Source organism: Pelecanus crispus, chromosome 1 (genome assembly GCF_030463565.1).
Source record: "Pelecanus crispus isolate bPelCri1 chromosome 1, bPelCri1.pri, whole genome shotgun sequence".
Lineage (NCBI taxonomy): Eukaryota > Metazoa > Chordata > Aves > Pelecaniformes > Pelecanidae > Pelecanus > Pelecanus crispus.
The window spans coordinates 25,714,081-25,858,259 of NC_134643.1; the positions used below are offsets into that span (position 1 = coordinate 25,714,081).

General features: G+C 39.4%; 4 protein-coding genes across 8 annotated transcripts; 3 read left to right on the forward strand and 1 right to left on the reverse strand.

Annotated features, from left to right (window-relative positions):
- Nucleotides 1-470: 470 nt before the first annotated feature.
- Nucleotides 471-9,040, reverse strand: ASB15 (ankyrin repeat and SOCS box containing 15). Its single transcript, XM_009486323.1, has 9 exons — nt 8,928-9,040; nt 7,785-7,837; nt 7,556-7,687; nt 6,977-7,135; nt 4,664-4,909; nt 3,813-3,984; nt 2,862-3,432; nt 2,133-2,286; nt 471-643 (listed from the first exon to the last, which is right to left on the reverse strand). Exons 1-9 carry the CDS (start codon nt 9,038-9,040, stop codon nt 471-473), a joined length of 1,773 nt encoding a protein of 590 aa, XP_009484598.1.
- A 9,324-nt stretch (nt 9,041-18,364) lies between these two features.
- NDUFA5 (NADH:ubiquinone oxidoreductase subunit A5) lies at nt 18,365-22,704 on the forward strand. 5 transcript variants are annotated; one of them, XM_075719676.1, is made up of 5 exons: nt 18,365-18,392; nt 18,847-18,891; nt 20,499-20,615; nt 21,335-21,400; nt 21,990-22,704. In XM_075719676.1, the coding sequence occupies exons 1-5, from the start codon at nt 18,372-18,374 to the stop codon at nt 22,089-22,091; spliced, it is 351 nt and encodes a 116-aa protein (XP_075575791.1). In that variant the 5' UTR covers nt 18,365-18,371; the 3' UTR covers nt 22,092-22,704. The 5 variants fall into 5 exon arrangements, with proteins under 5 accessions (XP_075575791.1, XP_075575798.1, XP_075575806.1 ...); XM_075719683.1 differs by having other exon boundaries at nt 20,541-20,615; XM_075719691.1 differs by lacking the exon at nt 21,990-22,704 and adding an exon at nt 21,660-21,765.
- Nucleotides 22,705-28,094: 5,390 nt separating this feature from the next.
- Nucleotides 28,095-52,160, forward strand: IQUB (IQ motif and ubiquitin domain containing). Its single transcript, XM_075719666.1, has 11 exons — nt 28,095-28,571; nt 29,774-29,935; nt 30,040-30,215; nt 30,460-30,615; nt 32,775-32,985; nt 36,526-36,701; nt 41,915-42,085; nt 43,497-43,673; nt 45,286-45,534; nt 49,549-49,734; nt 51,957-52,160. Exons 1-11 carry the CDS (start codon nt 28,115-28,117, stop codon nt 52,122-52,124), a joined length of 2,289 nt encoding a protein of 762 aa, XP_075575781.1. The 5' UTR covers nt 28,095-28,114; the 3' UTR covers nt 52,125-52,160.
- Nucleotides 52,161-61,177: 9,017 nt separating this feature from the next.
- On the forward strand, nt 61,178-116,149 carry LOC104037904 (V-type proton ATPase subunit S1). Its single transcript, XM_075723155.1, has 10 exons — nt 61,178-61,287; nt 68,598-68,724; nt 68,828-68,896; nt 76,933-77,126; nt 78,194-78,237; nt 82,858-82,943; nt 103,675-103,916; nt 104,515-104,568; nt 111,001-111,238; nt 115,928-116,149. The coding sequence occupies exons 1-10, from the start codon at nt 61,178-61,180 to the stop codon at nt 116,135-116,137; spliced, it is 1,374 nt and encodes a 457-aa protein (XP_075579270.1). The 3' UTR covers nt 116,138-116,149.
- Nucleotides 116,150-144,179: the final 28,030 nt, after the last annotated feature.

The following is a 144,179-nucleotide window of genomic DNA, read 5'->3' on the forward strand; positions in this document are numbered from 1 at the left end:
CAAAGTACAAAATGTGCTACATTTCAGGCCAATTACATGACAGAGACGTGCATTTAGTGGTTTAATTTTCTTTGCCAAGCTACATTAGACATTTATTTTCTTTTACAGATAAACTAATGCCACAAACTGAGAGCAGCAATTGTATTGATCATCTTCATTGGGAAGTCCATCACAAAAATTCTTCTTTTATCCTTTATTCATCTGAATTCCCATTTCGAGTGTACTGTTCTACACAATTATTATAGCGTCCTTATTCTGATTTTAGCCTATACTTGGACAGTAGAATGTTATGTTAAAACATGAGCTTTAACATACTACTTTTGAAAAAAAAATTGTTCCCATAAAAGAGCTTTCTACAACAAATATCAGAATGTTGTGAATGAATATGAAACACCAAGCAGCTCTTTAGCTAGTAGAAAACAGTGAGGAAATAAGTCAAATCACAGACTGTATGCAGTTATTTTTAAAAACTATTCTAAATGTATCCCTTTTCCATACAGATCATATTCTTTATATAGGATATAGTTCTTGAGAACTGGTGGAAGTGGAAACTTCTTCATGGATGACAGTCTCTGGAGTCTCCTTAACCCCAAGAGTTTACGTATTTTCAGACGACACAGATGTTTCAATGGGCGAGGATTATCTAAAATAATAGTGAGAGAGAAACAGTGGAAAAATCAATGCCATTAACAATGATTGTAAGCCAGTTCTCAATCTCAAAATATGCTCTAATAAAATTAATATCAAAATCTATTACCTTGGAGCATTATTATTTTGCCACTTCTGAATAAAATACCATTCTTTTCACTTCAGAATTGTGATGATACACAATGCTGATATTAATCAAACTTCTTCTGTCAGATATCTGCTTAACATTATTGTCTCACTTTTGGAAATATGCACACTGTACTCCATCTCCAAAGACCCATCTGAACACCTAAACCAGGGCTTTCTTTAGCATAATCAATGGTAACTGATGAACGATCTCTCCTTTCCCCAGATGCACCTTTTAAAATTTGCATGTTGAGGCCAGCCATGGCACCTTCCATTTCTGCTGTATCAATACGGCACCAGGACCAGACCTTACCATGCTTGGGTGTGTTCAGCCTTCTAAACAAATACTTCTCATCAGAATTTACATCAGTCAGAGAGCTCAGTTAATTTAGCCTTCCTGAACATAACAAAAACTTTCACCACATTTGAAATACCAGTAGTTAAGACTACCAAATTATTTGTACGTTCCTGTGACAGTAAAAAAAAGGAGTTCCTTTGAATGCTTTCAGTAAAATACTGAAGCAAAATTAAATATAGGGTACCAGTTTTAAACCTAAATATTTTTGGGTTTTAACAGCTGGTGTTAAATAAAATTCTATTTAAAATTAAAAGAAAATAAAAAGTCAAAATTAATTCATGCAAAGAGAACATTCAATACATTCCCCAACAGATTTTTTTAAGTTAAGGTGGGTGAAACCTCTTTCTGGTGCCACCAGTGGTGGAAGGTCCAGGCTAATGTGTAGAACTTCAAAAGTAAAGCATACATAAGAAATATTATTCAATTACAGTATTAGTAATGGCAACTCTAGATGTCTATCATGTAAATCAGAGAGAGGAAATGATGGTACACAGATTGCGATGGCACACTCGTCACCCGCCGCCTCAAACATAATGGGATTTAAAACATGCTCTTACGTTAATCCTTGAACGATTAATAGACTTGAGAGATCAAGAGAGCAAACAGAAGGATGGAAGTGTGAGCAGTATTCCTCAATATAAAATGTTATGCCCCATAGCTGTGCAATGACTGGTGTCACATGGGTTAATAAGGAGTTTGAGAAGTACTTCAGTGGTCTTGCTTAACTAAAAGGGCTTCCCACACAACAGTGACATTCCTTATGAGATTAATTCTCACCAGGTGCAAGTTTGCCATATTCCAGTCCAATTAACTAATTCATGACCAGTGGCAATAGGTAAAGATCTGTCTCAACCTGCGGACTGCATGACAGGCACAACCTGGTTCTTAGCTAGTACACATTTGGACTGCTAAAACACTTTGGATGAATGTCACCTGACATAAGCAATTAACGTCTCCTATAATAAATCATAACATCAGTAACTGGTAGTTAGATATTTACCCAATATCTGACGTATCTCTGTCCATTCTTTCTGTGTTTCTAAGACAAACTTAATCTTTGTGCATAAAGGAACATAATCCACGTAATCTATAAAAACACGAACCACTTTTCCTGCTAAATGTTTCAACCAAGGAACAGCAATAAAATCACAGAACTGAAAGGGAAAACACATCAAGTCATAATTTCAAAATCTGTGCAGAGGAATGCCAAAATAACACATTTTAAAGCAATTACACAAGATAATTTAAACAAATTATTAGCAATGACCTTTAACAGTCATAAACTGATGCCTAGGTAGGTTACTTTAAAAGCCATTTTCCTCCATGCTTAACTTTTGTGATCACTTAATTCATCTGGGCAGGCCTGAAGGCCAATAATTATTGTAACATTGCTGTAATTTGCAGCACTGTTTTGTTCAACAGTGATATCTCTTTGGAAACACATCTACTCCATTGGTTAGGATAGGAACAGAAATTCCAGAACCTGCCTCACGATTTCTTAAAACTTCCTTCCTAGATCTCTAATATATGAGCCCCAAACTAAAACCACTCTGTATATAATCTCTATCTCACAGCAGAAAATGAAAAATGGCTGTTTTATTTTTAGGGTGTTTTAAAAAAGGATTTTGCCAGTATGTTAAATCTTAATTCTGCACAATAATCTGGAATGTTTAAAGCTGGCTAATGAAAAGATCAAAAGGAAGAGAAGGAAGGAAGGTTATGTATTTACTGGATTATCCTTTATTACAGAAGAAGTCCACCCAGGGAGAATCTCTTCCTCTGGAGTTGACCACACAAAAGAATTTCCAAAGATATCTTGATGCATACAGTCAAAACACATCTCCACATTATATCCATGATTGAGCAACAGCCTCAGCATCACTTCATCATTCAGAGCATACTGAATGGCGCTGGGGAAATGTGTATCATTAACCAACATAAAGTAGCAATTCACATTCGCTCCGTAAGATAGGAGCAGCCTTACAATTTCATGGTTGCCAGCTCTCACTGCCACAAGGAGACAGTTTAAAGGATCCTTGTTTGGATTTGCACCTGCTTTGAGCAATATTTCGGTGCAAAGAATGTCATTGTTAGAAACAGCAAAATAAAGTGCAGTTTTCCTTTCGTCATCGTAACTATTTGAAATGTGTTCAGCCAAGAGAGTATTGACATCAAAACCATTTTCAATGAGGAGCTCTAGACACTGCGAATTCTGGCCATCTGCTGCTGAATGAACAGGGCTTAACCCACTTTTCTGGACTGCAGTTTGGGATGTGACCGGAATGAGATACTTCAGGGCCCTAAAAAACAGTGAATAGAGGTAGTTAGGCATCGCTTCCCTGCATGAAGAAAACAACCCTCATCCAGCTATGTGCTAAATTACCAGCTAAACACTTTACACAAGAAGATCCAAACACAGAAGCACCAGTTTTGAGCACTGTCAAATAGGACCTTGTGTTTAAGTTGTTTCAGTGGTTTTCACTTAGAACTAAGGAGTATGTTTTGCATTTTGCTTTGTTTATGCTAAAAAATCCTTAAAAGTTAATTCAAACTAATGTAACATAGGCACTTCTGAAATATAAATGATCTATGCATTTGCAAGTTTACTACGCTCTTCTTCAATGTGACCTTGTGCCACACTGTATCTTAAAGAAAACGTAAAATCCAAGCTCATACTCACAGGTAATGCCCCTCATAAGCCGCTTTGTGTATGGGAAGCACTCCTGCCTTATTAGGCACGTTGCCACTTCCTCCATATTCCAAAAGAAGGGCTATGCAGTCTGGATTACCTCCTCCGGCTGCTTCAAACAGTATCGATGCACCATCATCTGCTAAGGCCTGGACATCTCCACCTTGAAGGAGGAGACAGAGTTTACAATTATATCCAAAGTGACTTGCAGATCATCATAAAAACAAGCCCAGAGCACCTTCCTCTTCATTTTCAGATGTATTTAAGTCAAAACTTTACTAAAACAAGAAATAGCTCTTCTGGCAAATTTAAAACTCAAAGGCAAAACAAGAGTTGTACAGATACAAGTTCAAAAGCTCACCTGAGTGGGACCTGCTTTGACTGTAAGTGTTGGAACTGAGGATTTTCAAAATTCTGGTGTATATCAAAATTCTGGCATATTTAAAAAATACTTCATTTCAGTAATTAGTACCAATATAATTCGAAGGGAAGGAGGGAGGGAGGGAGGGAGGAAGGAAGCAAGGAAGGAAGGAAGGAAGGAGAGGGGAGTAAAGAGAAATAAAGAAGGGCAAGAAGAGCATGTATAGCAGTAAGTCCCTCCTTGATTGAAATGGATTGGTATCAACTCTGCCACTCCCCTCACATGCATTATGGAAATGTGTAAGCATCACTCCAGTCTAGCAGGAACACTCATAGATGCTTCCTTTCCTTCCAAACAACCAAATCTCCTCATTCATCACTACTCTTTCTTTCCTTTTCCATGATCACCCTAAAACACCTCAGCAACCAGGCAAGACGTATGCCAGTGCAGAGGTGTATTTCCCTTTTACCTGACTACATACCTTTATGAATAAGATGCTCCAGCACATCACAGTGACCATATTCAGCAGCAACACCTAATGGTGTTACCCCATATCCATCCTTAAGGTTCACATTTCCGCCATTCTTCAGAAGAAGAGCAACAATGTCTTTGCGTCCCTGTTTTGCAGCTTCATGCATTGCTGACCAACGTTTTACACATGGCTGGTGGATACTACAGTTGTGTTTAATCAGAGTGGATACCATTTCAAAAGAGCCCCTTCTTACAGCTTGAAGATATTTAAAAAAGGAAGAAAATAATACAATTACATTTTCAGGTATGTTGCCTTGAAAGTTAAAGGCATCTACTAAGTTTAGAAAAGCTTTTCCTTGTGTACCGGAAATTAAAAAGATTTCCAGTCCTAGAATCTAGGAATCCAATTTACTGGTAAATAAATGGTAATGTCAGCTGCTAGGAAAATCAAGGTAAACCAACACAAGCTGGAAAACATGTCAGTTTGGAGCATGGAGGGTAAAGCAGCACCACTTTGATTCTAAGAAAGCAGAAGCAGGTGTATCACAAGGAAAAGCAACAAAAAAATAACATAATATTCAAATATGGTCCTTACTTCTAAAGTTTGTGCAAACATTACAGTGTCCCCAGAAAATTCCACTTGTGACTTTGTCACCTGGTAACTCTAATCCTCATGTGTACTCAATGGCTGTTGTCAGCCAAAGTACAGTTGACGTCTGTCATACTTAAAGGCCACGTTCTGCCCTTTTGAGGTTCCAAGTTTGAAATTTTCATGGATAACTACATCTGCAAATTATTTACATATAAAATAGTGATCCTGAGTAAGAGTCTAATTTTACTTCTGAACAACCCTTTGGAATAGCAGATCTCTCCACTGACTGGTGGAGCAGCTGAGGAAGATCAGCATCATAGGGTTAACAAATTTAACTTTTATGAATGTCCCATTATATAAGTAAGAAGGCTTTTAAGAGGTAATAGTCTTCATAATTATCCACAATTGCTTTGAAGTAGAGTATTACCAAATGTACCTGGAAGCAGAAATCACCCCACTAGATAGATACTTCTTCAGCATTTACCTTTGTACTGAGGAGCTCTTTAATCCAGAGCTTTAAAATTAAAAGAAGTTACTAAATCATAAGCATCACCTAGTAAGTGGTAAGCACCTGATCCTCTATTTCACTGAGACTAAGATTGAAATGTATGATGCACAACAGTATCTACACCCACATTTTCAGTGCTAAGTGACACAAAAATATAAAAAGCATTAAATAAACAATACTTAGCTGATAAACCTCATTTTCAGGAGTTTGTATAGAAAAATATTTAGGAAAATAAATTGGCATTATAAGGGGAAAAGACCCTTTTCATAAGGTCTAGTTAGCTCTTTGTAGGATTCATTAAAAGCAAATGCTGAAAATAGCTTAAAAGTTTCATAGACTTACAAGTATTGAAAAGAGCTGAAAGAATGCAAAGTAAGACACTGCAGAGGAACCCTCTAGAAATGCCTCAGGGCCTTAACATGCTAATAAGGTAATAGCATCTAATGAAAGTTAACAGAAATTCAGAGAACTGAATATTTTAATACTGATAATTGTATTATATATTGTATTTTCTTATATTGTACTAATTTCACAGATTGATTCTCTTCAGAAGAATGGAGATGTTTCAACATTCAACAGAAAGTAGAAGCTAATATAGCTAAATTACTCATGTATAGTAAAGCTCAATTAAGTCTACCAATAGCACAAAATCTTCCAGAGGAATCATCTTTCTTTAGATTGGGGTATTACTTAGAAATGCAGTTGAAGCTTATTTTCAGCGCAAGAGGGGAGGGAAATGAGATGGGAGATTTTGAAATTGAAAATACCTGCCTACTTCTGAAGAAACCATCCAATAAAACTAAAAATCTCCAATAACCTCCAGACCTCCAGAAAAAGTACATTCAAACTAAACCTTATTCTTGTACCATACTTGCACCTTAAGATGGTCAAATAGGACCAGGTTGGGGTAAAGGTCTTACAGTATCTGAGGACACCAAGAAGGTGCCTTGAACAAAAAAATAGGTCCCATTTTCTTAGGAACAGCTCAGCAATCACCTAAAGCATAAGGAGCATCTTTAAGGGCAGCTCAGTGATCACTGGAAGCATAATGAGTGCTGAACTGAAGGTTGGGTACATTTCACTAAGTGCTGGGCATTTAGTTTCATCTAAAAAGATGACCAGCATCTAAACCCACAAGCCAACAGGAGTACTCGGGTGAGTACTTAGTGAAGGGGAAGTGCTGCCATTCACTTTGCTTAAACCCAGGGAGAGGAGGCAATTACCAATAAGAAGTGGAGTTTCTCCTTTGTCGTTTGTGGTATTGGGCCAAACACCCTTTTCCAGTAATGTTCGTACATTTTCCACAAAGCCAGCTTTTGCTGCCAAAGTTAACGGTGTTTCTCCATCGCATGTTTTGTATTCCCACATTGTTTTATAAGATGCTAGAAGTAAGAAAGTGAGAAAAGATAAAACAAAAACAGCACAAGGCTGTTAATACATATACATATACCAGAAATCCTTAAATGCTAAGTCTTTATGAATGTTACTTGTAATTATGTTTAACTTAACCTAACTAGTACTGCCAAACACACCGAATACCGAACAGTAATTTTTGCTCTGTCTGTAGGTTTCTGAACAAAATGTTAAAAACAGTCCAAGTTCTTTGCTGGTGTAAATTGATGCAACTTTCCCAAAGAGAAAATTTGCCTGAATATTTATACAACGTAAGCAAGATGCTCCATGGAGGATTTGATCATACTTTTTTAGTAAACAGTTCTAGCCTGTTGTTGTGGAGAGCTGTTTATTGTTCTATGATTCTTTGCTGCTCCCCTTATCTTGTGGGATATTTTTACCTTACTCACCATCTAAAATGATTTCAAGTATTTGCTGGATTGGCTGAGCTGCAGCCTCATGCAGTGGAAACCATCCTCTTCCATCAGCTTCATCCAAAGCATATTTGTGTTTCACAAGTTCTTGGAGCCCAAATACTTGACCTTAAAAAAATCCAACAGATAAACAAGATGCAGTTGGAAAAATAATATAAGGGAAGCCCAATTTTGCTAAGGGACTGTTTTATTTTAGGGTTTTTACCTTGCTTTATGGATGTTACAATTTTCCTATTTTCCTCACTAGGTGGTACAAAACTATCCAAAAAAGAGCAGAAAATAGAAAATATAAACAAAAAGTACATTAATTATTTATTCAATATTTTCCATTAGGTTCTCATCTGCACCAACTTTCCTTGGAATACATCAGCTACAATCTTGATGACCCTTGTGACCTCCTAAGTTGCACCTGTACTGTGGGCCTTCAGAGTATCCAAAGTTCTCCAGTTAGGTGCATTTTCTGCCACAGGCTGACCTGATAAATCTAATTTAGTAAAGAATTCTGATGTGGACTAAAAAGCTGTATTTGCCCCACACTACAGAAATGAGCCCTTCAGATTCAGAAACCTTAGACAGTGAATGAGAATGCGATGGTGTCAGAATATCAATATTCACTAATGACGGACAGTTTGATGGTATCAATGGTACCATTTTCACTGAAAAAGAGTTGTAATGTTTTTAACAATACCATTTAAACCTCCATGAGATGGAAGTTAAAAGCTGGTGCCTGCTAGTTCTTTGAGATATTTTGGTGATAAAAGCATATTAAAAAATAGATCAGATTTAATAAAAAGAAAAACCCAGCCAAATAACAAGAGTACCCAGTGGTTATGCTGACAGCCTTCAGTGAAAAGGGAGATTCCAGTCCTACAACAAGAGCCCCATGAGGACCCAAACCTTCATGAGATCCCACAGGAAATGAGGAAAGGTTAACAGTCACCCAAGCCTTACAGTTCTACGTCTTCCCATTTTAGACAGGGCAATCTACAAAATGTATTTATGGGATTATTGCCAAAGAACTTCTATTAAGACAAAGTTTAGCTTTGTTTCACACATACACTTTTCATAAGGTAAATGGCCTGAAAAGCTAAGGGGAGTATTAGTTTAGCCAAGTGAAACTCATCTCCCTAAGCTCTCATCACCCCACGTAGCTCAGCTGAGCTCTACATTTCCTAATCACGGGAACCACTCTTAACCGTAACATTAATGTCACGTATGAACCCTTGCTGGAACACCCCTGCAGGCTTTTTGTTGTCGCTGTTCTGGTTTGGACTTTTCTTGTACACGTATGTATCTGAATACACAGGGAAAGACTGGCACACAGTTACAATTACAGAATTGACAGTACCTGTCATTATAGCTGGAAGATATTGGTGGTTTGGCTCCATTTGATTCTTGAACGCTAAGCTGTATGGCATAGTCAGTGAGCAGATCTTCAACCAAATCTTCTCTTTCGTCCATTTTTTATGGTCAGCTACAATGATGAGCTATTTTGAAATACACACAAAAATATACTGCAAAGGATCATATCCTGCTTAAGGTATTTTTTTATAACAAAATCAGGTGTTTCCATTAATTTCTTTTAATTTAATAATGCTTTGGTTAGTTTACTGCTACTTAAAAATGATAACATTCCTGTTTAAAAATGGTGATAGAAAACAAACCTGGAAACATTTAGTACTAGACAGGCCATTTAGGAAAAGGTCTTTTTTATTGTTCACATACTACGTTTGTCATCTACAAACACTGGACAATTTGTGAACCATAAAAAAGAGACTTTTCCTCTTTAGAAAGCTGTGGTCGTCAAGTCAGTGAATATATGATTTCCCTACAAGCATGAATAATGAACAGTAAACAAAGTTATTGCCTCATGAATGATTCCTAATCAAACACAGGCATTCACAAGGAATTCAAGAACGTAAACGCAAATACATATACATTTAAAAATTACAGACACAAAAAAGAAAAACACTCAAAATTGTCTGAGAATTATTTGCAGAGAGGAGGGTCTGCAGTTCAGAATGAAACACGTGACCAGTTCTAAGGGTCATCACACATCGTACTTATTCACGATTTAAACAAATGTCAAATTATTTCAGAGAAGCTATGAACTAACTTAACTCTTTTGCATGGGGAAAGAGCATTTTTCCCCACTTCCTTCAGCCAATATGGCACTTGGAGCAGGTATAGGATGGATCCACCGACTAGTGCCATTTGGACACAGGATTTCAGCGTGAGAAATCCCATGGCATGTCACTACAGTTTAGGTGGTGACATGTCATTCAGTTCTGAATTTAAAAAAACTTTACTAGAAATTAGTGGGATAAAGAAGAGATTTGAGAGAGACAATACCAAATGCAAAACTTATTTTACGTTAATATAATAATGTGTAAGATTTTGGACTTCATGGATAGGTAGTTGTACAACAAAACATTACAATGGTCCTGTGTCATTAATTATCACTTTTAGTCATCATTAATGTACTAAAAAAAAAAAAAAAAAAAAACCAAACAAAAACCACCTGAACCACTTGCAAATCTTGTTTTATTTTTACATTGCCAAGGCATGGTCTAGCAAAGCAGACTAAAGACTGAGTCTGTGCTACTTCTGCAGTCATGAAGTTTAATGGACATTCACAGGAGCTTGATGCACAAGCCCGGGTGATGGTCAAGGTGTGCCAGTTACTGTTTTCAAGATGTGAGAGTAGTTGGAAAGCTCAGTGGATCAGTAATGGAGTATGTCAAACCTTTTAACTGTAGTCACCAGCTTAAATTCAGCCTGCTCGTATCACCAACTTTAGCTGTGGATTATGTTCACTATGCTTTTTGCTAGCAATACCACATCAACCAAACACCTTGCTGGTAAATTATAATTGGAAGGTCAGGAAAGTTGCTTTTTACACCCTCTTCCTGCAGGTTCTTTAAGTGTAAAATGTGGTATTTATCTATCATAAAAGTTATATAAGGAATAAAAGGTTAATATATGGATAACTGTACCTACCTACCTTTTCACAGGTGAGGTTCGGGTTTTGCCAGAATTTCTCTGTTTGATTCAATCTTAGTAGTCTAACATGTTTGGCCTTTAATCAGACTGTGGACACCAGATGTTGAATTTTTTTTTTAAACAATTAAACTACTATTCCCACAGTTTATGTAGTAATTTACTGTATCTACTGCATAGAACACTTATGACTGTCAAAGTGTTGCACAAATATTAAACAATTATACTAATCATCTGTTGTACGTTTCTCCCAGAACAATCATTGTGGGGTGTCTTAGTCATTTTGCAAATAGAGAAGGAACATTGTAGAAATTATTTGGAGGCCATTTTCTGAAAATGATCTTCAAAGGAAAGTGCTAATCAGATTTCTTTTTAGACTAATTTGTACATTGTTCCAGTAAATAATAAGTCAATCAAAGTACCATAGCCAATATTATAATCTTATCCACAAATACTTTACTACTTAGTATGTTATGATAAAGCTTGCAAACCAAAATTAAATTAGTAAGGGCTTAGAGTCAGATTGTCTCAGAAGCTAAAGGTCTCTTGGATTCAGATTCCTGCATAATGCAGATTCTCACCTCTTTCAACACGTACTGGAACCATGGCCCAGGTTTTTATCTGCAAGGACAGACGATCTGAAGTGGAAAAAAATCCCCACTTCAGTCCCATTTTCTTTGAAGGAAAAAATATACAACTTTGGTCTTGACTGCCACCTCTGACTGCAAAAAACACTTCCACAAACAAAAAAAATTTCATGGGCACATTTTCTTTTTTGGCGTAGAAGAATAGACCTTTATGCTGTTCATAACAGACTGATTTTCTCACGGGTTCTCTGTTCCTTCCTTTTGTGTCTCTAATCAAGGCTTCAGCATAACAGTCCAAAATCAGATTTCACACACAAGACAGACTGATGGAAACATTAAATTATTACTCTACCCTTAACTGGTTTAGTGGTGGACTTGGTAGTGTCAGGTTAATGGTTGGACTGGATGATCTTAAAGGTCTTTTCCAACCTAAATGATTCTATGATTCTATGATTCTATGAACTGGTCAGCACAATGCAGACACACGTACCAAAGTCTTTCAGATACTGCCTAATGTTAAATCTGCTGCACGTCATATTAATGCTCAGAAATTCTGGAAGTTATGTTTTGGCATACTGTTTAGGTAGAACTTCTCATGCAAAGAAGGATGTCTGAAATGACCAAGAGCATTGACTGACTGACATCCCGTTGGACAGGATGGACAATACGAACTTCTCCGTAATTCCAAAAAACAATGATAATGATGTTCTGAAATCCTTACAATCAAAACAAGCTTATGAAAGCCTATCAAGTTTGTTGCAGCAAAAACAAATTAATAAAAAGTGCTTTTTTTTTTTTTAAATACAGTTGCTTTATGCAGAAAGGAAGGTGCCCCACATCAAACTTCCAAGGTGTAATACAAACCATAGAAACTTTAAAAAGCTAAACAAAATAAAGCAGCTGACCATATTTTTTTCCTAAATGCTGCCACAAGTTTCTTATTAACCCAAATGTAAATTTTTCCTCATCAGCAATAAGGCCATGAAACAGCCTCTCTTCCTCATCTCTTGTTGGCACTTGGTTGACAGGCAGAAGAATTCTGAGTCAAGGTGCATTTATCTTCCTATTTTCATAAACACTCTTCTAACTTTGATGGCACCTTAAAGCTCCCATCATTTAACCCACAAATATACGCTCTTCTGAAGACTGACAAACCTTTTGGACAGCAGAGATAAAACCTCTCTTGGACTAGCAGTTTTAGAAGTGTATCTCAATAAACATATCTACAATCTGTTCTTGCCATCAGCTAAAGGAAAGTACATTTTGGAATAAATGTAAGACTTCACTGGCAGACGGAAGGTGCTCCTAATGAGACTAAACAGTTCATTTACGTAAGACAATTTATTAAGGAAAAATGTGTAACATTCATAATCTCGTTTATCCCACAGCAGCTTAAACACAAACAGAAGCTACCCTCCCTTTCTTCCCATTTTTCCTTTTGTTTCAGAAACCCTCCATTTGAAGACTTCATGCCATTGCTGAAGTTTTTGAAGCATCTTTTTTATGAATCATGCTCAGCCTATCAGACCTGCATGGATGGACCTTCATGTCCTACAGAAGTTGCTGTCCTTAGAAGAATTGAGACAGAAAAGTATTATATTACAGCCCATCATATTATACTTACCCTAGAGCCTGAACCAAAAAGACTCCTGAAGACTTATACAGGCCTTAGATTAGACCCTCACATTGCAAACTTTCTGAAAGAAGGCTGCTTTTATGTATTACAGTATCTTTATGACGATGTTCACATACGGTTTAGTCCTGTGAAGTGACCAATACCCTCCAACATCACTGGTTCCAAGAAGAGTTAAGAGCACAGAGCATCTTGCAGGATAGTCATTTAGTAAGAAAATCCTTTTATTTTCATAAAAATGGTACCGCCTTTCTAGCTCCCCTTTCTCTCCAAAAGATTAGAGGAAGAAATCAGTTTACAAGTCAACACAGAAACTTGTTTTCTTTTCTCTGGTCATATAACTTCCATACCCATTTGGTCACCTATCTCCTGCTTTGCCGTATTCCCCAGACTGATTATGCCACAGGCAACATAAAGCTCTGCTTGAACACAGACTGAACCAGAAAAGTCTCAGATAAGCAGTGTTTCAGAATTGTTGTGCGTACTGTTTTCAAATTATCTTATCCCACAAAAATTAATAATATATTAGAAAGTTAGTAAGGTAGCAAGTGACTGTGACATGGTAGAGTAAGTATAAGGCAAACAGCTCAGCACAGCACAAGTGCTGGACACATTGCCAGGGGTCTATACATGCTTCGAGAGCCTGATTTGCTATATCACTGCTGGTAATACACTGCACTGAGGTGACAAGGTCCGACTGAAGCGTGGATGATCCACCAGGATCACAGTGGAATATAACAGCATGGCTGGTACACTCAGCAGCAGCAGAGACATCCCTGCTACATTACGTGATGTGGCAATGAAAAGGCTAAAAAGCTCAGCAGCAAAACCTTCTTCCATTCACCTATGGAAGTTCTGCAATTACCAGACCCAGGCACTAGATCACTAGAAACAATTGCAAACGCTTACTCTAAACGAGCTTTACTTTTTGTATTACCAAGAATATTTTCCTTAAACAACATTTTGAGTAGTCTGATATTTTTCTCTTTTTTTTTTTCTGTTTATGCCTGAAAAACTAGGTATTACTTCTTGCTGTTTTCCTTAGAAAAAAGTTTTGCTCTCTTAAGTTACTGTTTTTTCATTGAAAAATATCTGAATTACTTGCTAATCGTGGAAGTTGTGTCTTTCCTTGGAAAGAAGTGTATCAAGCAGTCATTGCTTTTCAACACACAGGTATAAAATTAAAGTTATGAGTGTTAATATTATTCTAATTTCTTATCCTTAAAATAAACTAGACAATCCTAGCTTTGCTCTCTATAAATAGAAGGCCCTTAGGCATGCAAAGAGGTTACTCCTAGCAATAAAATAATTAAAAGCAGTCTAAATTTGGACTCAGTCTATTAAATATTACAGTTTTATACTATTTCTCTGTTAGTCTAATTGGCGAGCATACCATATATTCTCACCTTTTCAACCCATTATCTTGCCACGGTTACTCTGGGGCCTGCATTTTGAACAGCCAGGAATGGTGCCCTGCAAGCTGTGTCCTGTGATACTTCTAAAATTAAATACGCAGTTGCTAGATAAATTAAGGTCTGACCTTGTACAACTGTAACATAAGCAGACTCGACCCACAGGAAAGTATTACACATGACTTCTCTAAAATCCTGTCAAATATAACACGAGGTCTGGATGGTATAATAAGATTATCTGTGCCCTCATTGGTTCAACAACTCTCATTGAAAGAAAATAAATTATTTGCCAACTTAGTCTCAAGGGCTACATTAACAAAATCTGGTAATATATTTACATAAATTAAAACAAATCTGAGAAGGTTTAGCCTTTAACTAGTTGTAGATCCCGCCATATTACATCACCAAACACTAATAATGTCTTTCTCTGAGGCTGATACAATGCAAAGCTTTACAGATTCAATGACAGCCAATTATAGTACTTATTTGACTAGATTTAATAACTTAATTAATTGGACAAAGAAGTAGGAGGCACGGCACCACAGACAGCAGTGATGCAAAAGCAGAATAACCCAAGAGTCGCATCAAGAATAGCAGTACCCAGTAAGGTAAATCACAAGAATGGGATGAGGAAGAAGCTGGATTTTTTTTTTCTCTAGCTAGACATACATATCACTGATGCAACACCTGTCTTCCTTTGGTTTTAACCAACTAGTTACTACCTTTACCAAAATGAAGAGACAAAAAGGGAACATAACAAACCGAAACAACAAACTTCCAACTTATCTTTAATTGTTCCAATGACATGAAATTGTACACTGTGAACTCCTCCGTGCCCCATGATTCACTTGCATTTATAGAACCATAAAACTGTAAGCTTAACTAAGGCACTACATGCATCTCATCTTTGGACACAAGATCAAGAAAACCATTTAATGATGATAAATAATATTCATTGCAACTTCTTTTGCCAGTGCGACCTAAGTAAGCGTGCCGAGCCTCCAAAAAAAAGCACAACAGAAGCAGACAAACAGGGCTGAGACGCTGCCCTACTGTTGGCTAAGAGCTGATTAGAACAGTAATATATTCTTATATAATAAAAATATCTAAAATCTGTATTTATAATATGTATAAAGAACACAAATGTTTTAATTGCTTACCTTGAGTTCTTTCATTTTCTTTACATAACCAGGATATTATCAGAACTAGTACATACCCATATTACAAGCACGATATTCTTTTGCTTTTCAGATCTTTTTAGTACCATTTTGCATTGCTATGTAAACAGTGTCTGACTCTGTCTTACATAGCTACTACTAATAAATCCATCAGTCAATTATGTTCCACCCATGTAAAGCCAGAATAAATAAGACTCTTGCCCAGACACCAAATCGTACGGCAATTTGCAAGACTTCACAGTGAGATAAATTCATTGGTGAGACAAAAAAGGGAAGAGAAGTCACAGCTATACCAAGGCCTTCTTAGGGTGCCTACACACTGTATATTAACACACAGGATAATACTCCAAACAGAGTCCCCAGTGTTAAACAGATAATAAACTGTGAAACGTTGTCTGGGTGGTTTGGGGTTTTTTTTTTGTGGGTTTTCAAAAATAGGTAATTATTGTATGTACTCTGATAATACTTCTTAGGTCTTAGAGTTGTTATATTTTAAAATAAATTATGTATTGAAACAGAGTTTGGCAATTTGGGAAACTTCCTACTGTATTACTTCTGGATTGATTTAATGAACTGTCTCATCAGCGTGGCTTACTGTTTTTTACTCTTTGTATTAGGATGTGGTAAGGACACCTACATTCTTGGGTTGTCTGAACAGATGGTTAGAACTAGTGTTTGAATGATGTGAACTGAGCTAATTTGGCTAAAGAAGATCGCCAGGCACAGAACAATTTGTGCTGTGGTCTGTTAGTGTAATCAGGAGATAGATCATCTGGTTGGACCATAAAAGAGATGGGAAAAATACAGGGATGATCCAATAAAAAAAGGCTGAAATTTTTAAAGGTCTCTCTGATGCAATCACAAAGAACACCCGGGAGTGGAGAAGCACAAAGCCTGAATTCTGATATAAACTGTATTAACCACTTTGCTTTAGTTACGGAACGGAGGTAGTGCGTTTAGTAGTCTTATTAAAAAAACTGGCTTTCAGTGAGAACTCTACGATATTCTGAAACTTGGTTTGTTGGGTTTGCTTACCAGTTATGCAAAAGAGGAGCTCAAGAGCAGGCCAAAGGAATTATAAAGAAAAATTTGGCCAGAATAAATACAATATAAAGTTATAACACAATTATTATCAAATCTTACTCACTGTGCAAAACTCACCCTTTAAATTAGCAGTGAGGTCATAAAGATAAGACTTAATATAAGGCCAACTGGATCTTCAAACGAACATCATGTTTACCTCCACCTGTAATTTAAACTGTCTTTATTACTCTTTTCTCCCATTCTATCTCAAGTCCCTTAATTGAGTTTTCTACTTTCTGTCAGTATTTTACTGCTTTTTTGCTTTATCAACTGATCACATTAACTCATAACAGACTATTTGCCACATTCTATTACAGTGATCCTTATTTTTGATTCTGCAGTTAATTAGCTACTTTTAACACAATTTCCTGGTCAAACCAATTTCACAGCTAAAATTCATAGAAGGTATATGCATGGTTCTGCTTATTAGACAAATTCCAGAATACTTATGACTATTCCCTGAGGCAGAAAGTTATCAACCTCAGGAAGACCTGACTGATAAATACATGCACATAAAACCCTGTAACATAATAATTTTGCTAAAAAATATATATATTCTAATTGTTTATAGGTTTCTGTATTATTTCTAAATATTCCCAGGCATAAAAATGCTGTTATACACTGCATCACTTATCAATCAGAAGGTATTTATTTTTTACATGTATGTAAACTAGAATTCAGGTACTAGCTTCTGCAAACCCTACATATGTAACTGTTTCATGAAAGAATGACGGAAGCTGACACATACTCAAATCACATCTTCTACACCAAAAATCTCACCTTGAGTAGACATAAATAGCTTTATTTCCAAGTACACATCACACAAAACTGCTGTCAGCAGCTACCAATCATACTTCTGAAGCTTCAAGGCTTGACACACTTGTTTGACTCACAAAAGGGAGCTTTGAAATCAACTCTGAAGGCTGGATTAAGCTTGGACTCTGCAAAACAGTTTGGAAAATAAAACAGATCAAAAACTATGAACCTGTAATAGTTCTGAGAACTCATTACCGGCAGTTAGTTATCACCTGGCAAAAATCAGTTGATTTCATGTATTGTCACCAGCCACACAGAACACATCAACCAAATGTGTATTGCGTCTTTACTAGAAACATGCTGAAATTATAAATGCAACACACAGCGCTTACGACTTCTGCGTGATGCATTTCTAGTAACAAATCTGTCATGAGTAGTATTCCTTATGTAGAAACTGCCAAGTTCTGCAAATTGATCAAAAGCAGCCTTTAGCAGTCTCATGTGGACAACTTCACTAATAGAAAACGTTTATATTTAAAAGGGGATATTCAAATCTACGTGTAAGTGCAGCAAAGCACGAGCTGTGGTGTACTGCTATAGCACACCCAGCTCATCTAAAAGCACTGGCCTCCAAACTTGGGCTGCCTTCTGCTCGGACACCACTGAGTAAGCACCGCGCACGGGCCGCCCTGCGAGGGTTTCAGGGACACGGCTCCCAGCGAGCAGGCCCAGCAGCCTCTCCCCACGCAGGGAGAAGCACAGCGGCCGAGACCAGGCCACCCTCCGCCACGGCTGGGCTGCCCGGCGCCACACGGGCGGCTCCACAGGCAAGGCCCAGCCGCCTGCCCGCCGCACCACACAGACAGGCAGACAGGCAGACAGGCGGCTCTCCTCAGAGGGGTAACCCCCGCCGGGCCGGGCCGGGCCGGGCCGGGCCCAGTGCACGGCCGCCGCCCGCTGCGCGCATGCGCTGGGGGCGCGGCGCGCCTCTGCGCACGCGCCTCTGCCGCCCCCCCCCGGTGCGGCCGCCGCGCATGCGCGCTCCGGCGCCCTTCGCCGCGTCCTCGAAGCGGCGGCCGCAGGCGGCCGGTGCCGCGCATGCGCCCGGCTGCCCGGGGGCGGGGCGTGTGGCTCAGCGCGGCCATGGCGGGGGCGCTGAGGAAGGTGAGGTCCTTGAGGCGGGCAGCCCGCCGCGGCCTCGCCCTGCGCGGGGGCTCCCTCCCCGCCGTGCGGGCTTCTGGGGAGGGGGGGCCTGAGGGGGGGAGCGCGGCGCCCCGCGGGGAGAGGGCTGAGGGGAGCCGAGTGCTCGCGGGGCTGCTGCTGTAGGGGAGCGGGCGGGCCCGCCGTGCGGGGAGGGAGGAGGCGGGTAGGCCGGGGTTCCTCCCTCCGGGAAGGCGCTCCAGCGGCTGCTCGGTAACGCGAGCCGCTCCCGCTTTCCCTCCCCGTGCGCGCTGGTCAAAACGCTGCAGATCGGTGGGGTGACGTGTGTGTGGTGGGAGGCAGGGGCTGATGCCACAGTGTGGCCCTTGCCAGATGTATGTTGAGCCAAAACAAAATAATCAGATAGCGTGGAAGCACATGCCTTGGTATATTAAATGTGTTTATGCTCTTTATGCAGACCACTGGGCTTGTAGGCTTGGCTGTAGCTGAAAACCCTCATGAGGTATGTCACGCGTCTTGTTCTGTATTTAATGGAAGTTGCCAGCGAGATCAAAGGTTTTTGCTATGTATTTGCATATGTAGGTATGCTGTGTACCTTAAAGCGGTGCCAACTTAATGAAAGTGTAAAAATGTTCCAAAGTGATAAGGGAAGAAGGTTAATTCTTAAAAGGTTTAATTCATATCATTGGGAGTTATTTTGCACATGTACTTTTCTGTTGCATGTGCTGATTTCAAAAACCTTCTTTGTGTAAGTACTTTTAGGAACCCATATTTGATTTTTCTCATCTCCATTGCAAAAACAAAGAACTCTTTAAATTCAGTTCTTCATAAATGTAATTTCTGCTTCGCAGGCATACAGATGTCTGCTGCCTTGCTGCGTTGTGTTTCCAGCAAGTACTGAAATAACTTACAGCTATACTAAGGGGTTACACTAGTCTTACATGATAGAGGCTAACCATGTGGTGCAAAGCCACATCAAGGCCCTGTGACGGCAAGCACTGTTGAGACTGGAATACTAAAGTGGTTCTTGGGAACCACGTTAGGTGGTTCTTGTAGCGATTTGGTACTTTCTTTTCACCTCCTCAAGCTCAGTAATGAAAGTATGTTTGCCACATCTTGCTTGCTTATTCAGGAGGCATGAGCTTTGAAAGGACTTCAGTAATGCCACAGTTTGTCAGCTTTGAAATTTCCCACTATGCAATGATTCTATTTGAAAAATGCTTTTACCACCAATAGTTAGGAATACTGTCATAAAGAACCATTGAAAAAAATCATTACTGTTCTGTACAAATGGTTCTAGCTGAGTCTACAGCCTTGTCAGGTGCCTTCTGGGTGAACTTACTACATTTTAGGTTTTTTTCAGTGACTTAAAGCCAAAAGTCAAGAAATCAACAATGCTTTAGTTGGAAGTATAGATTCTGTGCCAGTCCCCTTTCGTTTCCTGGTTTTTCTTTGTATTTCTTTGACTGCAGTGTTCTGCTTCTGTTTCTTACTGTTCCTGTTGGACATCCATTCCTCTTCAGTTAGATACAGTTGCCCAGCCAACATATGGCCCAAAAGTTGCAATTTCTTCACCCCAATGTGTCTTTTATCACTGTGTTTAAATCCAGCAATAAAAGTTTCAGGTTTTAGTTTAATTTAAATCTGTCTGTCACTCAGAACTTTGCACCAGCATGAGAAGTGCCAAAAGAAAATATAATCTCGTTATGCTTTGGTAGCTTATGTGCTTCTTTGTATCTTTCCGAGGTAATTTGTCAGAAACTGATGGGTTAGATGTGAATTTGCCTCACTTTTAAAAAGTATGGTTAGTATTAGAAACACAGCTTTTATTGTTTCCATTTTGCATCAAATGTACTTCAGATTGCAATTTTTTTTTTCTTTTTTATCTTTGAGGAATCTGACAGTGGTAATTTACCAGTCCTGATAAATCCCAGTCTGACCCAAGACAGAGTTCTGTGGTTCAGACTTACTTTGTTAATCCTACATTTCTGAATTGAATACCATAACCCTCTATGTTTTGTGTATAGATAGTTAGCTAGTAGGTTAAGTAGGACAAGAAGTTAAATAATTCTAGTTGTATATTTTAACCATGTCTTGTGATCACGTCAGCGCCTGCGAATACTGTACACAAAAATCCTTGGTGTCCTGCAGACCATTCCCAAAGATGCAGCATATAGGAAATACACTGAGCAGATTGTAAATCAGCGATTTAATTTGGTGCAAACGGTAAGTGCAGTGCTGTTTCATAAATGTTACACACAAAAAGATTTTTAGGATGAGAAGAATGATTTTCAAAATGACTGTTTTTCAGGAGTATATGTAACTTTCAGGTGTCAGTTCAGAAATAACTGAAGTCTTGAGGTTTATTTTTGTTACTGACTGCAATATTTTGATGGTCTATTAAAGAGTTGTTAATTTCTTATGTTTTCTGTGAAAATTAGAAGAAAACGTAGTTTTCTGAAGATTCATAGAACAGCAGTAATTTCTACACACTTGCACAAAAAATGCACTTGCTGTTATCAATGTAGGATCTTAGCACAATCCTTGCTTTTGATGTTTTAAAACACTTTTTGGTACATTAAACTATGCAATACTGGTATTATGTATTTAAGGTGATAATTGGAAGGTTCCATGTCATTTTATAAAAAGATAAGATAAAAATCTTCTTTCAAGATCGATACTAAAGCCCTTAGCTGCTAATTAATGGATGTCATTAAATAGTATTCATTTTTTGTATTTATCATTGAGAGTTTGATGATGATATCCAATAAGAAAAGTGTGTGAGATTTCTTTGATAATGTCAAATAAGAGAAGCGAGCTACTTTGATGGTAGTTTTGAGGAAGACTAGAGTATGATCTGGTTAAATTACTGGTTTTATGCTTTATCTGGGCTTTCTACTTCTCAGTAAAACTAAACATTTGTTCATATGTATTTAAATACACAGGAGACTGATGTGCAAAAACTAGAGGACAAACTGAATAGTGGTCACATAGAAGAAGTCATTGTACAGGTAAGGCGGGCAAATTTAAGGTTAGGTTCAAAAGGGAGCAGCAGTTTTCAGCATTCCTTTGACTGAGCTCCTGTTCAGTTTTCAAACTGGCAGTTTTCCATATCTTCCTTTGCTGCAAAACAAACAGTCAAACAGGGGGAAAAAATCTGAAAATGAATTGTCATATAGCAATTGGGATGACTATAAAACCTAACACAATTAGATGTTTGCTGTATTATGCTTACATATATACCATGTGTACTTCCATTGCTTCTTGCAGAGTCTAAATCAGTGGAAAGGGTGGAAGATGATTGAATAATATTGGGGGATAATCCAGATAGACTGGAAAATATCATGAAGTCATCATTGGGAATGACTAGGTGAACAGACTGTCTGTTTGGGTATTTGGAGGTGATTCAGTATGGTTTTTTCAAACAAAAATCAAAATTCCCAAAACAGAGTTCCTTTTGATATTTATAGATGAAATTTGTGGTAGTCCCTGACCATGATAGGTAGTAACATCACCGAGGTAATGAACTAAAATAGAGGTAATTTAATACTTTGGCAATTGTGTAGAATTTAAGAATTTGTGTGTGGTGTTTATTAACAGGCTGAAAATGAGCTTTCCCTGGCAAGAAAAATGATACAGTGGAAACCATGGGAGCCGCTAGTTGAAGAACCTCCTTCTGACCAGTGGAGATGGCCAATATAATTTTCAAAATGGTGTAACCTCTTGAAAGTGTAAAAAAAAAAAAAAAAAAAATTAATTATTAATCTATTGTTACTGACAGTTGTCTTTAATTTAAAGATAATAACTTCATAACCATGTTTTGTCCTAATGTCCACTAATCTAATGTCCAGTAATCTAAAGACTGTTTCCAATTTCTTGCACAAAGGGTTTTAAGAAAATTCTTCAGCTGTTGTACCACCTTTGGTTTATTTCCTTTTGTAATTTATTATTAACAGGGTATTTGTGCCTCGTTCTCAGTTATTTTTATAATCTGTATGTTAACAAATACAGATATTACAGGCCTTTTGAAATCAAAATCAAAGTTGTAGAAAAGTATGATCCTGCCTTTCTCTCCCACCTTTGGTTGTGTATTTTTGCCAGCCGCTGCCAATGCCTTTATGAGCGTGCAGATACTGAGACCAGGGGTCTGATGTAACAAAAACTAGGCTTACCAAAAATAACAGTTTTTTAGATTTCAGGTGAATCACTGTCTTGAACTGGCTGACTTTGCCCACATAAACACTAATTCTGACTCGGGGGAAGTGCTGGCAAGACCCAAGAGTGGAGAGGTGAGGGAGAGAAGGAAGACTACCCCGTAAGGAACAGGTGTCTTGGTTAGCAGGTAGGTTACCACGCTTAGCATAATACACAGGGCACAAACTTTAGTATTGGAGTCTTATAAAGGCTTTGTGTATAAACATGTATACTTCATAGATTTACTTGTATATTACTGATTCAGACCTTGAATATTACTTAGCAATATGAAAAAAAATAGTGGATCTTTCTTGACGCATCTGGGTAGGTTCTTTCAAACATCTAAATGGAAACAGTGGATGCCTCTTCTGAAAAGTTTTGTTTACAGATTTAAGCTTATGACCCCCAACTAAAATACCCAAACTAGATCTGAGGATACTGTGCAAGTTTGCCTTTACTCACATTTTTTCAGTACTGTTAATAAAGTTCTTGCAAGTTTAAAGATAACAATACAGCTGTATGGCAAAAATCTGCGGTTTGTTAAGCGTTTAGGATAGAGTGCTGCTGCACTACATTACATAACATACTTTGTCATAGCTGTTTTTTCATAGTTATTAGACCTATAAGTTGTGACATCATTATTATTAATGATTAATTACATCTTTATATAATATTTCATACAATCAAGGTATTAGGGGAGTAGGATAGTGGAAGAGAGAAACAGTAAGTATACGTAGGGTATTGACTCTAGCAACTGTTTTCACTGCATTCACTGCAACTATTATTACTATACTTACAGAAGTTTTTAGATTTTTGAAAATTTAAAAAGTGAAAAGTATTTTGCTTCATTGGTTGAAGGCTTTTTCAGTCTTGAAAAAGGTAGAAGTTGGTGTCTTCTGAGATAAAACCACTAGATGGCATTCCAGAAGAGGACTTTGCTAAAGTTAACAAACACAATTTTCACATGAGAAATATTAAAGGATTATAAACTTGAACGGGGGTGAACAATGTCAGATGAGAAATGAAGATGAATGGTTTTAGGTAGTAAGTATTGAGCTGATGTGAGAGGAAGAAAAATAAAAAGTAAACAAAACCCCCCAAAGTCTAATATGAATGATATTGGCATGCAATACTTGGGGGGTGGGGGGGGAGGGAACACACGACACGAAGTTGCCAGACTATGGTGGCAACTATTGGAATTCTTTCTACTCTTTCATAACTGAGACATTAGTTGAACTCTCTTTTTGCTCACTTATTTTCTCCACTTCTAAAGCCATATTTGTCGTGGGGCTTACAATAGCTCTCCTAAAAGCTCACGAGTTCTGTTGCAGGGGAGAGGAAGTCTCTTTTTGGTCCATTGCTGCTGAAATTTGATATCTGTTCTTTTAAAACTGAGTTTGTCTGATCAAAGGTGTACTTGCATCTTCTTCCTTTCACAAATGCACAAATACATCCTCAGTACAGACACTAATATAAGTTGAGGGGATTTTTTTTTTTTTTAAGAGCTGTAGCTCCTAATGTATATTCTCAGTGATTTTTCTGGTCTATAAGTGTTTCTTTCATGTGTCTCAAAATAGGATCATTTTCTCAATCTTTCTATCCAAAATACTGGATTAGCCTTCACAAATGCTTTAATTCAGGAATCAATTAACTTGAGTCTTAAAAAGGTTCTACTGAAGCCAACTCTAGGAATTGTTAATAAGGAATTTTCAGCTTTCTCAGCTTTTTATCAAATTCTCAGAATGTGTTACAACTTCATTATTTTATCATTGGTTAAATTTGGTTTCATTATCTTAACATAAATTAATCATCTGCTACATAAGATTACTAAATTAGTATTATGTTATAGCATCAACTTTAAATAGCAGTTACTGAGAACAAAGGGAGGAAAGAAATGGATTGCAGTTTTGAGATGTAACGGTGGATGCCTTTTGTACAGTGTTGTGTAGCTCACGTCATCCTTGTTCCTGGCTAATTTAAAAATACATCTTAGCTAAGAAGAGAAACAGTAATTTTTACCTTGCTATTAACTGTGTAACTATATATATCTAATATTTAAATCCACACTGTAGCAACAAAATGTATTTTACAGGCAAGAGAAAATCTATATTAGGAGTTCTGTGCTGCAAATAATTTATTTTAAGATGAATATGCTAGCAAGGCATAATTTGGAGACTGACTGTAATGATTTTGCTTGATTCCCCCCCCCCCCCCCCCCCCCCTTAACTGTGTTGGAAATACATGATGATGCAAAAGATTTTATCATTATCTGCTACAATATGGTAAGGTACCTCACCGCAAGTCTTAGAGTTAACAAACTTTAGATCTTTAAAACACTTTGAGATTGTCTGCTTGAAGTCATTATGCGAGTGAAAATGACCCTATCTGCAAGGATGGCAACTAATAGAGACACAGCCTGCTAAACCAGAAAAACAGCTTTCAACAAATTGCCAGGTAGCAGCAGCACTGAGGTTTTTGTTATTCCCAACCTGCTATCTGTGCTGCTTAACCTGTTTTGAGTGGCTGTGTTCTGAACAGGACACCGTTTTCATCTTTGACATAATTTCTGATTGTATTAAAAGGGGGGGTGAGTGAAAGCTGCTTTTTTTTTTATTATTATTTACAACATACATGCTATTTCATTAGGAAAAAAAAATCATCTTGCAAACTGAAAATGAGTTTGAACGTTTAACCAAGTTGACTACATAATGACACAAAATAACATAGCTTTCTGTAGAGTTACTGCTGGTCCTATTCTACCCTGAGTTCAAGCTCAATCCAGGTTTTAGAAAAAAGAGCATTAACAGTAGTAATGGGAAATTTCTGTCCTTTTGGTGGGAAGCAGGTCCATGTTCAAATGCCTAACAATGTCCGTGAAAGATGGTAACTGATCGTGGCATACTGATACTGAATATGGATATACTGCTGAAAGATAACTTTTTTTCAGGATTCTCCCACAGTTGTGACACAGAAATGGATATTTCACCTCGGCTGTGGATGTCATTTACCTGGACTTTAGCAAAGCTTTTGACACCGTCTCCCATAATATTCTTCTTGGGAAGCTGGCAGCTCATGGCTTGGACGGGCGTAGTCTTCACTGGGTAAAAAACTGGTTGGGTGGCGGAGCCCAGAGAGTTGTGGTAAATAGAGTTAAGTCCAGTTGGCAGCTGGTCACGAGCGGTGTTCCCCAGGGCTCTGTTTTGGGGCCAGTCTTGTTTAATATCTTTATCAATGATCTGGATGAGGGGATCGAGTGCACCCTCAGTAAGTTTGCAGATGACACCAAGCTGGGCAGGAGTGTCGATCTGCTGGAGGGTAGGATGTCCCTGCAGAGGGACCTGGACAGGCTGGACTGATGGGCCGAGGCCCACTGTATGAGGTTCAACAAGGCCAAGTGCCTGGTTCTGCACTTGGGTCACAACAACCCCATGCAACGCTACAGGCTTGGGGAAGAGTGGCTGGAAAGCTGCCTGGCCGAAAAGGATCTGGGGGTGTTGGTAGATAGCCGGCTGAACATGAGCCAGCAGTGTGCCCAGGTGGCCAAGAAGGCCAACAGCATCCTGGCTTGTATCAGGAATGGTGTGGCCAGCAGGAGCAGGGAGGTGATTGTGCCCCTGTACTCGGCGCTGGTGAGGCCGCACCTGGAATACTGTGTCCAGTTTTGGGGCCCTCACTACAAGAAGGACATTGAGGTGCTGGAGCGTGTCCAGAGAAGGGCAATGAAGCTGGTGAAGGGTCTGGAGCACAGGCCTTATGAGGAGCGGCTGAGGGAACTGGGGTTGTTTAGCCTGGAGAAGAGGAGGCTGAGGGGAGACCTTATGGCTCTCTACAACTCCCTGAAAGGAGGTTGTAGTGAGGTGGGTGTTGGTCTCTTCTAACACGTAGTTAGCGATAGGATGAGAGGAAATAGCCTTAAGTTGTGTCAGGGGAGGTTTAGATTGGATACTGGGAAAAAATTCTTCATGGAAATGGTTGTCAAACAGGCTGCCCAGAGAGGTGGTGGAGTCCCCATCCCTGGAGGTGTTCAAAAAATGGGTAGATGTGGCACTTGGGGACATGGTTTAGTCTAGTCTACCCTTGATTGGTTTAGTGTGGACTTGGTAGTGTAGGTTAATGGTTGGACTGGATGATCTTAAAGGTCTTTTCCAACCTAAACGATTCTATGATTCTAAAGCGGTTGTGTGAAGCGAGTCTCGTCTCAGTTTTCCTGTAGTGGGCTGAAACATGAGTTGTCTCGGGAATCACACATCAAACACCAGGAAATCCAGTTTCATATGGTTTTAATTCTGGTACAAGTGTCTTAATCTGCCCTCCACAGCCTCAGTCCTCGCACCTGGTTACCGACATCCAAACGTGCCGACTTCTCATAATATCCCGGAAAGGGTTTGGGGTGTTGGCAGCATTCCTGCTGCTATCTGCAGGAGACACTGAAGGGAAAACATGGTGTTTTACTACGTTAATGCTGCTATAAGCTGCTAAGAGTTCATCTTCGCCTTGCTACGGATCGATGGCCGGGCAGCCCGGTGTGCCAGCGCTGCACGGCGCCGAGGCACCGGTACCGGCCGAGGCAGCGGCGGAGGCAGCGAGCACGGGCAGCCGCGGGCGCTGCCTTCCGAGGCGCGGTGGCGCTCCCGGTAGCGGCGGCGGGGCCAGGCGGGGCCAGGCGGGGCCAGGCGGGGCCAGGCGGCCCGCTCAGCCGCTGCCCTTCACCGCTGCCCGTTCCCCCCCCTCGCGGGCCTTGCTCGTCCGGAGGCGCGCAGGGCCCGCTGCCCCCGCAGTGCGCATGCTCCTGGCCCTGCGGCCCCGGCCTCCGCGCGGCACCGCCCGCTCCCGGTTGCCATAGCTACCGCGACGCCGCCGCCACGGAGAGCCGCCCGGGCCGCTGCGGGGGCCGGGGGGGGAAAGCAACGGGTGCGGGGCCGGGCCGGGCAACCCCACCCCTGTGCCCAACCGCGGGCGCAGCCCTCCGGCCCCCGGCGCTCCCCGTGGCGAGGGCCGCTGTCCCCCGGGGGAGCGGCCCGGCCTGGCGGTGCCGGCTCGGCCTGGCGGTGCCGGCCCGGCCTGCTGGCGGTAGCGGCCGCGTGCCTGGCTCCTGCGGGAGCTTCTTCCCGGTTGCGGCTGGGTTTTTTTTAGTGAGTATGGGATTTGGATTTTTCCAGCCCGTGTCATTTCGGTGGCAGCACGGAAAACCTTGAAGGTGTGCTGTCTCCGGGCGATACTGCTCTGTATATATGTCTGTCTCATTATATATGCATGTAGATACGTATAAAGAAAGAATTACGCTGACTACCTGCTGGCAATGCTATGGAGTATTACGTTTGTTAAACACCGGTGAGAAGATGTGTTTTGGTGGAAGCAAAGCCCTCATGCTATTCTAAACAGGCTATTTGGGAATAGGTGCAGAAAAAGCTTTTCAGGGTGTTAAGTCACCCCTATGTTTGATAGTAGCAATGTGCTAATATGCAATTTTAAATAGATACTGTGATTATTCTTGCAGAAAGGTTAAAAACGTGCAACTGATACTTTAGGAAATGGAAGATACATCGGGTAGTTGCTTTGAAGTCGTTACAACGGAGAGGTCAGGTGCAGAGCAGCCACCTGCATCCTTGGAAAGAAGAGCAGTCGGAGAGGGCAAGAATGGGGACCTGGCAGAGAAGCCTCTGCTTCCAGAAGCTACAAGCACTGTACAGTTAGAGGGCTGTGAGCAGCAGTCTTCTCTGGAGCAGTCAGCTCTGAAGGAACAGGAGCAGTCAAGTTCAGCACAGTGGGAATTACCCAGCAAAGGACTAGGCGAGCAAGAAGTGATCACAAATAACGAGCAAGACGTATTTGAGCCAGGTGCCCCATTCAGCGCATCATCTGAGAGCACATCACCTGTTACCAATGAGAATTTCTCTACTTTACTTGAATTAAGAAATTCAGAAAGGGAAGAACAAACATCTCAAAACTTAGTGCTATCAGAAAATACTGCAAGTGGGACAGTAGCAGGTAAAGAAGTTATTAAAAAGTTGGGCATCAGGGCTTTAAAGAGTTGTTTTTTTTTTTTCTTCAACTTCATTATGGCTTCTTGCACCCCCCACATCCTCATTCTGTTCATGTTTGCTGGGTTTTGGTCTTGAAATGACTTTTTAAATTCTCATGTAAGTGCTTGAAAAAGTGAGGAATGTATTCTTTATCTCAAGTTGCAGTAGTAATTTATAGACTAATATGGCATTTTATAGAGTGATCTTCATTTCCAGAAATGTGTGTATGTATATGTCTTGTACACGCATTTGAAAAACAGCAGTGCATAATTCATATGAATACGTGGGCTACTAACAGTGTAGACTAGGCCATAGCAATCGCTTTACTATTTTACATCTCTTAGATTCCCCTGTAACTTACCTGCCACCCTTCTGTTATCCGTACCTTTCACCTGCAGTCCCCAAGACACTCCATCATTTCCTGCACTTGTTCCTCTCCATTCTGGGTGTCCCGTGTTACTTCCTCTTCCCAATTCAGTGCCCCATTTTCTTAGGTCTTCAGAGCAGAAGGCAGCGCATCCCATTCAGCAGGTGAGCACAGTGAGTGACCCTTCGGAGTATGGAGCTGCTGACTGCCTTCCTCTTGGCTGGGCTGCATTCAGATGCTCTCATTCTGAGCAGCTGGCGATCGCTTCCTAGGAAGGGCACTGTGCCAAAGCCAGATAGACTTTTATCAAAAAGTCTTCTTTTATCAAAAAGAAGTAATTTCTGGAACCTCAAGTTAAGTAGGTTCAGAATGTAGTCTTTGAATAAACACTATGTCAAGTATTGTGTGAAAGACAACAATGATTCAGCCATCGTATGCTTAGATCAGGTCTAATGGAGCAGGTTTAGGTAAGATTTTTCAATAAAAGTTCACTGTATAAATGGGTAACTTTGGTTTAAAATTATGCATTTGCAAATAAAACATTTACTTGTTATAACTTTTTAAAAATTGTAGTTTGAATGACTTTTTATGTGGTGACAGTGTTACATTGGATATCTCTTTAAAAAGTGTATGACAATACTGTTTCAGCTTTCAAGTAGACTGTCCTTCCAGCCCAAAAATCTATGATTATTCTGTGTTGCAGTGTTTCAATAAAATCATGTCAGGGTAAACTTGAGTTATTTTATTTACTTGTTTGTTTTGAGAAGCATATTAGGAATTAATTTTGGTTTTATTTTTAGGAAGCATGATTGAGGATGGTAAAGCTCTTAAGAGGACTAGGGCTAACTATGATGAGACTGTCGAGTCTGAGAAGTTATGTCTTGGTCAGGAACATTTTCCTGAGAAAGCAGTTCAACAGGATTACCACATGCCTGATGTCATAACTGTCAGAGTACAAACAGGTAAATGCTGTTTTAAATGTGTATCGATGTACACAATCGTGCTCTAATCTCAACCTGTTACTAAAAGAAACAATATTTCTATCTTGGAACTTCCATTTTAACAGATACTGATTCATTCCAAGATGTAGTTGTAAAAATTGAAAGACCTACCTGTCATAAACCATTTCTGGGTGGATTTAAGAACAGGATAACAGGAGTGGAATTTCATAACGCAGGATCACAAACGGTACCCAAAAAACGACCTGACAAAGGAATTCAATTATTTTGTAGGGAAACACAGGTAATGGCTCTGTAGTGTCTTTTTAGAATGTTGTTTTTGCCAAACAGACTAGAATGTTGATGTAATTATTTCCAATAGGAATGAGGAAATAGATCAGAAATAAGTGTGCAATTGAATGTATTTAGTGGATGAATATCATTAGTCTTGTGATTTTTGTTATAAATAGCTAATTTTGCCACTTATTGTAATGAGGAAAAAATCTCTGTGTATTTTGTTATAATCTGACATGCACTTTTTTCCCCAGACCGTTTTTGAAAAAAATAAGCCACAACAAACAAAAAATACAACATCAACACAGATGACAAAAATTGGTTTGTATGTGTCAAACATGACTGACAAACTAGTAACTCCTGGAAAGTATCTTACAGCGGATGAATACCATAAACGTAGACTTGAAGCAGTAAGTTCTCATCTGTTTGTATCTGTAAAGGAAAGTATTACGAAGGTTATCTGAATATTTAATGTGTTCAAAGAGTGAATTTAACAGTGAACTGCAAAATGTCTCCTTAATCTTCACATTTTGTAATCATTCAGATATGGGGGAAGCATATGTCTGCTCATTTACAATATTAGTGTTTTTAATGACCTTTGAGACCTTGTGGGTTTTTTAAATATTAAGAATTGTGATTTTACTGGCTTCTGTCTTACAGTGACAGTTAAGCTTCCACACAGAGCATTAGGGATTAAAACCAGCTTGTCCATATGGCATTCTCATGATCTCTTTAGAAGGACCTAAGCTACAGACTAGATATAAGGAAGACATCTTTTACAATGAGGGTGGTGAAAAACTGGTACAGGCTGCCCAGAGAGATGGTAGAGGCCCCATCCCTGGTAACATTCAAGGTCAGGTTGGACGAGGCTCTGAGCAACCTGATGTAGTTGAAGATGTCCCTGCTCATTGCAGGAGGGTTGGACTAGATGACCTTTTAAGGTTCCTTCCAACCCACACCATTCCGTGATTCCATGATTCTACATACTCAATATATGGCCTCAAATGAATAGTGTATTGGGTTAGGATTTAGGAGACCTGCATTCAGCTTATGGGTTTTGTGGTTTTCGAGTTTGTTTGTTTGTTTTAACAGGCCTGACAGGTTACCTTTGGCATGCTGTTCTGTTTTGGATTGTGTTCAAGCTCCTGCTTTGGCATTAAGGTAGAACCTGGCTGTTCAAACACATGCAGTCCATCTGTGGAGTTTTTTGGTGTGCTGAGTCACGTCATGCAGACGATTCTGATGACAGATTCTGTATAGTCATTGTGTGGAGGATGCCATTTAGGCATTCCAGATTGCTTTTTGAAAACCACCTATTCAGTGACTACGCACCTAACTGAAGAACACCCAACATCATGTTAGGTTACGGCTTTGTAAATGGCCTAGTCATTAATTTGATCGCTTAAAATAGTCTGAATCTAACTCAATGGAGAAACAGTTGGTTCCCCATGTGTCCAAGTAGGATAATTATATTGACGTGGCTGGCAAGATGCTTTGAAATCTTCTGGGTAGAAGTTTTCTGTAAGAATTGCTTATTTGGTCAGCATCAGCTGATGGCAGTAAGCGTCTTGTAGAAGTGGAACCCAAATAGGTAGCCATTTCCTCAGGGGTGCCAGTATGTTCTCCTCTGATCATTACTGCCACTTACTGAAATCTGTAATGTATCTGTAGGTAATCTATAATGCACAGTAGAGAGATATCAACTTGGTGTTGGTTGAAGTTGATGGATTTGCACAGTGCGGCGTAGTTCCATATTGAAATACTAGGTGAAGACATATTCAAGAGAAATGTTAGCTTAAGATATCTCTAGAGACAGTGTAACTATATTAGTGGGGTTTTGTGCTTGACAGCGTTCAACGCTGAACAATACGTATTAGCTCATGGTATTGACCTGGCTAAACTGCTTGAGGTGCAAGTGCTAACTCAGCTGGTGGAAGCTCAGGCTTGTGCGTTGTGCTCCCTTAGCTAGTATAGACATTTTGCTAGTCTTTAACGGCCAAAGCTTTGGAATGTGGATTTTTTAATTTTCTTTTTTCAGTTCTGTCGTAACAGCATTGGTAATTTCACTTTCATTATTTGTTTACAAATGAAGTGCAGTTGATTTTGTGTGTATGTGTGTTGATTTTTGCCTTTGCAAATTCAAAAGAAATTTTGCAAATATGTGTCTAAATTCCCAATCTAGACACTATATAAATGGATAGTAAAATGAGGACCTCTGCCCACAAAGCTGAAGAGAAAAGAATAATACATGGCAAAAGGTGTTTTTTAAGGAGAGATTTGAAAAAGAAAAATAGATCTTGTAATTGCAGTTTATACTTTAACTTGATTATTTGATCCTAGTTTCTCCACTGTGCTCACTGATTAAACTCCTGCAGTTACCTACATAAATAAGCATACTAGTGTTTAGACTCGTAGTACATGACTGTTTTTGTAACATTTAGGTTTGTTTGACTACATGACAAATCTTAGAAAATGTAGTTAAGTGGCTAGAAAAAAATAACAGTTAAGAAAAAAGTATTATGCTGTATTGTTTTAAACTCACAATTCTTTGGTATTGTATCACATATAGGTAATAGTATTACAGACATATTTCCGTCGTTGGCATGCTATAAATGTAGTACAAAATCTGAGGGAAGAAAAGAGGTTAAGGCTGGCATGGGAGGCACAAGAAGAGTTACGGAGAAAAAAAGAGAAAGAAGAAAAACTGAGAAGGGAGCATGAACGAAGACTGAACCCTAAAACAAAAGAAGACTTTGAGCTACTGTACCAAGCTTTAGAATGTAAGGTTTTTTTTTTAAAGGGCTACTCTTAAATCAGCAAAAGACTACAGTTTGTTTAAAACAAACTCTTCTGGTTTTGACATGTTTTTATAGATACTTACTTGATTTTTTTGACTTACACTGGAATTTCTTTCATTTTTAAAGAATTATTTGACTTCCATATATTTCTAGAAGCAGAAAAGGCCTTGACACTGTGTAAGCACTGTTTAGCAATACATAAAACATCCCTGTGTTATCAACACTGTTTTCATCACAAATCCAAAACATAGCCCCATGTTTGGGGCTGGAAAAATAAGGTGAATGCTGCAGATATTTGACATAACTTACAGGAGAATAATGTTGCAAATGTAACAAAAATCCTAGAGTATGTCCTTTTGGAAAAAAAAAAACCAAAACCAATAGAAAGCAGTGGACTTGTAGCAGCATGTAATGAAACTGCAAGAGTTCTTTTTAAAATGTCACCTTTTAAGCAAGATGCTTGCATTGTGACTTGTAACAACACATATGTTAATACAGCTATAGTGTTTGCTTATGACATAACTCTTCGTCAGTTTGGACATTACTGTACCTATAGCAGAACTGGCCTAATGGATTACCTGCTTCATTGCAAAGCCACCTGACCTACCTTAAACCATCCCAGGTTTTTCTTCCATGGTAAACTGAGCATAAAACTGGTGGCGTGTGTTATTCACAGAGTTTAGGATCATGATTCAAGAATTCCCAAGTTATACGGTAATCTTTTAATACCATCATACTTCGTGTGGCATTGAACAGATCCTTTTGTCTGAGTGTATAAATGACTTATAAGTATTACTGTTTGTGACGAATGTAAAAATTATTACTGGTCTTAAAATTCAGAATTTTGGGAATAGTGTCTTCATGAGATTTGTGGTTTGTTAGGGGTTGTTTTCCCCACCCCCTTTTTTTCTTCATAGATAGATAGCTCTTCACAAGAATCAAGCCTTTTAAAGGTATGTCTGACTAGGTAATCAACTCATATAATAATTTTTTTCCTCTCCACTTATGGCAAGTGCTACTATTTGGTATCTAATTTCCTGCACTATTTTCTTTAAAAAAATGCTTCCTAGCTAGTGTGCTATCAAATGTATGATCCACTTTTTTTTTTTTAAAGTATGATGAGTCTTATTTGCAATAGTAACAACAAAGCTGAGTTAAAGTTGTGAATGAATGCTGCTATTCCAAATATTTTTAGATTTAAAATTTAAGGTTATATAAGTGCCTCTTTTGCTTAATTTAATGTCATTGGATTCACAAATAATAAAACTTTCAGCTTTGCATGTTCAGGAATTTAATATCTAGACAACCTGAAAAAGCACGTGCCACTTCAAAACTGGAACAGAACAAACTCCACTATTTGAAATGTCTTTTTAACGTTTTGTTAAAAATAATGGTCTGGTATCAATCTTTTGGGTTTGTTTTTGTTTACCAATGTTGACTAGTTGCTTCTCTACATGGAGACTTGCAGTCATGCTCTTTATTTTAATAGAGCTTAGTAGTTCTAGGAAGTTTTTTTTCTACCTGCATCTGAAACTACTTTTACATTCTTATAGTGTCAACAGTCTACACAAGCTAAATCATTGTGACAGTAATAGAATGAGACTATTGTCCTCTAGAGATCTGTGAAGGTTATTGCTGCTGATCACAACAGGGGGATACTATTACAGGGTCAGCCAGTGCAAGCAATTCCTGTTGGTACAAAAACTTGCCTGTTGACTGTATGGTGCAAATGAGACGTATATATATATTCAGTGTGACTGCATATAGAGACATTGATTTTTTTATTTGAAAAGCATGAACTACTTCCTTTTATAAAAGCTGGAATAAAATTTATAATGGCTAAAATATCTGTAGAACAGATAATCTAAGAGGAATGTTTTTAACTTGATTGCATGTATATGGTGAATCAGAAGGTGAGTATTGATGATACCTGACAGCTTCTTCATTTCTGTAAGTACAAAATTGCTTACTGTATTTATTAGCTCTACCTTTGAAGTTGCTGCCCCCTTCAGGCATATAAAGCTTCATGTAAATTAATTCTATACAGTGCTTTTGTTTGCTGAAATGGCTTTATTTAAAAATATCTCTTGGGGTACTCAGAACTTGTCAGACAGCTGTCATATTAATACTAATGCTTGGAGAGCCTTAAGGAAATGAATTGAAATATTTTTAAATGGAAAACATAAAGTATTGTAGATAAGGAAGCCACAAGCAGAAAATAAACCTTCTTCCTTTCCTTCCTCCTGCCTCTAATCTTACCTGATACAGGATTTTATAGTTTTTTTCAGTAAGTGTGCATTGCTTATTGGATTGTTTTCTTTACACTGGGTTTTGCTTTTGCATAACTGTTCTGGAACAATAACAACACTTTGAGATATTATTCAGGAATGTTGAATTGTTGGATCTTATAAAATTCCCTACAGAACTCCAGGTGTATTTAAAATGGAACAGACTCTTCAGAAAAGCCAAGAATTGCTACAGTGTATGCAAAGGAAAACACTATTCAGTAAACACAATTTGATTTTACTAACGGATTTCTGTAAGGGCATATAGTCTGTGTATCAGCACTTAGTCAAAAAATGGGTACTACAAAATTAGCCATGATAGACACATATGTATACATCTGAATGTTTCTGTCACTAAGTAGTCTAACTTACAATTATAATTGTAAGTGCAGCAGGTACCTGTGGTTTGGTGATTTGACCCTAAGAGTCAGAAGGCCAGGTTCTTATACAGCGTGTACTGATTCACGTATTCATTATTATCTTCTGGTCTGCACACCACTTCCACTTGAAGGGTTCTGTTGTAGAAGAGTAAAGGGGGAGTAAAGCAGTGACTGTCTAATTATTAATGTGCATCCATCTGCCTTAGATGGCGAAAGATGATACTGCTCAAATATTCAGTGTAAGAACTGGAATTGCTAAATGTGACTGTCAGTCAACTTTTATCTCAGTTTTGGAGGACTTCAAGCTTCTTTAGATTTTACTCATTTATGCAGGGAGAAGCAGTAATATTCTCAGCACTGACTACTAGTGGTACCACAGTAAGATGCTGTCCTTAATCTGTTGAGAAGATCTCCATGGTATCTTTTCTTGTGACTTTGATGAGCAATTGTTTAAGAAGCTCCTATTGCTCATACCTTTTGGAGCTCTTTGAGTCTCAAACAGTTATTTTAGATGCAAAATCGTGAAGAAATAATTTAATCACACGTTTCCACAGGAGCTAAATTCTTTTTCTCATATAAAGCTCCTTTTTCTCCTCACCCATTTTTGAGTCTGGAGTAGGAATTGACAGTTTGGAATTGATGTACACACACATACTCTCACAGAACACCTGTATAATTTTCATTCATTTCTGGGCCGTTTTGTGTGTATTGAAAATATGCGTAACAATCAATTCCCTAACGTAGAAACTGGCTTTTAATGGGTATTGAGAATGAAATATGTTTTTTCTTAAATATGAAAGTAGAAGTTTCACTGGAAAACATCTTGTTAAAAATACCCAAAATATTTGTATCCGTAGTATGGAGGCAGGAGGAGACCGAACGGATTAACAAAACTTTTACTGGAGCTGAAAGAAAGGCAGCATTTTGTGGACTTCTGGAACAAGAGGCACAGCTGATTGCTTCCATTGGGAGACACAAACTAAATGCAGATGAGGAGAATCAACAAAAAGCAATACTGCACTTTCTGGATAAGGTCAGTGATGAAATTTTAGGCTGAACATAAAGAATACCAAAGTACAGGAACAGAAAAGACATCTGCAAACTACCTGCCAAAAGTAACTTTTGGAGCTTTAACAGTTAATCATGGGAATGCTAATGTTATAAGTATCCAAATTATCTAGTTGTTCTTGTCAATACAATTCAGTAAATTTCTTTTTCCAAGCTCAGAATTTCTTAGCTCTATGACTGATTGAAGGACTAACGGTGCATCATTAAGACTGTTAACTACCTGTGTCTATGGTAAATCTCAGGTGTGTATATAAAATATGAAAAAATAGCACTGAGTGGATTAATTTTGTATTAAGTAACTATTCTGCATAAAGAACATGATTCTGATGGCGCTGTTAAGAGCATTAAAGGCTCAAATTCTAACAATTCAGAATGGTTAATTTGAGGTTATAAAGCTTCAGGATATTGCATACCATTCTGTATTTTGTATTGTGTGCATTACAGTGATGTAGGAATTCATGCATGAAACTCTGCTCTTTCCTAATCTGTTTTTGAAACTTTAAAAATTTGGCTACTAGTTTCTCTTTAAAAAAATACTCAGTTTCACTAATCAAAACTAATGACTAAGTGACTGTCCCTCTGGTATGTTCTGTTCATTGTTCTCTATACTGAAAAGTTTGCTATTGCATTTAAATTTAAATGCAAAAGTTTAAGCAAGTATTTGTAAAATTAAACTGTAACCCTGCAGAATGCATTAATTCATTCTTTTATTTTTTTATTCTTCCCTCAGAAATGTTATCCTTCAGGCACTAGATTTATTTCCCCATTGAGCACAGGCCTCTAGTCATCCTATGTCTGTCTTTAAAGAAAGCATTTATTCTGTTTTCATGTATAGGATAGAAACCCAGAAGAGCTTTGACTGAATCTTTTATCATATTGAACTCAGTTATTAATTCACTAGTTTCAGTTGCATGAGAACTTTATCTTGAGATTTTATTCTTGTAAAATCTTTGGGATGAAATTTAATGCAAGCGTTGTTCAGGCTTTCATCTATAAAACAAAGATGAGGATTCATTCATACAAAAAGATGATTTAGAAAGGCATTAGATTCAATAGCACCTTAATGTAAAATACAAAAAAAAAGTCTGTTTCAGGTAGACGTCCCAACAAACCATCCCCTCAGAAAAAAGAAATTGTTTATTTTCTGGCTGTTTTCATAGTATATGACATAATTATGATAAGAAATACTGCAACAGAAATAGGTTTTTTACTGTCTAATTTTTTTTTTTTAATTTTGGCTATTTAGTGCTCAAAAGTAAAAATGGCAGTTTTGTCCAGAAGAGACTTTTTTTCATTCTTTTTATTACTGATGTATGGGAACTGGACTGTAAAAAATGATTTGATAAAATCTATTACCTTTCTTTATTATGAACAAATTATTTATCTGAAATGTTGGTGGAACTGTTACCAAGTTTATTGCTGTGATGTGATTGTATTCTCTGTTACTGCTTTCAAGAGTGCAAAAAACCAGAAAACTAAATATTTAGAAATGATATCAAAACCTGGAATAATTTCTTTGTTGAATATTTGCTTCTACTATTTACAAACTGTTCTGTTATCTTCTCAGAAAAAGAAGCCTGGTACAGTGAGTCTCTATTTTTCCTTTAAGAACTGCTTTCCAATGTCCTACCCTATATAGATTACTTCCACTATATATTCTCACAAGTTGAACAGTTTTCTTACATCTAGGAATTGGAAGCAAAATGTTCTTCACTACCAGAATTCTTAGTGACAATTGATGCTTGGAGATTCAGGAGACACAAGAGACAAGAGATGCTATCTCTTTCCAAACAGTGTACATGTTTCTGAAGCACTTACTACTAATTTATTTATTCATATTTTAAATTTATAAATTGTGTTTTTCATTAAAGAGACTGATTTCTTTTTAATTTGAAAATCTCATGAGCTTCTGAACTACTGCAACTTTTTCTTTCCATGTTTTTTTATCATGTCAGCTATAAGGTTTTGAGTGTTCTAAACTGTTGCCATAGATAGCAGCCTAACTCAGAGGTAAAGAAAGTAACAATTTCTGCATTTCTTAAAAAATAAAATAAATAAAAAATAATTTTGGAAATCTCAAAATTAAATGGATGGTTTGTTATGACTGTAACAGTGCAATTTAAACACTTTAAAGTGTAGCATGAAATTTATTGTTGGAGTGCTAGATTATAGATAATTCAGTTATTTCTTGAACTTTGAGCTGATAATGTTCATCTGGACACTTGCCAGTTAAAGCTGAAGTAACACCTTTCACATCTGAAGACTGGAAGCATTTCACTTTGCTGCAATAGCCAATGTGATATGAAACTTGCTTCTCCATGGAAACCTTCATTCCCTTCTTTGCTACTTCAGGCATGTCCCTTCTCATGCATGTGTGCTTTTACAATGGTTGCTACTGGTTGTGCGCGCACTACGTTCTAGGGGGTTCTTTTCTTAGCTGAGCTCATTCTTCAGCATTTGTGTTTGGAAGTACTTGATTAAGCTTTTATACAGCAATCATATTTTCTTAAAGGAATTTGTGTAATTATTAGCTGTCACTCAGTTCATACCTTTCATGCTTTGTGCTATTTCTGCACCCACCCTATGGATTTTTTTTTTTTTACTTTTCTAACCTTTTTCTCTCTGTGTCTGTGGTGGTGTGCTTCTCTCCTCAGGTGCTTTTTTTCCACTTTCGTGCATTGGCAGCAGAGTGCAGTTATAGTAGTCTTGCTTTCTGAAGTAATACAGATAACAGAATTATTGTAAATTTTGCAGCACTGCCAGCAGACTAAAAGGCAAAAAAAGCTGGCAAAAAATCTCAAAGTTTTAGTTTCTCGCATCAATCTTGAATACATGAAAATAGTCCTGAAATCAGAGAGCTTGTGATTCTTTCTAAAATACTGGAAATCTTCATATTGATGAGACCTCTGGGTTGGTTTGTTGGAGGTTTTTTTCAGTAAAAAGCTGCATAATTTCTGTCTTTTAAAATGATCTTATTTTATGTAATACCCAGTTATGATGAGGTAGAAAGAAAAATTACAGAAGTTATAGATATGATATCATGCTTTGAATAATTTAGATATTATCATAATATAGTTGGTCTGTGTTAAGGGTCATTTGCAGAGAGGAATACCAAAACTGCTAGCTCATATATGGGTTGTTGCAAATTTATCAGAAGAACCTAGTTTTAATAACCACTTCCTAGGGTAAACTCTGCCCATTGACTCTCCCTAGCATAAGCAAATGACCTTTCTGTCTTATGATAAGTGATTTCATTGAAGAGGATCAAATCATAGAATGCTTTGGGTTGGAAGGGACCTTGAGAGATCATCGAGCCCAACCCCCCCTGCAGTGAGCAGGGATTGAACCTGTGAACTTGCATTATTAGCACCATGCTCTAACCAACTGAGCTAACCCAAATGTAGGTACTGAATTAACTACTCTCTGGAAAATGGTGATTTTTGCCAATCTACCTTACAAAGGAGTTACAGCGTGATATAGCTTCTAAGTTGGTTGGGTTATTTTTGTTGTTTGCTTGGGTTTTGTTTGGGTTGGTTTTTTTTTTTTTTTTTTTTAGTATTTCTAGTACTGTACAAAGATAGCGAAACAAAGTCATGAAGTTACAGTAGAATGCTCCCTTTTTATGACAGAGAGAAAATTGCCTCTCTCTAGTTTTGCAGAAGTTCAAAGATTTCACTAAGGAATTAAGAGTTTTATTTTCTACTAATGTCTGGTTTTGCTATTGCATTTCTTAATCAATGGCTCTGAATTGTGACCTTTGACTAACAATACCTCCTTTAATTAGAGTTCCACTACCACTGATAATGTAATTAAATGTCGGTTATTCAGTGTTAAATCCTTTTTCAGTTATTTTGTCTTGCTTACCTAACTTTATAATTTACTTATTTAAAAGTGAGGAAAGCTCTATTTTGATTGTGGTGGTGACTAATCATATCTGTTCTAACTATCTAATGTTCTTGGTATTTTTATGATTCATCACCATAGGAAGCCTGTATATTTGGTCAAAATAATGATTACATCAATGCTGGGGTCATATCCAGAAAACTGCTAGGCATGTGAATGCTGCATGAAGTGTTGCTGTAGTTAACTCGCACGAAGACTGCGAAGTGAATTTCACAACTGTTTTTGAACACTCAAGTTCCAAATACAGTGAAAGAGAATAATTAATACACAGAATGAAGTTCCAAATAGTTGTGCCCATTAAGGAAAGGGAGTGGAGTTAGGTAATGATGGAGAGAGGGTTTTGAATACTATCTTTCTAATGGGTTTAGATACTTACCTCACTATATAACAGTGTGGTTTGCCACCAAAACCAGTCCTCTTGAAAGGAGACTGGACTTAAGTGTTCAAAAAACGGGTAGATGTGGCACTTCGGGACATGGTTTAGTCTAGTCTACCCTTGATTGGCTTAGAGTAGACTTGGTAGTGTAGGTTAATGGTTGGACTGGATGATCTTAAAGGTCTTTTCCAACCTAAACGATTCTATGATTCTATGACTTTTCAAACTAAGTGGGGCAGCTGACACCATGTAACTTTTCACTGTCTATAGAAGTTAAAGATGTGCAAAGAGGCAGTTGACGTAGTAGGCATATGGCATGTGGTTAAGTTAGCAAGCAACTTCACCAACTAGGTGAAGTGTCCGGTAAGGTGTAGACTCATACTCTGCTTTAGTCAGGTTTAACAAAATCTGTGCCTTCTATCCGTCTGTATAGCTAGCATAAATAGAACAGTTCCCTGGAGATATTTTGTACTGCAGTAGACTCTGGGGCCTTAAATTTGCAATCTTTACACAGCCAACAGTCCCATTGATTTTTACGGATGGTTTAGAGGGATTTATGTCTGCAAGATGAAATGCAGAGCAAACGTGTTCTAACACTACTGTCAGTAAATTATTTTAAAGAAGTAGAGCATATTCCTGCAGGAGAATATTATTTACTTTTAATATACTGTAAATAAAAATTTTCATGACCTGCAACGTTAAACAAAGTGTGCAATTGAATACTTGCTGTGGTGGAAAAGGTACTGTATAAATATCGGCAATAGAATTAGCCTTTTGTATTAGTCAAGCATTAATGTTAAGTCCCTATTTGCTGTGGTGAAACTTGATGTAATGTAATGCACTTGTTCAGCTGGTGATCAGTTTATAATAGCTCAGAGTTATACAAATTGTTTCTCAAGTGTGCACAACCTAAGAGATGGAAAGCATATGATGGAAAAATCACTGAAATGGATACACAGTACACACTCCGTGCCAGAGAACTATTTGAAATCTACCGCAGCATTAGCATGAATGACATCCCAAAAGATGAGAGAATAGATGTGCTGTTAACACTCAGACGTACAGTGAAGGTATGTTTTATTTTTCTATTTATGTTTGGCTTGAAGCTGTAGTTCCCAAAGATACAGTGACTTAATTATGTTGACACATAAGCAATGCTTCTTCTGGTAAACAGGTGCCAGGATGATCAGCTGGCAGCAAGAGAAAGCCTAGTGTACTGCCTGGCATGAGAGTATAATTTACATTCCAGATATACTCTATGTTCATATTTCACTTTGTGATGTGCACATTTTTCTTCAAGTTGTGTTACAATTTTAACCCTGTGGCTTTAGACTTTTTTGTACATTAATACATAATACAATTTTAGTACAAAGTTTAGCTTAATATTTACAACAACTTGATGAAAACCATGGCAGAGATGTAAGTGACTATTACTATTTTTTTTTTCTCAGTTCTTTGAAATGTCTGTTTAGAGCCTGATCCCCTCTGTTGGTTTGGGTTACTAAAACTGGCAAATACTGATTTTTTTTTTTTTATTATTTATTTTTTTTATTTACCCCCGCTCCCCACCCCCACTGCTGCTGCCACTGTTCCCAGAGAATTAGAAGCTGGCTGCATTTCTCTTAGTCTTTCATATTTGTTTATTTACTTATTTATTCATGTGCAAAAAGAATAATATGAGTTTCAATGTACTTTCGGGATCGTACTGTTGACATCAAACTAGAATAGAATGCTGCTTCCTGGTCTTATAAAAGCAAATGAATGTCTTGCTGTTTGCTTTGGTAGTACCAGAATTTGTTTTAAAGCTAATATAGCATTGGGAGTATTGCTGGTTTATAAACTCCTGCCCATCTTAATACAAGTCAATATCGCTGTAGTGAACAAATTCTAGAATTTTTGTAAAATAGCACTCTATTTTAGGTAAGAAAACATTAGACTCATTCACCTCTTAAACTCTCTCTGGAGAATCTCCTGCTAGGCATTTGAAATACTGAAATGACTAATTTCCAAGCATGACTTTTGTGTGGTGGGTTTTTTTGTTTGGGTGTTTTGGGGTTTTTTTTAACCATCTACTGTGTATATACATTACACCTCCTATCTCATAGCCAAAGGAAGCTTCTTAGGGAGATATTTCTTAGGGCTTTTGGAGACTGAAAATTTTGCATGTGTTCTGTGCCTCTACTTAGCATTTTTTAATGCCTCCAGGTTTACAGTTCCTCACAGCTTTGGTAAATATACAGGCCTCTTAAAGCAGGATATGTAAGCATTCTCACTTTTTTAGTTCTTTACATTAGTTTTCTCTGTTTTCCTAAGACACTAAGGGGTTCTTATATGAACGTGTTCTTACGTGAACCTGCAGAGGTATGAAAGATTGGCAAAGAATCTATAGTTTGCTTTTATACCTGCGTAAGAATTATTTTGTTTGTTTGCTTCCTTATTGTTGTGGAGTTTGTTTTCCTTTTTCTGTGTGTTTACTTTCAGGAACATGAATGTAAATTAACACAGGAAATAGTGGAATTAATTGACAGGGAGGTTGATCTTATGTCGAGAGAGGTGAAAGAGTGCAACTTAGAAGGACTGAGGAAAAGAATTTGTACCTTATTTCTTCAGTATATTAAAACTCCAAAGTTCAACCCTGAAGTCGCTCAGATGCTTAAGGTATTGTTCCTATTTTGCAGTCTGACATAGTGGCTATCGAACTAAGGATGGTGGAGAAGGGGAATGGAAAACAATTAAAGCTTTTTTTTATTTTAGATTTTGCTGGAGGATTTCCTCAAGAAGTAAAAAGTAGCAAGTACACAGGCTTCACACAAATAAGCTTATATAGTCATATATGAAACATGGGGCAGACATGGGTATAAGAAGCTGACAAATGGCTGGCAGCACTGAGAGCACCCAGGAACACTATGCATGAAATAAAAAAATCTGAGAATTGTAAATGGTAGATCTTATGGGATGGTAACAGTAAATCGTAATAGCAAATGGGGAATCAATAGAGAGAGCAATTACCTTTTCTCCACTGGGCAAGAGGCAGCATCCCATGTGTCCAGAAAGAAAGATCATTGCCATTGTCAAAGTGATGTCTAATGAGCTTGTGCCTAAGCAAGAGCTGTTACAGGCTTCTGTTGTACAAGCAGTTGCTACCTCATGAGAAGCAGATATAGCTATGAAGTGGAGATAGTGGTGGACACCTCTCAAGTTGTGTGATTGCTTTTCTTTTCTGATTACAGATTACAATTAAAAATGTCATTCACCATCATATGTTGCTGCTTTAGGCAGCAACATGTATTCTTCATCTATCAGAAGAGGATTCCTCTTACAGTGGTTGATGGTATCTCAGGGGTAGAGAATCTGTCAGTAAATGTTAGTGGGATTTAGAACCAACCAGCAGTTATATTACACTAGGTTTATGAACAGGGTTACCTAGATGGGTCGTAGCAGAGACTGGAGATGGGAGATCTTTGGCTTCTGTAGCTTTTGGTTAACTCTACCTTGAGTTGAAGGCCGAATTGCACCTATAGTTGTATTTGAATCTTGTAACCTTCTGTAGACCATAAAAAATATCGCAGTTCATCAACAGACAGTCAAGGCAACCAAATCCTCAGGTAATTTCAAAAAAAGGCAGATGACCACAATAGGTAGCTGAACTATCAGACTACTCAAACTATCCAATTACAGCCTTGGGCTGTCTGCACAGACTACATTAAATTCTCTCCAGAACCCATGAAGCTGTATGAGGGTGAGGAGGTCGTTAGCAAGTTTAGTTTATTATTTTCTCCTATATTGTTTTTGGACATGTGGCCCTGATGATTTTATATTATGCCAAAATATTAATACGCCCATAATCTCAAGGTTTTATCTTTGACATAAAAGGCAGATTCTATAAGAAAAATTAAATGCAAAAGAATTAGTTTCTCTTTTCTCTGTGTTGTCAACTTTCCAGAGTGGCTGATAATCTGCATACATAAAAGTGCTAGCAAGACCACTGGAGCATAATGTCTAGGATCTTCATATAGCTTAAAAATTAATTGACTGATTTGTATAAGTAATTTTAACAACTAGAGTAAGAAAACAGAATGGCTTTTGGTCTTCTATTTTTTTTAAAAAAAAAAAAAACCTATTGGGGATTTTAAAATAAATATTACTGGCTTTTACATATTAAAATACTTGCATGAATATATGTAAAATGTATTCCAATAGAATTAGGGTGACACACAAGTAATACACACATACTTTGTGGTAAATTAACTTTTTTTTTTAAATCTTTTAGGTTCCACCAGATCCCTTAAAGCTTTATAAAAATGTTAACTTCTGTCATAGTTGCAAAAATTACTTGCCATCTTCTGAGTTTCCTGTTCCTGCTAATTCCCGCACCATTGGCAGATGCCACTTATGTTGCAAGCTTGATAATGAGGCTCGGCGACGAGAAGCATTTTTGAAGTACAAACTTATACTCGAAAATCTCAGAAAGTCTGAAGCTGATTATCAGGATGATGCTAAAATTGTTTTCTTAGTTCAGGTACTGTCTGAAAGAGCATTGCTAGTAATGGAAACCAGTGGCTTTGACTATAATTTTTTCTTTATTTTGTGTATGTGGTTGACAGGTGGCGAAATAGGCTAAAAGCTACAAAAACTTCTTGTGATATGGGATATTCCATACCATAAAGAAGAAGCACTTAAGCTTTTGAAGTATAGCTGTACTTTCAAAAGTGGTTACAAGCTATGCATTAAAAGAAAGTAGAAGTCCAGCTGACAGGTCAAAGAATCAGATGCTCCAAATTCTTCTTCTGGTTCTGCTATGGCCACCCTGTTGCTTAAAGATACTGGCTTCATCTGTAAAGCAACAATAATGTTTTTGTGACTATAATGTTCAAGACATAATGCTAGTAAAACATTTTAAGCCCCATATTTGGACTGGTTTAGTAATACAATTAAATTGGTTTGTGTTCTCAGAAGGAAAAAAATAAAGAAGCTCACGTTTTGACGTTCCTGTTCTATGTTAGCAGAATATCTGTATAGTTGAAAGTTTTACTGTTTTGCATATATTAGGAGAGAGATTCACTAAATATTTTAATTTTCTAATTTTTTACCATCATCTGTAATCATCTGTAATCTTTTGCAATATTACTATGTAGCTAATGTTTCTTAATAATCATTACCAGAACAACTCAGTTCAAAGAACTTCTTGCCTCTGTCTTCAGCAAATTCCCTCTTTGAGCTGTTATTACTTATTTTGCCAACAAAAGAATTTGACATCCAGTATCCACTAGGAAAGTTTTAAATCTGAGGTAACTGCAAAGTGTTATTTATTGAAAATACTGAACAGCTGAGATTTATTTGCCCTTTCTGAGATTTAGCAATAAAAATCTCTACAACATCAACATCCATAGAACAGTTTTTGAACTGTATTTTCAGTATGTCTGAAACAACAACCAAGCAAATAAAAGCCAGTCATCAATATCCCGCTGCTACCAAAACAAGCCATGCTGTGGTTTAGCACTTTGCTAATGGCAGCTGCCAAAAGAAAGAGTGGGATTCTTTAATTATCATGCCTGTGTTAAGAAACATTATCAATGAACCTGGATTTTGTAGATGTTGTTCATCCATACTGGTTTTCACTTAAGCTGCAAAGTTTTTGACTGTGTCTAACTTAGTTTATCTTAATATGTAAACATCCTTTAAAATCTTCTGGACCTCTCTCACATGACATCACTTGTGATGGCTGGTGGCCATTTGATGCACTGAAACATGACTGCTTCTTAACTGCTGACACCGAAAACCCTCACTTGCAGTTCCATTTGTGGTTGTACCACTGAAATCTCTAGATACTGTGTAATGTTCATCCAAATTAACTTCAAGTTCTTCTCTTTAGAGTTGTAAATATCTAAACAGAGGTTTGTATCTTAAATCACTAATTTCCTTGTTTTTTTTCCTAACATTTCCTTAAATTATTAAATTTCGTGCTACTTGCATTTTTCCCTTCCCTTCCCAACAACCATCTGTCCTCTACTCCACTTATATCCAGAAAACAGCTCTAAGGCATCTAGAAATGACTTGGGCACAACTAGAAGTCCTTTGCGGCAGCTATGACAGCTTCATTCATTGCCTAGTGCAGTACCATTACTGGCTCTGACTGTATTGTCTGTGGGTAGATGCAAGACTTTTGTGAGAAGAGAAAAGATTTTTGGTTTTTTAGATCTCTTCCATACTGATTCTAACTGTATTTGGAGCTCTCCCAGGTGCACAAGAACCTGGGAGGGGGCACAGCCAGGACAGCTGACCCAAAGGGCTATTCCATACCATATGACGTTATGCTCAGTATAGAAACTGGGGGGCTGGTTGATGGAGAACCACTGCTTGGGAACTGGCTGGGTATCAGTCAGTGGGTGGTGAGCAATTGCATTGTGCATCACTTGTTTTGTATATTATTATTATTATTATTTATTATTTTGCCTTCCTTTCCTGTCCTATTAAACTGTCTTTGTCAACCCACAGATTTTACTTTTTTTTTTCCCATTCTCTCCTCCATCCCACTGGGGAGGGGGGCAGTGAGTGAATGGCTGTGTGGTGTTTAGCTGCCTGCTGGGTCAAATCACAAAAATGAGCAACATTCTAATGGGAATGTCATATTCATCTGAAGTTACAAATACATTAAACTCCTTTAGCGGTTTGCTGCCTACCCTCTTTTCCCAGTCTCAGCTGCTGAACCTTGCTCCAAACCTGTCAGATGACAGTGCTGAAGGCTATTTATGTTTCTTGTGAGCACAGAACAAATTATTCGGGGGGTGGGAGGGAAGCATCATTTGAAATGAATTGACTGTAAGATTTCACAGCAAAATGCACACCTACCTTTAGAAAGTGCAGAAGAATTCTCTTAAATCACACCCTTCCCCATAACCTGAGAAGTTTTAACATAGAACAATCTTTTGCCTATTTTTCAGGCAGAAAAATAATTGTAATCCAGAAAAAAGGAAGAGTCAAATTATGGATCTGTTTTTCATGGACCCTTATATGCCTCAATATAGATTTTTGCAAGATCTGGTAACTTTTTTGATGTATAGCTTAGCATGCAAATAGTAGTACTTGCTAGTATGTCTCCTTGCAAATTTCTGGCTTCTAAGAAGATACAGAAGTTAGTTGAAATTTTGTGAAAAGGAGGAAGTACTGAAAACAGAAGCCAATTAGTGAAACCTAATAAAGGAGGCCCTGTAGGACCAGATTTAAGACCAGATGTAGGAGCAGTCCTACGTTCCCGGAATCAGTAGGCACAGATTTATTACCAGTGGAGTTTCTAAGCCCAGCTTTTATCTTCCATTTTCCCTGGCAAGAATTTACATGGGCTTCTGGATTTTGGAAGCAAGATGGATGAGAATACATGAGGCTACATTTCACTAAAGCACTGTGTTTGTATAGTTTCATTTATTCTTTGTCAGGAATTTAATAAGTAACATGTAAGCACTATTATTTAATTAAGTCAATCAAGATTTCTTTTTAGAGGAATACGGCTTCTTAAAATGTCTAGCTTGGAGGAAAACCTATTTAAAAGTCTGTTGTTTACAGACTGCTGTAGGTAAAAATCTTCTAATAATTTTCTATGACTAATACAGAGAAGAATTAATGGAGGGTGACAGAAAAACTTGCCAAAGTTCAGTGGTAACAGCTGTCCCAATTTTTTTTTTTTTTTTTTTGTCATTCAAGAGGCTGCTTTTTATCAAGGTTTAGTAGTGATTTCAGATGGCTAGTAATAAATTAAACAAAGAAAGCTTGACACAAATTAACCTTAGACATAAGGTAAAAGTACATTTAAAGGCCTTTCTGTACTACAGAACCTTTATAAACAGACCTTCTATTATCTTTTGTTAATATTGTAGCATAGCTACCTGATCTTATAATCTCATCTGGCAAAATGAACAACAGTATCATGAGCACAATAAACTCTTCATATGTCAACAGCAGAGTGAGGGGAAGAAAGCAAAGCAGGCAGTGATTTGGGGTCTGTCACAGGTGGGAGTTTTTCTTGTCCTAATTTCCCACATTTTCCAGGGCAATTTATTCTGATGATATGCAAACTTTAAGTAATTTAGTAGTGTAATAACTAATTTATTGAATAACATTAATTCTGAACCAAAGAATGAAATGGTGAAGTCATCTCAGTAATGACAGAGATGGATTGTTGTTATTAACCAAAAAGATCTGAACAGGCTTAAGCATGCTACATGAGAAAAAACATGAGATTTAAGAAGCTTTATAAGAGCAGATAAGCAATCAGGTTGTCAATGGAAGATATGAATTGCCATTGGCAGGGACAATCAAAGTAAGAATGTAGCATTTTAGAGATGATACAAGAAAAATGCAATAAATAATTACACCATGCTAAAGGAAGATGTGTATGTCTAGGCATTCTTTAACCAGGTGATTATATGACATATGCATAGAATTACTCAAAGCTTTATTTGGATTCTTTTATGGTTACAATGCTTTTGTTGTAGAATGAAACATCCTTCTTCCTTCTTAACCGTGTTTTCCATTTCAGCATCAAGACCTGCAGTACATGATTGAGAACATATGGGGCTGTCAGTCAGCTCTCAGTGCCTGCCGTGACCTCTATGATTTGGTTATGGTCAGATGGGATAAGCAGCGTGAGTGGTCTCCGTGGAACACTATTCTCCTCACTAAAGATGAGGCAGGTGCACATCTTGGGCTGTGTAACCTTCAGGAGGTAAAATTTGATGGATTTAGTTTTTTACAATATTTATGTTATGTTTTAATTGAATCCTATGACTAATGATATTTGGCCAAATTTAGCCCCTACACTCATCCATGTTTAAATTGGCCCATTGTGACTATTTAAATGATTGCATCTGTACTATTAAATAAAACAGGCGCCAGTCCAGAGGGCAGCTGACATAGTACAGCTCACATCCATGTACTTGAACTCTGTCTTGCCCCAGTTGTCTCTCCTGAAATGCAAGAAGCTAAGTGGCCTGTGCTCTTCCCTCAGCTGAGATCAGACAAGACCTGGCCTGGATGAAAAACATCCTAAGGACTAACCATAAATACTGTGACAATTGCGTGCCTGTGGTCTTGCACATGCTCTGGCCTCATTAGTTTCCGGCCTTATAAATTTCTCACTAAATAACAGAATGGCTCTTTGTCTAGAACTTAACCATTTGTCATAATAAAATTTGTCTCAATTTACTTTCTTACATAGATGTCATTTAAGTACCCCTGACAATGTAATCTTATAGTTTGTAGTTAAGCAATAAAAACGTAATTGCTCTTCTGAGTTGAAAAAACTTAAAAATTTGTTAAAGAAGTCATTGGGACTGTGTATTTTTATACCACTCCCCCCAGATTCCATATCTAAACATGGTAGTCTGCTAAATACCTCACTCCACTGGACATTATATTGTAGAGTATTTAGTTTTCTAAGGCACAACAGAATCCTGTGAGTTCTGTTTGTCCTGCAATTAGTAATGGATTATTAAGCCTTTCACCTCTAGGTTATTGGTTTATGTAAGTAGTGATCTGAGGTCATTGTTGTATTAGTGTCCTTTTGTTCAGGGTGCTCTTAATTCAATTTCTAGCACAACATGTGTGCATCACAAATCCAACTTCATCTGTTACTCGTTGCCCTATTTGTTGGAAGTCTTGAGAGTATCTGGTACCTAAACTGACAGAGCAAATTAATTGCTCTCTTAATGAAATGTTTGTTTTGGGCATGAAATATATTAGTCAGGGAATTCTAAGGGTAAAAGGAATTCTGCCATCCATGATATTTTTTGTGTGTGTGCCCAACTTGTGTCTTCAAGCACTTACATGTTTATGTGAGCATTAGCTTTAAAAGGTAAAATCAGTTTCAAGCTGGAAATTCCTTTATTGACTCCTCTGTCTCACTTCCAGTCAACAAGGCTGCTCAGGCAGTCTGAATCTAGCGATGCCTCTCTGCATCCATAAATTTATGTTATATATATGTTATTATTACCATTATGGCAGGCAAAGATTCTGATTATGCACTTGTCTGGTTTAACTTCCTAAGTCTGGATGTCATAGTCAAAGAGATGGCATTAACTTGATTAGGTCCAGAGCTTCAGGGGAGGTGGGAGTTAGGCCAGAAGAGCAACAGGTAAGGTAGGCAAGCCTACGTAAAAATCATAAGGTATTTTCACTTAGCTCTGCTTTCACCTGCTACAAAAAGAGAAGCAGGACAGCTCTAGTGAGGAGTCATCTTTCTTCACTGGTAATGGCCGAAGCTCTATTTCAAAAAAAATGAGTGTGAAATAAGGAAAATGAGGCAAAGTTAGAATGTCATAAGCTGAATCATTGTTTTTCATTCACTGAAACAAAAAAAGGCCTCTCAAGCACTTTCTTTAATAGAAATTATGCATAATGATGACTATAGCGAGAGCAAGGGTTTTTTTCAACTAAATATTCTGGTTATTTATTACATCATCTGAACTACTACTAATTACTAGAAGTTTAGGAAAATGTCACCACTGAACTCAAAGGCTGATTGAAATGCTGCAAAATGCTGCCATGATTATTTGTAAGTAATCACTCTGATTCTTATGAAGGAAATTTCCCGTAGGCATCACCTTGCAAATGTTGATATTTAAGCATTGCCTTTTTTAATTTTCAAAGGCAAGTACAAATGTTCTTACCTGGAAAAAAAATAAATAAGTATTATCTTGAACAGATTAAAAAATGTCAGAAGTTTTTCTGGTTTTAAAATATTTCACGTGGTTAGTAATTTTCACTATTGGGCCATAAGGTAGCAGTATAGAACTACAAAATACTTCATTATGTATCATACATGAATAAATTATCTGGCTTAGTTTATTGAAGGGTCGCTATTTATACTGTGTAAAATATGAAGCAACATGTAGATTGCTAGATATTGTAATTGTATTTAATGGGATTTGGATTTTTTTTTCCTTTCAGGCTTATGAAGCGGCATTTATTCACAGAATAAAACATAAGCATATCCGGGCAAAAACCTACTTTGCTCAGATTCCGGCGATGGCATCATTTTTGCATAGGAGTGACAATCAGGCTAATGCAAATGAATTTTTAATAGCTACGCCTATTCCTCCTGGTAAAAAAATATAAGTCTTAGGCAAAGTTAACTGAAGTTAAAGAAGTAAGCTGAATTACTGATTAATACAATTTCCTTGGTTTTAAAGAAATGTATTTTTTCATCAATACCTTAACTGTATTACACATATCAAAATAAACTTCTGAGGATAAAATAGTTCGATCCTGACCAGTCAATATAACTGCATTTCATGTTTCATAACCTCATTATTTAAACATAAAAATGTTGTTGATGAGCTTTGTAAATTCTAAATTTTTAGAGCAATGACTGTCTTTCTGTGGTGGGTTGACCTTGGGTGGCTGCCAGGTGCTCACCAAGCTGCTCTATCACTCCCCCTCCTCAGCTGGACAGGGGAGAGAAAATATAATGAAAGGCTCGTGGGTTGAGATAAGGACAGGGAGAGATCACTCACCAGTTACTGTCATGGGCAAAACAGACTTGACTTGGGGAAAATCAGTTTAATTTATTACCAATCAAATCAGAGTAGGGTAATGAGAAACAAAACCAAATCTTAAAACACTTTCCCCCACCCCTCCCTTTCTCCTAGGCTCAACTTCACTCCCAAATTCTCTACCTCCTCCCTCCAGCAGTGCAGGTGGATGGGGAGTGGGGGTTGCGGTCAGTTCATCACATGTTGTTTCTGCCGCTCCTTCCTCCTCACACTCTTCCCCTGCTCAGCATGGGGTCCCTCCCATGGGAGACAGTGCCCCACAAACTTCTTCAGCATGGGTCCTTTCCACAGGCTGCAGTTCTTCGTGATCTGCTCCAGCATGGATCCCTTTGATGGGACGCAGTCCTGCAGGAGCAGACTGCTCCAGTGTGGGTCCCCCACCAGGTCACAAGTCCTGCCAGCAAACCTGCTCCAGCGTGGGCTTCCCATGGGGTCACAGCCTCCTTCAGGCACATCCACCTGCTCTGGGGTGGGGTCCTCCCTGGGCTGCAGGTGGATATCTGCTCCACCGCTAACCCCCATGGGCTGCAGGGGCACAGCTGCCTCACCATGGTCTGCACCATGGTCTGCACCACGGGCTGCAGGGGAATCTCTGCTGCGGTGCCTGGAGCACCTCCTGCCCCTCCTTCTTCACTGACCTTGGTGTCTGCAGAGTCCTTCCTCTCACATATTCTCGCTCCTTTCTCCAGCTGCTGTTGCCCAGCCGTTTTTTTTCTTTCCCTTTGTCGCTGATGGGCTCGGCCTTGGCCAGCGGTGGGTCCATCTTGGAGCCGGCTGGCATTGGCTCTGTCGGACATGGGGGAAGCTTCTAGCAGCTTCTCACAGAAACCACCCCTGTAGCCTCCCCTGCTACCAAAACTTGCCACGCAAACCCAACACACTTTCTGTGTATGCTTGTGTTGCTTGGAACAGTCTGTCTATATTGTAATGTTCCTCTTGGGGGAATTTAGCTAATTTTTTGTCACCTTTTAATTAGAAAAATAATACGATAAACACTGTATTAAATTTATTTCTCTCATCTTAAGCATATGAGGCAGAAAACCCCTCAAACCCTAAATTCCAACAGAACAACAGAATTGATGTGCCTTTCCGAATATAGCTCCTTTGCCTTGCAAACATTTTTGCAAAAGCATAACTTTACTTTTTATAGCCCGTCATGATGGTCATAGTGGAACTGCCAGCATGTAATTATTGTTTCCAAGATCTTGAAATTATTGTAAATCAGACTTATAATTTGAAATACACAATGCAGACTGTTTGGAACATGTTTATTTTTTCAGGGGCTTGTGTTATTTAAAGTAGAAGTCAATTGTCTCTGTAAACTTATTTAGTTATGTTTGTGTTTGATTATAGTTACAGAGAAAAATACGATATGGTGAACATTCAATAAAGTCCTACAGAAAGTTGCAAAGTTCTGCTTCCAAACTCTGTTCTAGACATGCTTTTGACCCAGGACAAAGCCTTTTGCTCTGACAAATAAAACTGTCTAGGAAAAAGCAATAGCATTTACAAACAGAAATAAGCATATATTTAGCAGCAAACAGCTGGAAACAGGATTGACTCCCTCAACAGAACATGAACTGTAGAACTAGTACCCAAATGACCAGTGCATTCTAACATCAGTGGAAGTCTTTCTATTGATTTTACCATGAAATCCAGATTCTGGATTCTAGAATTGCAGAACTGAGGCACACAAGCATTCCGGTTGACTTATGTGCTTTCCAGGATTTGAGTCTTAAGGTAGGAATGGCTGCTAAGTTTTGGCTTCTTCCAGAGTGATAAAAGGATTTTTGAAGAAAATTACAAGTTGAAGGGCAAGAAGGAAAACACAAGTTATGCAGATAGTAACCTACCTCTTCATAAATTTGTTGCCTTTCTTTTTAAACGGCTTTTAAATAACTTACATTACAACCCCAGAAGGATGATTCAAACAAACAGTAAGGAAACAGTTCAAACAAATGTGAAAAGCCACTAGTCCATTGATTTAAGTGCCATGTAGTGTTAGAGATTTTTGGAATGTACAGAATCATAGAATAATTCAGGTTTGAAGGGACCTCAGGAGTCCACCTCTTACTCAAAGCACAGTCACCAGTAAGGTCAGACTGAATTGCTCAAGGCCTTATCCATTCAGGTCTTGATAAACCTTCAAGGATGGAGAATGCGTAACCTGTAGTGGCAACATGCTCTAGTGCTTGACTGTCCTCATCTTAGAGAAGTTTTTCCTTTCCATAGAGTATGTTGTCTCTCATCCTCTTACCATTCACACCTGTAAAGAGCCTGGCTCCATCTTCTTAATAATCTCTTTTTAAGTCTTGGAAACCTGCTATCAGGTTTTCCCCAAGCCTTCTTTTCTCCAGGCTGAACAAGCCCAGTTCCCTCAGCCTCTCATTGCGTATCAAGTGTTTCTGCCCCCTGAGCTTCTTGGTGAACCTCTGTTGAACTTGCTGCAGTTTATCAAAGCCCTTCTTGATTTGAGGGGCCCCAAACTGATGCAGTATTACATACAGATTTATGCTTGAAGAGTTCTAGACTCTATATTCAGTTTGATATTCTCAAGCAAACAAATGTTTTGTCCTGCTAGACAATTGCTCTCACACAACATTTTTTTGGTTTATGCAGAAATCCACAAGGTAGTTGTCCTGGTTTCGGCTGGGATGGAGTTAATTTTTTTCCTAGTAGCAGGCACAGTGCTGTGTTTTGGATGTAGTATGAGAATAATGTTGATAATACACCGATGTTTTAGTTGTTGCTAAGTACTGCTTATGCTAGTCAAGGACTTTTCAGCTTCCCATGCTCTCCCAGGTGCACAAGAAACTGGGAGAGGGCACAGCCAGAATGGTTGATCCAAACTGACCAAGGGCTATTCCATACCACATGACATCATGCTCAGTATATAAACTGGGGGGGGATGGCCGGGGGGCAGCGATCGCTGCTCGGGAACTGTCTGGGTATCGGTCGGTGGGTGGTGAGCAATTGCATGGGGGCATCACTTGCTTCGTATATTGTTATTACTGTAATTATTATATTGTTATTATTACTACTACTACCACTACTATTTTACTTTATTTCAATTATTAAACTGGTCTTATCTCAACCCGGGAGTGTTTCTCACTCTTCCGATTCTCTCCCCCATCCCATCGGGGTAGGGGGAGTGAGTGAGCGGCTGTGTGGTGCTTAGCTGCTGGCTGGGGCTAAACCACAACAGTGGTGCCTGACAAAGGCAGTGCCAGTTAATCACACCATGAAAGCTCTTGTGTAAATAGTTAAAAATTTGTGTTGCAATTATTGTGAATCAGATACTTGACTAATATCTGGGACATGGGTGTCCACTAAGAAAGTGACTCCCTGTATGAAGTGAAAACTAAAGTCTTCCTTCAAGTCAGTGTCCAAAAATGGCTGTTGAAAGCATAGAAATTGAATGTTTTGGAGGACATGATGTATTGAAAGAGAGTTGTTGAAAAATGGAAAAAGTATTTTCAATATTTTGGATATCTAATTGAATCCTTTTGTTAGGGCAAAGCCAAGTAAAGCCAACATAAATCAAAAATAGGGTAATTTTTTTTTTTTTAAATCTAGTATAATCAAAATCAGTATAAAATCCTTCATGTTAGTTTTCTTTAATTGCTACTTTGGTCATCATAAATGTTTTGTTGATATTGTTACTGAATTTAAAAACAATTATTTTTTTTACCGCTTTTTGTCCACAGCAGTTGTAATTGTATTGCATTTTGAAAAGCAATTAATTTAAAACTTTTCTCTAATAGTTACTGTGTTGCTTCACCTGTTTATGTAGCTTACAAATTATATGAAAAAGGTACTGGACAAGTATAAAGAATGAAAGAATTCTCTGTATCAGGCAGTGGCGAATACTGGAAAAGCTGACTGAGAAGATGAGAGTCAGATTAAAGATATATTTCTAGGAGAAGTCATTGCATTTTATCAGGAAAAGAAAACTGTTCAGATAAAGGGTCACATCTGCTAGTTTCTATTAGAACTGAGTAAATTCTTTAAAAGCACATCTGATCATCTTTGCTTGAATTTCAGAGTTACTCACAAGATGCTTTTGGAACCTATTGGTAAAAAAAGCCTCTGTTTTGGAGCCTAGATCTTTCCTGGATAATGAGAACAAATGATTGCAAAGTGTCAGGGCCTCTTCGAAGGAGAATCGACTGTAAGATGAAATTCTAACCTTCTTTCTTCACTTCTGAGAAGTGGCTAAAGTGATGGGCTTATAAAGTCTCTTAAATCATAGCTTAGAGGTTGAGACTGTGAGGAGTCCACACTCCTGAAACACTGGTGAGAAATGCTGGGTTTGCCTCAGTTCTTTCCCAGATGTAGATGCTCACTACCAGGAAAAGGGGATCGATCCGTGTGGCTTGCATTCCTCCTTCTGCACTAGCAGAGACACAAGACCAATTAACACCCGCAGCTTCCCTCACAGGACTCTTTTGTGAGCAAGACTCTTCAAGCGTGAAGCAAAATTTGCCTTCTACCCACCTCCAACACCACTGGTAATCCATTTCCAGAGGGAAAACTTCCGGCTTTCTTCCTGCATGCACAAGCAGGTAGTATGTTAATTTGGCAAAGAAGAACATGCATTTTGCCTTCCCACTCCCAAGAGGAAAGTCCATACTTTTTCCAGGATGTAAATTTCCCTATTTATGTCTCAAAGGAAGAAGAACTCAGAGTAATTGCTCCCTCCACCTCCTTGTCCCAAAAAGATGTCCCAATGAACAAAGCATTAATTCCCTTCTTAGAACACAAAATGACTGGAAAAAGTGATAAACGAAAAATAATAAATAAAATATGTGAGGGTAGCAAAGTAGTTGCTGACCAATATTTGGCATGTGGAAAATACTTTTTTAATAGGAAATGGAGGTGAAAAAAAATTCCAAATATTGGATTCTTTTAATTATTATTTATCTTTTTAAAGAGCTAAATTTGAATATGTCTATTATCGGAGCTGGGGGAAGAGTTTCTTTAATACGCTGCTGTAGTACCGTGTTAGCTCCCAAACCTATTGCTCAAGGATCACATTTGCATGAAAATGGATGGCACTTATTTTTGTCACCCGTCTATAGATAGTTCTTTTGGCTTATCTTGCACTGTAAGCCTGACATGGTCCTAAATTTACCTTCATCCCACACAAATCTGGCATTCACACTTATTTTTATTCAGAATTTTTTACATCAGGAATGTAGAATTCTGAAGTCGAGGGGATTTTTATTTTTTTTTAGGGATTAATAAACAAAAGAAATTAAGCCTCCATCATCTTGGTCTTTTCTTCTCATTATTTTTCGAGTCCCATATTTCAGCTTTGACAGGATAGGAACTACATGGGATATGTGCTATGCGTACAATTGTAAAAGAAAGCACATATAAATCCAGAGAAATGGGTAGAATGTAAATACATGTTATGTCAATATTATAGCTTCTCTTAATAAAATTATTTTAGTTAAGAGGAGATATATAGTAATGGAGGTATTTTTTTCTTCATTGCAGTTTCATAATGATTTCGCAGTACCCTGAGTTTCAGTTTTTTGAATTTGTGTTGGATTTTAATAAATCTTCATGTGCAAACAGTTCTAAACCTGACTCAAGATCACCTATGGGTTTTCAAGGAAAAAGCCCTATGGAAAATGCATCAGTAAACTGTGTGTGCTTTTCTGTATACTGACAGACATCAATCAAAAGTGGGTTTAGGTTCCTGCTTACAGATAAAAGAACCACTGCGATTTCTTTGAAGTAGGTATATTTTTTTTCCTTATCGTTTGGCAAGAAATCTTTATTTTTAGGAGTGAAGAAAAAAAAAAGAAAAAGGAGCAAATATATGCAGATGCATTTGTAAGCCAAATTTACTGAGGGAGGCAAATTAAAATCCCAGTCAATGGGTTCTTCTCATTCCTTTTTTTCAAAGCTTTCTTCACTTCAGTTGTTCCCAAACTGTGATCTGTGGAGAAATATTAAATTGTTTAGAGTTAAGTTTGTTCGTAAGTAATATGGTAATCTGAGAGAAAACAACCTGATTTTGTTTCAAAAAGTTTTAAGATTGTTTATATAAGGCAGAATAAAGAGAGTATACCCATCAGCTGTGCTCCACCTCACTTGTGTGTGATTTGGTTAGCGTGTGCAAATGCCCTCCAGAAGATCCAGCTCAAACCAAGGGATAATCAGTTTTTGAGATATTACCAGCTGGAAAGACAATATACCTTTCTTTCATAATTCTCTCCCTTGTATTAGCTGCTGCTTCATTTGTTTTCATCAACCTACTTTAAGCCAACCATTTCAGAAACAAGAAGCCAGGAATCATCCTGGGTGTCAGCCTTTGAGTATGGACTTGTAAAAGAAGTTTCATATGCCAGCAGTGAAATTTTTGAAATAGTGTAAATGCTTTATCCCTATGAAAATGCCCTGTGATAATAGACTTGAGCACTAGTCACCCATTTAAAAAGTATGGAATTGTCAAATATTTAGTGATGAATCATTTGCTCTTGTGATGAGGTTCCTATCAAGTTATAACATGTATTTGTACAACACTATGTATTTGTTGGTCTTGACTTCCATACATTCAGATCAGATTGTTGAGGGCTTATTCTGATGTGGAAGTCCTGGCAGTGTTGGTCTTGTTTATCAACTGTATTAGTAATGGAGAAGACCCACTAGAACCTACTCTTCATTGGTTCATATTAGAAAAATAGTAAGATATGCTGCTTTCTTGCTCTGTTTCGCAAAGCAAGGATCTCTGCATTGTGCAAGCTGAAAAATGAAAGGAGTCACAATCTGAGAAGGCATGGGCTTAGTAGAATAAAAGAAAGTGTAGAAGCAGTAATGCATTATTTGTCTAGACTGCTAACTGCAATGCAAATCTAGTAGGTTCTGCAAAATTGAAAGATTTGCTGGAAATTCTGTGATTCCTTTAGTATTCTGTGGGCAACCACATTGTGCACTCTTGATTTATATAATGCTGACCTTCAATTTGTCTTCGTTTCTTATATGAAGGTTAATTGTAAGAAGCAGACAGGAAGAGTTACAGTCGATTGGCTTTGTGGGCAGGAGATGCACACAAAAACTGGCAAGACTATTCTGGACAGTTACGTGAGAAACCAGATCTCTCGCATTCTGGAAGATACCATAGAAAAGTCAACCACTTCTAGAATTACAAAGTATTTTGCTTGTGTTGACCGAACTATTCCAATTCATACTAAATTCTCTCTAGGGTGTTCCAGTTCTACCCCTGTCTTTGTGCTCTGAATTGCTGTCTTACCTATACGCACCCCTTAAACAGATGAACAAACACCGGCTTGTGAAAAGGGAAATGAAGGATTTATAAAATATCTCTGAGGAGAAGAGGGAAAAGTGCAATTAAAGGGTTAATCTCAGTGTTATGTACAGGTAACATGGAGAAGAAAAGGAACATGTAGATGATTGGTTTTATTGCTTCCCTCAAAATTATTATTTTTGTCTCAGAAATCTGATTTCAGATTGAAGTGATGAACAAATTGCCTTATATTAGACAACAGCACTGTAACAGTATGCTGTGAGTTTAAGGCAAATGGATTTCATTAATCAAGCTACGTGTGCTCAGATTCAGAAGTGCACGTCTTCTGACATCTGTTTATATCTCCTCTTACAATTTTCATTGTGCTTCCTTATTTTTCCCTTATCACAACTTGTTTTAACACAGCTAACAATTTTTTTTTGTGTATTATCCCTAACATCTTGTTCTGACTGTGAAGAGGCATCCGTGCCCTGTGCTGAACACGTGCCAAGTGACTGCTGCTGCCTAATGTAGTCACAAGGTGCAGAAACAGCTCAGTGCTTGGCAGGAGCAAAAAAGTATGCTGGAGGAATTTGCTTCCCAGCATGAAGAAATTCTCTATGACTATTTTGATCTTGCATGAGACTTGTGAAATACTGAAGTCATGTCAGGTTCTGAAGTGATTATAATTTGCTCCTGACTTTTGATATTTTTGATTTTTGGGACAGCATCGCTCCATGCAAAAGATAGCTGAACAATTCCATGTTTCAGTGGCTAGACTCCAAACGTACCATTTTCTCACTCTCTTCCTTCTCGCTGGAATCTGCAATGGATAGATTTACTGCAGATTTCAAACCTGTCAACACCCAAATGTGTGACACCAGCTCTCAATACATGTGAAAGAGCTAAGCTGAGGGACATAATAATATGTAGCAGGGGAAGAAGATAGAAGTGCTGCAGAATACATTTTGTGCAGTACAGAAAAGTTTGCTGAAAACTCCATTTTGAAGTTGAGCAATTCTGCTATCAGCCTGCAGTTATCAGGGTGTTAGAAAAGAGTAGGACAGGAGTCTGGACTTCATGACTCTCCCTTGTACTAGGGAATCTGTATGCTTATACTGCGGAGAGTTTTAGGAGCCGCTTAAATCACAAAACTGAAAGTTATTAAAAGTAGATGTAACTCCCAACTTCAAGCTGAGGAAGTCCGTGTTTTGAAAGTTCCCACTGTCATTAGAGACACCACCCAGCAGCCTGGCTCAATCCGGATAGCTGCAACTGAACCAGAAAGTGCAGCTGTGCATACACCCGGATTTCCTTTTGCAGCCGGCCAGTTACGCACGCCCTTGCCTGGAGTCGTGATGCAGCTCTACTCCGCTGCTCCAGCCCCGCTGCTGTGCACCCTCGCTGTGCTCTTCAAAGCGTCTCTGTCAGTGGGCCATGTACCGATGCTGCTTTGGTCAACTCAGAGGTAAGAAATCTAGTAAAAGAGTATCTCTACTTACGCTATTGCTCTGTGTGTGTGTGTGCGGAATATATTGTATATCGTCAGTTGTGGTAAATAACCTCTGGGCAATAAAATTACGCAATAAATAAATTTGCCTCTCGGCAGTCGAACAGCCTAACAGATTAATTTAACCAGATTTATTTATAATTTTAGTGATCTAAGCTGGGCATTAAGAAGTAAATAAACCCCATATTCTTCAAACCTGAAGTAGATATGCTTTATTCACCCTAAGGCAACCTTGAACTCCACTGTTAGAGATGTCGTGACTTAAAGGCACAACATAAGGCAGTTTCACAAAAAGGAACTGACCAAAAACTGTGGGGCCAACCTTAATACTTGCATTTCCTAACTCCTGAATCCTGATTTTTCACTTTAATGTTCTTTTTAATGCATTTTTTTAATAGAATATGCTGCTGCATGTATAGGTATCAGAAACAGCTGCAGAGTCTTGACAGATCCAAAGAGACACGTGAAATTCAGGGGTTTGCATATACTTACAAGACTTCGAACCTGTCTTGAAAGACTTCTTTTTTCCAACCAGGAATTTTATTCATGCAGACTTTAAGGTTTTTATATAATTACTTGGGATTTCCAGAAATACAGACGCTTGGGCAACGCAGTACCTTCATGTGGGGTACTGGATATGTAAAGTTGTCAGAGAACTACGCACCACTTATTCACAAGGCTGTCTCTGCAGGGCATACACATTGGTTTTGTCTAGAAAGTACTGCCCCAAAATATGGTAATCCAACGTCAGAGATTTGTAAGAAAAGGCTCCTGAGGGGCTTATGGGATCGCAGGACTGAATGGAAGGGCTAAAGGCAAGGTCCTGTTCTGAGTGGGAAGGCAACAACAGAGCTGCTGTACTCCAGGTTTGCCTAAGGTGTGCTTTGGCCTGAGTAAATCACTTGACTCTCTCCTCCTAATTCCTAAAAACTCCACATTCTTGACCTGGTTTACCTAAATTGTAAACCCTCTCATGGAGAGTCATCTCATACCCTCTGCAAGCACATATGTATTATACCTAGATCAACAGGCCTGATCTCAGCTGGGTATTTATTCATTTCTCTATTACAAATAATCCATAACACCAACAGTATTTGGAATTTGTCACAATCCAGCTGGGTGACTTCATAAGCATAAAATGCTTTCCTGTACTGCAAATAACCTTGGCGCACAGGTTAACCCTCATTTTTTCTGTAAGGATGAACAGGAGGGGCTGCAGTGATGGGGATTCCTGTTGGGTCTCTTTGTTGGCATGACCAAGCTGTGTGTGCCCGGGCAGGGGGACTTCTGCTTCTGAACTCCTCTGGTCATCAACTCTTGTCAGGTCTGAATACATAGGGTTTGATTCTTTCATCTCTTTATCGTTTTGTTAATTCCCAGAGTGTTGCTTGCGATTTACTCTTCTGTAAACTGGAAAAGACACCAAACCAATGGCTTCTTGGGAAGTAATTATCCTTTCAGCTAGTTGCACTGGATTCACGCTACCTTTCATGAGGCTTTGAGCTCATTCATTCGACACATTTGAGACACTGTGAATTATCTAGCTGTCATTAGGAACAGAATTTGACTAAATTCTGCTCTCATTTATCCTAGTGTAAATCTTTTGTCTTTAGGCAAGTTTATGAGGATTTAAGTCTGAGTGCTAAATCTTTTTAATATTTTTTCTTTTCTTTTTTTTCTTTTTTTCAGTTGCTTCTTAATATGGTAATTTTAAGACAGCAATAGGAGGATTCAGAAAATTTATGAACATCAGGAATTAGATTGATTCAGTTGTTCAGGAGATCTTTCTCCATGCATAGTGCCATACAGACAAGCATGCTACTTTTCTGGTTTTTCATATGTGATGCTACAATGTTGAGGGCCATGGAAAACAGATGTGTAGGAGGAGTTGATGGTGTTTATTTCATATGCATCCTGGACACAACATCCTTTTCCCAGCACTAATTAGCACCAGCTTTGACATACGTCTACCCATCTCTTAAGCATTTCCAGAAATGGAACCGTTGGACCCTGGGGAGCCGCAACATATAGGAATCTGCAAAGTTTGATAAAGTTAAATTACGTAATTTTGACCTTTTTTTTCCCCCCCCTGAAAGAAATAAACAGATGTCTCAACATCAAGGCTTTTTTATATTCCAAATACTTAATCTGTTCACCCTTATACAACACAGGCTCATGTCTGAGTACTAAACCTCTGTATTTAAAAGCAAAGTAAATATTGGAAAGAGTTGTTCTTAGGATATCAGTGATCCTTACAGTCTAAGCAAAGATCAGTGCTTCCTTTGTCCTACTTCCTAGTTTATATGAACAACACACCTGTTGTCAACATAAGCAAAATCTTACCAGTTAACCCAGGGTGGTCATAACGGCAAACTTTCCACCGAGATGCAGTTAGCAACTTGCTCTACTACAGATTGTTCAGGCTTATACAAATCTAGAGCAGGAAAATCAGGATAGTGGACTGATTAAACCAGTTTCATGTTTCCAGGAATAGAACATTTTCTGGAAGATATGTTCCTCCTACCACGACCTTTGTATTTTTGAAAGGTGAAGTTCTTGTGGGGCAGTAATTAGTTCTGGTGAAAGTCAATGAAGAAACGGGAAAGGAGATTTATGTTATTTTATAAAATAAGAAAGAGTAACAGTAACTTTTGTTTGCTAACCCTTTACTCTATGCTTTACATCTTGGTACTTTGCAGTAATGCAAGGTTTGCAGTGTGTGATCTAGAGGCTTATGAATTATGGAAGCTGCTATTAAGTTTTTTAGGAAGGATAACTACAGAAGTGCAGTGATTATCAATGGATTTCTATTCACTTTGTGGAAATACGTCCTACCAGTTTAAAACTTCAGTGATTCATTGATCAACAGAAGCTGAGATTCACCGATCTGTTCTACCACCCTCTCCCAGGTTATCTGATAGGATACGATATCGAATAGTTGAAGGAGAATATGTTTTGCTCTTCTTTAGAACTAGCTAGTGTTTGTACAGCCATATCTCAGAACAGCTATATTAGGAGAATGTAACGCTTTAAAATCTCTCTTTTATGCACTATTATTGTACTGTAATCATGCTATTGTACTGTAATCATGCTATTAAAGATAATGTTACATGTCAGATACAGATGAAACCTGCAACTGACAAATACATGCAGTGTGCAAAGCATAAAGGACGTGTGATATAAATCTTTACAGGGACATTAGTAAATCAAATACCTCTTCCCTCTAGAAAAAAAAAAAAACAGATCTTTTTATTTTACTTTAAAATAAGTATTTTCTACCACACAACAGTCTTTCTCCATCGAACTCAGGAAAAAGACAAAGTGGGAATAACCCAGTAGGTCACAGTGTCCTGCTTTTCACAAACTAATACTAATGTATCAGTGCACATTCTCCAAATAACTTTGGCCTGGAAAAAATAACCTTTATCTTAAATTAGCTTTTAATTTAATATCTCCTGGTTGCTTTTCAAAGCAGTAGAGATGGAGAGGTTTCTTTTGCATATCGTTCACAGAAGAAACTTGATTTAGCCATTTTGAACCAATAGTCTAAAGAATTTATTTCCCTCGGTAGATTAGAGAGGGAGCCTGAGGAAATAAATTCATTAAAATTAGCTTTTGTGACTGCCCCCTCATGTGTTTGTTCTAGGAATGATTTTTGCCTACAGTCACTGAGAATACATTACTACCTTCATGAAATGAATCCTTTTCTGGCAAATCCAGATTATAAGTGACTTTGAGAATGCATTAATGCCAAATAGTACATCTGCAGTATTTCTTAAAACTGCAAGGAATTTGCTGAAAGATCTGCTGAAAGAAGGTGGAACATAAAAAGGATACAGTGGAAACAGAAAATTGTTTTAACTGTAACTTTACTGGACTTCTGTGGAGATTCTATGTGCTAGCATGCTTGACTAGCTTTTTGAATTTTTTTCCTATAATCACGAGTTTTCATTCTACTGCTGCTACTAGTAATGGTGACATGTGAGTTTTGTGTAAAAGTGGTATTTAAAGGTCATTTCCAAATTTTTTTTAATTAGCTTGTTTACTTCTGCTGTGCAGGAGAATATATTATTTCTTATATGGTAATCACGAGGTAAGTGAAAGAGAAAAACTGACAAGAATAACTTGTAGGAAAGAGTTCAGAAGCCAGCCACAAAGCAAGAATGTAAGCTCACAAGTTAGAGTGCTAGAAGCCCTGTTATCTTACCATCTGCCCTTCTGGGATGTCCAGATACAAGAAATCTGGAAATCTTTGCCTTCATCAGAAATAAGTGCTCAAATCCCAGTTCTATGTAGAAAGAGCACTAGTCAGAGAAGAATCTGTATGCCTAAACTTGTTGTCATGTCAGAGCAGTTAGGGACAAGAAAGAAGCAAAATACCAAGCTAAGCTTTCTTTCCTCTCTTTCTTTAGTGCATTGTCTGGCTATTGGAGGAAAGAGAGAGCAGCTGAGTTTTAAGTTTCCTCCTTTTTAGCCAGCAGGAAAGCACTTACATTAACAGAGATGCTTGTCATTATCAGCCCCCATGGCTGAAGACCCCAGGATGGTTCTGCAATGGGGAGGTTAAGTCTGATGTGCTTGGCATGCAGATGATTGCACATGGCTGTGCATCTTTGGACATAAAATTTTGTGTGAGCAATCAATGGTAGCAATCAATATGTGTGTTGGCCTACTGCCTGTTTCATCCTGTGCCATCCCTTACTGATCTCTTGCTGCCTGCTTGAGGTGAAGAGTTCAAAGGGATGGACCAGTTCATTACATCCAGTAAAGCATGCCTTCAGCTTATCCCCGATGCGCTGTCTGTGGCAGTCACGTATCTCCATTTCACTCTGCAGTTCACAGTAAACCAGCTGGTAAAACACACCGACATTTCCCGTCTGAACCGTGGTGAGAATGTTGTTGCACCCAGCTGGCAGCAGCAGACCATTCAATGAAGTGTGTAGTGTAGCCTTGCCTACTGCCATCCATAGTGCTCAGCAAACTAAAAGAAACAAAATAAATGTGTGTGTAATATGGTGACCATAAGTATTAGGCATATGCTGCATTATAATAAAATTATTAACTAACTGATGTTGATTTATTTTTCTGATGATGATGCTGGAGTTAATAAAGTTGACTGCTTGGAAGCTAAAAAGTCTCACAAAAGGTGCTTTTCAAGGTTAGCTAGCTATCAAGATCTGCTTCAAGAACAGGGAATACCTTAGAAGTAAGTATGCTTTAAAACAGGATCATTACATTTCTGAGGTTTTGAGTTCATGACAAAAGCCTTTGCTCTTGTGCTGCTGCAAATAACTTCGTTTTGTTTCATGTGCTTTCTGTTATTCTTAATTCTAAGTCCCCAAAGCTCTCAAAATCTTCATTCTTTTCTAATATTAGGCATGAAATAGATTTATTTAGTTAACTTTTAAAATAAATATACCAAGATATTCACTATCATTTTCTTTCACACAAGCCATATTTTAACATCTCTTAATTTAATCTATTTTCTTTTCCCTTAATATCATTAGTATTTTCGTGTGGCCATGCAATTCATAAAGTCAGTATGAAAGTCAGTTCCTGAATAGTCATTCAAAATCTTTGGGAGTTTTTGTGTTTTCAAATATATTATTTTTAAATACTGTATTTAAATATTTGAGATTGTGAGGTTTGGCTTTTCTATAAAGTTGAGGCATGTCTGTTACAATTTCTAAGTTGTTGGGCTTCATAAATACAAATTAATATGGATTTCCAAGCACAAATTGACAAAGAAGTGATGTTGAGCAAAACTAAGAAAATATCAAATGATAATTTCTACCAAAGAGAAAAATTTCTTTTCTGCGCAGCAGGGTTTACTTCTAAAGCTTGAAAAGTGACAGACAGAAGGTCTACTAGAATTTCATTTTAACATCTGCAGCACTTTGTCCTGAAAGAGTCTTCCACATGTACTGTTTGCTCTAGCACTCTCCCAAAACCAAATTCTGAAGGGAGTTAGGTATCTAGTACTGCAGGACTGCACTGTTTTTATCTCTGCCATGGGTGCAGTTGGAAGCTTTTGATTCACTCTTCGCAATTGTCATTGGAATTGCTGGGAAGTCTTGAAGTGAAATATAGATTTTCCTTATCTGAGAAACAACATTGAAACCCCCTATGTGTTCATTACCCCTGTTCTGCCTCCATCTTAAGAGACTGCAAAGATTGTTCTAATTCATAAAATTTTGCTGTGCAAGGGTCATTTTTTAATTCCTTTTGGGTTAGAAAATTTAATAAGCATCTCAACTTCACCAAATTGCAATCATATAATAGCTGATGCTACAGCACACAGCAGTTCTCTATATTCTATTCTTTGTAATTAGAACCATTTAGAGGGTCTGGAATACCTGATTTCTCAGGCCTTAGCAACTAATGTGTGTTTGGGGAAGATGGGAGATTAAGCTTCAAGCTCTGGTTTTTCTACAGAATGACAATATTACCTTAGTCAAGACACCTAGGACCAAAATTTTCATAATAAATTTCATCCCTATGGACCCACATTGCATACTGTTAAAATCCCAATCAGGTGTTGAAAGAACAATGCCACCTCTTGTTTTGCCCATAACTGTTTTGTGTAGCAGTAAAACTAAATAGATGAGGTATTTCTCTGTCCAGTCCTCACGACAGGTTGGCACAAGAATCGTAAGCTTTCCTTGGTATCTTGAGCCGTTCTGTTCAGAAGAACTCCTGCTTCTGGAAAGGTGTTTTTTCTGAGTTCCTTCTGCAGAGTGGTTTCTTCATCACAAAAACCTTAGGAGAGAACATATTGTTTACACTACCACTGAAAAACCACTTTTACTTAACAGAAGATTTATGAAAAAATATTGGTTTATGACAACTTGTGGTCTAGCCTGAGTTCTCCCTCTGGCCACCAAGATGCCTGATGGCACTGGAAAGTGTTTTGGGAGATGGGATTCCCTTTGGGAATTCTCTCCGAAGGTTTTCAACATATTCTTTTTCATTCCACTTAGTAGCTAATTTTTTTAAAGAAGCTAGAGTGCTGTTGTACACAAACAAGAAAGTAGAGAGAGAGAGTTATCTTGATTGGACCAATTTCATTCCTGCTGTAACACAGTTAATGTGATATGGGCATAAATGGGCAAGTTCTTTTCCTCTTGAGTAGAATGAAAGTAAACGGAACTGTAAACCTGAGCTTAATCCAAAGATGATGATATCATTACCTGCTGCTGCATATTTAAAGAAAGAAGAGGTGTCATCATTGGCAGCAAATTTTACAGAAAAAAAATATTTCTTTGTAGATCACAGTGGAATCCAGACACTGCTTTACACGAAGGACACATCGTCTCAGCACATGAGCTGACTGTACTCCTGCAACCTGTTTTTACCCAAAATTCCGGAAACCTCATCTTGTTCCTGCAAGATACAGTATGTAACATTAATTCCTTTTCTCTCACCAATGCCGAGTGCAAATCTGTACCTAAATGAGATGCCATGTCTCCTTCTCACCAATCTACTCTTTGTTTTTCAGCTTAGCATAGATGATTTCACATACCTCAGTGAATCCTACGATAACAGGAATCCATTTCAAAATGTTCAGGCAAGCATTTCTCTCTTTTCTTTCTTTATATGCAGTATTTAAAATTAAAAGAAGATATAAGAAAGATGCAAACAAACAACAATTGGGAAAATTAATCGGAATTGCAGCAGTTTTCCTACTTAAATTATTTATTGAGACTATTTCAGTTTAAGCAGAAGAATTAAAGGAAATCAACTGAGTTTGCAGAAGTGTTTTGTAGCTATTTTATTTCTGAAAATCAAGTTTTCAGAACTCATCGTAACTGACAAAATTATTCCTAAACATGCGGCAATTTTGTATTGTAAAAACCAATATAAACTTCCATACTGACAACCCAAAATTCTGTTTTGAAGCCATAGGAAGAAAAGAAGTTATAGGAATCACTTATTTAGCCCTGATTTTCAGAACTGAACATCTATTTTATTTTCATAGAAATTGAAGCTCTCAACTCATGCAGGGAGTTAACTGTTTCATATTTGAATGTAGTTAGATATGACTAGATACTGCATTGCTTTATCTTTATGAAAAATAGGCATGCTACTTGAGTAATTTGAAATCAACTCCAGGCACAGAATCTAAGATGGAGTCCTCCTGAGGCAGTCAGCAACTTCCAACTTCTCACTCAGGAGGTTTACAGATTTTGTGCATGGTATCTCTGGTTATGCTTACACGACAGTTTGTTGAACTGTAATTAGATAAAGGAAGTGTTGACACGTGGAAGTCATAAAGGCATTCCTGTAGGCAGAGCGGGATGAATAGAGCTATTAGTAAAGGAACTGGTATCAGAGCACATGAGGAAGTATAAATTCTCAAGCTCCACACAGCAAGCTGTGTATGTAATTAAATACATAAATATTAACATATCACCTATCCCTACATCTGTGCTGTCTAAGAATGTCTTCCTTGTGTCACTGATACTGGAGATCTTCATCTCTTTGCCATATAACAGCATTATAACACCGATGCTGGAATAAAAACAACTGTTCAGGGTATGTACATGGGTTTTCTAAGGAATGAATGGGAGTAAAAGTAATACTTCTCTGGTATGCCTTATCTTCTCTGGGTTTAAAATCCATGCAAGGCTGTGTCTGGAGAAAATTTTGTTGCTGCCTGACTGCAAAGCTGGTTTGATTTTAGAAGCTGTGCGAAATGTACACAGCTCCTAATGATGTGGTAGTCTTATTTAAGCAGGCCCTGGATGTTTAAGAGGAGGGATATTAACATATTTAAAACTTTCTTCTTTTGCCTTGTAATCAGGACTCCATCAGCACTGTAGATAGACCTTATAGCCAAAAGCTAGAGATGATTTGAGAGATTGATGGGTTTAGAAATCGGGTGGTATACTGAGTGGGTTGGGGACCTGGTGAAGAGGTCCTCAGCTAAACAAAGGATCACATTTAAGTAAATCTTTGGTCTGTATCTGGCAGAGCAAAGATTTAAACCCAGGTTTTCAACAAGCTGAATAAATGTCAGTAACAGTTTGTTTGCTTTCTGACCTTGCCTCTCTTCCCTTTCTGTCTTGGAGCTAAGAAACTTTTTCTCATTACAGCTTGTTTAGAACTGGAAAGTTTCTTTTGTCAAATTGCTCACCTCAACTCCTGCACTTGCTAGATTTGTTCTGATGGACTTGGCAATCTTAATACTTTTCTAGCATAGTTTTGTGGGGGTGAGGTGCTGTAAGTTGAGTGAAAGAAAATGAGATGTATAAATTAAATATTTCTTTTTCACTTAGGTGCCCATATGGGAAACTTTGTCAATATCTATTGCATAGACTTATAGCTTTTAGGTCCAGAAAGGATCTTTATAATAATCCAATTTCATCTTGGATGTAACACAGGCTACAAAAATTTGCTCAGTTGCTATTGCATCAGTTGCACTCCACTTGACCTACTTTGAGAAAGAAATTTATTCTTAATCATGCTATGAAAGACTCTGTCATAACATTCACAGAACACAGGAGGAAGTGAAGGTCAGGTCTGAATTTTCTCACTGGGGAAATTAGAATCTTTGATGTTGCATAATCACAAATTTTTATACCTTCACACTATATATTATACAAGTGATTCATTAAGCTACAATAGAAGTTCCATGTCACTCGAGTATCCTCCTTTTGAACTTCACAAATGTAAATTTATTCACAAACCTAAACTGGAGATCTCATTTAGAATGCATATGTGCATGTAGCAGCATGGGTACTACAAGAAGGAAGTGTTACTTGTAAAAGAGTTACAGGCTTGTAAACCACAGAGACATTTGCGGATATTAGATTTGTTCAGCGACATTAGCAGCTGTTTTGCACTTTGGGGTTGTATGCAATCAGTGGGTTTGTATGCAATAAAAGAATTCTATTTCCAGTTAATACAAAAGGAATCTTATAGGTAGATCACTTATCTTAAACATTCAAAGAACTTTTAAATTAAATAATAAAATACAAAGATTAGCACTTGGGGAACTTTTTTTGTCAAGCAGTCACCTACTCTACAAACTATTTTTCTTTAATATTAGCTTTGGCTTTCCCCAAACAATGCTCAGCTCCTTAGAACTGCAGTGTATGGTAACACACTCCAATTAGTGGCCAGCTGTGCAGCTGCATAATTATTATTGTAAGTCATTGCCATTCATGGTTCTGTATCTCCATTGTATCCTCACTCAGTGGTCATAGACTGAGGAGTACTATTTAGTTGTGTGTGATACAGAGGTCCTACTATAGTTTTGATTGTCTTTGTTCCCTTTCTCTTTACCTTAGTTAGTTTTATTATATTATTTTTTGACAAGGGGGTATGCAGAACTGCATAATAATCAAGATAGAAGTTCATCATAGATTTATTTAGTGACATGATGATGTTTTGTTCTCTAGCCTTTTCCAAAAAACCCCTACTTATATTTGATTTTTCAATTCTGATCAATATCAGCCACTGAATTGACATTTTCAAAGAGCTGTTGTGTCTCTTAAGGTTTCATTACTGAAGGGTAACACTCAGTTTTGAGTCTATTATCTATTATTGTGTACATAAAATTAGTGTTGGGGTTTTTTCACTCTGTGTTCTGCTAAAATCAATTTGCATTGAATCTCATCAATTACTTTGTTGCCCAAGAGGCTGTACAGATTGCTTCTGCAATTTGTCAGCCCTTGCCTTTACTATCTTGAATAATTCCGTGTAATCAGCAGATTTCATTAGCTCAATATTTATGCCTCTTTACCAAATAATTTATGAACATACGGAATTGAACAGGCCCTAGTGCAGGAACAGATACTTTTTTCTACCCCTTCCTTGCTATCTCTTTACCTACTCTTTACCTATCCTTTACCCACCTCCATGTGAAGCCTGCCTTTCTCACACTAGGGCAGCTTAACTTCTTTAGGGGTCTTTGCTTCAAGACTCTGCCAAGTGCCTTTTGTGGATCCAAGTACGCTGTATCAGCTAGAGCTCCCTGGTGTACATGCCTATTGACTCCTTCAGAGATTTTCAGCAGAATTGTGAGGCACAACTTCTTTTTGCAAAAGCCATGTCAGCTTTTTCCCAGTATAATCCTTCCTTGTTGTGACAGTCTGTATTTCATTCTTTGGAATTGTTCCTCCCATTCTTGGACTTCAGGTTTACTTCTCTGTAGTTCCTCGGATCTATCTGTAACCCTTGAAAAAAACTCTGGTGTCATGTTTGCCACGACACAGTACAGTGGCATGGACGTTTGTTCAGCAATATTTTCAGTAGCTGCAACATATTTTATCAGCTAAAGTACATCAGGTCAATTTTCATTAAAATCAGAATATATAGCTTTATGCATACATTTTGAGAACACAGGTAAAGTGTAAAAGTCTGTACAATTCATACTAATTGGAAAGTTACAATGCAGCAATGATAATTTTCTTTGCAGTTCTTACTGTGTCTAGAAACAGAGGTGCTTCCAAATCTGTTTGAATAGATTTTTCTTTTTTATAGATAACCCATTGACCAATGCTGTAGAAAATAAATACAATATTTTAATATTTTCAATTACATACTCACAGGTAAAAGATGAAGATTTAAAAGATCTCTTTTACATGGAAAAGCCTGCTTACTTCAGGTGTAGGTTCCCAGATATTTTCAGAGCCAACACAGGAGCCTTTTTCCCAGCTAATATATTTATTATAGGACTATCTATCAGCTTCGGTGCCAAACATAAACTCATTGAGAACAATGAGTATGCCTACATGATCCTTTATAGATGCATGCATGAGTCTTTAACAAAGATTTTAACAATAGATTTCTAATGGTAGACCTAAATTCATGGGTTCATGACAGGCAGGTCCTGCTTGACCAACCTGATCTCCTTGTGTGACCTGGTGACCCGCCTGGTGGATGAAGGAAAGGCTGTGAATGTCATCTACCTGGACTTCAGCAAAGCCTTTGACACCATCTCCCATAGCATTCTCCTCAGGAAGCTGGGGGCTCATGGCTTGGACGGGCGTACTCTTTGCTGGGTAAAAAACTGGTTGGGTGGCCGAGCCCAGAGAGTTGTGGTGAATGGAGTTAAGTACTTTTGGCGACCGGTCATGAGTGGTGTTCCCCAGGGCTCTGTTTTGGGTCCAGCCTTGTTTAATATCTTTATCAATGATCTGGATGAGGGGATTGAGTGCACCCTCAGTAAGTTTGCAGATGACACCAAGCTGGGTGGGAGTGTCGATCTGCTGGAGGGTAGGATGGCCCTGCAGAGGGACCTGGACAGGCTGGACCAATGGGCCGAGGCCAACTGTATGAGGTTTAACAAGGCCAAGTGCCGGGTCCTGCACTTCAGTCACAACAACCCCATGCAACGCTACAGGCTTGGGGAGGAGTGGCTGGGAAGCTGCCTGGCCGAAAAGGACCTGGAGGTGTTGGTAGACAGCCGGCTGAACATGAGCCATCAGTGTGCCCAGGTGGCCAAGAAGGCCAACAGCATCCTGGCTTGTATCAGGAATAGTGTGGCCAGCAGGAGCAGGGAGGTGATTGTCCCCCTGTACTCGGCGCTGGTGAGGCCACACCTGGAATACTGTGTCCAGTTTTGGGCCCCTCACTACAAGAAGGACATTGAGGTGCTGGAGTGTGTCCAGAGAAGGGCAACGAAGCTGGTGAGGGATCTGGAGCACAGGCCTTATGAGGAGCGGCTGAGGGAACTGGGGTTGTTTAGTGTGGAGAAGAGGAGGCTGAGGGGAGACCTTATCGCTCTCTACAACTACCTGAAAGGAGGTTGTAGTGAGGCGGGTGTTGGTCTCTTCTGCCAAGTAGTTAGCAATAGGACAAGAGGAAATGGCCTTAAGTTGTGTCAGGGGAGGTTTAGATTGGATATTAGGAAAAATTTCTTCACGGAGAGGGTTGTCAAGCATTGGAACAGGCTGCCCAGAGAGGTGGTGGAGTCACCATCCCTGGAAGTGTTCAAAAAACAGGTAGACGTGGCACTTTGGGACGTGGTTTAGTGGACATGGTGGTGTTGGGTTGATGGTTGGACTGGTGATCTTGAGATCCTTTCCAATTTTAATGATTTGTAGTTTTTACTTTCATTAAAAATAATCCAGCCACCAAGCCAGGAAACATGAAATTACTGCTCTACCCTTAACTGGTTTAGTGGTGGACTTGGTAATGTCAGGTTACTGGTTGGACTTGATGATCTTAAAGGTCTTTTCCAACCTAAATGATTCTATGATTCTATGATAAATTTACTCCATTCCAGCTTCAAATTGCTTAGGTGTAATATCAATTCAGTTAACGTAAGACTGAAACCAGAGCTGGGCAAGTAAGTCCAAGCACAGCTTTATCATAGTGCAGTTACTTGGCTTCAGGATGGCTGGAAATGTGGACAGAGTCATCCCACACCTACCTTCAGAAAAACCTGAACAACAATATATATATAATCCAAGAGTGAAGTTTCTTGTAATATTTCACTCAGGAGAGGTGCTTCAGGGGACACTAAAGAAAGTAAATATAATCAGAGTAAGCTGCCCATAGACAGGTTATAGATTCTGGCATTTAATGTAGGAAGGTCTGCTATCCATCCAACAGCTCAGTAGGAGGTTTTCTTCCCTTTCCTTTTCCCTTTCCCCTTTCCTTTTCCCTTTTCCTTTTCCTTTCGCTCTCCCTCTCCCCATCCCTCTCCCTCTCCCCCTCCCTCTCCCTTTCCTAGCTACTGTGTGGTTGTACCTCTTTGTTTAGTCCTTTAGCAGAACAGAAAATCCGGTGTTTCTCAGTAGTCCTCTTCATTCTCCCCCCTCTTTTGGAGTTCTTGTGTTTTGAACATGTATGGTAGTTGAAATCCTAAAATGCGTAAAGCAACATATGGGTATTGTAAAGACAAGTGTGCAGTGGTCAAATGTCAAGAAGGCCAAACAAGAGGCATGGGATCAGAATGGCTGTCTGAGGCTAATGAGTAGATATCCAGCTGTGTCTGCCCTTCAGATGGAAAACAGTTGAATACCAGTGGCTGGAAGCTGAGACAGATGGCAGTGCAGGATTGGTTAGGAGCACAGGCACAATTCAGATATTACTCAGTAATGATGCATTTTATGTCTTATTCTACAACAAATGAGTAATCTGCTTAATATATATCCTTGGAAGAAGTGGCTGCTGCCATTCTGGCTGCTGCTAGGGGGCAAAGGATTAAAATATTGAAAATAAAATAAAATAATTGACTATTGCTCAGAATTTTAGCTCTAAATTCATATATGCCAACAAAATGAAATGTATCATCCTTTCCTTCCAGGCAATACTAAAAACGCTACTCAAAGACCTGTGAACCAGATCAGTGCTTTCTGCTCTATTTTAATTTCTGCAGTTATTTTTCTATCAGTCTGGCAAATCAGACAATATTGCATAAATCCTCCCTTATGATCATCTATAGAAATGTGAAAATAACTAGCCTTTGGCAGGGAAGGAAAACATGTGAGCAATTAGAAAGAACCAGAGCAGGTCAGAAAAGTGGTAGGCAGTCAGAGAACAGACAAAAAGGAAAAAGAGTAGGAGGAGAAAAGTGTTAGCAACACTACAACACTTGCATCAGTTAGAGGGGGAGAGAGAGTCTATAACAACTTGGATATCTGAATATTGGATCAAGTGACAGACTCATTCTAGAATTAAATGTAGAAAATGGGAAAGCAAAGTTAACAAGTTGTAAACTAGGACTCAAAAAAAAATCTTCAAATATTCATGTTAAATTTGAGGTACATTAATTCTGATCATCCTCAAGTCACCATCTTGCATTTTCTTTCCCTGAATATTTCATGTTAATTTTATTATCAAGAAGAACCTCTGGAAAGGAAGTTTTTCCACTATCCAGGTTTCAAATTCATAGAACAGGAATGTTTTTAAATGCATTTCACTCGAGTATTTTCATCAGAAACTCAGCTATGAGAATTACAGATAAAGTGATAGATACCCTGATGCTTGATTATTTGAACCAGTTCAGCCTGAGCTTTATAATTTGTATGTTGAGTAGAAAGACAGAAAGTACATGACATGAGGTTTGTTTGTGTGTGTCTGGAGGCTCTTGCAGCTCCTGAAACAAGTAACTTCCTTTAATAGCTACAAATTAGACACTTGTCTGTACCATGTGCTGTACCACCAGGATGTACACAAAGGAACGGCATTTATTATGCAAAGTATGAATCTGTACTGAATAGAGCTGCTGGAACTTGAGGTGTCTGACATTGATCCTTCTCACCTCCGAGGGCATTTAGTTAGATGGCCGTCTGATGAACTTTGCTTCTGGCAGTGTTCGTAACCTGTCTTTCCAATACATTCTTAGCTTGAGAACTTCTACATCATCTCTCTCTCCTCTTCCACCACATGTGTGGAAAGGACAGTAAAAATTTGATGTCAGTGACCGCCCTAAGCTTACCCCAAGAAGGTGCAGGAATAAGAGCAACACAAGTTTCCCTTCACTGCCCCTTTCCAGGAGCAGCCTGCAGCCAGCATCAGGCTGGTGAGAACTCACGTAGTGTTTACCAGGTTGGTGCCTCACCTTGAATAATAAATTAGGGATACGTAAAAAAAGGTTTGTATTTAATTATTAATCAAGTAAATAAACTGTTCATAAATTTATTACAGGAAATTCTTCAGTCTTTTCCTTCATCTTTAGTTTTGCCAGCTGTTGACTGCGAGGCTACAAGGTATCTTCTGAGCTTTCTTCAGGAGTCAGGAGACTGGAAGTTAACAAATGTAACTAACCTCGATGTCTCTCAGCTGGACATGAATACATCTAAATCAAACTTACTGGTGGTTCAGCTGCAACCACTTGTCAGGTAGGAGCTTGTCACAAACAAAACTGACCCACATGTGTGCATGATTTTTCAAGCTTTTGAAAATATTGTTTCTATTCAGGAAATTTAAAAACCAAAGTGGAAGCTTACAGGGTTAGCAAAGTTATTTTTCTTGCAAGGGTGAATTTTGTATTTTTTAAACTCCCCTGATGAGCTTACCAGGTGTAACAGATGAATTATGTTGAGAAAGTCAGTCAGGCATTCCTATTTTGTCTGCCTCATTATATGAGAACAAAGGGACAACTAATAAAACTAAATGGCAACACACTTTTAGCAGAAAGGCTGAATTATTTTATGCAACACATGATTAACCTGCAGAATTAATTGCTAGAAGGCATTCCAGGGGTCAAAAAACCTGGCAGGATAAATAAGCAAGCAAATAAACACAGAGACAAACCTGAAGTTATTATGAATAAAGAGACTGGTTTCCATCCCTCTAGAAGGAAGAGGAGGGCTATAATTCTTCATGTTTCCAGGCCTATGACAACTGTGATCTAATAGAGGTAGACCGAGACTGTTCCTTTAGGTGAATGTATATTTAGAAAAACGTAAGGCATGGGTGTATCAAGTCCCTCTGCTCAGCTTCTCCTGCTGTTTCTTCTTCCTAGCCTGTTACTTGGGCATTTGTACATGTTGGTATATGGTGCACGTATCAATGGGTCTGAAGGAAGTGCAATTATAGCTAACACATCACTACACAAAGTAAAGACATGATACCCACTTTAAGGAGCTCAGGTACAAACGTTAGACAAGGGGACAACACCAAACGAAAAGAGCGCTGCGCAGAGGTTGGTCAAAATAACATCAGTGGTCTGGGTTCTCTGCAGCTAAGGAAGTTTGAGGGGTTTGAGGAATTCGCTGAAGATGTGGTCCTTGTACTATTAATGGCTTTGCAGAAGAGAAGTGTCATAAGGAGGAGATGAGAGAATGATGGAGGGATTGACGCTGACAGTAATCCTTTTACTAGCCGGTATCTTTGTACATTTCTGGTTCACATTGTTCTTGCTTAGAAAAGATTTTTAATTATTTTTTTCACACTCTTTTTGTAGTGGTTTAAATGAGATTTCCACCCTGGAAGCAATTGCTGAAAATGGTAAGCAACATGACCAAGAGATAACTAACATTTCATCATTTAAGTCTGTGTTTTCACTTGAGCAGATTGTATTGTCTAGTTCCTGGGTTTTGCTGTAATACTACTATTTAAAGGTTTTCTTTTCCCCCATCTATAGTACTTATAAGCAGTCAATTATCATAGTGTTGAAGTACTGAGTGTCTGATTCAAAATCCACTGAAATGGATACAGCTCCATGACCTGAAACGTGATGATGATGCACCTCTGCTTCAGGCATGGGCCTTTGCTCATGCCCTGAGATCCTCCCCGTTCAGAGTACGAACGCTGCGTCTCCATGCAGCTCGGACTGCCTCCTTGGATCTCACCTCGCACGCCAGCAGCTGGAGGTGCCAGGTTCATCCAGCAGTTTGAAGGTCTTGGTCTCGACAGAGGGTGTCTGAATGAATAGGAAATGTTTTTCTAATCTTTGTAAAACAGTACTGATGCCCTTCACAGCCTTTGATTTTAGACGCTTCGATTGGTTTTGCAGGTATTAAAGACTACTTGTTGAAGTAGAATCTCTCCATATAACACTGTAATAAAACTTTCCTTGCCTAGCATCTGGCTGAAAAAGAGGTGCCATACACCAAAGAGGCACTGAGAGGCATCTATTTTTTTGCAGGGCTTTCGTTTATTACTCTAAATTAGAGATCAAGTTATAAAGTCTGCAAATCACTGTAGTGGTAGTTTCAGGGACATATAGTGTAGTGTAGTGGGCTGATAATTAAACAGTGTCTTTAGTGCCTATGACTGTTTCTGCCCAGAGATGGGGGTGTAAAATCAGAAGCAGATTTGAAAATCAGAGGAAAATACCGTAGTATTGAAATCAGTAGTGTGTCCTTTTCTCTTTGTTTTTGCACTAGTCCAAAGTGAGTGTGTTTTTTATACTCAAATAAACAGCTGGATTTCCATCTCTGAATTGCAGAGGGGTTGTTGAGTTCTCTTTTCTTGTCCCCAGATCACATTAGATAGGAAAAGCCTAGGCTTAATGTTGGCCTTGGCTAAACATTAGCTTTTTCTTTATGGGACATTTCTTTCAGTAGCTGCACAAACTCAAGAATAAGTTTACCAAACCCTGTCTCAGGCCGCTTTGTTTTGGAACAGCAAAGCTAATGGGGGACCTGTGGGATGATGGATGAACAGGCTATACCACCTTTCCAGTTAGTACCAACTAGCTGTTATCAGGAAAAAGGTGTGTGGATCAGGCAAGACATGCCACTTCGTGTGGAGCAAGTGCAAAACCTGCATTTAGTACTCTGTGTCTCAGCTGTACTCTAGAAAAACAGGAACGTGGGCTGAATCCTCACCTGGTTTATTTGCCAAAGCAGCCACTCAGTGCATTGCTGAATAAAAAGTGGAAAAAACATCAGCAGGAAGTTTTAATTCAAATGAAATTTACTGAGATACAGTTTCTTAAAATTATCCCACTGAAGGTCTATGCAGCAGATGGGAGAGACTCGGAAGAGAGTCATTCCAAAAGTAGTAGACAAGTGCCCCAACCACGGTCTTCCAAGTCATGCAATCTGGGCTCCAGCAGGTCTAGGTGTCTAGGTACTGTCTGCAGCACAGCCGCAGTCATTTCCCAAATATTGCTGTCAGGAGACCCTTCAAGGTCAGAACTGCTTGCAAGGTCATGAGTTATTGGTGTTTGTTATGGCGGGACAGCTGCTAGATCCTACCTGGGTAAGCAACAAAAAATACTATTTGTCACATGCCTGCAACGTGACAAAAGATTTGTTAACCCATAAATATCACTTGTAATTTTTTTTTTCAGTATCAACAGTAAACCCATAGAAAAACACTGCAGACCTGCAGTAGGCCACCTAGTTCACAAAGCCTCTTATGTTTGTCACAGTAACTTCTTTACTTTCCACTGTAAAGGGTTTTAAAATCTGATGTAATAAAATGTCAGAGAAATCTCTCCTGCTGTTTTACTTGCTGCAGACAGGAAGCTCTGTAAGACAGAACAAATGAGCTCAGATTCTGCCCAAGGGAAATGTGCTGTTCTAGAAGCTGGAGTAAGCAGAGGTTTTTAGCATGTTATTAAAATGAGGCTCATTACGAAATCCAAACTGGAATTCAGAATCCAAATCTGCTCAAGTGTCAAGGGATTCTGACTTACTGCTTTCTTTATGCTTCTTTTCAGTATTTCTTCTTTCTTTCTTTTGCATGAGGTAGATGTTGACATTATTACTCAGTTTTTTCCAGTTTTCCTAAGCGTTTCTCTGCTCAGGAGATGGTTGCATTCTGTCATGTCAGTCTTAACCTGCTAGATCCAGCATACCTCAAAATCAATGGCAAAGCTGCATATGACTCCATCTGCATAAGATAAGGCATTTTAATTGCTGTTGCATGTGTTCCTTTTTCCACACTGATTCTCAGTGCATTCCTCTTTCTGCTCTTTCTCTTCTCTCCCCTCCTATTTTCCCCCCTCTCATCTTTCTCTTTTCTGTTCTTCCTGTCTTGTTCATAGTTTATACTCTTCCTTTCTTTTCACTTTTCTCCTTCCAGAATGTTTCTTCTCAGTTCATTTCTTCCATCCCTTCCACCCATCTGTAAAAATCACACAAAGAAATTAAGGTGCGTTAGAAATTAATAATAGCACTAATCCTGTGCCCCCTGGTGAAACTCAAGGGATGTGTCTTCAATGAGTTAGAAAGGTTTAATCCTTCCACCAGGGCATAGTTGCAGGCAGTTATGCTAATTGGAAGGTGTTATCCTAGACAAACTGTTTTACATTCATAGATCTACGTAGTGTTTCCTTGATCCATGCTATCTAAAATTTAAAAAAAAAAAAAACTTCAACAGAACTACTCTAAAATCACTCTAACATCAATATCACCATCTGGAGGTGCCCCTTGTTCCATTAAAGAAAGAGCCTGTTCCCATGTAATTTAGGTGCTTAAAAATATGGTGGACAATCTGGGCCCTTTTCCTTGGAGAATTTGCAAGTACTTCATAAGCAAGGTAGAGCTTTGATCACAGGCAAACAAAGATCTATATCAACTCTGTTGTCATAAGGGTGTTCGCAGCAGCTTCTCTAAATGAAGGAATTGCCTCTAGAATCTTCCCAAGAGTTATAGATGTTACTGGTAACTATAGTTACACATATCTCCTTCCTGAAGTGAAATGCAAATAATGTGTTATTTCAGAAAGCAATCGGTTGCTTTAATGAAGGAAAAAACAAGACAATCTATGCATTTTTCTATGTATTATTTTTAATTCCACAAATTTTAGCTGAGGCTGCTGAGAATTTCCAGTCAGTTGCACTCTGTGCATATAGAATTCAAAATCTGCATTATGTAATGCCTTGGACCTCCACACCCAGTATAATTAGACTAGTAGTATATAAGCAGTTATTTTTCTGAGTAAGTCTGTTTCTTATACTAGATCCTTTTAGCAGTAATTTTTTAGAAGGAAAATTTACATAGCTATGATTCTTGACTGAGACAAGGAAATCAGTTTGGTTAAAACCCTGCAGAAAAACCAATGCTTGCATTTTCACAAAACCTAAACATTTTACTCAGCCAAGAGACCATAATTACTCTAAATAGAAGAGGTTAAAAAGGATAATAATATAAGCTCTACTTCCAGTATGTGAAAATGAAATACAATTTCTGTAAAGTATAACCTCGAAATTTGAGAAGCCTGAATGTCCAGGCTATAAAATATCCATTCACCAGACTGGTACACGGATGAGAAGTGGGAAGGCACTGAAACAGTAAATGTGAGTCTGCTTGCTTATTTCTCTACCAGTCCCAGTAACAACACTAATAATGGTTCTCGATTCACAACTCGTATGCTCCTTGTCATAAGCAGGTGTTAATATTTCTGCATACAGCTTGAAAACATCTATCAGTTGTAGGTATTTGTCACAACTGCCTGTGGTTTCAGAACTAAAGGAGGATCTTCTGTAGAGGCATCTTGGGACCTCTTTGAAAGGTCCTCTCTTCCTTACTTGACTTTTCCTTCCTTTTTCAGAAATATTCTACCATATTTCTCCTTTGGCCTCCACTGTAGTCAACAGCAAAATTTTCTATATCCTGTTGAGGGTGCAGAATCAGGCTTTAAATCCACTGAATCAAAAAGGAATATTGCTGCAACACTATGCATATCATGCCCCAAACTAAACACTAAGTTTTGAGTATTGTTTCTCAGTGATTGGGTCTGCGTACTTTGTAATTCAGAGAATAATACTACTTAACCTTTATTATTTATTTATTAACTGGTCATTTGACTAACAGTATATGCATCCTGCTTTTATCTCTTAAGAAGTGTCTTCTGCTCTGCTTTTAATTGCCCAAAGTTCAACCTTTCAGGTGTTTCTACGGTATTTACTTTTCAGTATCAAAATCACCCCTTTTTCTGAACTGCTGTAATGTATTTATTTTGTATTGTCTCACTGAAATTGTGCATTTTTCAAAACACTGAACATGTCTTATCCCATTTGTACCTATTGGCATATAAATGTTACGAGCACCTAAATTGCTTAAACAAACTAAATAAGCTTAAACATCTAGCTCATTACTTCTCCAGCTACTGTAGGATTTGAGGTTTCTCAGCTTACAGAGTTTGTTAAATTATGCATGTTTCTATTTATAGACAAAATAATTGGAAGACTGACCATGTATCTGCAGGAACGAGGGATCCATTTTTCAGTAATTTATACTGCAGTGAGACCTTCAAGGGTGAGTAATCTTCAGTGCCTACAACTGTCAAATTTTTGGCATCTAACAACTTGATGTTTACAGAGGAATGCTGTAGATTATTTTCAAGATTACACAAGCAAGCAATCTGTATTATATGAAGTTTTGACCAGAAATGATTGCATGAATTTTCATGTGCAAAAGATATATCACATAACTACTGAAGATTTACTGTTCTAGGAGACCATAACTCTGCCATTGTCCTTAGAACTTATTATTATTTTTAAGGACTGTAATTTTAGCTTTTTTCCATTTAATTTTAATGGTTTTACAGTAAGTTCTATGTGGAACCTTATCGAGCTTCTCAGTGTGGTTGGTCAGTAAAGAGGAAGTGTTGTTAATTAACCGAAGGCTACTAATGTATCAATTTTTAAATTAACTGGATTTATTCCTTTTAGTCAATACTTGGTATTTACAACTGGAAAGTAAAGTTTTCGCCCTTGCTGATAGTCAGAACATCATTTATAGATCACATATTATGTTAGCAGTAAGTAGCAATGCAGAAGAGTTATTTGTGCAGTTATCTGTTTTGTCTGACATACAGGTTGTAATCAAGAAATATTCAAATTTTATTTTTAATGCAAAGACAGTCATACCTTGAGGAAAACAGAATACCATTCCCACCTAGAAGAGAGACGTATGAGGGAAGGGCTGCATCCTAAAAATCAGCAACTTTGAAAGAAACATATCTATCTGTTCCAGTGGTAACACATCTGAGGTCCTAATATGATGCTTGGTTTAATTTGAATTTTAAACATTTGAAAATACAGAAGATATAATTTCCTTGGTTTAGTGAACAGGAAAGTCATTAGTGGGATTGTCTAGATCTAGTGTGAGCACTGAAGAGAGGATCTTGAGAGGCTGGAGGATTTTCAGGAGGGAACACTAAGAAAAATTCACAACTGTTCTTAACACAAGAACAAGACCTAGAAAATCTGTTTTAAATGGGTGTGGAGAGAAGTCCCTTTAGCTTGTCCAAAAGAAGAGTAAGAGGCAACTTGACTGCACTTCATAAATGTTCTTTAAGCGAAAAGTGGATGAGCCCTCCAAAGGTTTTCTGTGTTAGATCAGAAACGATCTGGGTTTTTGCAGGGAGGTAGGATCTTGGACCTCTGGCTATCCAACAAGATGATCAGAATAGTCCCTTCAGACTCTAATAAAAAGGCTAGTTCTACTGAAGAAAACCAGAACTTTCTTCAATAACCCACCCTGTGAAATTAATTTCCAGAGACTGGGTTTTGAAGACCAGAGTTAGAATACAAAGACAGAGCAGCATGAGGAAGCTCACATTGATATTCTCTGTGCTGTATGTTTCTTGTGGTAAAGGAGAGGACATAAGTCCAAGACTTTTGATCTGCCTTTTTTTTAAACACTGCATTACTTTTTTAACAAAGATCTAGAATAAAAATAAAAATTATTTAGTTATTGTGACTTTTTAGTGTTTGAAATCAAAGGGACATGGGCATTCTTAGCTGCAAACTGCATTTAGAACAATTGGAATGAAAAATGTTTTTAATTAATGAAAGAACTGGTGTCAAGAGAAGGAATTGTTTGAGCAATTTTAAAAGTTTCTTGAATTTTAAATCTATGCATATTTCAACAGGCTTTCTAAATTAAAGTGACTTAGTTTGAGCAACTGGAGGACTTTTAAATAATTAAAGCAATGTATTTTAAGATGTTCTGCATTTTTAAAAAATAAGCAATTTAAACTTTTCTTAATCCTTTAAATTCAATGCCATATAAAACCATTTGAAGCACACTTTTTCCCCCACAATAACTTTAAGTTATTTCAGTGCATTCAAGGTTATCAGCTTCTGTACAGAGCTAGAAAAGGCAAAATGGAAAGTACCTTTGAGGGTTTATCAGTCTGTACATTTGCATGTAACCTCTTCTTAGTATGTATTGCATATCTTTGGCTGTGCTTGAACTTCTGAAGATGTGAACTGTTTTGTAACCTTAAGCTAAAGGACTGACTCCCTTTGCTTAAGCTACAAAGAGTATGTTCCATGATCAAGAAGTTACAGGATCACTCCCCAGTGATAACCAAGATCACTATATATGAGAACTAAAAGGCTTTGATCATATGGGAAAAGAGTTTACATTGCTTACATTTGAAAATCCATAGCAATCATTCAGTATGAAAGATTTGCATTTACTAAGTTGACTTTTTCTTGTTGATGAAGGAAATGAGCTTTACGCATGACACTAAAAAAAAAAAGGACAGCTTCTTCTGATCAGATGAATTAATTTTATGAATTTTATGCAGTGAAGCTCCCAAACACTGGGGCTATTAGATACTTCTCTCCCGATAGCTCTACCTCCTTGCTGTTGGGAAGTTAATGGCTTCATAGCATCATCTTTTTACATTCGCTCATTCTTCCATTGCCTTAAGCAGAGAAAAATAAATGTGAGAAACGCATTTATTGGAAAAGATTCCAGACCAGTATTGGTTTCATGGAAAGTGAATTAATGAGACAGAAAGAAAAATTCCCCTATGATTGAGTCTGTTTTCTGATTTGAAGAGAAAAAGCTGTTTAGTTTAGTCAATGCAGCCACAGATCCCTTTGGGCTATCATAGTTATCAATTAATAGACCAAATGCATGATGGAGATTAATTCAGGCTGGTTCTTGTTCTGTTCCAGTTTCAGAATTTGAAGCTGGGAGGCAGAATTAAGACCCTGAAAGGGGGGCTGTTTGGTGACCTACATGAAATGGTTTCACTAACCAGTTGGTAATTCCTTGGGGTATCCCATCATGTTGTAAAAGAGCTGCCTTCCTCCAGCAAGGCAACTGCCACACCTTGCAGCTCTTGTTCTAAAATGCTTTGCCTTCACGGTCTGACTGAGTTGGTCTGACATTGACAGAGTGATTTGTATCACCTAATTCTGGGCAAGTGAAGTGTAAATGCCTACATCTGAAGTCATTAACCACGGTTCTCATTACAATTAAAGGCTTTTTAGGGTATAATCCTTCTGACCTACTTTGTAGGGGACTGCTGCAGGTTGAGATGAAACTCACCCTTTGTAATCTCCTTTGTCTCTGATAATCATAAAGGCAGTCATAGAATCATAGAATGCTTTGGGTTGGAAGGGACCTTTAGAGGTCATCTAGCCCAACCCCCCTGCAGTGAGCAGGGACAGCTTTAACCAGAGCAGGTTGATCAGAGCCCCGTCCAACCTCACCTTGAATGTTGCCAGGGATGGGGCCTCCACCACCTCTCTGGGCAACCTGTTCCAGTGCTTCACCACCCTCAGTGTAAAAAATTTCTTTCTTATGTCTAGTCTAAATCTATTCTTCTTTAGTTTAAATCCATTATTCCTTTTCCTGTCACAACAGGCCTTGCTAAACATATTCTCCCCATCTTTCCTGGAGGCCCCCTTTAAGTACTGGAAGGCCGCAGTAAGGTCTCCTCGCAGCCTTCTCTTCTCCAGGCTGAACAACCCCAACTCTCTCAGCCTGGCCTCATAGGAGAGGTGCTCCAGCCCTCAGATCATTTTGGTGGCCCTCTTCTGGACCCGCTCCAGCAGGTCCATGTCCTTCTTGTGCTGAGGGCCCCAGAGCTGGACGCAGTGCTCCAGGTGAGGTCTCACCAGAGCAGAGCAGAGGGGCAGAATCCCCTCCCTCGACCTGCTGGCCACGCTGCTTTTGATGCAGCCCAGGCTACGGTTGGCTTTCTGGGCTGCAAGTGCACATTGCCGGCTCGTGTCCAGCTTTTCGTCTACCAGTACCCCCAAGTCCTTCTCCGCAGGGCTGCTCTCAATCCCTTCATCCTCCAGCCTGTATTGATACCGGGGGTTGCCCCGTCCCAGGTGCAGGACCTTGCACTTGGCCTTGTTGAACCTCATGAGGTTCACAGAGGCCCACCTCTCTACCCTGTCCAGGTCACCTCTCTAGCTTGTCCAGGTCAATCATGCTTAGGTCAGGTCTTGACATATACATTTAGTCAGACAACTCTCACTCAACATTTCTCATCTTCTTTTCCATTAGAAACCAGAAATTTACCCCAAGAATGGAGGAGTCTCCTTCCAAGACCTGTCTTCCCCTTGAAACTCACTTGATAGCTTATTTTTCTTTAGAAGAATCAAACCCCTCTGCAGTCCTTGTTCCACTCTTGCGTCAGGAGTTCACATCAATATAGGAATTTTTGTGTTCTTGGGGACTCTGATCAAAGTCACCCCTCCTACTTGTGCTTGCTGCTAATTAGTTTTTTTGGCTTGTGGTTATTATGCATAATTTTACCTGTGCTGTTGGAATTGGAGAGGTTAAGAAGGCTGCAGTGATTGAAACATAGATGTGCCTCAAATCATAAATGTCATCATGTTTCCCATCCTTCAGATCCTCATAGTGTCCATGTCACATTTTTACAAGTTTGCTTCTGAAACTTCTGCAAGATGGTTTTATAGTTGTTATCTCTGCCAGTTAGATTGAATGCTGAGAAACCACATATTGCCAAAAGGAGATTTATGGCTACTTCCCAGCCAATATTCATTTTGCTGACTCCACTTTTTACAGATGCATTGTGAAGTGCTGTTTAAACCTTCTCTACAGCCTCCACATTTTCAGACAGCTTCATCTACCGTGGGCTTTTGACTGCTTCATTCTACAGGCTGTCTGTTCTGGTTGGTGTTGAAGTATATTGAGTCTTTGATCCCACTGAGACCCAAGCAATATGAGTTATAGGAGCTATATTCAGCCACAAGTAACATGGGCACCTGCAGCACAAGTAATTGCATTTGACTCTTAAAAAGTGTCTCTTGAAGGTGTTAATCCTCAGGTGCTATTGATATGCACCCCAGCTGAAAAGAGTATGAAAAGGTTTTATCTTTGACAAGTGCTTGTGGTTCCATTTTCTTTGTTTCTGCCTTCTACCTAATGCTTTTTTTTTTTTAATGCATTACATTTTGCAGTGCTGCATCTTCCACTTATATCCAGCTCCTCTCTTTTTTGTTGACTGTGTCATGGTTTAATCCCAGCCAGCAACTCAGCACCACACAGCTGCTCGCTCACTCCCCACCCCCTGGTGGGATGGGGGAGAGAATCAGAAGGGTAAAAGTGAGAAAACTCGTGGGTTGAGATAAAGACAGTTTAATAGGGAAAGCAAAAGCTGTGCGTGCAAGCAAAGCAAAACAAGGAATTCATTCACTGCTTCCCACCGGCAGGCAGGTGTTCAGCCATCTCCAGGAAAGCAGGGCCCCATCAAGCATAATGGTTACTTGGGAAGACAAACGCCATAACTCCCAACGTCCCCCCCTTCCTTCTTCTTCCCCCAGCTTTATATGCTGAGCATGATGTCATATGGTATGGCATATCCCTTTGGTCAGTTGGGGTCAGCTGTCCCTTCTGTGTCCCCTCCCAGCTTCTTGTGCACCCCCAGCCTACTCACTGGTGGGGTGGGGTGAGAGACAGAAAAGCTCTTGACTCTGTGTAAGCACTGCTCAGTGATAACAAAAACATCCCTGTTTTATCAACACTGTTTTCAGCACAAATCCAAAACGTAGCCCCATACTAGCTACTATGAAGAAAATTAACTCTATCCCAGCCAACACCAGCACATTTCACCACTCTGAGGAGACTCAACTCTGCAACAACCACCCTGCTGACCTCACAGCTTCTGATTAATAGAATGCTTTTAACCGTTTAATATACTCAAACATTATACAATGGAAGCTTCCCCTTGAACCAAATGTTAGAAAAATGCTTTTAATGCTGTTTGCAGAAGCTAGGGTTGTAGGGTTAACATCCTCATGCATCCTTGAATATAGGAATTGCCTTATTCATTTACTCTTGTGTTTTTTACATTTGAAGGAGCAATTATAGTTTGACACAGTATAACAAAACATCAGTGCTTGCAACCTAAAAGAAGAAACCACAGAAATTCCTCATCCTTTGGTATTTTCCTCTCCCCACTTAAAGAATTTCATTATAATAAAAAATAAACTTTAACTTGTAGATGAAGAATATGTACTTAATTATTTCCTAGCTAACTCAGGGTTTTTTTACTTACTAGCGGTAGAGTCTTTTTAAATAATTACAAAACAACTGCTTAAGGCTGGTTGAAGCCAGTTACATGTCACTCTAGAGGAAAAAAAATGAACAAACATTTAGCCACATTGGCTTGGAAGTTGAATGCTAAGGGTGTGAGAAAAGCTTGCTAGCAATTCTGTGTTATTCATTCCATGTGTCAGTGGGGAATTCAGGGAAAAATCTGAAAACTGGTGTTTTACCTTTAACCCTAGACTTTGCACTAGAGCATTAAGTTTCACTTACTTCAAACATTTTTGCAACTTTAACTTTCATTTTATATTTATGTTTATATATATATATACGCTTATTGACTTCACTGGGAAATGAAGGGCAGCATGGAACTAAGCTATTATTCTTATCTGATCAGAACAATATTTTTATTTTCAGTTGTTAACTAATGAAACCTATACAGGTGCTCCATATACACCAAATTACAAAGCTGCATTTATTTTGTATTCAAAACTAAGGTCCAGGAAAACTGGAGCAGAGGAGGGATGGTGGAGAAAGATAGAGGGGAAAATGAATTCTGTCTTAGGAGAAAACAGACATTGTTAAAATGCAGGTATAAAAATTGCAAAGAATACTCTTAAAAATACAGTCATATTTAGGCACAGGTCGTAGACATAATAATTTAGATAGAAGTTAAGATATAAGGCTAAAATAGGGTAAAATAGATGGAATGTGTAACTTTAAACAAGCATATTGATATGGCATGTTGGTAGGCATGCTAAAAACTTTCTGGAAGGAAAATGCAGAGGTAAAAAATTTGTTAGAGTGACAAAATAGACCTATACAGGACTGCTGTTGTATCTTAAAGGAAGTTTGGATTCAAGGAGACAAAGATAAGTATTCTGTGGATTCTAGAGTCCTATTCTAGGAACAGAGTCTTTGAAGACTGAGGCTGAACATAGCATCCAAGAGATATGACTTTAACCTAAAGATTGAAATGATCCATGTATCTGTGATTTGGTGAATTGCTTAGTAAGCTCCACTGATTATGTTGACTGACCCTATTTGTAGATGGCATGAAAACTGTTTAAACACAACATATTAAAATCTCAAACTATATGTCAAAAAACATTTTTGAAAGACTGCTTCTTTCTGCTCACCCTCCTCCCCACATGGAAACATCCCAAAGTGCATCATAATTAAACAACAGAGTGAAAGAGGTGAGGCTATTAAAGGTAATAAAGCCATGTTTCAAAAGGCAAAGACCTGTATGCATAGAGAAAATTAAAAGGAATATGAATTCTTCCAATTTCTGTGCAAAATCATATGGCAGACAAAAAGATTCAGAGGAATAACATGCAAAAGACATAAAAACTATTAATAAAAGGAATTCTTTCAGAGAGCATTGGATCTAATAAAAAAGAGGAACTCAGAAAAATGAATGACAACACAAATCCAAAAGAGTCTGCGTGTTGATCATCTCTGTGGTGGAACGTAGAGAAGTTCTCACTTCAAGGACTTTTCCAGTAATCATCGAGCCTCAAAATCTTTTGCTGTTACTGAGGTGATAGTAGAAGAGATTTCAGAATAAATCAATAAAATGAATAGTACCATATCACCAAGGTCAGATAATTTTCACCTAAGTTTTAACTAAAACAGATAAGAAACTGCCAGACTATCAACTTTCATGATTGCTAATGTACAGCTTATAAATCATAATTTATATAATATATATGTATATATAAAAATGATAAATTAGTTTGGCCTTAACTCCAGAGGAGCAGGAAGTGGCAAGTGTGACATGAGGTTTGAAAAGAGGCTCCATATCTCTGGAGAAACACAACCAGGAAACCTATCTTCTGTACTGACAAAATTGGTTGAAACTAAAGTAGTAAATATGTGGTTATATCAAGAAAATACAACATGGATTTGTGGTTCTTTGAGTGGCATAAGATACATAAGTAAGAGTGATCTGGTTGCTACAGTAAAAAAGGTAAAAAAATGAAAATATTTTTGGGCAGAAATAAAAAAAATAAAGGTAGGAAACAAAAGATAAAAATAAAGGATCGGTGCTTACAGTGGAGAGTAATTACCAGTGGAATTCCCTGGGGACTGATGTTGATACCTCTGCTGTTCAACAGAGTTGTCATTAGTATGGAAAGGGGGCTAAAATCTGAAGGTGCCAAAGTTTGCTGATGTACTTACAAGCTGGAGAAACCACTCACAGCACTGACTTACTGGGTGATAAAATGACAGATGAAATCCAGTATGAAAGAAAGTAATATACATAAGGAAAACTTTAAATATGCATATTATACTGTGGTGAGTGGTTGCGGTTTCTCAGAAGAGAGATTATGGTGGAACTGTAGGTAGATCTCTTGGAACATCCCAGCAGTCAGCAGTGGGATGAATAGTGAGCAGAGTGTTACCAATCCTTTGGAAAGGAGGAGGGCAAGGCAGCATGTGTCAATTAGTTAACGAAGCCCTTGGTGAATGCAAGTCAGCCAGTGGAATAGTGTGTGTGATTCTGGCCACCCCATCTCCAAAGGGATACAGTAGAGCTATGAGATTAAAATATTTTAGCTAGGAAAAATGACCATTCAAGAGGGAAATAGTAAATAAAAACACCAATAACATGGATGGACTAAACAGGAAATAATTACTCATTGTCTCTGGCCAGTATTCATGATTATCACCACTCACAGACCATAACACAGGAATTCAGAAGCACAAAATTCCTTTAAAGAAACAAACTATTTTGGGGTGACAAAAGTACATGGATATCAATGATTTGAACTAATGGAAGATAGGAAGGAAGTATGGAAGTAAGATCCTATTACATGTGTTCATTTGAATGCAATCTTCAGCTCTGAAGGTTTCTAACCCAAAGATTACAGAAATCAAGGAGGGTATCCTGGGACAAGTATTGTTTGTATTTACCCTTTTCCTATTTTTAGCTGCCAGTTACTATCAGTAGCACTGGCAGTGAGCTAGGTGGACCTTTGGTCTCACACAGTTTAGCTGGTCTTGTATCTTGGCAGTGGAAGGTTGGGATATTGACATAGCATTTCTCTGGGACAGGAATGTGAAACGTGATATGTAACTTATTTAACTAAAGGCCATGAGCCAGAGGAGGCAGCCAACAGACTAAACAAAGCTCCACTAAAGGAAGCTCACAGACTTCCCTCATGCTCACCTGTCAGGTTGTTGTAGAACTGCCATTTTTGTAAATGAAGATAATTGCCACATCAAAAAGAAAATGTCTGCTGCACATAAAGCATTATTCTGCTGGCAACCAGGAAATTCATAACAAAAAGTGACTGTGTCAGCTGGAAATTGGGTAGGTAGCACTCCAAACTTAGTGCAGTTTTCTCTGCTTTCAGTGTAGTGAAACAGGTTGGATTCTCAAGATCCCTGTAGTTAAGGATCTGCAAGTTACCTCCGGGAACTCTGAATCCTTTCCGCCTTCATTGCTAGTGGTGAGCAAAGAGACTTGTATCTTCAGCACCTTCTCCATACACCAAAGCCCATAGGCATGATCTTTTCCAGAGGCAGACATGCATTCCTATTTTGGGGCAGCAAAGGCTTAGAAACTGTAAATGATCCTGTCCACCCGGAGGATCACAGCATATGTGTCTCCTCCCAACACATCCCTAGGGCTGAAGAGCCAGGAGCTCGGTGCTGTGTGGCTAGGTAGCTCCTGCAAGTGGTCACAGCAGCCTTGCCCTAAACATCTACCTGCAGTACTTCTCGTCTTCCTTCCCTTCGTAAGAAATTAAATGAATAAAGATGGTAAAAGAACCAGCTGATGCAACCACAGGGATGCCCCATGCACTCGCAAAAGAACTTACATCCTGCATCATTTGATTTCTAGTGCAGCCTCCATTGTCTGTGCTAAAGGAATAGCTGTTAGAGGAACAAAGACACACTTTACCAACACATCACATAAAAATTTGCCAATAATCCATAAAATGCAGATCCCTGATCCTGGGAAGTTTTAGTGCATCCAATCTATAACACAGTTAAGACTAGTTAGAAGAAACCCAGATTATTTCATTTTAGTTTCAACTGGCATATCACATTCTATCTTCCTTTTTATTCACTCTATGTAGTGCCACAAAATGTTTCAATATTAGAAATTCGATGTTTTGTGGTAGGAAGACATTTTATTGCACAGTTCTAGATCTGCCATGTTTGTGCATGTAGTGGTTGTGTTTTTCTCTGCTTTCTAACTCTTACCCTGCCTGCGATCCCCTGAAGCATTAGACTCTGTTTAAAGCCATCAGCTAATGATTTTCTGCCATTTGAAACAGAAAAGAGGGGCTGGCATTATTCATACATAGCCATTGTGCATATGCAACCATTAAACCCATAAATATAGCATACGTGCCTCTAAAATTAGGATAGAGGATGATAAATTTTTGTGTAATTTTCCAGCATATTTATGACTCTAACAGAGAAATATATCCTTGTTTTAGTGATGGATAGTTCTATTGAAATGTTCTCTCTAAAAGTTACCTTTATTAAATCCTACAGGCTTTTCCATAAAAATCCGTTAACCTGGAATTGCATGCAAGCTTCTATTCACAAAGATTGTACATTAGAGTTTTAGCAGAGAAAGCTAAGAACTAGGCCAGGGTGTTAATAAAATGTTGACAGGCTGTTACGGGAGTGTTTGTGTATTGAAATACAGATCTTTCTTTCTGAGGGCCATATTACCCCACCCCTTGTAGCTAACAACTTTAAATTTAATCAGATTTCAGTCAATTTAGAAAGTTGTCAGACTTTTTAGAAAGTTTTCAAATTAGAAAATTAACTGCTTACAGAAACTTGTGGTGCTAATATCTTTTGAGGAAATAGCCCTGTACAGTCAAATCCCTGTGCAGTCACCTGTGTTTGCACCAGCCAAACTACAGCAGACCCAGAAACAGTGGTGGGAGGGCTCTGGGACTCACCAGTCGACCCCCAGACTGTTAGGCTGGTGAGGTACTAGGGTGCTGTAAGAGAAGAAGAAAATTTGCCCAGCATGAGGTTGACAAGGCTTTGTTTCTTCTGGGATCCATCCTACTATCATAGCATTGTATTGATCCACGTAAGCTTACCAGCTGACTCCAACCTAGCATAGAAATCTCTATTATCGGGCTGTTGTATGACATATGGCCTTAGTGTCACTGGTAGGTACACCCCCAATAACAAAAGGCAAGAAAACTACCCTTTTCCTGCCAAAATGCTACAAGCCTCTTCTAAATTTGTTAATGGAAACATTGCTGTAAAAGCCATACATAAAGTGGTGCCTGATATCAAATTTGATATTACATGGCATATTTTGTTCTTGTACTGTCCTTGCCATTTTACTAAAACCTCAATGTTTACAATTTTATTGAATCATTGCAGCTGTTCTTCTATGATGGGATTTCTGGTTTAGCCCAAATGATTGAGTGACTTCACAGATAGATATTTAATGAATCATAAAAAGTATCATTCTACATTTTAGTACACTACAGTATGGAAGTTAAACCCCAAGTATTCTAACAGCTAGATATCTCTGCCTCTGGGGCTTTCAGCCGAATCACTTTCAAAATCCTGGAACAGAATAAGGAGGGTTTCTTGCCTTACATTTAGCAGAACCATTGCAAGGTGAATGTTAGATCCCCCATTACTTTCTTGCTGTTGAAAACTCCTTCCTCCTCCCCAGGACACTTATGACCCTAATGATATTCCTTGCTACTGCTCCACCATTTTTCACAGGACCTGAACTGCCAACAGAAGCAACTGATTGTGGTTGAACCAAATCCCCAACCAGGGTTGCTGTTACCTGGCAAGGGAGACCTGGCTAACGGGTAGGAGCAGCAATAGGCATGAGGTTGCTAAAGCAATCCCACAGGAGTGCTGGAAGGAAGTTGGTCTTTGTTTTCCAATACCCTCACCTTATAAAGTTCAGTTTTTCAAAGTTTACTGTCAAAGCATTGTGACAAGGGTCAGTTACAACCAGCCACAGAGGTGGCAGTCACACCTAACTGCTGGCAAAGGTTGCATGCTTTGGTCTCATTTTGGTGTTGTTGATGGGCTAGAAACTGGTAGGAGATGAAGGAAACTATGAAATTGAGATTGATCACATTGGCTGAGGTGTGTAACTGGAAGGGTTAACTAGGCTTTGGTGGAAATACATCTATTTTGCGACAAACTTGGAAGGGGAAAAAAGGTTTATAGAGAAAAAAAAGCATGGTAAACTTCAAAAGCGCATGGATGTTATTTCTAAGATTAGCTTTGTCTAGACATTCTGATGTGGTTTTCATTTATATATATACCTTTTAGCTTACATACACTACTGTCAGAAAAATTAAGTGGATACTGAGTGCAAGAAAGCAGAGTAGAAGGTAAGCACCTTTTTATTGGTTTTCTGTGAAAAAAACACTTGTTTTAACTTCCTTGTCAAAGAGATCAAGTTTGCTAGAACTATTGGCCTTTGCCTTTTGATTCAGCAAAACTGTAAGACAGAGCCAGACTCCCCTCACCAGTTCCTGCAGTGCAAGTTCTGACTTTCTCTGTTTTCTCTAAATGAGTTGTCACACACAGATGGAGATGCTGAAAGCAAAGAATGGTGTTGTCACATTGAACACAGTATCTTTACAGGAAGAATCTGACCATCTGAAAAACATACTGGTATTTAGACTGTCATTACAGACAGACCTGAGGAATAGTAAGCATGATGTGTAACTTTTTAAAGTTAAAAATTAATTTCCTTGAAGTATCAATAAAAAATTTGAGTGTAATATGTAATGCCATTGTCCTGCTAACTGACTCATCTCTGCACCATATTGAGTTGCACAGAGTAGTCACATTCTCTGCCAATGACAGTCAAGAGATCTCTTATACAGCCCAGTGCTGCAAAAGGGCAGGCCTGTGAAGAAACACATCTAGCCATAAACATGCAAGCTGACACTGCAGATTGTGTTTACTCAGGCCACTGGACTGAGAAGCATAATAAATATTGCAGTTTTATTGTCCCTTGTAACAAAAGATCTCCAAGCGCTTGGTCATGACTTGGGAACTCTCCGCAAGTCATAACAGTACTATCAATTATAAAAGAGAACATTATCTTTTACAGTGAGATCATTATCTCTTACAGTGAGACTTGTATTTTGACTTTAACATTCCTATCCTAGCCTCGCTTTTGTGAAGAACCCTGAGAGATGCAGAACACCAGGCAGGACCTGAGTGTCACAGTCCCCAAGCCATTTGGCTTGCTGGTAGAAGTATGCATGGTTGGACAGGGGAGCCATCAGCTGATAATGTGAGCCAGTAAGCTTGGTCATATATCCTGCAGGGCACTAAAATGATAGTAAACGCTGTTAATAAAGGATTGCCATTGATGTAATATGTACTTAATTTCTGTGCATTCTTTCCCCCCTGCTTTATCAGAGTATTAATAAAGAAGGGAAAAAGAGGTGAAGGATTCCTCTGGGCAAAATGTCATGCTATTGACATTTATTCTGATGTCTCAGTTATGCTTACAGTTGCTTTACAAACATGTGAAATAACATGGAATTCACTTCAGCGTGATAGCAAGAGGTGGCCTAATGATTCCCTACCAGCTGCTGAAGTGGAAGTGAAAAGGAGAAAGTATAGTATTAAGAAGGAGACCATCTTCTGGAAGTTTAATTTCCATTTTCTGTGAGGAGTCCATTCTAGTTTCAGCAATGCAAACTTAATCCTGTTTTGAAAACTTTTTTATTTGTGTGTGCTTTTAAGTATGACCACTTTTAAGATCCTTCTCTCGGTCCTCTTGTAAATGCCCTCAGATCTGCCTTCTCCATCTGGATCTACCTGTAGATCCATGCAGTCAGCAGGGAAGAGAATGAGATTTCTGAGAAATTCTCCATTCTGAGTATATTTCCACTCTAATCTTTCTGTATGTGCCTATGTGTGAATGCACATATGTATGTGAGCGATACAAGTATCCAAGTCCATACTTATGCCAAGTATTGTCATAGTTCAATTATGCATGGATTTTGAATTAGATGATCCTTATTTTAAAGCATGTTTCTCTCTTTGCTTATAACTTGGAACAAATTTTCTATTTTGTGTTTCACTGAAGAGAAGTGTGTTACATACCTCCTTGCTTTTTCTGTGTAGAATGGTGATTCTGGTCAGTTTAAAGTTTCTACTTAGGAAAAAAATTCAATAATGTTGACAGGAAATATGTCAGAGTAAAAAATGTAAGGGCTTGGTTCTCACAATCCAAAGAGTTTACTGTGGCTTATACATACATACAAAAATTTATTTTTCTAAACGAGGTTTCTAAATTTTCCTGAATCTACTCAATGAACATTTTTACCTGCTTTGTTTCCCCTGAAAGCTGTATTGTAGCTTTACCTCATGCTGTTTGCATTAAAGAGAATTAATGTGGAAGGAAAGAACAATTTCAGAAATTGAATTCTGGTTCTGATAACACCTGCAAATACAACTACTTGGCATTTCTGCAGTCTGTAGATATGTAAGTTTTACTGTATTATATGCAAGTTATAAAATTTCAGGTGATTTCGTATGAAAAGAAATTTCAAATTTGAAAAACTACCTTGAAGCTGTGATAACATACCACCTTGAATGGGATAGGTAAATGAGTAAGAAAGGTGTAGTCAAATGAGCTTCTGGTAATTCCTGATAAGCTAAGCATCTCCACTGGAAATGTTTGGGGGATTCTGAGTATAACCAGGTCACCCTACAAACATTCCTGGTGGAAAATGCAGTTTAAACATCCTCTGTGTTCAGTTGCAACGGAATAGAGATTTTGCCTCTGTCAGTTTTAAAGAATGAAAGTCAAAATTAGTTGCAGGTAGGTAAGATCCTTTGCAACAAAACACAAAAGACTGTAGCTGCTGCATCAAAGCTTGCATTTGAATTTGAATTTACTCAAAATTTTGTGCTGCTCTGAACCAGTGGGTTTTTTCAGTACTATGCCTAATTTCATATCTTTGTAGGTAATGGACAGACAGTTTCTCCTGGTTCACATTTTGTACTGATAAGTTAATTCAAACAATAAGACTTGGAAAAAGTAGTAGGTAAAATCTGTGTAGTTCACTTAGTAGGCAGGAGAATACATACAAACAAGATCGGGCTTCTATATCTTTTGAAAACTAGGAATCTAGGCTTCGACCATTGTGATGAACAAGCCTTCCTCATCCTGCATCCTACCAAGGTCATGCTGAGGTCTAGATCTGTAGGTGATTTAGGACTGAATCACACAGAATCACAGAATAATTGAGGTTGGAAGTGACCTCTGGAGTTCATCTAGTCCAACCTCCCTGCTCAAGCAGGGCCACCTAGAGCCAGTTGCCCAGTATCACATCTAGTTGGATTTTGAACATCTCTGAGGATGGAGACTCCACAACTGCTTTGGGCAACCTGAGCCAGTGTGTGGTCACCCTCACAGTAGAAAAAGTGTTTCTTGGTGTTCAGACGGAATCTCATGTGTTTCAGTTTGTGCCCATTGTCTCTGGTCCTGTCTCTGGGCATGACTGAGGAGAGTCTGGCTCCATCTTCTTCACAATCTCCCTTCTGGTAATTATACACATTCATGATCCCTCTTGAGCCTTCTCTTCTCCAGGCTAAACAGTCCCAGCTCTCTCAGCCTTTCCACATAGGAGAGATGCTCCAGACCCTTAGTCATCCTTGTGGCCCTTTGTTGGACTCTTTCAAGGATGTCCATGTCTCTCTTGTACTAAGGAGCCCAGCACTGGGCACAGCACTCCAGGTGATGAGCAGAGGGGAAGGATCACCTCCCTCGACCTGCTGGCAACGCTCCTCCTAACACAGCCCAGGATACCATTTGCCTTCTTGGAGGCAAGGGCACATTGCTGGCTCATGTTCAACTTGGTGTCCACCAGGACCCCCCGGGTCCTTTTCCACCAAGCTGCATTCCAGTTGGGTGGTCCCCAGTGTGTACTGGTGCCTGGGGCATTTTCTCCCCAAGGGCAGGGCTTTGCACTTCCCCTTGTTGAACTTCATGAGGTCCCTGTCAGCCCATTTCTTCAGCATGTGGAGGCCCCTCTGGATGGCAGCATGACTGCCTGATGTATCAGAGGATGAATCCAGGACGAATCCAGTCTCCTCAATAAAACAGAGGGAGCCTGCTTAAGGTTTCTATGGAAAGCAAGATTCACCAAATCTAGGGCCAAAATTGAAATTATATTTTAAGATAGCCTAGAGTGGAAGAAAAAAACAAAACCCACAGAACATTAGAAATCATAAAAACGTAAACAGTTCAAACTCTCAAAAATAGAGATGATCGGTAACTCTTTGCTTAATGTTCTAGATTTTGACAGCTCAAAGCACTGTTATGCTACAGTCTTGCACTGACAGATGAAATAATTGTAATCAAATACATTCTTTCTGCTTGCTATACATGTGATTTTATAAACGTGACACTGCAAAGAACATCTTTGTGGTTATACCAAATTCTAATGCTTGCCTTTCCAATTTTTGACCTTTAGCAGTGAGATACAAACAGCCATTGCCTCTGTCACAGATTTGCATTACAGTGTCTTTCAGAAAAACTGATGTATTAGCAGCAGTGGTGCTGATTCTGTCTTTAGTGAGGCCATGATGCTACATCAGTTAGGATATACATGGAGGAAAACTGACCTGTTTGTGTGGGAAGGAAACTGAAATGGTAATTTCAGAAAAAAGATTTGAAATGTGCTGATACTTGGCTGGAATGTGAATGCTGAGTGGTTTCTGATGTGCTGCAGCCAAACCCCAGCAAGCAGCACGATCTGCCATTCTGCTGGGAGCAGCACCCCTGCACTCAGCACGCGGCAGCCTCCTAGTGTCATTTTTTAAAGGATATCTTGTGAAAAAAGATTGTAAATATCGCTGTTAAAGTGAATTGAGAAGAGGCAAGCGTACAGTCAGCTTGGTATCCTGTCAAAAGAATTACTGATGGTACATTATGGGTAGATGCAGTTCAAGCTACCAAACCCAAAATCTATTTCAGATAGCCGGTATTTGTCTTTGGGGTGCTATGGGAGCAGTTGCAGTGCCTGCCCTCCCCTACTCAGACATTACACCTTATGATTCAGGACTTCATAAGTGACTCAAAAGGATTCCTTGGCCTCTCCTTTCACAATGTATTTTGAGCTTTTGTCTACACTTGCGTGCCCTAATTATTTTCAGGCTCTTTTCTGAATTTGTGAAGTTTAATACTATTAAGCAATATCTGGTTCTTATACTGCACTTTTTTTTTTAATAGAAGCTAAATTTTTTATGTAGTTTTTGTGATTCCAGCAACTGGTTTAATCATGTTATGACTGAATTTGGAAAAACTACTATTTGCCATCTAACTAGGGTATACATGGAGAACGCACTGTAGTGCACAGTACAGTATAGAGGCAGGGACTATGCTAAGATACAACCTAAAAAGAGAAAGGGAGTGGACCCTTCTTCCTCCTTGCCTCCTTCCTTGAAAGTACAGAAAGACTTTCCCCTTCCCCTAGCTCTTACAATAAGAGCAACAACTCCACAGAGAGGATGTGATCATAGATCTATACTGTTAGAAATTAAAAGGAGCAACAAGCACCGCCAGGACAGTTTTCTTATTCTTGATGTGCACACCTAAACATAGCAATAAGAAAGTCAAGAAGTATAAGACTGAAAAAGAAGGCATAACCATCTGTTGAACTGATATCCAAAAATCCCACGTTGAAACTAGTGTGAAATGTAGCCTGTTTCTATGGTTCATTACCATTCATCATTTCAGCCAATGAAAATTTTATTTTCCCAGTATTTTGTATTTTTCTCCTATGTGTCTGCAACCATTCGATTTATATTTGTTTGTAATCTCAAATATATAAAATGGTCCCAAATCTTTTTTCTTGTCTCTAGCTGCTTTATTTTGGAACAGCCAACAAAACTCCAGCAACAACAACAAAACAAATTAATAATTTTGGATGTAAGGTCTGTTTGCTTTGAAAAAGATCAGTATGTTGGTGCATCAAAATGTTGCCAGATCAGCTGCCTTTCTCCTTTCCAGAAGAGATGATTCTGAATTAGGAGGCTTGCAAAACAGATCAAAGGGAAGAAATTTGTCCAGGCTACTTCTATTGCAGGTTTAGTTAGTAATTACAGTGTTCAGTTCTGGTCCAGGACAATGTAAATGGCACCCTTTCTTTTCTGTATCTTATTTAATTAGGTCTTGTGATTGTTCACTGCATATCTGCGATCAAAAATGTTATTGATAAATCCAGAGGAGCAAGACAGTGACTCACACAACCCATGGTTCAGATTAGGTAAAGGTGAAGGGGGAACTAAACAACAGAATAAAATATGGTTTCATGATTGACAACACTGCCACTATGGGTTGTTCCTAAATAATGTAATTTGATTTACAAGAATTCAATGTAAATATAATCCATTTCTCAAGGAAGTATCTTGTCATTTATACTTTAGCATGAAATATATGGCATGAGGAGAATGATTTAGTGCAGTAAGCTCATGTTTGTGCAGCAACAAAAGAATAAGAAAATGTGCCTGAAACAGAGAGGCAGGGAGGTACTGGGGGAGCTCTCAGCTTCCCACTGCAGGTCAGCTGGAAGGAGTGACTGCTGTCTTCAGGCCTCCAGTCAGTCCCAGCTTGGGGGTGTTTCAGAGATCCTCCTTCCAGCATCAAGACTAATTTTTCTTGAATCTCTGTGAGGTAATGCTTTCTGATTTCAAATGTGCTAAATTACCTCACCCACAGGTAACTTACAGAAATGCATCTTCAGGCTGAAAGGATGAATATACAGGCTGGTAATTGTTTTGGGGGACATTTCTCCAGAGAACTGATACTTTCAGGCTCCTATTTGCTGTAGTCATCCTGCCTGCCTACAGCCGCACAAGTGAGGACTCACTGGGCTGCACAGTCCATGACTGCCTGTATTTTCAGCCACAAATATGACCAAAACAAAGCCCACTTTTAGAAATGTGTTTGGCAAGCTGTATTGCTTCCCTTCTTCAGCACGGGTACATTTGTACAACTGGTTTAATCATGGGAAAGTAGTGGATTTCTTAGTCCCTGACATCCCTTCTTTACAGGCAAATTGGTTCGTGTACTTTTTCAGAGACGAAAGGGACTCTTTATATGAGAGCCTCACTGCAAAGTACTGGCAGCAGAGCAATAGAAATAAAGCTGTAGTCTCATGATTATATTCTAATAGCTTTCTTTTTATTTTAAGATACTTAAACCTAATCCCCCAAGTTAGCCCGATCACCGTCTCCAATATAGCCTTGTTTTCAGCTATTAGCAGGTGGTTTTTAAAGCCCTCTTTAGATGATATGCGGGGCCCACATAGTGAAGTCAATTGTTAGACAGGATATAATTTAGACTTCAGCTCTTCTTCTCAGTTTGAAATAAAATGATTACATTTCAGGAGAGCCTAAGGGAAGATTAAAAGTTTTATATCAAAAGTTGAATATTTTCTTTTGTTGTACACTCTTCTTTTAAAGAAAATGGTATTCATTTAAAATAATGCATGTTCTGATGTATTTGAAAAGGCACTACTCTGAATTAAAAAGAAATTCATAAAGTATGCATGTATGGGAGAGGAAGATTGCAATCTTCATTTGAGCATTTAGTCAAAGGTTTTTAACTCAGCCCATTCTGCTTTGTTCGTAGAATGAAGTATCTGCAGAGACACGTTGTAAATAACAGATGGCCCATAGCGTTTAGAGAGCAGCGGTTAAGGTGACAAAATCTTCTGGGGCTCCTATCTACAGGCAGGTTATAAAGTGATATTATAGCCTCTGTTCCAGACTGGAAAATGGTCCTTGCCTGTCTTTAAACCTGTTAAAAGTGGTTCCAGGCAATCACTCCACATAATTATAGTTCTGGTAACCCCTGTGATGCCTCTCATTTCTTGTATCCCAAAGTTATCCAAGGGCAGAGGCCACTTGTAGAATACAAAGTTGTAAAGCTGACATGGGTCTTAAAAATAGATGGAATAGCCCAGATATGAATAGAGGAAGAAGTGAAAAGTAAGATATGAACAACAGGATTAAGTTATTGTCTGATAAGGTCAGCTAGCTTTTACCATTGATATCAATGGGGATGTTTTCCCAAGGATGCCCTGGGGACATTTGTAAAAAAGCATTACCTATTAAAGGGAATTCCTGGAAACCTCCTAAAAGCAATGTATATATGCAGTGAAGTCTCTTGTAGGAGTTCACCACATCAGCCAAATGAGCATAGATCTTCTTTTTCCAGAAGCCATCAGATGAGTCTAAATATAACACTGCTGTAGTTAAGTAGCCTGCTTTCATGGCTGTTAAAATGAAGAGTGCAAAACCTGTTATTGTTACTAAGGGGGATGGTCACTGAACTGGCAAGTCAAAGTTTTCTTGTGATTTTATCACAGAAAAAAAGTTAATTTCTTTCAGTATATTCATGTGTTAAAAAAAAAAAAAAGTTCTTTTACCTGTTAGCACTAATGTATATTACTATCTTAAGGCAGCATTAACAATATGGTTTTAAGTTCATTTGCCTAATATCAGTGGTGCTGGTTTTTACATGTGGACACCTGACCTAGGTTAACACCACCTCATTAGCCTCCATACTGCCAATTAAATAGACAGACAATAATAAATTTTGAGGTTGACTGAGGATTTAAGGATGGGTGCTCACGGTGCAGAATGGTGAAGGTCCGTGTTCAATTGCTATTATCCCTTACAAAGAAGATGAATTGTTAATGTGCTGTTATTCCAGATTTCTAGAAGAACTGATGTGGTGGGGGAATTAAGACGACAATTAATGGCCACTGAGGAAGAAGACAGTTTATCATATCCTCCTCTGAATGTGACCACTGGAAATGATGTATGCATCCTCTTTTATGCGAGCAACTTCAGCCTTAAAGCCAACAGTTCAGTTTTTATAGATTTGACAAATGCAACATTTGTAACACAGAATGTGGATATTTCTTCCTCTGAGTGCTCAGACATCAACACGACGTGAGTAGCACAAGAAATTTCATATCATAATATATGTGATTCTGAAAACTAATCAGAAATGGTGCAATGTCAAGTTAGTACTAATTTTATTTTCTTCTTCTAAAGCATCCAAAATAAAAAATACTAAATTGGATATTCTTAGAAGATTGAGCCAAGACCACAAAAATTGTTCAGAAGCATGCTCTTATTTTCACAATGTTTTTCCTCTTACTTTCCTTACTTCCTTGTTTGTTTATATTTGGTCCAAACAGGTTTCCCTGTGCTCAATCTCACAATCACAAAAGTCTCCACTGGCAGTAATGAGATCATCATTTCATTGTAAAATTCCCTTGAAGGGGAGTATTGCCAGTTATTAAGTAGTAATTCAGCTGGAAGTACATTAATGAAACATGATCTCTGTTTTCCTTTAGTTTGAAGCACCTGCTCTTGGGTAAAAAAACCTCTAGAAATATTTTGTCATATTTTTCTGTGTACTGAACCTTTGCTATATGACTTTTGTAATTGCCTATTGATTTAGAATATTCCCTCCGATTGAAATGTCACAATGATCTAATTAAAGCTGACTACTCTAACATTAAAATCTGTTTCTTATTCTTAGACTGTCATTAAAATACACAAAGCCTGTGAATGGAATCAGCAGCCTAGAGATAAGGTAACTTATGATTTATTCTTAAATAGATCTCTGTGATGTACAAAGCCTGTTTGTAAATTAGGAGCAAAAAAAGAGGAGGAGTTAAGTGAAAATGTTTTTGAAATTATGATTTGCTTTCTATTCTGAGGAGTTACTATGCAGGATAACAATAATACAGTCTTTATATAGAGAATATATTAATATGCTCAGGCAAAGTTCTGAAAAAGTGGTGTAGGCAAACAACCATCCTGTACAGTACTGGTATATGCAACATCCTGGTTTGCTAATAGGATCAGACCACGATTCTGTCTCAGGGAAACCTAACTGTGATTTGTGAACAGTTCTAGGGGCTGAAGTCCACTTGCATGGCCAGGGTTGTATTTACTCCTGATGAGGATTACCAGTGTACTCTGTCAGAGCTAGCCTGTGGCTAATGAGAGGTGCAAAACCTCATAATTTTTCTGCTCCATGGGTGGTAGCAAGACCACATTTCTCCTACCATGAGAATAGGGAAGAAAAGTTAGGGAAAGGGAAGACTTGGGATGAAAAGTCAAAAGGAGGACTTGCAGCTGTTGCTCTCACTAGTGGATTCTAGGGATGGGAAAAGCCTCTGCTACGGTTTGAGGGCTGCCATAAAGCTGCTAGTCCACAAACCTCAGTTCTTTCCTCAGCAGCAAGAACAGCAGTTAAAATTATTTTCTTAAGCTCTGGCAAAGATAATGTGACCTGCTTTTTTTCATGTAGGTACCTCAGTTAATTGCTTAAATTTACTTGGGAAGGACTTGGGCCAGGGAACCTGCACTGAATTAAATTTGCGTGTATCAGAAGATGAACTGGATGTTTGCTTGGGCAGCAGAAGGACAAATTACTTTTACCATCTAAAATGCTTCTGACATCTTGAAGAAGGGAAATTGAAATCCAAGGAAACCAAAGAAAGGAAGTTTAAAGTAATAATGTAGGAGACAATCAGAGCTTGAACAACATTTTGGTAGGAGAGTAAAAGAGCCACATGCACCAGGATGATAAGCGCAAATGCATAAATACTATTTTTACACTGAGATAGAAGGACATTCTACATTTAGGTAAAAGGACCCCCAGAAGGATTTGTGTTGAAGAGAGTCAGCGATGTGTTTGGAGTTTTATTTGGAGTGCATAGGGACACTTGCAGTCATCATCAGAGACCACAGTAGGTGGCAAAAAACCAAACACGCTTTGTTATATAACATCTCCCCTCCCCCCCAAGCATCTAGAGTTTTGTGAAGGAAAATAATGTACACATAAGATTGCTGTTAGTGTAGTATTTTTACTTTTTTGACTACTGTAGTTAGCTGTGTATAGGAGCCTTGAGACTTGTCCTTGGAGTCAAGCATTTCTTGGTTTCAATACTGTAAATTATCAAAGGTGCATGCATTTCCCTGAACACCATGGGGAATAAAGGAAACATTTTCCCTGGATCCCATTCCAAAAATACTGTTCTCAAACCAAGACTCTGCCCAAGTTTTGCATTTACTTTTACTCCAAGTCACAAAATACCACTTTCTCTGGTGCTGCCCTGGTGCTTCTCTGTCTACCGTCTGCTGTTCCTGTCTCACTCTCATACAGACAGACCCACGAAAACAGTGCCCTGGATTCTTATTCTGTGTCTTTGCTCATACTAGTGAAGGTCTTAGCTGCTCTCCTGTAATCTCTTTCTGTATGAAGGAATCTGGTTGCTTTCTACATTTGTCCAGAATGTGACCATCCTCAGCATAATACCATGCTTTCTAGTAAAATTACAGTTCCAAGAAAATAATATGAATCATAAAGCACTTGAAAATCCTATGGAGCATGATACTGTGCTGCAAAACTAGCTACCAAGTTGATTGATAGATCTAGAGGGGTTGTTTTCTTTAAAGTAGTCAGCAGGTTTTGCTCAACTATACAACAGCAAATTGCAAACCTTAGGATGCTACTATAGAAACAAAATACTTTGGCAGTTGAAACATTTATCTTAGATTTTGATTGCTGCAGCAGGCATAAGAAGATCAAATGTGATGTTAGTGCATGCATATGGACTTAATGAGGATTATTCAGATTTATGTCTACTCATCTGTTTGTTAAAATCTTATGATTTTATTTAATTATTGGGAGAAAACTTTAATGTGGTCATGAATCTGAGGTGCATTTGAAGACAAGACATTTGAAGCAACTCTGCAGACAGACTGACTGTAAATTAAAGGAGAACATCAGTACAAAAGGTGAATGGTTCATGTTTTCTCTCTTATTCTAGAATATTTTTTTTACATCCTTTGAGCCTGTTGTAGTAAAGGCGGAAATACTCACAAAGTTTCTCTTGACCTGTGCTGCTACTCGAATGCATTATAACTAAATACCAAAATGCATAAACAGCCCTTGAAGCTGGGATAAGAAACTCAGGCTCCACAATAGGTGAGGACTTGAGAGTAGGTGAAGTCCTGACTGCTGTCATGCCCAGCGAGTAATTGAAGTAGCATAGGCTGGCTGTGTTTTGCAGGAGAATTTGATTTATTCCATTGGGCTAGATGTGATCCAGGTTTTTAATAGCCCCTCAGGGCATTTAGACACAAAAATGCCTAAATTGATTATTTTTTATGTGTGACACAGGTGCTTAGCAATAAAAAAAAGAATAGAGGAAGAAGGTGGGGCTGGCTTCCAGGGTAGTCATTGCTTGGGCATTACTGTGCATTGGCCTGCTTGTGGGAGGTTGAGAGCAATTTGCTTCTATATTGCTTATTTTACCCTCTTTTCCTCACTTATTAAGCTGTCTTTACCTTGATCCACAACTTTCCTCATTTTTTCTCTTACTATTCTCCCCCCCCTGTCCTGTTAGGGACGGGGAGTGAGCAAGCAGCTACATGGGCACTTGGCTGCTGGCTGGCATCAACCCACAACATCTCAGAAGCCTTTATAAAGAAAACTTTCTGCTAAAGACACACCTGGTTATTTGTGCTGTTTTCTGTTGGATTATCTCTTGATTTAAGAGACAATTGTGTCCTTCTAGGCCTCTATTAGCTACCATAATACAATATTGCATGGCATATAATGCAAATAATAAGATATACTCAGCAGAACCAGAACAATCCATTGATCTTTTCATGATTCAGGAACACTTTATTCACCTTGTTTACCTCAGCATGTCTATTGTCAAGAGCTTCTAAAACCCACAGAGATACATTACAACCTCTGTTTTCCCCTTCTGGTTCACTTTGATTACATTTCTTGTTCAAGATAACTCCTTGGTAAGATTACAGTCTGCCTCAATAAACAGGATACAAGCAGGGCAAAGAGGTGGGAATGAGCAGAGCTCAGAGCCATGATGACATTTTTTCTCCCCTGTAAAGGCCATTTACTTAGGTGTAGGAGAGCATCCCTTGAAGATAGAAAGCGACACCAGAGAGGATCACATTCAAATAGCTCAACTTAGTCATCAATAAAAGAGGCTCTAACTTCAGCAGTATGAGCTGGATTTAGAGCCTACTCTTACCACCACTAGTCCACCACCTCGTGCTGAGCAGCTAGTCATATCCCACCACCTACTAGCAGCTGCAATAGCTGCTTCATCCTATGCAAACAGCTGCCATCTCTCTCTCCCTCTCTCTAGCAAGAGCAGCAGTCCCAGTCATCCTCCTGCACTTGCCACCGAGAGGTGCGCTGTTAGGGAGTGGTTGTAGAGTGTTTCTGGTTGTGCTAGTTTTAGAAAAATGAACTACTGCTGCAGCAGGGGTAGGAGCAGTGGGCAGCAGGTTTTGCTGGAAGAAGCATCGTCTCGGCTCAAGGTTCAAGGACCTGTCTGTCATCTTCTCTGGGAAAAGGTCTCAAAGTGGATGGAAGAGCAGAGTATTAGTATTTTTCCCACTTACGTTGCTAAGTACTTGACTGTTGTTGCTCATAGCATGTATAGAAAAGAGTTGACCCAAGAACCATGTTTTAAAGTCTTTTGCCTAACAGTTGTGTTTCTCTTTGAATCTTTGAAACAGTACTAATTCCAGACAGCTTCTTTTTCAGAAATATCTGTCCTTGTAATGAATAGCCACGTGAGATGGTGATCTGTAACAGGTGGTGGCATTTAGAGTTCATATGGTTATCTGGCACAAAAGGAGTCTGGCCTATGACCAGGAATTGTTTGTGCCACAATACATAAAGTACATAACGTCTGTGTGAAAGTTTGCTTCCTGTATTGGCTCTAGTGTTTAATACAAACATTGCATTTCCTATAAAAGCCAAGGTACTTTCAGTTCTGCACATAAAATCTTTGTTATCTCTCCTCCCCTTGTCATTCAATTGCTATATTGTGCTCATTCTATTTACTATCTACTCATCTGAGAAAATATTAAACTAAATAATTATATTGATTTTTGTTGTTTGAATATCTGTTTTGTATTTTAATTAATTATAGTTGTATCGGTTATCAGTTAAGTGTGTGCTTGTTGGAGGCTATTCATTATCCATTTTTTCAGAAAAATGCTAAGGAAAAGCCTGTATTATTAAGTTAGCCATGCTCTACTAGTTCACTAACTAGAATCTTAATTCTCGTAGATCTGCAAGTAACATAAAATCTTAGTCTTTGGTGCAACATCAAGAGACAGTGTTCTCTTGGAGGTCACTTTAGACTGTACTCTACAGTACTGCAGAGCACACCCAGTACCTGTGGTTGGCACAACCATTTAAGTAAACTTCTCTGTGCTTATAACTGGCCTTCATCTAGTGCCTGTAGCATTGATACTGAGACACCTCTGGAAATTCTGTTCAGATTGTGCTGTATATCAGGAAAAGATTCCTTTCTTCTAGTAATCAATATCTAGGTTAATACATGTTTTAATTTTGTAACTTTATCACTAAAACAATAGAATATTTTCCATAAATACTTGTGAATGTGTACTAGATTAAGTTCAAATACTTTTGCTTTTTCACTGATGCTTGCAGCTGAACATTGTATGGAAAGAACTGTTTAGGCTCAAAATATAAGGAATGGAATAAAACAGAACATCCTTTTCTCACCTGAATGATACTTTGAGTTTTAGGATTCCTTCTGAGCATTTTGAAACTCTTGAGGATTATGAAGTTATAGGAATCAAAAGCCACAGATTATTTAAAAAAAAAAAAAAAAGAAAAGGCTCAATTACTGCAGTAACCTAACCTGTGAAATTTTGTGTGTTACTCTGAAGGACCACTGTTTGTGTTTAGACTCTATGTTGTGTGGATGACATGCTACTGAAAGCAGCTGATTTGAACAAACAAGCAAGATTCTGCAACAGAGATTATCTCTCTATATACATATACCCTATAGAACATAAAATATTCTATATTGTGCCACATTTGTAGATGACTGCTTATTTTTCAAACCTGTCATAATTGCATCTAGGTATTACCCTAATTCTAAAATCTACATACAGTGTTACCCATTGTGGATAGGCAGAATATTTCATTTTTTAGCAAGTCTCACTTATTGCTAAAAAGATTCTTCTTCTATATTCTTTGTGGTTATCAATAAGCAAAAAAAAAAAACCTTCAGCAAACTATATAGAGCAATACATACATAGACCAAGTAGGGTTAAAGTATTAAACAACATACAATAAGGAGAAAAGTTTATAATTTCCATATGAGATAACTTGAATACCTAAAAGTAACTGGCTAAAAAGTGGTAAAGACTAGGACATAATCCTCATCGGTGAAGGATCAGGCTGTACTTCCGGTTGTTCTCAACTATTTCTGTTTCAGAACATTTGGGAAGTGTTCAGACTGCAGTGGTAGTAACATATATATAAATCCCATGATTATAAACTACAGGAAACCGCTGCAATATTGCACATACACAGACCTTTGCAAAATGAGAAAATAGTTATTTGTGCCTAACCCACTACAAATTGCGAAACTAGGGCTGACGACCCCTCCCCACCCTCCAGTGGGAGAAAACTCTGTCTTCTACTCCAAATTCAGACATTTGCAAAGGAAATTGTCATTTAGGCATCTGAGCCAAGGAAGAATTGCAGTGATAAATCAGAATGGTTATCATGCCTGTACCTATCATAAAAGTAATTTTCAAAAAAACCCATAAAATGTTTATTGAGAGCTACTGCAGGCCTACTGACAGTCTCTCAGGTTCTGCTCCACTGATTATAAACTGTTGGTAACTGATGAGCTACTGCACTGGCAGAGGCCCTTGAAGAATGCAATCGCATTTGCTCCTTGCCTGCCACAGCTATGGAAAGCTGTGCTTGTGAGATGAAACTCTAAGAAGTAGTAAAAACATGTTCACAAAGTCTCTTCGCTTATGAACAATCCTAATGACATGGGAGGCCAAGCTAAGATACCAACTGTGATGTTTGCAGCTAGCAATAGTGAACCTTTATCTGCCACCAGTACTTAATCAAATGAGTATTAACTTTTTCCTTCTGTCATTTTGACTTTTTTTTTCCCCTCTGTTGTCTTTCTAGGTTTTTAATGACCAACACGTTCTATGGAGGCTCGGCTAGAAATTGGTCCACTTTAGATTCAGTTGAGATTGTACAAGATGGAGAAAAGTTTGCTAAATTTAATGTTTCTGTCATCTCTGCTCCTGCAGAGTATTCATTTCATTGTCAGCTGGTGGGAACAAGCAATCTCTATCCTGCAAGGCTGATTCCATCCAACAATGAGGCAAAAAACTGGGATGTTTTCATTTCCAGGTTGCAAGTGAGTACACATTGCCTTTTCAGAGATAATTCCAAGAACTATTACTTGCTATTGTAGGTGCTGAACGACACACATTCATAATGCCCTTACTTTCATTTCAGCCTGAGGGAAAATGTAAAAGAAAAGCTGTTCCCCCTAGGTGAGCTATTCAATAAAGGGGTAAAAAAGACGGCAGTTGCTGAACAATAGGAACATGAAAGCACAGCTTTGAAAAAAAAAAAAAAAACAAACTATGAAGTTGTCCATAGAAAAGAAAAAAGAATAAACCCAAATGCGCTTAATAAGGCAAATCCCCATGCCTGTTTAATGAATTGGGCTGCTATTGGAAACATGGGCCTCTTAGGTGGGTGGCTTTATGCTGCTTACTTTGTTTTTATTTTATTTCTTTGCACTTTGTTTACCTAGGAAAGTACAGCTTAGTGTGGTTACTGTTTTCAGTGACATAGACTGTCTGTAGTCCTACAGACAGAAACAAAGCCCAGTGCAATTAGATTTAATGGAAGGTTTGCCATGGACTTCAATCGGGAGCAATACTAGGCCCAGAAGGGAAGCAGTTAGCTTTTTTTTTTTTTTTTTTTTGAATGAGGCATAGATTTCCCGTGTATTTAGTGCAGTAGTACAGACTACATATGTGAGGTGTAGAGGATTGCATCTTTATTGTTTTGAGCAATAATTTATTCACTATTGGTCTTGACTTAGGAGAAGCGCATCAATATTTATATCTTAAAACCATACTGCACTAAGGGATCTCTTTGTTTAAAGAGATCATGGAAATGATAGGAATATTTGCAAACTGGACTCTGTTTGTCAAAGATGAGCTAACCCCATGATAACCGGATACAAATGCTGATATAATTGTATTTATGATTTCGATAACAAACCAAATCTCAATAATCTGAGTCCAGATTTGACATCTCTGCTTAAACAATGGACATCTCAAAGGAAGAGCATTGATGCTGAGGTTTATTTTCCACGAACTCCAGGATCAAGTCCCAGAGTTTTTTGAGAAGCAATGTAGTAATACACACCAATGTTGTGAAGGTTCCTCCTGATGGTATTTTTTATGGAAAGGCCTCAAAATATCTGAGTCCACATGACTGCACTTTGCCTAGTCACTCTTTGAAGTAAGACTTTGGCATCACTAGGCTATGAAAATACAACGTGTCCACTTACGACATATTTTTTCCTTGACTTTCTGTATACATTGATACTGCTGCCTTCTCAAAGCTTAGAGAGAGGCCTTGCTCCATCTTTAGTAGGCATCCTTTCACTGGGGTCTTGATCAAGAGTAGAAGCAGCAGGGTTCCCACCTTCCTTACTGATTTGGAGCAGCAGCTGCTTCCACTGTTCAGACAACAGAACTTCCAGTTCCTCTTGGGAAAGGCCTTTTTCTCTGATCAAGTCCTAAGCATGGAACACAACCTGAAAAGTCCTGTTCTGATCCGTTCTGTTGTGTGAGAAAACAAAAAGTCACCATTCTGGGCTCTTTTCTAAGTTCGAGCTGAACTAGATCATACCTTTCCAGGTATCTTCCACTGATATGTAGTGAAATCTGATTGATCTCAATATCAGTCTTTGTTCTAGAATGAGGTTTAGAAACCCTCAAGCTTTGTTGCACAGTGAAAAAGGCACGTGGGATGTGCTTAGTGGTTGCAGCCAGCACAAAATCCTGTTGCTGAAGCTGAGGAACATGATTTTCATGTCAAAGTTATGAAATGAATTAGAAACCAGGATCCAATGCCAATCTAGCTTGTACAATTGCACTTTGCAGTGTTGGCTCCTGAAAACAGTATCGCTGTATTAGAGGGACACGGCATGTGCACAGTGAAGACTTCCATAGCTTGTTCCAAGGCAAGGCTGAACTGATGTGGCCTTTTACTTTAGTTCTGGAGCTAGCTCAGTGACTGCCACCTAAAGAACTCTGTGAGATGGTGTGCCCATAGCCTAGGATGTCACCACTCATAGCTCTACACAGTACCAAAACTGCTCTGGTTTTGGTGGGCTTTTTGTTGGTTTCATTGTTGTTGCTACAGTAATGGTTGTTCTATGATGGTGTTTTTTAATCTTTTGAGGATCTCAGAACTGTCTATGAAGCTAAAGAGGAGGCTGCCACCAAAAGCACGGCTTTTCTTTAGTATGTGTCACAGTGCTTTAGAAGCCCCTTTGTTCCTAAGAAAAACTGCCAAAAACTTTAAAATCAGGAATATTAGGATTCTTTATGGCTAAAATATTTCTAAGTTCAAAAATTAGATGTTCAGTGTACACTTAAGAGCCATGAAAATAACAGTTTTTACTTGAAGGCTTTGTCAAAGGTCAAATGATGAGAAAACTCCATTCAAAAAATATTTTAAAAACTAACAGTAAATGCAGACTAGTATAACCAAGACAAATGACACTGGTCCAAACACTAAAATTAAGACTTCCGCAATACAGAAGCTTGTATCCAAAAGGCTTTTACATTGATAAAAATTAGAGAACCATATGTAAGTATTTTTAACTTTTCTATAGGTAGAAATGCTGCTAGGAGTCACATTTTTATCTCCCACCTGGGATCTAACACCCCCACAGAAATGATAAAGCTTCAGAAAAACAATAAAAGAACCCTGCATGTACTTCATCTCCCGCCTAAAAGTAGACGTAGCATTTTAAGAACGTACAATTAAAGCTTTCACCTCGAAGGTTCAATGAGCATAATCCTGCTTCAAAAAAAACCCCAATAGGATTGACATAATAAAATTCAGTATTTCTTGCTCTAAATCAGAAGTGGTAAAGCCTTTCCAAACCAAATATACCTGTTAAGTGCTTCAGAGGATTCTTGTAAATGTGGTAACAAGTGTGTATTGTTTTCCAGAATTTCAATCAATTTTTTGAGCATAAGTGTCATAAATCACCTGCTTTCTGTTTTTATTGTAAATAAGTCTTTCAGACTACATTTCATGACTCCTATTCACATTCTCATCTGTTGTCAAAGCAGTGGCTTAACAAGTGAAGGCTTTGGTAATCACCTGTATTCTGTAAAACTGTGCAAACAGTTATCCAACTCAAAAGCTTGTTTTTGCTAATCCTGCTTTAATCAGAGGTCTGACTGCCTATAGTGAAATCAGGCAGTATTTGCAAGTTAGCTACCATGATCTGACTTGGAAAGAGTCTTCTAAGAGGCCCAGAAAGGCTTGAATTGCTAAAATTGTCTTCACCTCCACAGTACTTAAATAGCCCTTAGTTCTGCATATGATAATAGTTTTATTAATCAGCATTCTGGAAGGTATAGACATTGGTCTTAACACACACATGGGGTACACATTAACTTTAGGTGCCTGAGCCATGAATGAACTCAAACCCAGAGTGCTTACTGGTGTAGCGTGGTATGCAAGTCACAGACTAATTTCTTCAATATTTGTACCAACACCTTTCCTAGGAAGTACAAACTCTTTTATTACCACAAAGCTTTCCATTTAGTTTATCATAAAGCATAGAATAATCACGGAGTGGGAACACAGAAAAGCAGAAATCCATGGTCTTCTGCTTCCTTGCTTATTGCCTGGTGAGGGAAGTGATTTAAATAAAACAATCCTTTTTTTATTTTATTCTATAATATTTTATAGGAAATAGTCAGTTTTAAGGTCTTGTTTCTTTACTGGTGGATTTATGATGTTTGGTGCTTTCCTTACACACCCATTTCAAATAATCTGTAAATATATAAGAATCCCAGTCTTCACTTTTCTTTATAAAATTATTTAAGAAAGACTCAAAACCACAGATCAAATTAATTCTTTCCTTCCTTCATTTTCTTCCACCAGTTAGATTCCCTTCCTTCTGAGGGAATCAGTGCTTATGTCCTTACGTGCGTGTGTAGAGGGGGGATTGTACTCCCTTTCTTCATAGTTTTCTAACCCTTTGACTGGTTTTAACAAAATTTTTAGAAGGATGGTGGTCTCAAAGGCATTCGGTTTGTTGATACTTTTTGCAAAATTGGTGGCAAGGCAGAGGATAGATCCCCAGATTAGTTGATTTTTCTGAGGAAAATAATATGGCAGTTCAGTCAGTGGCAGTCCTCAAGAATCCGGTTGAAGGAGAGACTACAGATTTTTCTAACTGCTGGAAAAGCTTATATGGGTTTCATAGTTACAAGCCCTCTCTCCTGTTTTGAGTCTCTGATGTCTAAGGAGGCGGGAAGAAAGGTTTCACAACTGTTTTCTCCTTGAACTTTCACTAAAACTCAGCCAAAAAGGTCATCATCATTAGATGCATTTTAAAGTAGGTTCAGGAGTTCTGCTTGTCAATGAGTTATTAGCTAAAAATTTCAGGGTATTTCAACAAATCTTATGATGTGGGGGACCTTAACTCCCATGCTTTGGGGTGCTTTGAGTTTCCTGATTCTGTAGTGGTCATTGAGCAATACTGATCAGACGTCCCATTTGGGACTTTACTTCTAAAAGTAACACAAATTTCTGAAGTGGGAAACACAACCTACCTCTTTCCAGACAAATGACTTCTGCATCTTTTATTTCCTGTGTGGAAAGGAGGCCTGGAAAATTGTTATGCAAAGGATTTGGTTCTCACTCTTTTTTAATGGGCAGTGTGAGTGATAATTAACATGCAGTTTTTGTAATTCCCATATAGATATCCTGAAAGTAGGTCCTATGCTCCACATTTAATTGCACTCATCTACCTACCTTTCTTTATTCTCAGATTCAAGGCTTCAACATTGAAAACAACCAGTTTTCCTATGCAAGTGACTGTACAGGCTTCTTCATTCCTGAAATCTGGATGGGCTTGGTGACATCTATACTTTTACTGTGGATCCTGGCCTATGGAATCCATATGATCATGCAGCTCACAACAAACAGCAGATTTGATGATCCCAAAGGTCCAGCTCTGTCAGTTCCTCAGACAGAATAGCCATGGATTGAGTTAATGCTGCTATGGATTTTCCTGGTCGATATTCATGATTTTCGTAACCTTTCTACTTCATAACATGTGTAACCTAAAAAGATATAATAGCAGAATGGGATAATTAAACTACATATAAAAAGAATCCTTATGTTTGGCAACAATAATAATTCTACTTGTTATTACTGTCATTGATAGCTATCTGTGCTATGGTTCTGAAGTGGGGCTGTAGAGGTTATTACTTTATCTGGCTATTAGCATAACCAGTACAAACTGCCTTCAGATTAACTATTATCGACAAAGAAAGGATATCACAACAGAGATAAATGGGAAGGGTTTATAAATAACTTATTCAACAAGAAACTATGTATTGAAACTACTAGGCTCTTTAAAGGCTCTTTAGTAAGCATAGCATCTTGATGCATCTTAAGAAGGCTGAACTGTGTCTTGTCATTTTTTCTGTTGAGAAAACAATCCAGAAATGTACAGAACTAATAAGGTATAAGGCATGAAATAAATGGTCTTGAAATATCTTCTCAAAATACATCACTTTGTTCAGATGTGGTATCACAAATGAGAATGGATGGATTAAGGCTTATCTTCCCTCTAATGTCAGCTTATGCCTGTGAGAATTATGTTGAGTAATCCTAACTCATGTGTTTGTTTTAGCCATGGACAGCTGATGGAGTTACTAAGCAAGATAGATCCTTGTCCAAACTGATCACAAAATTGTATTTGGTGTGATGGCAATGAACGCAACTTTTTAAGCTCATAACCTAGTATGATTCAATGTGCCAGTGCAGACAGCACCTTAACAGAGATAAAGTAATTTCTTAGCACCCCTCCTTTTTCAGGTGTCTTTGGAGTAGTTATGAAGTTTGTACAAAAAAGGAAAACAAAATTATATAAAGTCATTAGAAGCACTGTGCTAAAGTATTGATTGAGTCTGAGCATGTTTATGGTAATCTCAGTGATTCCAGGAGCCTGAAAACATTCAGAGTGTCCTGGATTTTTCTGCAATTAATAAAAGACTCTACATCATTTCATTGAGCAATCTGACTATGGAGTGCATTACTAAATGTTATGAAAAGTTAGGAAATAGTAAAAAAGCAATGGTAAATTGGTAAAAAGAATGGTAAAAATAACATGGTCATTCTTTCTTCTGTAGTGTTTTGTTATGACTGTGCGTGTTCTATTAGTAGTTAAAGATCAAAAAGATATCATTTTGACAAAATTACATTGCCACATGAGAAAAATTCTAGCTTTTCTGATCTTGATCCATGTCATAGGACAATGAATGATACAGAGGAAAGACAGTTAGAATCAATAATTTAACTAGACCAACACTAGTTTCTACCCATCATTCCTGGTTGTCACATTTTTATTATGCAGTCAAAGAGCTAAATTAAATGCTGTCTGAAGCTATTCCTTCTGAATCATTCAATCTTGACCTGGAAAACAAAAAGCAAGCTCGCATGTAACTAGCAGAGGTGACTTCTCTGCTGTAGTATCTTTCCCAAATGTTTTTCAAAACCTCAAAGAATGCTGGCATTTGATCTACACAAAAATGCTGTGTTAGAAAGGCACATTTTCTTTGCAAAAATGAGTTGCCAGGAGAGACAACCGGACTTGTTTTATTAATTCCCCCTTCAAAGCAAGTTACATGAATGTGACATTGAAAATTGACATAATAGTCATGTAACTGACAGCTAGAAGAGAGGAAGGCTATTACAAAGGGCTTGGTTTGTAAAAGACAGCTTTCTTATGACTTTTATCTAGATTCAATAAAATTGGGAACAGATTTTTTTCAACAGTGACAATATACAGGAACCAAAGAAGAGCTTTACAAGGCCACCCAGCTCAGGATCCTATCTCCAGCAGTGGTTTGACAAGTGGTATGGCAAGCATGTGGTAGTACTTCCTGCAGATGTTCCACCAGTCTCCACCATTTAAGTTCAAGGACTTCCTCAGCCTCAGAGGTGGTGTCTTTGTATTTAATAACTCTGGGCATCATTATATAGCCCATTAATTTGTCCAGCCTCCCCTTGAGCCTGTGACCTCTCCTAGAGCTCACACTGTCCTGATTGTAGTGTGGCACTGGATATACCTGTACCCTCCCTTGCTTGCCTGGGCTGGACTCGGGAGAAGAGGAGGACGAAACAGTCTCATATAGGCTGTACCATGGTGAAGAGATAATCTTCTTTCAGAAGAGATCAAGCTGGAGCAGATATTGGAAGAGGTGTTTGTTAGATTAACTTTGTGCTGATGCAGTAAAACTGAGGAGGCGCTCCAGGTGCCTGAGCAGATATTCCCCTGCAGCCTGTGGTGAAGACCATGGTGAGGCAGGCTGTGCCCCTGCAGCCCATGGGTGGAGCCTGGGCTCCTCTCTCCGTGGGTCCACAGGTCCTGCCAGGAGCCTGCTCCAGTGTGGGCTTCCCATGGGGTCACAGCCTCCTTTGGGCACATCCACCTGCTCTGGTGTGGGGTTCTCCATGGGCTGCAGGTGGGTATCTGCTGCACCATTAACCTCCATGGGCTGCAGGGGCACAGCTGCCTCACCATGGTCTTCACCACGGGCTGCAGGGGAATCTCTGCTGCGGTGCCTGGAGCACCTCCTGCCCCTCCTTCTTCACTGACCTTGGTGTCTGCAGAGTCCTTCCTCTCACATATTCTTACTCCTCACTCCAGCTGCAGTTTGTGTCCCAGTGTTTTGGGGTTTGGGGTTTTTTTTTTTCCCCCTTCTTAAATATGTTATCACAGAGGCATTACCACTGTTTCTGTTTGGCTCAGCCTTGGCCAGCAGCGGGTCCATCTTGGAGTCAGCTGGCATTGGCTCCATTGGACATAGGGGAAGTTTCTAGCAGCTTCTCAGAAGCCATCCCTCTAGCCCCCTGCTACCGAAACCTTGCCACACAAGCCCAAGACAATGCCTGAAGGAGGCTGTGACCCTGTGGGAAGCCTGTGCTGGAGCAGGCTCCTGGCAGGACCTGTGGACCCACAGAGAGAGAGGAGCCCACGCTGGAGCAGGTTTGCTGGCAGGACTTGTGACCCTGCGGGGCACCCACACTGGAGCAGTCTGTGAAGAACTGTAGCCCATGGGAAGGACCCACATTGGAGAAGTTTGTGAAGAACTGCAGCCTGTATGAAGGACTCATGTACGAGAAGTTTGTGGAGAACCATCTCCTGTGGAAGGGACCCCACGCTGGAGCAGGGGAAGAGTGTGAGGACACCTCCCCCTGAGGAGGAAGGAGCAGCAGAGACAACGAGTGATGAACTGACTGCAACCCCCATTCCCCACCCCCCTGCACTGCTAAGGGGAAGGAGGGAGAGAAAATCAGGAGTGAAGTTCAGCCCTGGAAGAAGGGAAGGGTGGGGGCAAGGTGTTTTAAGAATTGGGTTTATTTCTACTCTGATTTGATTGGTAATAAATTAAACTAATTTCCCCAAGTTGAGTCTGTTTTGCCCATGACAGTAATTGGTGAGTGATCTCTCGCTGTCCTTATCTAAACCCACAAGATTTTTCATTATATTTTCTCTCCCCTATCCAGTTGAGGAGGGGAGTGATAGAGTGGCTTTGGTGGGCACCTGGTGTTCAGCCAGGGTCAAATCACCACACAGGGAAAAACAGCAGAAAAGGAAGGGAACTACCCACAACCCTAGCAACCTTGGGGGCCAGGTAGACTGGGCTCTGGGACAATGGCCAATCCCTCTTAGAAGAGGATCAACCGCTCTTTGTCCACATGTAGTGGGTTGACCTTGCCTGGCTGGCAGGTGCCTACGCTTCTCCTCTGGTCTCTTCTCACAGAGGCCACCCCTGCTGCCAACACCTGGACATGGACACTCAATACACCATGTCAGGGGGCCATGTGTGTTTCTGGTGTCCCCATGCCATCCCGAACCCCTGCAGCTGCATATCACACTGCCCTGTGGTTGGAGACAAAGACAACTGATTACTGATTTCAGCAGGGCTGGATTCCTTCCTTTTAAATAGGGCTGGGCTTCAAGAAATTCTAGCAGGATTTTCCACCTGTCTGTGTTTGTTTACCTTGCTGAATAAAATTAGAAACCTGTCATGGGCCTTCCAGTTCTGTGTACTTCTGATTTCACAATTCAGCTTAATCACAGGTGTAATTGTTAAAACATGCCTGCTCTGGGAGCTGTTCCAGCCAGAATATTAGCACTCTCTAGAAGGTGTGAGCCTTTAGGACTTCCCCCAGAGCTCACTGAAGCTATCAGAACCACTGACTTCCGTGAGTGCTAGCTTATTTCTCTACAAAGTACAAAAAAAGAATTAATAAAGATGGAAGGGATGATGGGAAAGAGCATCAGTTAGAAAAGAAGAAGCTTTTTTGCTTTCAAATGAAATTTTATCAAGAAAAAATATCAGAAACTACCAAAAAACATGGCACAACTTGAAAAAATCAATTTAACTGTGAAAAATCAAGATTAAAACCAGAGAAACACCTAACCTAAACACAAAAGTCCTGGAGAAAACCCAAACCTAAACACAAAAGTCCTGAAGCCATAAGTTAAGGTATTTCTTCACAAAATTCAGCAACGATCATTTGTTGGAGGGGAAAGCTGAAATGGAGCTATAATCTGAACCTCCTGACCTGATGTAGGTTTACTTTGTGTCCTGGTCTGTTGGTCTCTCTGCTTGTAAAATCCCGTATTTTACAAACCATGTGGAAACCCAGCAATGACTTACAATGAAACAGGATTATCATAGAAATACACCGAGAGTATGTAGGCAGTAAAGGAAGAGAAGTCATTCCATCTGTCAAGGGAAGACTCCATGAAGTAATTGGCTCCTCTTTTCCTTCTGGGTGCCTGAAAAATAATGAATATGCAAATCTAAATCAGCTGAATGACTAGGCAGTGTCCAGGCATTAGAGGGCTCTGTAATTATTTCAACATAAGCTGTGGTCAAGCAGGGGAAACCGGAGATGCTGAAAACAAGGAATGACAATGAGGCACTAACTCCTAGGATAATCAGAGATACAAGAGGAAGCCTCTGTGTTGGATACTGGTCACTGCTAGCAGGTGGTGATGATTGTGGGGGCAAGTGTAGTGATAACCTTATCCTTACATTGAACAGGAGGATGAGACAACCCTCACAAGGGGGCAGGGACTCCTTCTGCTGCAGGCTGTTTTTCCTGTTGCCTCTTGTGGTGGGTTGACCTTGGCTGGCTGCCAGATGCCGACTCGGCTGCTCTCTCAGTCCTCCTTCTCCTTCTCCTCCTCCTCCTCAACAGGACAGGGGGAGAAAATAAGATCGAAAAGCTTGTGGGTCAAGATAAAGAAGGGGACACCACTTACTAGTCACCGTCATGGGCGAAACAGACTTATGGAAAATTCATTTATTGCCAATTAAAATTGGTTGGATAATGAGAAACAAACACTAAATTAAAACAACACCTTCAGTCTGCACAAATGCCAAAAAATCCAGTGGTGTCTGATAATTTCCAGTAAAGGAATCTGATCTTCTTCAGTTTGCTAATAAAGGTTCTGCTCTCAGATTGGTCCATTCTCTATGAAAACTTAAGGCAAAATCAAGGAGAAAAGAGCTGTTTCTTCAGAACTCAGATTTCTAAAGGCTTAAAAATTATTGAAATGCAGGGGGGAAAAAAAAAAAAAGACAAAAAAAGGAGACAGACATGAAATCTTGCCAAGGGGTGGTTCCCTAAGTAAGTAGTCTCTCACTTCAATGTGGCCAGTGTCTGTCTCAGTCTTCCTACCTGAAGTGGTAGGAAGTGGGTGGAAAGGAAACTTACAACAGTGACTGAGCCCAAGAGCAAATCATCTGCTATTGATGTCCCACAAATGAAGTGGCTTCCTTATCTTCACCACAACTTTTCATATGCCTCCTGTTTGAACCCAGGCTCCCTGCTCCAGATTGGCTGGATTTCTGTATAACCCCCAGACCTGGTATGTTCTTGAATTATTATAGTTGAACTTAGTTTTAGACTACTTTATGTATCATTCATTGTTGCCATGATAGAAGATAGTTTACTGAATGATCGTATCTTTTCTGCTTTGCAAATGGCAATGTGGGTGTCCAGTGGAAGACTGGGAAACCCGTTTTGAGTCTATCTTAATACTCCTTTAAATAGTTGTGTAGAAGTAACATAAAATGAATGGTGTACAGTCACCATGACATCATATGCAACTTTCTTTAGTTAATGAAAACTGTGAAAAAATAATGTTTGTGACATAAAAAAACCCCAACAAATGCTTTCATAAAGGTACTTTTGGAAGGTGGATAAGTTAAGGGCTTTCCAATGTAATGTTTGAATTGTAATTTCGTGTATCCTATTTATTCTGGATAAATATGGATACATATGGATAGCAGAGTGATCAGTTTAGCTGTTTAACAGGAATCTTTCACTGAAGCATACTGGCATGATTTGAGATATTACTGTCCCTATCTACCCTGCCTTTCATTCACGTATATCTGTGCCTCAGCTGCTCATTAAGTTCACACTGCTGTGCCCTCTTTTTCCACCAAGGATGTAATATATCAGATTTTGCACTAGAGTAGCTGAGATGCAGGTGCTTGTGTGGGTCTGTCATTCCTGCTGCTGAGTAATAAAATCCTGGCAGAGGAGCAAAGCAGATAGCTGCAAACACTGATGTCTCAACACATTACAGTGAATCTGGGGAAGGATTTTTATTATAGCTGTCAAAAGGGGAAACCAAAGCATGCAAGCAGCCATGTGCCTTGTCAGGGTCAAAGACCACATTGCTGATAGCCTGAGAGGCAGGACCAGCTCCAGTTTGGGCAGTGTGTTTTCTGTCTCCGCACGCCTGAACACAGTTCAGCTAATAACGTGTTAGGGCAAGCAGGGATGTCCATGGCCAAAGATACCTAGAGGGCACCAAGATCCAGCTGTGGCCTTCTTCTCTCACTCTTTATCTTCAGACTGCAATTGAACAGGGATGTCCCAGGCCCCCAACGGTCTCAACTCTTCTCTTCAGTAAAAAAGAGGAAAAAGAAATGTGGAAGAGGAGGGGCAAAACAGATCATACTCTTTTCCTCAATAGACAGCAAGAGTCCTTGCACTTCTCAGTGGTCGCCAGAGTCCTACACCCCAATGGAAAAAAAGGCTGGCACCAAGGGGCCCTGCCACTGCTGGTGAGGGTGTGCACACCTGTGTGATGCTGGGCTGTCTTGGAAGGTCCTCCAGGTCTTCAACTTTCTCTCCTAGAACCACTCTTTGGGGCTGCCAGCAAGCTAAGGCAGGAGCTGCCTCTTTGGCTGCCCTGCAGAAACTCTGAGGTAGCTGAAAGGGAGTGGGAGGAGGGGACACTGCAGCTATACTGCATTTATCTTACCACGTGCACAAAGTGACAGAATTGGACCCCAGAGTGCTCAAAACTGGCAGCTGGATTCTGAATGGAAAAATCTGAAATTTCATCTATCTTTTTATAACTAGTATTACAATTACAAAATAGATGGTCTGCTTTTGCTTGTAGGGCTTTCATGGATGTGCACCGATGTGCACCTATACAGCAACAGTAGAACAGTTGCATCAGATTTCATTGGTTTAGATTATTCACAGAAGTTTTTGTGGGTGTACTGGTTGGTTTTGAGGCCAGAATTTAGACCTTAATGGCTTACTGGTACCCATTTGTGTGGTCTAGTAGTGATTAATAGATACTTAAATGGAGAGAAATTAGTATCAGGTTTTGGGGTTTTTTTTGTTTGTTTGTTTGCCTTAAAGAGTGCAAAAAATTCTTATTGGATATATCAGGGAATTTAAAGTTTGCTCCTGTTCTGACACAATTTGAACCCATTTCTGCTATAATTGCTTTTACAGCACTCTGAAGTTTAAGGGGGAAGAAAGGGTTTAGTGGTGACAGATTGCTGGGCTGAGCATGCTTCTGGCAACAGGTACATGAGCTAAAGATTAACGGTCAGTTTTCTTAATTATAATATCTGAAAGTTTTCCCTGGATAAAATTGGTGTCTAAGAATTAAGAAAGACATAGGATTTTGCCTAACAAATGACTATCTTCTGTTTGTTATGAAACTCTTGGCTAACATGTGAGCTAGTTACTTTTACCACCTTACCTTATCAGAAAGGTGAAGGACTCCTTTCAGTAGGGTCATTGTTTTCATATGGAATAGCCAAAGGTTTCACTTCAAAGATTCAGTGAGATTGCATGTTACTCATTAAGTAAAATCTGTATCTTGTCTAATCAGCAGTGTATGCGTCTGCTGCAAATCCAGGGCTGGATTCAGCTGCAGTGCAATGGGACTCTCATTCTGAAAGCTGGCCATTGCTGTATCTGGAAATTACATAGTGATCAAAATTATAGCTATGTGTTCCTCTTCTTTGGTACTGTAATATATTTGACCTCCTGTCTCAAAGTGTTAGCACAGAGCTTCAACTGCAATAGAATCTGTGCTCCAGCCCTTTGCATGCTTTGTGGTAAAGAAAGTCTAAAGGGCACTTGCAACAGAGGAGATGATGCCTGTGATTAGTCTTCTAAGCAAAATAATTTCATTATTGTCATTACATATTATTGTTTTAGTGTATTTGGAAGGAAGATGATCTTTTCCCTTTAAACACTAAGTCCAATGTTAAAGAACTACGTATTAGATACTTCTAATCGTGCTAAGGAACTTAGTAATCTTGCTCTACTGGTGGTGCTGTGGTGGCAGTCATTTCATACCAGATACTAATACAAGCCTCTGATACAGAAAGGGTCTCCAAATCAAAATGTATTGATGGAAGTTGCTTCATCTGTATGGAAAGACTGCAGCTTTTTGACAGAACATAACCTCTATTTACTGGCGTGCTACAGCATGGTGTGAAATTGTCTGTTAAGTGAACACAGCTTATATCTGAGATGACACTGGTTGTACATGCCATATGGTTTGGCCAAGACACTAAAATTAGCAGTTTTCCCTAAACACCTGAAGGGTTGATGCAAAGATTATTCAAATTTATGTCCCACTCCTCTGCAGTGTGGTGCTCCCACCACCTTTCAGAAATGCTGGTGTTCCAGTGCCATTCACCAGTACAGCTCCCGGCAACACCCACGCAGTCTGCTGATCTCACTGACTGAGCCTGACCTTGCTTAGCTTGTTCAGTCCTAGCCAGGGTGGTTAGGACTGGAGATCATGAGTCATTGCCTAATTTTTCTAAAGTTCAGTTTTTGTAAGCTCACCAAAAACACAACCCAGAACTTACATCTGCTTGAAAACACTTTAGTCAAAAAGCTGGAAGGATAAATAGTCAAGGGCCAGACCTTAAGTCTTCTTCTGATGAAAGAGCTGTACTTGCTCGCATCTAGATAAATTCAAACTGAATTAGAAAATGGAAAAATTGAAAAAAAATTCCTTCTTATATGCATGAGCTCTAGAATGAGATTGGAAGACCTGCACAGGATACAGGACTTCTGTATAAATCTATGAAATGCTACAAAAGTTTAAACAAGAAACCTGTAAAGAAGAAGATTAAATTCCTCTCTCCTTCCCAGTTTCCTTCCTGTGGGGAATAATACGTAAATGAATAAATGGGAAAACATAGCAGCTGCTTTAAAATGTCAGGAATGTTTCTGTCACCAGAAACTTTGTTCAGAAGGAATGCCTATCTTGTGAAAAACAACACGCAAACAGATTTTTCTGAGTTAAGCTTTTATTCTGAGAAGGGATCTGTGTCTACTGAAAAAAGTGAGCACTGCTATATTTGTTCTTTGAAAACAGACTCCAAGGGAGACTCCGCAGTGTCGGACTGCTCCCAGTTCTCCTGTTCATTTGCTCTGAATGCATCAGGCAGGGAAAACAAACACCACGCTGCGCCGATCAGGTCCACCCCCTTGCAGACCGAGGGCTGGCTTGCCTCATGTTGTCTTGCGCTTGAGGGAGCGGGGAAGCAACGTGTCCTTCTCTCCCTCTCTACTTTTGCAAGCAGCAGGTACATCAGCAGTATCCATGCTCTCCTGAACGCAAAAAGTGTTTCTGAAAAGCACATCAAGTGATATTAGCCCTCTTGTCCAAAAAATCAAGGTACCATCCTGCTCCCTAACAGGCAGTTGAATATTGAGCCTTCTGTTGTTTCATCCTTTTTCTTCATGGGGACATGCTGTCTACCTGGACATCTGACTTTAAACTTTGCCTGAGTTGAAGCTCACCTCGTTTCCCCTTTTCTTCATGTTTCCAATTGGCCTGTTTGCTAGTAAACAGAAGAGGTGAGAGGTGACCTGATCTGATTTGGAAATACTGTGAAGTCAGAAACTCCAGAACATCCTCCTTCTGCCCACACACAAGGCAGCACCTTCTAGCTGGTCCTTCCTGTTAGGTGACCCAATTGCTTAGAGCTGAGCTCAGTGCTTAAAACCATTTGGCAAGTGCGATGCATATCCGAGAGCAGCACAAGTACCATTTGTGGTCCCTTGCAGAGGGAAAAGCTGCTTATTTGTTTAGGAAATAGAGGCTATAGTGCTTAACTTGTGATATTTCAGTCACTTCCATGGCAACAGGCTCTGAGAGAACAAAGCAGAACTTCACCAGATCACATAACAACTTGAAAATGGAATAGAAAAAATTTTACATAGCGACACTGCGAAGTTTCCTTTAACTTGAATTTTACCTCTGTTAGTTAACTGATGATTTAATCAGTGAAGTAATTGCTGTACTGCCAAGCAGTTATGAGCAAATTGGCATTGATTTCTTTCAGTTGTCAGGCATCCCGTGTTTCTGTAATGACAGGGGATGTGCCAGCACAGCGTGGTGCCCCTCTCCCCCTCTGCCCAAGGATAATACACACTATCCAGCAGATTCCCTGCGATGATCACTGTATTTAAGGGGCAGCATCAGCTAGAAATGATGGCCTGGTTCAAAGGCATTGGAATTTTTCCATCTTCTGTGGGCTTCAGTTTTGGCCTGATTTTAGAAATTTGGCATAGCCCATTGCATGGTCTACTGAGTAAGAGGTCTCAAAGCATGTGGCTGAGTGATGGGATTGTGAACCTCCTGTGTTCAAAGGCAAACCCTTTATATTCCCAGTCTGAATGAGATCTGGTCACTGGGATTTTAATCCCCTCACCACAGGCAAGGAGAGGGAAAAACTACTTCACCCCTCGGGTCCTTGTGTTATGAGCATCACTTGCACCGTTTCCTTTGGCTGGCTCACACAGGTAGCGCCAGAAAGGGCTACAGTGCCCATGTGTAAAAGTGCTTATTGTCTGCAGCTGCCTTTCTCAAAGTTTGGCAATGCAGTTCAGATTCAGGATAAAATGTCAGCCCTTTCAGAGTTTGTTTGCAGGGAACAGGGCTGACGTGCATCACCCTTGTGTGTGCAGGAGGTGGATAGGCACGGGGAGTCCTGTGCTTTCTGCCTGTGCCATCAGGCTCTGCATGGCCCCGCATGGCCCCGCAGAGCCCCACGTCCCAGCCTTATGCTGGCTGTCCTTGCTGCAGGCTGCCCTGTTCTTCAGGCTCTGCAGAGGACCTCAGCCTTCAAGAAGGCATCTAGGACATGAAGCAGACTGCTGAGGTGACAGAAATGTGGCAGTGATGGGAGAGCCCTGGTGATGATGCCTGCTCTCTGTGACCTGTCAAGAGACAAGACAGGTGAGGCAGGTATTAACAGGGTTAATGGCTTTTAGCGGGGCTCTTGACAGCACAGTTCCCTTTGCCTCCAAGGCTGAGCAGCAGGGTCTAACTAATCTTATCCTGAGTGCTGGCACCAAAAAGCTGTTTGGTCCACACAGTTGAGAAGTCTTGAGCCAGGCAGATTTGACATTTGGTTTGTTGGTATGGATGTTTTCATGCTGATCCTTTAAATAGAAACTAGGTCAGCTGCAGCCAACTGGAAAGAAGGCAAGATGGGGGAAATTGCTCCTGAACAAGGGAGCATGCTGAGGCACCAGGAAGGTGCGAGAGCTGGCAGGGAGAGGCAGTGAGGGAGCAGGGCATGGAGCTGGGAACCTGCAGCTCAGAGATGGGAACCGCCATGAGGAGCAGGGAGCAGCCGGCCAGCCCCTGTCGGGGTCAGAGAGAAGCCTCTCCAGATCAGGGGAATCTGTGCAGAATTTTCTATGGTAAGGAAACCACAAAACCAGCTAAACCAAGCCCAGAATAAAGGACTGAGTTGGAGAGGGAGAGCTATGTATAAAAAATATTGTTTATATATTTAATTTTATTAGTATCTTACCTAGCTGATTTTTTTTTTTTTCTATTTAACATGTTAGCTGACTTACTTTATATTATAATAAAGTCTGGTGGGTTTTTTTTTCTTCTTCTTCTTATCTTTTTTTAAATTTTAAAGTCATATGGTTGCCTTTGAGGAGCCCTATAAGGAAGCTGTCTAGGGAGGGGACTTCAAAGCTGTGGACAGCTTTCAGGCTCATCACCTGGCTGTGGTCAGCTATTCCCCAGCCCCAGCAACACAAACTTGAGCCTGGCTGAAGAACAAATTGTTATAATACAGAGAATTTCTCTCCCTGGTTGCTCTGCAACCAGCAGCAGCAAGTTTCCTGTTATTAGATCACCCTGACACTCTGCAAAGGAATGTGGAGGCATTGAACCTTGTGACAGAGGAATTTGCACACTGCTTGATTAGCCAGGAGAGACTTTCCAGCATCTGACAGAAACTCTCATTAACTCCTCATTGTTGTTTTTCAGAACACCTGGGGAAAGGGGTGTGTGCCTGCATAAACACACTGCATAGATATCCTGTAAGGGAGAGCTGTCATGATCACCCTTAGCGTGTTTGGCTATAGTGGGTTAGCAGCGCCTACCGTCTGTACTTAGCTAGAGCACAAGGACCCTAAATGAAATGGGATCCCGTTTGGTGGATGCTGTTAACACACACGGCAGAAGTCTCTATTACAAACTGTCTGGGCCTCAGCAGTCAGAAGAGACAGATCTGCTTTCAGAAACCATAGGACAGGCTACCATCCCTCCTCTGGACCAGGGCTGCAGAGTCGGCCACGGCTCCCAGCTGGCAGCTGTGGGCATGCAAGAGGAATTTGGCTGTTTGGGCAGTGATTGCTGTTAACCAGCAGTTGCCCCTCCTCACAGAAAAGCAGCAGGCCCAGTGGAGGTGTCCCACAGGAAAAACTGAGGTGCAGGATGAGCCAGTGTTGAGCTGCGCAAATCTCAATACCAGAGACAGAAAAAAGGGAGGTGTATTGCTCCTGTTGGGGGGTTAAATGTAGAAAGCCTGAATAGTTAGTAGAGTGTCAGTCTGGCCTTGAGTACCAGAGCTAGGAATGTAATTCTTGTTTTCAAGAAGTATTTTCTTTGTATCGAACAAATAGGTGTGTTATAGTGAGATTTTAAACTCTTGAGTCAGGTAGGAAACAACATTTTTCAGAACATAAGGGAAGTTGACCAGGAATTGTATGGGTGGGTTTTTTTCCATGAAAGTTGCTGTGTCACACAACAGGAAAGGAAAGAAAAGGTTAATTTCATTGAAATGCTGACAATTTGTTTCAAGTGTATCCAACAGTTGTCCAAGAAGTTAATTTAAGCTACTACTGTTCAGTTCACTTTGTAAGAATCCAGCCCTTGAGAGCCCAGAGCTGCTGTGTCTTGCTACTCAGCAGCACAGACAAATACAGTCTTTTTCCCTGAACTATTTGCTTCTGAGCAAAGTTATAAACACTCAGGATATGTTTTAGAAAAAATGACCCTGTTCTGAAAAAGTCTTACTAATATTTGGGGGGGGGGTGTGGTGTGTAATTATTATTCCCCTATGGCTGGATGAATTTTTTAAATTTTCTTTCTTTTTTTTTTCTTTTGAGGGTTGGGAAGAGAACATAGTCCAGGATTTAATTTGGAAAAACCAGAAAGACAGGAAGCTTGCAGGGATATCTGGAGCTCATTCCTACAATCTGAATCTGTAAATATTTTACAGAGCTATATATGTAAATTGGCTGACTGTTAAACATTGCAAAGATTAAGAGTAAAGGTAGTGACCTGAAGCAAAGTTAGAGGGTACAGTGATTAAGGTCTCTCCATAACTAATTTCAGTAAAGAATTCCGGACTGCCATACTTTACGTATTTTTGGAGCTGTATATCTCTCCTTCATATTTTCTTGGGAACTGGAAATATACGGCTAATGAAGACTTTCATATAAATGTAAATAATTACCCTTCATTTGTAAGACGTTTCTGTTTTCTGACTGGTAAAGTATGTTTTGTGTCAATTTATTCCTGATTACACCCACTGGATCTGGTGATTTGATTTGCCTGACCTAAGCAGATCCTTCAGGCAAACAGCTTATTGGAGTGGGTCAGTAGAGCAGGCCAAGGCAGGGTGTTTCCAGTTCACAGGAGCTGTTAATGTAAAAACTTTCCTTTGTTTTGAATCAGATTGAAAGTAGATTAAAAGCAAAAAAGTCTTGCGGGTTAGAAACTTAAGAGGGGGAACTCTTGTTTCTGAGGCATGAGGTGTTTCCAAAATTGAACTGTCCAGCTGGCATTGGCAGCTGGCAGCTGCTGCGGGAAATGTAGCCTGGCTACCTGAACAAGTTTCTATGCATCCCTGTTACTGATACAGCAAGATCTAGAGCATAAAGTTGTTCATTCCTGCTTCACATCTGCTGCACAAAGGTAATAGCTGACATGCTGTAAATCCATCTCCTAAATTTTGCTGAAATCACTTGTTGGAGAAGCCTTGCCCACCACTGATGTAAACTCGTGCAAGCCAATTGACCCTGGAGGCTGGAGGCTCAGCCTTGCGTGACTGAGCTGGCAGGGAGCTGGGGAGCTCCAGGGCTCTGTTAGGAGACCAGTTTCTGCAGAATTCTGCTGGAGGCTTGATGAAAATTTGTCACCAGGACTGAGAGGCTTCTGCAGAACCTTCTCAGGTGTTGGATGGGGGGTGTCCAATAAAACAGCACGTCTCAGAAGTCCTAGCCTTGCTCCTATAGCTTTTCTTAGCCATTTCTGTAGGGAATCACCATGGTTTCTATCTTTTCTTCCATCAAGGTCTGCTCCTGAGGGAATGTTAATATCCCCCAAGACTGCAGTATAACTGAATAGATTTGTTATTTATTAGGTGCCCACTGTGTACTGAGAACTCCTCTTGCCTTCAAAGGATGACACGGATAGGCTTTAAATGAACAATTGCTGAAGACCTGGAATGCACACACAGGAAAAAAACCTCTTAAAATATCTTAAGATCCTAAGTACAGGCTCAGAATATCTTCTAATAACAACAAAAATAGCCTCTTTCTGTGGTTTTTATATATCCTCTTAGGTACAACTAAGAATAATTCTGAATCTTTCCACAAAAATGACATGGACGTACAATATTAATTTACAGCTTGCTTTGAACCTGAAATAAGTAATTACTTCAGAATAAGGGAGAAGGGGATGGGTGCTAGCCAAACCTCATGATTCGCCCCCCTTGATATTTCAAGCTACTAGAGTTCAACATTGATTCAAATTCAAATGAAGCAAATAGGAAGAGCCTTAAAACCTGGTTTAGTGCAACTCTGGACCTGGTTTCTGAGCTTGGACTATTTTGAAAGAAAATATTAATGGTTAAGCAATTACTGATTAATATTTTTCTCTTCTGAATTTCTTTGTATTACTTTAATAAACACATTACAGGATTCAAAGGGAGATTTATAGTGTGTTTTCACACCTGAATTTTAGTATTAAAATATGTTTTCCTTGAAATACATGTTTTCATTGAAATACATGTTTTCCTTCACTGTTGATTAAATAACATTCATACAAATATGCTCTCTTGTTGTGGAACTGCACTTGTATCCCACAAGAAACAGTATTCTTGAAAGAAAAAAACTTGCAGCATAGCACATGAAGTCTGATGTTGCCTATCTCATGACACGTTAAGGGGACTCCCAAACTCAGTGAAAATGCCTGTAAGATAATAAGTTGCAAACACTTTGTTTATCTAAGTTAAGGTAGACACTTGCTGATTTGTGCAGATTAATTCCATGTTTATAAGACCACATTTACATTTGGTCAGTTTTCATCTCGGAAGCATTACCCTTTTCAAAAATCACTTCTCAGGTGATTTTTTTCCTGCCGCTACATTACTCCTTTGGAGAATTCCTGTGATAATGCTGAAAAAATAATCTATGAAAATATATTCTTATCAAGCGGAATTTACTCTTCAAAGTTGAGCTGCTTTTCTTTAATGTGATAGCAGCGGGTTTTGCTGCGGCTGCAAGTCACAGCACTCTTGACATAGACAGTGTAAACACTGGAGCAATGTCGTTGTAGATGCAGACTTCCCAGCACTGCGTCTGTATTTTGGACTATTCTTCAGACATGTTGTTAATGACATAGCTGCCTTAACTTTCTGTGAAAAAGGTTAAGGGTTCCACCCTGGTGGAAGTTATGTGGCTGCAGCTTTCTCTCATCGTTGCAGTCTCAGCCTGAAATTTAAACTTCATTAACAGGAAAATTCCTTATGTGACATGTGTGCTAGTACCTTACTTTATCCCTCAAGCAGCGGCTTGCTCCATGAGCCTGGCCGATTTCACTGGGACTGCCTGGCGTGGGGCACGTTACGAGCCCACACTTACAACCAACAAAGCATTCAGCCTCCTGGCAGCGCAGGAGACACTCTGCCAAGCCAAGCTGGTACAGTGTTTACTAGGTGTTGACAGAGTTCCCACTGAATGAGTAAAAAGAGGAATATGTTCAGCTAGCTCCAAGACTTCACAAGCCAATTCTATTGTAAGTGGAGTTTGTTTGCTGCAGCGTGGGGAGGTGGGAGTAGTTGTGTGGTTTGTTTTGCTGGCAGATGTCATAGTTTTTTTCTGAGAGTCTAGACTACAAAGAATCCCTGAGTAACATATCTGTATGTTTATTGTCCAAAAGTAGTGAAGGATTAAGAAGTAAAGTCTTGATTAAGATAAACACGGCTTTTATCTGGCTATGAAATATTCTTAGGACCTTATAAACATAAATGACTGCCACAATTTTATTGTTGCTGATAACTGGTCACTGAAAGAGAAACAAAGGATGGCTGAAAATTGAAAGAAGGAACAAGGAAACTGGGACTGAAGATTAGCTAAAACATATGCCTGTCAATAAGAAGACTTCGGATGAGCTCATCTAGCCATTTGGTAAACTTTATAAAGACAAGAAGTACATGAGAATATTGTCAGGGAAGATACACTTCCAAACTCAAAAGTATTATGAAGTCCAACCTTTACACATAACTAACCATTATAAGGTGTATATTTTCATGTGGTTTTGCATGTGGATGTTTATGAAAAACAGATAACATTTTGGAGAATAAAGTATTAATGTGAAGTTTTGGCCCAAGGCAGGAGAAGATCTAATAAAGAATTCAAAAAATCTGTACCAAGAAAAGAAAATGGAATTATACTCCTATGGCCTGAATGTGGAGAGCGTATAGTTAACATAACAGAGGCAAAAAAAAAGCATTTATTTTCCCACAAAGTTAAACGTGATGGAGGAATATTAAATGAAAGTAAGGGCTTTTAAAGTGTATAAATAAAAAGGAAATAAAAATGTCTTTTACTGAAAGGAAGCAAACTGTTAAAGTTATCTGTGACTATGAAATGAAAAAAAAAAAAAATTATGTTTAGGAATGATCAGTTTAGAATAATTAGCCCACCAAGAAATTTCACATAGTGACATTGATCTGTTAAAACTTCCTACATATTTTCAGGAAACATTTTTATTCAATTTTGTGTTTTATCAGAATAAATTTAGTACTCTTCCTTGCAATAATTTATCTTCTGTGGCTTCCAAGGAAGTTGAACTTTGTTCTGAGTGTAAGTCAAATGTAAGAGTTAATGGTTTTCGCTGATTAACAGCTTTCCTCAACGATAACACAAACTGATCAAACATCTTAGAAAAAAGCCAGCATGGTTGATGACATTAGCATGTCATCAACACATAGACATCAACTGCAAAAAGTGTAATTATACCACTTCTAATTAGCTCTCATCACCTGAAATAATTAAACAACACAAAGCTCTTAAGAGCTAGCAAACAATTGATGAAATGTTTTAAATATTATCCTTTATTATGTTGCTTCTCAACAGACATCATTATGCTACTATTGACTCAAATTTTAGTTGATAGAAGACCATGTAAAATAGATTTTGCTGTCACGAAGGAAACAAAGCCACATTTTATAGTGACATTCTAGGCAGACTTTTTTTCCTGCTGCTTTTGCATTGTGTATGAGGATAAACGTAGAATGGCTTGGGTTGGACCTTTAAAGATCATCTAGTCCACCCCTCTGCTGTGGGCAGGGACATCTTTCAGTAGGTCAGGTTGCTCAAAGCCCCGTCCAACCTGACCTTGAACATGTAGTCTTCCAAAAATGAAAACCCTGATCTGGGACTCATATCATGCAATTAATTTTAAAGCAAAATTCCTCTTCCAAAATGATAAAAATCAAAAGCATAGTATGGTGTTTAATCAGGTGGCATCTGCTTTTTTGTAGCTCAGATTGTTTGCTGAAAATCATGCACTGTTTTCAGAAATATATTTTGAAATTCACTGTCAAGCTTGTGTTTTGTAAGTTTGAAGAATATTATTAGCACTTCATGAAATGAAGAGGCTTACAAATCCACATTTACTCTGGCAGAGTCTCTATCACTTTGTTATATGAGGAATGTACACATTCCAGTGGGAAGAAGTCGGAAAAGGCTGTGCTAAAATATCCAGGAGAGCACTAGACTGCGGTGCATGGCAAACAGATCTGCCCGTATAGCCACTCTGGTGTGCACACAGACTTGCCCAGGCTTTGGGAGTGTCCTTTCTGGTAGGAAGATTTGTCCATGCAGATCCACTGCAGGTTAAATGTTTTGGTGCACACAGCAGTCTTGGATTCACACAGTACCAAGTACACAGCCATCATTCAATAAGAAGAAACATGGAGGCCATATTTTAGGGAGGCAAAAAATTGTTAAATAGTGAATTAGGACTATAAATGATTCAAGGTTGGTGTTCTGGTTTTGTGCAGAGTCACATGACAGCAACCTGGAGGACGTGTCTCTTAAAGAATGATATTATTGCCTGTTTTGTCAGTGAGCAGGATATGCAGGAAGATGGAAAGTTTTTGAAGGATTGGGGTTTTTCCATCACATACTGATAATTGGCAGGGGAAGTTGGCCAGAATTTAGGAGCACAGGTATCAGTTGCCCAAAGGCAGAATGACTGTTGTCCTTAAAAGGAGCACATTAGACAACCATGTACAGGAGGCTGAGGCATTCAGTGAAGCCTCTGGAACGAGGGTGGAGCAAAACATTGGACAAAGTGGAAGCATGGCAGTTCCTTCATCAAGAGGACCATACTGAGCTCAACAGAGAGGTTCTGGCCAAGTAAATAACTTATGCTGTGGAAGCTGAGTAGCAGGTTCCTCAGGCAGGCTTCCAGGATGGGTTCCAATATGTGGAATTGTACTCACCTGGTTAATGTCATGCTCCATCCAGGTAACACTCTCAGCAGAACTTATTTACTGTAGGCACAATATTACATTGATGAAGCTAAATTACTTCCAGTTCTGAAGTTAACTTGCTTACAGCTAGTTCAGAGGTGAAGAGAAGCATTATCAAGGAGTTGTTTGGGAGAAGCAGACTGATGTAGAGACAGACTTAGTATAGTGAGTCTTCAGTAACTGGGCATTTTTAAGCTTTCAGGGTGTGCTTCAGGTATAAGAGACCAGTATCTGGGCTCTTTATTGGTTTAAAATCCCATTATTCATATGTATTTTACATTTCTACAGGAAGTTTATATGTGGTTTACATCTTGGAAATACTGCTTTGTGTCACTGGCCAGTGATTCTGGTGGGAAGACTCACAGGAATAGAGTACCCAGGAAGAATAATGAGTATATTGGAGGAGCTCTGTAGTATCTAGTGTCATAGAAGATTCTGCTTCAGAAAGATGGAAGATAACATAGTAATTGCTGAAGCACTTGAACTGGTTCAAAGAAAAAGGCTGTAAGTATAGGTCACCTTGAAAAATCATGGCACTAATGTCTTTTGGGCACAGTGGGTTTCTATTCAAAACTAAAAGGAATGATATAATGTGCTTACAATGAAGAGTGAGCTTTTTAGTCTTTAAAACTTTCAAAGTCAAGTCATTGGGTTTTGTTTCTTTTCAGTTTGTTTGCTTTCATGCAGTAAAGGAGTCTGGAAATGTACCGAACATGTCAGGTTTTGTCCATTCAGAAATACAGCCTGAATGTAGGTATGAAATGTGTTTCTTCTTCTCTCATCACATACTGAAAATAGATTTCATCTGGTTTCTGTGAACTGCTTCTCCAAAAGTTGTCAATAATCTCTTCCAAACAGCACTTTCCCAGCAGTTCTGTAGTTTAGAAACAGAAATGCAAGGAAAATTGGAAGGAAAAAGTGGTTTGTAGGGTTTTTTTAACTACCACTCTTTAGCAAATCAGGCCAAGATCACAGGAATACAACATCCAAATTATTTCAGAAGCTTCCATCCTCAGTCTGGAGATAAAGCTCACATATTGTTCAGAGTCTTGAATCTCATGCTATTAAAATTCCAGAAAGGTACTTTTTTTCTGATTGCTCTGCATGTCAGTTTACCTCCTTTTCCATACAAATCTCATTGTCCCTGATAGAATTCTGCTAAGCTTAGTAGTGACTGTTCCTTAGGAGACAGTTTAAAAAAAGACGGCCAATGGAAAAATGAAAAAACACAGTTTAAAATGCATTTCCCTAAAGATTTACTAACTTAGTTTTTAGAGCATTTAGAGTTGTTGGAGCAGTTGTATGTCATCATGTTGGATATTTACTTAGAAATGGGAGCACTTCAGGATGGGATTTCATCTGACACCCCTAAGTGCTAAATCCTAGACATGCTATTACATTTTCCCAACATCTGTTGCTTTGATTCCCTTGTGGCTTTTAGAGAAGCAAATCTTGATCAAGGCCCAGCACTTTCACATCATTGTTTCTCTTCACCACTGATTCGATGACACTGTGTCACACCCAGTTCCACCACTGAGCTTCGGTGTAATTCTGACTGTTTTCACTTCCCTGCTTTCACATCTGTAACAGCGAGAACAGGAGGGAGAAGGAGAGTTTCATTCTCTTCAAATGGATTTCCTGGAGATGCAAATAGGATTTTCAGTCCCAAAAGCTGTTAGACTTTTGAGGAAAAATAATGAGCGGTAACAATGAGAAGCAGCCAGGCAAAATTTCCTGAGCTGGTTAAAAGCTTTGCAGAATATGCAAGATCTTGGGGAATTAGTGCCTGTGATTTAATTTCCATGCTTTCCATTTAGTAAACATTTATTCTCAATGGCAGCTTTCAAAAGGTGGCAATCAATGTTGGATTCATACTGAAGGTATTTAATTTTTCTCTGATAATAAAGAAACCCCTTCATCCCAGCCACTAGTAAATCAATACACAAATAAAATTAAAGATGTTTTCCACTTTTTGCAATGATGAGGAGGGAGTGAAAGCTAATTATTCAATAATAATAATGTAGTTTATAATTCTAATGCAATCTTGTTTATTGATGGGTACATGCTATAACCTGTTTGCTTATAAGACCCACGGAAAACAGAGTTTTTCTCTGCCCAGTGCTCCAGGTATTTTGCAGCCATTCTTGACTTCAGATAGCTTTTTAAGACTTTTTCCCAAGCAGGCAGAAGATAGAACACATCTGTCCTTGCACAGACATCTAAAAGTTAGACATCTTGCTCCAAACCATTTGCCTAGGGCTCTTTGTAGTCAGTTGGAGCCTTACCTATGAACCACAGTCTATCTAGGGGTATACCTGCTGCAGCATAGACTCAAAGCCACAGTTGCTTTGAGGTGCACCTGTTCCAGCATGGCCTTCTCCATGGGCCACAATGCCTTCAGGGATATACCTGCTCCAGCTTGGCCTTACCCACAGCCACAGTCCTTTCAGGAGTGTACCTGCTCCAACTTGGCCTTACCCATGGCTGCAGTCCCTCCAGGGGTGTACCTGCTCTATCGTGGCCTTATCCATGGCCACACACTTTGAGGTGCTCCAGCATGACCTCATGCACAGCCATTGATGCCTCAAGGTGTACCTGCTGCGGCACGGACTTACCCACAGCCATAGATGCTTCGAGGTGTACCTTCTCCAGCATGGACTTTTCCTTGGGCCGCCATCCCTTCAGAGGTATACCCGCTGCAGCACAGACATAACCATGGCCACAGACGCTTCAAGATGTACCTGTTCTGGCATGGACTTATCCACGGCCACAGACGCTGAGGGGTATCCTGTTCCTGCATGGATACAGCCACATGTCAGTCTCTGACTCGAGTTCATACTGGAGTTCCAGCCTCTCCAGTACAGCAGCACAGAAACAGCATCAATGCCCTGGCCATCTGTCAGCGCAGGCGCATCGCCATTGCTGTTACCAAAATGTTCCCAGGTACAGCACCGTAAGATGATCAGCAGTACAGCAAGCAGTGAAAGGAAAAAACAGCCACTAATGAGCACTAGACTCTAATATACAGTAAGGCAAGCAAGCCCCATGGCAAGCACAGGAGCTTGTCAATCAATAGCTAAACAGCAATAACAGCTATAAATTCGATCTAGCACATTCCAGTCAAATCTGTGGTTTTCTTGAACCCTTCAAGTCCCACAGTGGGCGCCAAAAGGACTGTCATGGTTTAACCCCAGCCGCCAACTAAGCACCTCACAGCTGCTCACTCGCTCCCCACCCCCCAGTGGGATAGGGGAGAGAATTGGAAGGATAAAAGTGGGAAAACGCATGTGTTGAGATAAAAACAGTTTAATAGGGAAAGCAAAAGCCACACATGCAAGTAAAACAAAATAAGAAATTCATTCACTACTTCCCATCGGCAGGCAGGTGTTCAGCCATCTCCAGGAAAGCAGGAGTCCACCACACATAATGGTTACTTTGAAAGACAAACACCATCACCCCAAACTTCCCCACCCTTCATTCTTCCTGAGGCAAGACTAACCCACACTCTCTTCCCCAGCATATTTTTTAGGTGCACTACAGGGACTTTATCTCCTTCTACAGTACATAAAAGTTTTGATTGGGCAGGGCCAGCTTGACTGTCAGATCCCCTTGTGTTGACTAACCAGGTGGCTTTTGCTAAATGTGTATCCCAATGTTTGAATGTCCCAACATCCATTGCTCTCAGGGTAGTCTTTAACAGTCCATTGTATCGCTCGATTTTCCCGGAGGCTGGTGCATGATAAGGGATGTGATATACCCACTCAATGCCGTGCTCTTTGGCCCAGGTGTCTATGAGGTTGTTTCGGAAATGAGTCCCATTGTCTGACTCGATTCTTTCTGGGGTGCCATGTTGCCACAGGACTTGCTTTTCAAGGCCCAGGATGGTGTTCCGGGTGGTGGCATGGGGCACGGGATATGTTTCCAGCTATCCAATGGTTGCTTCCACCATTGTAAGCACATGGTCCTTGCCTTGGCAGGTTTATGGGAGTGTGATATAATCAATCTGCCCGGCCTCCCCATATTTATATTTCAGCCATTGTCCTCCATAGCAGAGATGGTTTCACCTCTTGGCCTGTTTGATTGCAGCGCATGTTTCACATTCATGGATAACCTCTGCAATAGTGTCCATGGTTAAGTCCACCCCTTGATCATGAGCCCATCTATATCTTCCATCTCTTCCTTGATGGCTTGAGGTGTCATGGGCCCACCGAGCTATAAATGATTCACCCTTATGTTGCCAGTCCAGATCCACCTGAGCCACTTCAATCTTAGCAGCCTGATCCACCTGCTGGTTGTTTTGATGTTCTTCAGTGGCCCAACTCCTGGGTACGTGAGCATCTACGTGACACACTTTTACAACCAGGTTCCCGGGCAGCAATATCTTGCCACAATGCAGCAGCCCAGATGGGTTTGCCTCTGCGCTGCCAGTTGCTCTGCTTCCATTGCTGTAACCACCCCCACAAGGCATTTGCCACTGTCCATGAGTCAGTATAGAGATAAAGGACTGGCCACTTTTCTCATTCAGCAATAGCTAAAGCCAGCTGGATGGCTTTCACCTCTGCAAACTGACTCGACTCCCCTTCTCCTTCAGCAGTTTCTGCGACTTGTTGTATAGGACTCCATATAGCAGCCTTCCACCTCTGATGTTTTCGTACAAGACAACAGGACCCATCAGGGAACAGGGCATATTGCTTCTCATTTCCTGGCAGTTTATTATATAGTGGGACCTCTTCAGCAAGCATCACCTTCTCCTCTGGTGATATTCCAAAATCTTTGCCTTCTGGCCAGTCCATGATCAGTTCCAAGATTCCTGGGCGACTGGGGTTTCCTGTTCAAGCCCGTTGTGTGATCAATGCAACCCACTTACTCCATGTAGCATCAGTTGCATGATGTGTAGAGGGGACCCTCCCTTTGAACATCCAGCCCAGCACCGGCAGTCGGGGTGCCAGCAGGAGCTGTGCTTCAGTACCAACCACTTCCGAAGCAGCTCGAACCCCTTCATATGCTGCCAGTATCTCTTTCTCAGTTGGAGTACAGCGGGCCTTGGATCCCCTGTATCCCCGACTCCAAAACCCTAGGGGTCGACCTTGAGTCTCCCCTGGTGCTTTCTGCCAGAGGCTCCAGGTAGGGCCATTCTCCCTGGCTGAGGTATAGAGCACATTTTTTACATCTTGCCCTGCCTAGACTGGCCCAAAGGCCACTGCATGAACTATCTCCTCTTTAATTTGTTCAAAGGCTTGTCGTTGCTCAGGGTCCCACTTGAAATCCTTCTTCTGGGTCACCTGCTAAAGAGGACTTACAATCAAACTGTAGTTTGGAATATGCATTCTCCAAAAACCCACAACACCTAAGAACGCTTGTGTTTCCTTTTTGCTGGTTGGTGGGGACATAGCTGTTATGTTGATCACATCTGCTGGGATCTGACAATGTCCATCTTGCCATTTTATTCCTAAAAACTGGATCTCCTGTGCAGGTCCCTTGACCTTACTCTTCTATGGCAAAACCAACTTTCAGAAAGATTTGGACTATTTTCTCCCCTTTCTCAGAAACCTCTTCTGCTGTGTTGCCCCATACAATGATATCATCATCAATGTTCACCCTGTTCCAGTGCAGTCCGGATCAGTCCATGGCAAATGGTGGCGCTGTGTTCCACCCCTGGGGTAGTTGATTCCAGGTGTACTGGAATGCCCCTCCAAGTGAAAGCAAACTGGGGCCTGCATTCTGCTGCCAAAGGGATTGAGAAAAATGCATTAGTGGTATCAATTGTGGCATACCACTTGGCTGCCTTTGACTCCAGTTCATATTGAAGTTCTAGCATGTCTGGCACGGCAGCACTCAACAGCAGTGTGTCTTCATTCAGACCACAGTAGTCTACTGTTAGTCTCCACTCTTCATTAGACTTTCTCATTGGCCATATGGGACTGTTAAAGGGTGAGCGAGTCTTGCTGATCACTCCTTGGCTCTCCAGTCGATGAATCAGCTTATGGATGGGAATCAGGGACTCTCGGTTGGTGCAATATTGCCACCAGCTCACAGTTGTGGTAGTGATCGGCACCTGTTGTTCTTCGACCCTCAGCAACCCCATAATAGAAGGGTCCTTCTAGAGACTGGGCAAGGTGGACAGCTGTTTAATTTCCTCTGTCTCCAAGGCAGCTATACCAAAAGCCCACCGGTACCCTTTTGGGTCCTTGAAATACCCTCTCCTGAGGTAGTCTATGCCAAGGATGCACGGAGCATCTGGGCCAGTCACAATGGGGTGCTTCTCCCACGCATTCCCGGTTAGACTCACTTTGGACTCCAATACGGTTAGCTGTTGGGATCCCCCTGTCACTCCAGAAATACAGATGGGTTCTGCCCCTTTATAGCTTGATGGCATTAGGGTATGCTGTGCACTGGTGTCCACTAGAGCCTTCTACTCCTGTGGGTCTCCTGTGCCAGGCCATTGAATCCGCACAGTCCAGTAAACCCAGTTCTCCCTTTCCTCCACCTGGCTGGAGGCAGGACCCTTCTAGTCCTGGTCATAATATTCATTACTCGCTTCTTGTAAATATGAATCAGAAGTCCCGTTATTGAGATCAGGGGTAAGATCAGCCCCTGGTCATAATATTCGTTACTCACTTCTTGTAAATATGAATCAGAAGTCCCGATATTGAGATCAGGGGTAAGATCAGCCCTTCTACTCTGTCTGGGGAATTGCCCACTGGAAACTGGAGCAGCAATTTTCCTGCAAGAACCTCCTTTTGTGATTGTTTTTCCTTGCAACTCAGGTACCCATGCCTCCAGGGTTGAGGTAGGTTTTCCATCCCACTTCCTCCTGTCCTCTCCGTGGTCACGCAGGTAAAACCACAGGGTGGCCCGTGGTGTGTATCCACTATATCCTCTCTCTTGGGTAGAGGGACGCTTACTCCTAATGGCTGAGATACTGGTCCGTACAGGTGGGGAGTAGGACATATCCTCTTTGAGTTGCTGGAACTCTTGGGACAGTTTTTCGGACAGTCTTTCCACAGCTGAGACACAGGCCCATACAGAAGAAGAGAGACTTTCTTCACATTGCCAGAGTTGGCCAGCCAATTCATCCACTGTTGGTTCCTCTCTGTCTTTCCAGATCATTACTGCCAGTGAGTTTGTATGTGATGATGGTGCACTCCATACAAACTTCCGGCACATGGGCTGTGTGCACCTAACTTCATCTGGATCTTTGGATAACTGCTCATTGTTCAGGTCACTATAAATCACCTCCAGCATGGCTAATTCTCTCAGGTACTAGATACCTCTCCCCATGGTGGTCCACTTGTCTGGGTGACATGTAACATCTTCCTTGATGCGATACCTTTCCTTCACACCTGACAGGAGTCGTCTCCAGAGGCTGAGGGCTTGCGCCTCCTTTCCAATCACTTTGTCAATGCCCCCTTCCCTAGAAAGGGATCCTAGCTCCTTGGCTTTCCTGCCCTCTAATTCCAGGCTACTGGCCCCGTTATCCCAGCATCGGAGCAGCCAGGTGATGATGTGCTCTCCTGGACAACAACTGAAATCTTTTCGCATATCTCACAGTTCACTCAGGGATAGGGAGTGGGCGGTTACCTTCTCATTTATGGGTTCTGCCTCTTCCTCCTCTTCTCATGATGGCCCTGGTTCATCTTCATCCCTTACTAAATGAGCCGATCTTCTTGTGTATTTCTTCTTGTGTATAGGGGTGACTGATACTGGCACAGGTTGGTTCTCTAGTTCAGCTGCAGTGCCTGTCGCTGGAGTTTGAGTAGCTGCAGTGTTTGTCACTAGGGTTGGAGTCACTGCAGCACCTGTCGCCGTGGTTTGAGTAGCTGCATTGTGTATTGCGGTGGTTGGAGTAGTTGCAGCGCCTTTTCATGGGGTTTGAGTAGCTGCAGTGGTTGCGGGGTTTTGAGTAACCACATTGCCTGTTGCGGGGGTTTGAGTAGCTGCAGTGCTTTTTGCCGGGGTTGGAGTAGCTGCAGTGCCTGTTGACGAGGTCTGAGTAGCCGCAGTGCCTGTTGCAGGGGTTGGAGTGGCCACAGTGCCCGTTGCGGGGGTTGATCCCTGGATGATGTTCTTAAATAGTTCTTTAACCCTAAACAAGACCTGAACTGCATTCAGGAGACATAGCAGTAGGAGGATGCTGGTTTGAATATCCTAAGGATATTCAAAATTCTCAAGAGCTGTGGTAACTAGCCTGAAGGATAAAGAGACAGTGACGGAGTGGGAGGAGCAGGGGAAAGTGTCCCACTTTGTCTGCCCAATAGATATGTTCTCCGAGAAGAAGAGGTAAAAAGTGTAATTATTAATAGTTTCTGAGAAATGGCTCCTAAAGCTCCCAAAGTACGGGAATGACAGCAGTGCTGAGTACCATCTCATGACCGATAATTTTAATCATACCATAAACCAGTGTTACACAGTACAGCAAAGTAATAATTTTAATCCAGCTCCCAGAAGTGATAAACAGCACCACAGGGAATGCAAACAGGAAGTAAGGTGTTACACAGCACAACTCTATGCACAACTCATAGCACAACAACTCTGAGAGCAAATGAATCAACATTGCGACCAGCGACTATTAAACTAATATAACGAATGCTTATCACAAATTTGTTTTAGCATGCCATGGTCAGATATGCC

Coding starts and splice junctions, on each gene's coding strand:
- ASB15 (XM_009486323.1), bottom strand. CDS start 9,040: ATGGACGAAAGAGAAGATTTGGTTGAAGATCTGCTCACTGACTATGCC. Junction 7,838..8,927: donor TCTTCCAGCTATAATGACAG/GTACTGTCAATT, acceptor TTTTTTGGATAG/TTTTGTACCACCTAGTGAGG. Junction 7,688..7,784: donor TGTAACATCCATAAAGCAAG/GTAAAAACCCTA, acceptor GATTTTTTTAAG/GTCAAGTATTTGGGCTCCAA.
- LOC104037904 (XM_075723155.1), top strand. CDS start 61,178: ATGCAGCTCTACTCCGCTGCTCCAGCCCCGCTGCTGTGCACCCTCGCT. Junction 78,238..82,857: donor GGAAGCAATTGCTGAAAATG/GTAAGCAACATG, acceptor TTCTATTTATAG/ACAAAATAATTGGAAGACTG. Junction 111,239..115,927: donor TTTTCATTTCCAGGTTGCAA/GTGAGTACACAT, acceptor CTTTATTCTCAG/ATTCAAGGCTTCAACATTGA.
- IQUB (XM_075719666.1), top strand. CDS start 28,115: ATGGAAGATACATCGGGTAGTTGCTTTGAAGTCGTTACAACGGAGAGG. Junction 32,986..36,525: donor ACTGTACCAAGCTTTAGAAT/GTAAGGTTTTTT, acceptor TTGTATCCGTAG/TATGGAGGCAGGAGGAGACC. Junction 45,535..49,548: donor AAATTGTTTTCTTAGTTCAG/GTACTGTCTGAA, acceptor TTTCCATTTCAG/CATCAAGACCTGCAGTACAT.
- NDUFA5 (XM_075719676.1), top strand. CDS start 18,372: ATGGCGGGGGCGCTGAGGAAG. Junction 18,892..20,498: donor TAGCTGAAAACCCTCATGAG/GTATGTCACGCG, acceptor TGATCACGTCAG/CGCCTGCGAATACTGTACAC. Junction 20,616..21,334: donor GATTTAATTTGGTGCAAACG/GTAAGTGCAGTG, acceptor TTAAATACACAG/GAGACTGATGTGCAAAAACT.